At 46.3% G+C, this 122,342-nt stretch overlaps 3 protein-coding genes and 3 pseudogenes across 17 annotated transcripts; 4 read left to right on the top strand and 2 right to left on the bottom strand.

Annotated features, from left to right (window-relative positions):
* Positions 1-27,846: 27,846 nt before the first annotated feature.
* HVCN1 (hydrogen voltage gated channel 1) lies at positions 27,847-68,795 on the top strand. 12 transcript variants are annotated; one of them, XM_035257591.3, is made up of 8 exons: positions 27,847-27,941; positions 28,528-28,611; positions 33,870-33,909; positions 55,182-55,460; positions 60,749-60,853; positions 65,858-66,089; positions 67,350-67,462; positions 68,121-68,795. In XM_035257591.3, exons 3-8 carry the CDS (start codon positions 33,889-33,891, stop codon positions 68,184-68,186), a joined length of 816 nt encoding a protein of 271 aa, XP_035113482.1. In that variant the 5' UTR covers positions 27,847-27,941; positions 28,528-28,611; positions 33,870-33,888; the 3' UTR covers positions 68,187-68,795. The 12 variants fall into 12 exon arrangements, with proteins under 12 accessions (XP_035113482.1, XP_035113479.1, XP_035113477.1 ...); XM_035257590.2 differs by lacking the exon at positions 27,847-27,941 and adding an exon at positions 28,129-28,164; XM_078337271.1 differs by lacking the exon at positions 27,847-27,941 and adding an exon at positions 28,129-28,341.
* On the bottom strand, positions 64,923-65,523 carry LOC100401900 (10 kDa heat shock protein, mitochondrial pseudogene; annotated as a pseudogene). The gene has a single exon (XR_013522109.1). The product of XR_013522109.1 is annotated as a 10 kDa heat shock protein, mitochondrial pseudogene (transcript).
* On the bottom strand, positions 64,923-106,456 carry TCTN1 (tectonic family member 1). Of its 3 annotated transcripts, none has more exons than XM_078337269.1 (15): positions 106,119-106,456; positions 99,539-99,659; positions 92,609-92,739; positions 90,380-90,531; positions 85,787-85,874; positions 83,716-83,825; positions 81,515-81,535; positions 76,962-77,096; positions 76,323-76,448; positions 75,846-75,931; positions 75,075-75,215; positions 72,383-72,545; positions 70,200-70,325; positions 69,634-69,778; positions 64,923-66,626 (listed from the first exon to the last, which is right to left on the bottom strand). In XM_078337269.1, exons 1-14 carry the CDS (start codon positions 106,336-106,338, stop codon positions 69,635-69,637), a joined length of 1,764 nt encoding a protein of 587 aa, XP_078193395.1. In that variant the 5' UTR covers positions 106,339-106,456; the 3' UTR covers positions 64,923-66,626; position 69,634. The 3 variants fall into 3 exon arrangements, with proteins under 3 accessions (XP_078193395.1, XP_078193394.1, XP_002753049.2); XM_078337268.1 differs by having other exon boundaries at positions 64,923-66,111; XM_002753003.6 differs by lacking the exon at positions 64,923-66,626 and adding an exon at positions 68,474-68,565.
* Positions 106,457-110,396: 3,940 nt separating this feature from the next.
* LOC108593287 (large ribosomal subunit protein eL39 pseudogene) lies at positions 110,397-111,199 on the top strand (annotated as a pseudogene).
* Positions 111,200-112,403: 1,204 nt separating this feature from the next.
* On the top strand, positions 112,404-113,295 carry LOC100401150 (large ribosomal subunit protein eL8). Its single transcript, XM_035257582.3, has one exon. It carries the CDS (start codon positions 112,427-112,429, stop codon positions 113,225-113,227), a length of 801 nt encoding a protein of 266 aa, XP_035113473.3. The 5' UTR covers positions 112,404-112,426; the 3' UTR covers positions 113,228-113,295.
* A 4,462-nt stretch (positions 113,296-117,757) lies between these two features.
* LOC100407341 (spermidine synthase pseudogene) lies at positions 117,758-121,767 on the top strand (annotated as a pseudogene).
* The last annotated feature ends 575 nt before the right edge of the window (positions 121,768-122,342 follow it).

Genomic DNA, 122,342 nt, shown 5'->3' with positions numbered 1-122,342 from the left:
TTTTTTTTTGAGACAGTTTCACGATTGTTGCCCAGGCAGGAGGGCAATGGCATGATCTCAGCTCACTTTAACTTCCGCCTCCTGGTTTCAAGCGATTCTCCTGTCTCAGCCTCCCAAGTAGCTGGGATTACAGGAGCATGCCACCATGCCCGGCTAATTTTTGTATTTTTAGTAGAGATGGGGTTTCATCACATTGATCAGGCTGGTCTCAAACTCCTGACCTCAGATCAGTCACTGCACCTGGCCAAAAAACCTTTTTTTTTTTTTTCCTGTTACAAAGTGGTCTCCCTGAGGACGTTGGTAAAGGACCTTCTAGAGAGGAACTGTTTGAAGGACACAGAAGAGCACAGGGGCGCAGACTCCCCTCTGCTAACAAGCTTCCTTCCTGAGGCATCTGGCCCGTGCGCTGCTCCCATCAAAGAGGGAAGGGGGACCTCATGACCTTCCTGCTCCACATTGACAATATCCATACTTGCGCTGTTTCACTTTTACATAATCTCTCAGACTCCTTTGATTATAGGAAGAAAAAAGGGTATAATAATTGTGTCAGAGGCAAGTTTTGCACACCTTTATGTCCTGAACGTTAATGAATTCACACTTCTAGGATTTCAAAATGCTATGAAGTTACAAAATTGTGCTGCTCTTACTTGGATTACATCATTGGAGTGGTATCTGGCTCAAAATTTTCTTAAGGATCATAGGTCAAGTAGAAGACAAGATTAGTCTTTGGTTTTAGGCCATGAGATCTTTAGGAGAGACCCAATTTGAAATTAACATGTGACAGCAGAACTTGAGGTGTGTGCCTAGATAACCTGGTGGCCATACTCAGCCCACATCCTCGACCCTCCTACCTGATTTGAGTGAGTGACCTGAATGCTGAAGCCACCGTGTTCCTAGCTATGAAACCTCCATAGCAGTAGCAGCCTCACATTGTGAAACTTGAGTGATGTGGTGTCCTTAGAATGCTCAGCTCAGTGGTATTTGCTAAATGTTTGCTTTTTGTTGCCTCGTCGATCCCCGTTGTGTCGTGTCTTTGCAAATCTCGTTGGCTGAGTTTGAAGTGTCAGTGAGTACTTGCCTTTGGTTTGTAGCCCTCTTACGACCTAGTACTAAGCCATGGATAACTAAGTATGTCTGAGCATTTACTGTATAAGGGAACACCATCGTAGATGTTACCAGCATTTACAAAAGAAATAACTAGGGAACAGGAAGTTGTTATAATAGTGTGATATTCTAGTGATTTTTTTTTTTTTTTTTTGTAAACTTGGTCACAAGATGACAGCACCATAACAAAACCATACAGAAAGGCAGGTGATAGGCATCCTTAGTCGCTCAGTCATCCATGTAATACCCACCCATTGAAATTGCTGATCTGGTACACATCTAGCTGCAGTGGACAGCACAGATGCTCATGTATAAGCCTTGTTCTTAAAGTACCTTGATTGAAGGCCAGAGTTCTCAAGTAACATGCACATAAATGGGATATGCAACACAGGGCCTGGGAGCAAATTACTGAGTGCTGAGCCATGAAGAAGGCACGGGATTGAAACTGCTGGAAAGGAAGATCAGTTACCACATTTCTCAATGTGGGATCGTGATGAGAGTCTAAAAGGGACTTCAGTTTGCTGGGAGGTGAAGATACAAGCTACCAAGTTAAGGCATCATGATACCAAGAGACACAAACTATTGCAAGGAAGTGCTGCATGAAAAACCTTACGTTTATTTTGGCAGTTTGCAGAATGTGAATTGAGACACTCATGGAGACAAGGGCCTCAATCCAAGTACTGCCCAAAATTAGTAGTAAAGGGGACAAAGCTGAGGATCTGCATAAGAAAAAGAAGGAATGTCTTCCTCATGTTTGGGTCTGTAGAAGACATTAAAAAGAACTTCCAGAAAGTTGGTTCGGACAGGTTTGAAGTGCTGTGTCTCCATTTTCCTGTCTTGAGGAAAAGACACAAAACAACCTCATGTATCAGCTGGCTTGAATCTGCCAGGGTGGTTTTGATGAGTAAGAACTTTTTCAGTCCCGCAAGACAGATGTATACAGCAGCCTAGACTAGAAGAACATGGCACCCTTTGCCCCAGGCTTTGGTTTCCTTTTCACCCACAGAATAGGGATTATGTGAATTAGCCCACCAAAACGACCTACAGCTTTCCTTACTCATTAGAAGCATTCAGGAAACAGCCCTAGTACAAGACCAGTGAGCAGCCCTAAGATTTAAACCAATGTCAACATAAAGGAACTTACTAGGAAAACTTGGGCCAGGCACAGGCAGAAGTCACTTTTCATTCATCCTCACTGACGTGTGAGCTTCAGAAGAGTGGAAATGGGTTAAGCACGGTGGCTCACGCCTGTAAGCCCAGCATTTTGGGAGGCCAGGGTGGGTGGATCACAAGGTCAGGGGTTCAAGACCAGCCTGGCCAACTGGTGAAACCCCATCTCTACTAAAACATACAAAAGACAATTAGCTGGGCATGGTGGCGCCTGTAGTCCCACCTACCCGGGAGGCTGAGACAGGAGAATTGCTTGAACCTGGGAGGCGGAGGTTGCAGTAAGCCGAGATCGCGCCACTGCACTCCAGCCTGGCGCCTGGCAACAGAGCAAGACTCTGTCTCAAAAAAAAAAGAAAAAAAAATTAGCTGGGTGTGGTGGTGGGTGCCTGTAATCTCAGCTACTAGGGAGGCTGAGGCAGGAGAATCACTTGAACCTGGGAGGCGGAGGTTGCAGTGAACTGAGATGGTGCCATTGCACTCCAGCCTGGGTGACAGTGCGAGACTCCATCTCAAAAAAAAAAAAAAGAGTGGAAATGACAGACTATCAACACCTTCAGCCTAAGTCTCAAATAGAATGAGTATTTGCATGAGTGCATCCCTGAATTAGTGCGTGGTTCATAGTCATGTGATCACAGAGATGACTGCCATCCCATCTGATCAGCACAGCAGCTTCTGTAGCTCCAGTGAATTTGTCAGCTGTGTTACAAGTATTCCAATAATTTCAAACACAGGTAAGTATTTGAGTTGTGAGAATTATGTAGAAATTTTGTTAGTTATTTGAAAGATAAATATGTTAGAGGATTAAAGCACTTCAGTTAATTATGTAAACAATTTTGTAATCAAAAAGTTAAAACTAGGCCGGATGTGGTGGCTCATGCCTGTAATTTCAGCATGATTGGGAGGCCGAGGTGGGTGGATCACTTGAGGTGACAAGTTTGAGACCAGCCTGGCAAACATATAGAAACCCTATCTCTACTAAAAATACAAAAACTAGCCAGATGTGGTGGCACAAGCCTGTAATCCCAGCTACTCAGGAGGCTGAAGCAGGAGAATCACTTGAACCCAGGAGGTGGAGGTTGCAGTGAGCCAAGATTGTGCCACTGCACTCCAGACTGGGCAGCAGAGTGAGACTCTATCTCAAAAAAAAAAAAAAAAAGTTAAAACTAAGAAAGTTTAAAGTAATAAAATAGGGAATAGAATGTTGGCTATGTAAGTTCAAGAACTTTATACTCTTAAACAAAAGTTAGTAAGAATTTTAAAATATAAGGCATGCAAAATATTGGGAATGAATCAGTATGGCAAGTCTTTTACGTGCATCTGAAAATATTCAGGGAGCATCCTGAGGCACTGCCCAAAGCTTGAGATTGAGAGGTTGTATAAAGTCACAGGCCTCAACCAGATTTTTTAAAGTCTAGAAATTGAGGAAGACATAAGTCCTTACCTTGCTATTGGGATGGAACATTCAATTTGGTGGTAGGGCCAGCCAGAAAGCAACTTGCTCTTCCACCAACCTCAGATAAAAGTGAGCATTTATTTAGTATTGCAAACATGCAGATAGCACAGGAGCAATAAAGCAACTGGTAGTGCTAAGAAGGTGGTATACCAGCCCAGCATCAAACTTGGGAGAAGTCTGACAATTGTAATAATTAAATGGCATCAATTAAGATTCTTTTCAGTCTGGGCAACATAGTGACACCCTGTCTCTATTAAAAATATAATAATACAAAAAATTAGCTGGGCATGGTGAGCACACCTGTGGTCCCAGCTACTTGGGAGGCTAAGGTCGGAGGATCGCTTGAGCCTGGGATTGTAATGACCCGAGATCATGCCACTGCACGCCATCCTGGGTGACAGAGTGAGACCCTGTCTCAATAATTTGTTATAGAATTTCAAATCCTTGTGTTCTAAACAACCAGTTTCCTAATAGGGATATTTAGCTATGACCACCAAATACTGATTTTAATACTCATTCAGCCAAAATGCATATTTGGTGAAACTCTTGAAACAATTCTAAATTGCCAATTAAAAATGTGTATTCCTTTTTTCTTCTAGCCACCCAATTAGCACTGTATCAAATACCATGTCTCCCAGAAAGGACCAGCCTACACACCAGTTGTTCAGGGCTGGTGAACAAGAGAACAGTAAACTAGTCATTATATTCTTGGACAGACTGGCTGCTTGGCCTTTCCCTGGCAAGTTAGGTAGGTGTGGCAGAGGGAGCGGGTGGGATAAAGGGCCTTCTTGCTGAGTTTGGCTGAAGTGTTTACCATCTGATGGGGCTTTGCTCATTCACCAACTCCATGAGCCTCTCAAGGAGCCCAGTTCCATACCTGTTAAGTTACCATAATGAAATGACTTCCCAAGTTTTGTTTTTGTTTTTGTTTTGAGACAAGAGTCTCACTCTGTCACCCAGGCTGGAGTACAGTAGCACAATCTTGACTCACTGCAACCTTTGCCTCCCAGGCTCAAGCGATTCTCCCACCTCAGCCTCCCAAGTAGCTGGAATTACAGGTGCATGCCACACACACAGCTAATTTTTGTATTTTAATAGAGATGGGGTTTCACTATGTTGGCTACGCCGGTCTCAAACTTCTGACCTCAAGTGATTCACGCACCTCAGTCTCCCAAAGTGCTGGGATTACAGGGCTTCCCAAGTTTTGATTACTGACCTGCAAACACCCCATATCTTCTCTAGTGCTTGCCCTTCAGATTGAGAGGTGGAATTGGCCGATCATAAACTCACACATTCCGCCACTCAGGAGGCTGTCTAGCATAAAGTGAAGGACACACAGATCCAGCATGGATCAGAGGGTTAACTGGATTTTACCACCAGCTTGGCTTAGATTGGTTTCAGATCTGCCCATGTTCCTCTCACTGTTCTAGGGCCGTTGGGTATTACTTGGATGGTGGACTCCAGAGAGGAGAGCAAGCAGGCGATCCAAGATTTGTGGCAGTGCAAAGTACTCATTGCGTGCACAATTTGGTTACCATGAATGCCATGTTTTAATACATTTATTTTTAGAAGCCATAATCTTGCTGAGGTCAATATAATCTTGCCAGAATGAAAGTTTTTTTTGTTTTTTGTTTGTTTTTGAGTTGGAGTCTTGCTCTGTTGCCCAGGCTGGCGTGCAATGGCACAATCTCGGCTCACTGCAACCTCCACCACCCAAGTTCAAGTGATTCTCCTGCCTTAGCCTTCTGAGTAGCTGTGACTATTGGTGCCCACCACCATGCCCATCTAATTTTTGTATTTTTAGAAGAGACGGGATTTCACCATGTTGGCCAGGCTGGTCTTGAACTCCTGGACTTCAGGTGATGCACCTGTCTCAGCTTCCAAAAGTGTGAGCCACTGCACCTGGCACTAAAATAAGTTTTGAGAAAATGATCTGCATTCTTAACTCCGGAAAACGAGAACTCCTCGAAGGCAATGCTGTTCAAACTTTTTTGACAGGCAGAACCCTTCAAACAAAATATATCAGAGGCCTCATGGAAAGATGACTGAAATCAAAACAGCTCTGTTAAAAGCACGGGCTAGGGGCTACCTGTCCCCTAACAGCTTCCACCTCCAAGGATTGAAACCACGTTCTAAGAGAAATATTGGCTGCTACATACAAGCCCGTGTCTGTAGACTAGCATTGGTGAGATGTAATACAACCTACTAGGTGGAGCCTTCCCCGACTTTGTGATGCCTTGTCTAAAATTCAAATAGCTAAGAAGTTCAATCCAAGTGTTCTCCGAGTAAAAAGTCAGTACGTGGCCAGGCGCGTGGCTCATGCCTGTAATCCCAGCACTTTGGGAGGCTGAGGTCGTCGAAGTGCCTGAGTTCAGGAATTCAAAACCAGCCTGGGCAACACAGTGAAACTCCATCTCTACTAAAATGTAAAAAAATTAGCCAGGCATGGCTGTGTGTGCCTATAGTCCCAGCTACTCAGGAGGCTAAGCAGGAGAATTGCTTGCACCCAGGAGGCAGAGGTTGCGGTGAGCTGAGATCGTGCCACTGCACTCCAGCCTGGGCGACAGAGTGAGATTTCATCTCCCAAAAAAAAAAAGTCAACATGTAACCACCATTTTCTCAGTTATTTAGCTGGTTTCATTTCTTAGCACAACACAGATCAGAAAAGCATTTTGCAGATTCAAACAAAGCATCCTTTAGCATACCAGGGTTTTTCATCAAGGGGATTTTAGTGCCACTTTCGTTTCTTGTGTCTGTTCTTCTTCTTTTCTCTTTCTTTCTTTTTTTTTTTTTTTTTTTTTTTTTTTTTTGAGATGGAGTCTTACTCTGTCACCCAGGCTGGAGTGCAGTAACACTAACTCAGGTCACTATAACCTCGCCTCCCAGATTCAAGCGATTCTCCTGACTTAGCCTCCCAAGTAGCTGGGATTACAGTTGCTCCCCACCATGCATGGCTAATTTTTGTATTTTTAGTTGAGACAGGGTTTCACCATGTTGGCCAGGCTGGTCTCGAACTCCTGACCTCAAGCCATCCAGCCACCTTGGCCTCCCAAAGTGCTGGGATTATAGGTGTGAGCCACCGTGCCTGGCCTGTGTGTCTGTTTTTCAATGTGTGTGTGTGTGTGTGTATTTATAAGGCATACTGTCATTTTATGTGTTATTTTATATAATATATACAGTCCTCTGTCACTTAATGATGGGAATACGTTCTGAAAAGTGTGTCATTAGGCAATTTCATCATTGTGTAAAACATCATAGTGTCCCTATGCAAATCTAGATGGCGTAAGCTATATGGTCGAGCCTGTTGCTCCTAGGCTACAAACCTGCACTGGACCCTGTAGGCAATTATAACACAATGGTATTTCTGTATGTAAACATATACAAATATATAGAAAAGGTACAATAAAAATTTGGTATTATAGTCTTATAGGACCATCATCACATATGCAGTCCATCATTGACTGAAACCTCATTAGGCAACATTTCATGTGACTGTTTTTTTTTTTGAGATAGAGTCTTGCTCTGTTGGCCAAGCTGGAATGCAGTGGTGTGATCTGGGCTCACTGCAACCTCCACCTCCCGGGTTCAAGCAGTTCTCCTGCCTCAGCCTCCTGAGTAGCTGGGATTACAGGTGTGTGCTACCATGCCCAGTTAATTTTTGTATTTTTAGTAGAGACGGGATTTCACCATGTTGGTCAGACTGGCCTCAAACTCCTGACCTCGTGATTCACCGGCCTCGGCCTCCCAAAGTGCTGGAATTACAGGCACAAGCCACTATGTCCAGCCTGTGACTGTATTTTTAGTGTATGTTTTAAATGAAATGTCTTAATATAAAAAATACATAAAACACCCACATACCCATCACCTGGGTTAAGAAGTAGAATATTACCAATAGTTTAGGAGCCCAACTGTGTACCTCCCCAGTTACGTACTTGCTCCCTCCCTCCAAAGTTAATCATGATCTTGAATTTGAAAGTAACCACTTCCTTACTTTTCTTCATTGCGTGTGTATACCCCTAAGCAATATACTGTTAATTTTTGCCAGTTTATTTATTTTTATAGAAACAGCATCTTGCTATATTGCTCAGGCTAGTCTGGAACTCATCAAGAGAGCTTCCTGCCTTGGCCTCCCAGGTAACTGGGATTATAGGCGTGAACCACAGAGGCTAGCAATTTTTCAGCTTCATAAAAAGAGAAAGATATGTATTTCTGTGAATGGCTTCCTTCAGCATTTAAAATTTCTATTTATTTATTTGGAGACGGAGTCTCACTCTGTTACCCAGGCTAGAATGCAGTGGCAACCTCCACCTCCTGGGTTCAAGCAATTCTCCTGCCTCAGCCTCCTGAGCAGTTGGGATTACAAGCACATGCCACCACGCCTGGCTAATTTTTGTATTTTTAGTAGAGTCAGGGTTTCATCACGTTGGCCAGGCTGGTCTCGAACTCCTGGCCTCAAATGATCCATCTGCCCCAGCCTCCTAAAGTGCTGGGATTACAGGTGTGAGCCATTGTGCCGGCCTAAAAACTTTTATTTATTTATTTTTTAGAGCGACAGAGTCTTGCCTTGTTGCCCAGGCTGGTCTTGAATTCTTGAGCTCAAGTGATCTGCCCACCTTAGCCTCTCAGAGTGCTGGGATTACAGGCATGAGCCACCACACCCAGCATGCATTTTTTTTTTTTTTTAAGAAATTTATCTGTATTATCTGGCTAAATTCCCATTTTATGGCTTTTGCAGCTAAGAGATGGGGTCCACCCTCCTTTCTTGCTCATATTTTGCTCACTGTAGTCTCGAATTCCTGGGCTGCAGTGAGGTTGAGTGAGCAATCCACCTACCTCAGACTCCCAAGTAGCTGGGACTACAGGTGTGCACCACCATGCCCAGGTAATTTTTGTATTATTATTATTTTTTTTTTTTTCTTGAGACAGAGTTTCGCTCTTTCACCAAGCTATAGTTCAGTGGCACAATCTCGGCTCACTGCAACCTCCACCTCCCCAGGTTTAAACAATTCTCCTGCCTCAGCTTTCCGAGTAGCTGGGACTACAGGTGCATGCCACCATGCCCAGCTAATTTTTGTATTTTTAGTAGAGACCAGGTTTCACCATGTTGGCCAGAATGGTCTTGATCGCTTGACCTCATGATCTGCCTGCCTCAGCCTCCCAAAGTGCTGGTATTACAGGTGTGAGGCACCATGCCCAGCTATTATTTTTCTATTTCCATTTCTATGTATTTATTTATTAAGGCAGAGTCTTGCTCTGGAGTTCAGTAGCATGATCTAGGCTCAGTGCTACCTCCACCTCCCAGGTTCAAGTGATTCTCCTGCCTCAGCCTCCCAAGTAGCTGGGATTACAGGCACGTGCCACCACACCCAGCTAATTTTTGTATTTTTAGTAGAGACGGGGTTTTACCAGTTGGCTGGGCTAGTCTCGAACTCCAGACCTCAGGTGATCTGCCCACTTTGGCCTCCCAAAATGCTGGGATTACACCCTGAATCACCACACCTGACCTTAATTTGCATTATTAATTTTAGAAGTTATCTTTGCTCTTCCTCCTATTCTCTTTGGGAAATATAATGAGATGTGTGTTAGACCGCATTCTGTCTTTCATTTCACTTTAACACCTTGTTTTTTTTCCATCTCTTTCCCTGTGGTTTGCATTCTTGATAATGTCCTCAGCTCTATCTTCTAGTGTACTAATGTTTTCTTCAGCTGTGCTTAATCTAAGCTATTCACTGTATTTTTAAATTTTAATTACTACATTTTAATCTCAAGTTCTATTGAGTTTTTTGTCTTTCTCAATCTGCTTGATCATTCTTCACTATTATTTCTTGCTAATCTTTTTAAAACTTTTAAAATTTATGTTTTATTTCTCTAAATATAATAAACATGGTTATTTTATGTTCTGTCTGATTATTTCAATTCCAAAGTCTTTGCAGGTTTGTGTCTATGGTTTGTGGGTTTTTGTGGGGGTTCTGCCATTCTTCTGAATGTTTCTATCATCTCTTGTTCCTACTGCTTCTCATAGTTGTTTCTCTGTGTGTGTTGTAATTTTTTGACAGAGTTGCCCATTTTCCTCAGATCTTTATCCGTGGGATTCTCTGTGGCCTGAATTGAAGTTGAGCTCCTCCAGAGAAGATTAGAGTTTGCCTCTGCTGGTAGGCTGGGGCAGTACCAACCTAGACTCTAAATCCTCACTTGACATTTTTCAGATCATACAAGTCTCATGAAATTAGGCCACAAACCTGCAGGTCCTGGTTATGAATTCTCAGGATAAAGTTTTTTTGCCGAGAATAATGGAGGTCCCATTGGTAAAACTGTAATATTTTTGTTGTGCATGTGTTTGTTTTGATGAATAAACATTGGAGTCATATATATCTTCCAGCCATGAGAGAACTTTCTGAGTTGCTAATAGTTTCTAAACAATATAGACAGATGGGTGAGCTTCCATTTAAGCTTTCTATTCCTCTAAGAGCCAGTTGTTATAAAGAAGTAGGAAACTAACCCAAAACTATAATAAGTTTTTTTGCAAACGATGCAGCTCAACCTAGCTCTTACAGAAGCAGGGTACCCCTTTCTGTAGTGAGTTGGTGGATTCATGTAACTAGTTACACTGGCACCCTAGTCTACAGCAGCCCACGTGGGCAGCATATAGAAGCTGTTGCTTCTCTTGAGAGGCTATGCTGGGCAGTGGTTAAAGCCTGGGCTTTGCAGCCAGTGGTCCGTGTGGGAATCCTGACTTGCATTCTGGTTTTATGTGGCCTTGGGCAAATCCCTTAATCTCCCTGTGCCTCACTGCTTCCCTTAGTTAAAACAGGGATGGTAACATCTCTATCAACGGTTGCTGTGAGACGGAAGAAGTTAGTACATGGAAAGAACCCAGACACGTAATAGGTAGCAAATATTAGGTATTATTTTTATTGTTTGACTGTTCCCTGCCACCAAATCCAGGTAGCATTGATGAGAGGTGTAAAACACAGTAACAAAAAAACGGAACTAGAACTCCACCCCCTACCATCATGTAGTTGATAGACTGCTAAAAGCACTGTTAGGAAATTCTGTTCCACAGAGATCCACAAGATTTCCACAAGTAACACAGAGCCAACCGGGAAACTGAAGGAAAAGTAATTTCACACAGTCAACAAAATCAATTACTGGTTCTTTTTAAAATGGGGTCTCACTCTGTCTCCCAGGCTGGAGTGCAGTCCCAGCTCACAGCAGTCTTGTCAAGTGATCCTCCCACCCTCCCACGTTCTTTTCTTTTAGCATATTTTAACATTTTTAATTAATTTTTAAATAGATGTAATAGCATGCAAATAATTTTTTAAAGATCCAAATATTCCTATGCATGGAATGGGGGCAAAGGGTATATGGGAAATCTCTGTACCTTCCTCCTAATTTTGCCATGAACATAAAGCCACTCCAAAAAAAATTTTTTTTTTTTTTTGAGACAGTGTCTTGCTCTGTTGCACAGGTTGGAGTGCAATGGTGCAATCACGACTCACTGCAGCCTCAACCTCCCAGGCTCAAGCAATTCCCAAGCTCAGCCTCCTGAGCCTGAGGTGAGGGTCTCTCCATGTTGCCCAGCCTGGAAAATAGCCTTTTAAAACAAAAATGCAGACATTTTAAAATGTGAAAGTAAATTGTCCCTTTGCCCCAATTCCTCCCCAGACGAAACCGTCCCTGCCTGATTTTTGTGCCAGTATGTATAAGTACCTGTCTTCCTACCAAATGACATTGAACCACTGTTTTCATGACTTACTGTGTCTTGTAGACTTCCCATATTAGTATATCGTAGAGCTCTACTTCATTCTATTCTTTCAACTCAGCCCCTGATTCTAATTTTTCAAAAAGCTTATTGAAATAAAGTTCAACTTTGTTGAAAATAGAGAAGTGTGAAGCCAAAAGTACAATAGAAAAAAGTATGTGAGGGAAAAAAATCCTTATGATCAGACATGGGGACTTGTTTTACGCCAGCACAGCTGATAGCGTTTGCCTGGAAACGTTTGTTCTTTGTAACAAGCCTTGTTCCCAGCCTGCCTCCTGGAGGTGAACATGTGCAGGTGGAGGAGCGCCCACTGCCTCGGGGCCAAAAGAGGCAGTGAGCTCAGTGGGCCCCAGGCCAGCCCTAGGAACGTGCCGGAAGGAATGGCAGGGCCCCATCCTGAAACCCAGCCCAGGGGTTCCTGCGGGCCTGCTGTTCACCAGGTATGACTGTTCACTCGTGCCAGTGCTTTAGCTACGTACCCCTGAATTCGTTTACTAGGAAGGTGTGTTCTGGTTTTGTTGTTGTTATTTGTCAGGAGGCCTAAGTCGTCAGCACAGAAAAACATTGTGTTTTGACTTTATTCTTTTTAGAGACAGGGTCTCACTCTGTTGCCCAGGCTAGAGTGCAGTGGCACAATCATAGCTCACAGCAGCCTTGAAATCCTAGGCTTAAGTGATCCTCCCACCTTAGCCTCTCAAGTAAGCCTCTCACCACAGGCACCCACCATCACACCTGGCTAATTTTTATTATTATTATTGGTAGAAAAAGGGTCTTTCTATGTTGCTCCAGGCTGGTCTCAAACTCCTAGGCTCAAGCAGTCTGCCCGCATCAGCCTCCCAAAATGTTGTGACTATAGGCATGAGCTTCCAATGCCTGGCACACACTTCTACATTTTTATTTAAGTAAGTCTATGAACCTCCACTAAATAATAAATCTTGGGGAGCATTCTGTATGATGTGTACATATTGCTACCTTAGTCTTCTTTAAGAAGCACACGCTATTCTTTTGTATGGTTTTACCATCCTTTATGCAACCACCCCACTATGGATGGACTTTCAAGTTGTTTGCCCTTGTTTGCAGCTATAAATCATGCCAGAGTGGATATCCTGGCCCATACTTAGGTATACACATGTTCAGTTTAGGTGCTCTGTGTTGGTAAATTTCATGGAGTCAAATTGTTGATCAAACTGGGGAGGTCCCAAAAAATTTTTAATTAGAGAAACAATACATCTTTTTTTTTTTTTTTTTTGAGACAGAGTCTTGCTCTGTCACCCAGGCTGGGTTGCGGTGGTGTGATCTCTGCTCACTGCAACCTCCACCTCCCACGTTCAAGCAGTTCTCCTGCCTCAGCCTCCCAAGTAGCTGGAATTACAGGTGTTCACCACCATGCCCAGCTAATTGTTTTACATTTTTAGTAGAGACAGGGTTTCACCATGTTGGCCAGGCTGATTTCAAGCTCCTGACCTCAAGTGATCCACCCGTCTCGGCCTCCTAAAGTGCTGGGATTACAGGCGTGAACCACTGTGCCCAGCCAAGAAACTACATTTTTAAAAAGAGAAAAATAGGCCCGGTGCGGTGGCTTATGCCTGTAATCTCAGCACTTTAGGAGGCTAAAGTGGGCAGATCACATGAGGCCAGGAGTTCAAGATAAGCCTGGCCAACGTGGTGAAACCCTGTCTCTACTAAAAATATAAAAATTAGCCAGTCATGGTGGTGGCACACCTGTAGTCCCAGCCACTCAGGAGGCTGAGATACAAGAAGCACTTGAACCCGGGATGCAGAGTTTGCAATGAGCCAAGATCACACCACTGCACTCCAGCCTGGGCATCAGAGCAAGACTCTGTCTCAGAGAGAGAGAGAGAGAGAAATAAAGTGGGGGGGGGGGGGTCCTTTTTATTTTTTTTTCACTCTGAACAAAATTCAAATATATACACAAGTAGAAGAGAACTGAAGCCCCATGTACCTATCATTCAGCCTCAACGGGCATCAAGTTGGAGCCAAATTTGTGCCATCTCCACTGCACTCCCCCAGTATAGTTTTTTTTTTAAATTTTTTATTGCATTTTAGGTTTTGAGGTACATGTGCAGAACATGCAAGACAGTTGCATAGGTACACCCATGGCAGTGTGTTTTGCTTCCTTTCTCCCCTTCACCCACATTTGGCATTTCTCCCCGGGCTATCCCTCCCTAGCTCCCCACCCCCGCTGACCCTCCCCTTTTCCCCCCAGTAGACCCCAGTGTTTAGTACTCCCCTCCCTGTGTCCATGCAGTATAGTTATTTTGAAGCAAGTCTTAGATATCATTTTATGTGTAAATATTTCTGCTTGGATCTCCACAAGATGATTTAAAAAATTTTTCTTGTCTTTTTTTTTTCAAGTCAGGATCTCACTCTGTCTTCTAAGCTAGAGTGCAGTGATGGGATCACAGCTCACTGCAGCATCGACCCCAAGAGCTCAGACAATCCTCCCACCTCAGCCTCTCAAGTAGCTGGGACTACAGGCATGCACCACCATATCCAGCTAATTTAAAATTTTTTTTTTTTTGTAAAGACATGATCTAATTATGTTGCGCAGTCTGGTCTCAAACTCCTGGGCTCAAATGATCGTCTCACACCAGCCTCCCAAAGCTCTGGGACCCACTGCACCTAGCCTTGAATGTTTTAAAATAGTTTACTGGGCCAGGAGCGGTGGTTCACACCTGTAATCCCAGCACTTTGGGAGGCCGAGGCAGGTGGATCACGAGGTCAAGAGATCGAGACCATCCTGGTCAACATGGTGAAACCCCGTCTCTACTAAAAATACAAAATATTAGCTGGGCATGGTGGCGCGTGCCTGTAATCCCAGCTACTCAGGAGGCTGAGGCGGGAGAATTGCTTGAACCCAGGAGATGAAGGTTGCAGTGAGCCGAGATCGCGCCATTGCACTCCAGCCTGGGTAACAAGAGCGAAACTCAGTCTCAAAAAAAAAAAAAAAAATAGTTTACTGGGCCTGGCACAGTGGCTCACTCCTGTAATCCCAGCACTTTGGGAGGCCGAGGTAGGAAGACCACTTGAGGTCAGGAGTTTGAGACCAGCCTGGCCAACATGGTGAAACTCTGACTCTACTAAAAACACAAAAATTAGCTGGACACAGTGGCAGGCACCTGTAATCCCAGCTACTTGGGAGGCTGAGGCAGGAGAATTGCATGAACCCGGGACATGGCACTTGGAGTGAGCCGAAATCATGCCACTGCACTCCGGCCTGAGTGACAGAGCAAGACTCTGTTTCAAAAAAATCATAATAAAAATAAAATAAAGTAGTTTACTGTATTGTCTTACCCTCCTGTTTTCCAAAGAGAACGCTGCCTGCCTCACACCAACAGCTTTTCTTTTTTCTTTTCTTTTCTTTTTTTTTTTTTTGAGACAGAGTTTCACTCTTGTTGCCCAGGCTGGAATGCAATGGCATGATCTTGGCTCACTGCAATCTCAACCTCCCAGTTGAAGTGATTCTCCTGCCTCAGCCTCCCCAGTAGCTGGGATTACAGGTCACTGAAACGTGGTCTGACACATCACAGGCATACACATATGCCTGCAAAGACAATGATCTAGAAGACTACAGAAGAAACCAGACAGAGGAAGTCTTGGCATCCAAATGGCCCTGGTTTCTAGATCAGCCCAGGTCCTTCACACCTTATGGGCTAGGCCTGATCTATGTAGCCCTGAGTCAATCTTTGGTGAGCACACAGGTACTTACCAGCGGCTTGGGACCAAGTGGGACCATCTGTAACACAGGGTCATGAAGTTAGTTGCTTGAAAAAGAGCATTTCAGATGAGCCATTCTACTCTCAAATGTCCAGGCTGGAGTGCAATGGCACGTTCTTGGCTCACCGCAACCTCTGCCTCCCAGGTTCAAGGGATTCTCCTGCCTCAGCCTCTGGAGTAGCTAGGATTACAGGCATGTACCACCACACCCAGCTAATTTTGTATTTTCAGTAGAGATGGGGGTTTCTCCATGTTAGTCAGGCTTCAGGCTTGTCTCAGACTCCCAACCTCAGGTGATCCGCCCATCTCAGCCTCCCAAAGTGCTGAGATTACAAAGTGCTGGGATTACAGGCATGAGCCACCATGCCTGGCCCCCTGTTTTTTTTTTATTTTTGAGACAGAGTCTCCCTCTGTTACCCAGGCCAGAGTACAGTGGCTCCATCTTGGCTCACTGCAACCTCCACCTCCCAGGTTCAAGCTATTCTCCTGCCTCAGCCTCCCCAGTTGCAGAGACTACAGGCATGTGCCACCATACCCAGCTACTTTTTGTATTTTTAGTAGAGATGGGGTTTCACCATGTTGACCAGACTGGTCTTGAACTCTTGACCTCAGGTGGTCTGCCTACTTTGGCCTCCCAAATTGCTGGGATTACAGTCATGAGCCACCGCACCCAGCCCAGGGACCTGTTTCAACATCCAAGTTAAAGGCAGGCTCTGAACTGGATCGGATCCCAGGTCACCTAGTTCAGCTACTGGTTCTCAAATTGGGTGCCCTGAAGATCCCCTGAGGTGATAGACAAAATGCGGAGTCCTGGGTCTCACTGACCGAGATTCTGATTTGGAAGTTGAGGCCCAGGAATGTGTATTTTCACCAAGTTTATTATCAGAGTGATGCTGGATTGGCTTTTCGTGGCCTGCACTTGGAGAAACACTGCTCTAGGACCTAGTACTTTTATAAAACACACAGGTGTTCCCCAGCTCCCCCTAGATGGTGAAAAAAAACAGGCCTGAGCTCTCTATCTCCATTAGTCAGTGCTCTTCAGGTGAAAGTGACAGAAACGAACTGGCCATGGCGAGGAGGGAATCTGTTGGCTTGTACAACTAACATGTCCAGGGTAGCTCTGGGCACAGCTGAATGCAAGGCCTCAGTGAGACCAGATACAGCTTCTGTTTCTCCATTCTGTGGCCCTGCTGTCTGCCCTGTGTTGGCCTAACTCCCAGGCAGGCCTTCCCCATGTGATGCCCCACAGGGCTGGGCCCATCTATCATTGCAAATAGCAGTTCCAGCTGAGACTTCTCCACTAAGAGTTCCAGCTGGAGTTTCACCCTCAAGCCCCACTGGCCTGGTTGGGTCAGCCTCTCAAACCACCTGGACTGAAATTCGGGGACAGTCAGTGTTTCCAGAAGAAGGGAAAGAGATGCCAAGCAGGGAAAAACAGAAGACAGCAGCCACACTCTCTAAGGGAAAACTCCAATTAGAAATCTCTTCAAGTAGGGTAGGTGTGTGGCTCACGCCTGTAATCCCAGCATTTTGGGAGGCTAAGGTGGGAGGATCACTTGAGACTGGGAGGTCAAGGCTGCAGTGAGCCGTGATCACATCACTGCACTCCAGCCTGAGCAACAGAGTGAAACCCTGTCAAACAAAAAGAGAGAGGGAAATATTGAAATATTGCCAAGTACAATGGGTTGCTTCACAGGAAATGAGCTCCCCATTGCTAGAGATAGTCAAGCAATGGCCCAGAAATGTCACCCCAAGAAAAGCAGTTTTCTTCAAAAGATACTCTTCTAGAAGTTGGCTGTTACGATGTCCTTTCCCACTTTTTCGTAGCCCAGGAGACCCAGCTTAAACACCACTGCCCCAAAGGCCTCCTTCAGCTCCCCGTGATTTTGCTGTCTGCTGTGTGAGCTGGCGTTTGAGCCCTGCCCTGCCGCTTCGTGGCTGGGCAACAGAGGCAAACAGCTTCACTTCTCTGAGCCTTGCTTTTCTCATCTGTGCGTAACCAGTAGATCTCTTCACTTCTTCAACAATCACAGACTTTTTAGCGTAGCATGTGGTGCCCTAAATAAAGGCCACATTTCCTGTTTCCCTGGTTCATGGAACTAAGTGTGCGCATGGGATGGGGGCAGCAACGTTGTGTGGCCACTCTGGGCAATTCCTCAGAGAGGCGGCCAGCATGTAACTATGGTCCCATTCTTGCTCGCCCCCTCCCGGGTCCTTCTGCCTGAAATGCAGATGCCACGCTCTTAGACCGTGAGGAAGAAGGCCCTTAGGCCTGGCAGAGCAGGGGGCCCCTAATGCCCTGTGGAACAGAGGTACCTTATAGCCCTGGACTTCACACCGGCAGCCTTTGGCATGAGAAATAATGCCAGTTTGTTTCAGCCACTGATATTTTGGACTTTCTACTGCACAGAGCCTAATCCTAACTCATTGGGGGGCCTACCTCAAGGCCATTGTGAAGACTAAGAAATGTGTGTCATGTTCCTGGCGCAGTGCCTGGCATGAGGCCAAGAGAGGAGTGGGTGGTGGCACTGTTATTATCTCCCCTTTATCTTCTTTACCGGCCATTTCACTCTTTGGCCTCACATTACAGCTGGCTCTTCTCAGCTTGCCTCCTGCACTTCAAGTGTGTCCCTTACCAGCTAGGACCTCTGTCTCTCCCTCAGCTCCTGGCCTGGGCTCCTAGGCTGCTAACGACAGAAATCAGCTCAGGCTGACCAGAGCAAACGAGATGGCTGGAGGAAAGCAGTGGGGCCCCCATGGGATGAGGGAGGCCTGGAAACCCAGGCTTGGCTAGGGATCCAGGAGCTTCTCTGCTGCAGGAGCCCACCCCAATGGGAGTACATGTGACCATTGGCCCTGGTTCTGTCTCTCTCCCATCAGCTCCTGTCCCAGGCCCACCCCTCAGCAGGAAGAGGGAGATGCCTGGATAAACAGTTACCCCGGGACCCAGCGAGTGTGCCAAGAACATGAAATGGGCCCTGGGCAGCAGCTAAGACCCAGCAAAGGTCAAGTGTGACCAGGGGCTATGAGTGGTTTTCTTTTTTTCTTTTGTCTCTTTTTTTTTGAGACGAAGTCTCGCTCTGTTGCCCAGGCTGGAGTGCAGTGGTGCAGTCTCAGCTCACTGCAACCTCTGCCTCCTGGGATCAAGTGATTCTCTTGCCTCAGCCTCCTGAGTAGCTGGGATTACAGGTCCCTGCCACCATGCCTGGCTAATCTTTCTATTTTTAGTAGAGATGGGGTTTTGCCATGTTGGCCAGGTTGGTGTCAAACTCCTGGCCTCAGGTGATCTTCCTGCCTGGGCCTCCCAAAGTGCTGGGATGACAGACATGAGCCACCACGCCGGGCTGGCTGTGTGTTCTTAACAGTAAGCACCAGACACCCTGACCCAACAGCAAGGAAACAGGCCCGCTCCTCTCAAAAAGGGAAGGAGGGAAGCAGGGCTGCCTGGGGCCAGTGGACAGAGTGACTCAGCACCCTCGGCAGGACCCAGGTACTTTCCGTTCTTAGCTCCTCCTGGGGCAGGTGTAGGCCAGTCCTTGTCCAGAGGAGAGGCAAGTGGAGGAAACTCCTGGAAGTCCCCCCACACAGTGCTTGGGTCCCCCTGGCTAGAGCAGTTGACAATCACATGCCCTCTGTTGCAACAGATAACAAGGGCAAGGAGTGTGGGGGGCGGAGTGGAATCACTGAGTTCAATGTAGACTCCTGCGGTGGAGACAGACCAAGTCCTCCCAGGTCTGCTCTGCTCCGATGCTTCTGCGGCTGCGAGACCCTCTAGCTGGCCAGGAGGGCGGAACCACGGCATAGCGAGCACGTTCCACCAGCAACCAGCAGGTGGAACGAGGGGATGCTGCTAAACCACTGAGTGTGAGGTTCTGGTCACTAAGAACATATTTCCAGTGTCTTCTGCCCCCATCTTCCCAATGTTAAGTCTCACCCACTTCAACAGACAGGAAAGGCTGGGCACAGAGGCTCACACCTGTAATCCCAGCACTTTAGGAGGCCAAGGCAGGAGGATCACTTGAGGCTAGGGGTTCAGCACCAGCCTGGGCAACATAGTGAGACCCTGTCTCTACAAAAAAAAAAAAAAAAAAAAGAACAATAATAAAAAGCAGACAAGAAAGATTACCTAGAGGACTGGAGAACTAGACTCATGAACAGTAGCGGCACCCACTGTCTGTCTGCAGGAGGGAAGGAGCCCACTGAGAATCCTGTATTGGGAGCCAGATTCATGTTCTAGCTCTGCCTCTTACTAGCTGTGTGGTCTTGTGAATAATTCTCTGAGTCTCAGCCTTAGCTGTGAAATGGAAACAAGATGCTTAACGGCTGGGCGCAGTGACTCATGCCTATAATCCCAGCACTTTGGGAGGCCAAGGTGGGTAGATCACGAGGTCAGGAGTTTGAGACCAGTCTGGCCAACATAGTGAAACCCCATCTCTACTAAAAATACAAAAATTACCCAGGCATGATGGCACGTACCTGTAATCCCAGCTACTCAGGAGGCTGAGGCAGGAGAATCGTTTGAACCTGGGATGCAGAGGTTGCAGTGAGCTGAGATCATGCCACTGTACTCCAGCCCGGGCGCCAGAGCAAGATTCCGTCTCCAAAAAAAAAAAAAAAGAATGTTTAGCGTGGTGTCTGGCGTATAGTAAGAGCTGAATCAATGGGTGTTCTTGCATTCCAGGCGCTGTGCTACGTTTGTAGGGACTCCACTGTGGTCCCCACTGGCCCCTCCCACCGTCCTTCCATTTCTCTGCTCCCTTGAAGTGCTTTCATATCTCTTCTCCACTCCCTCCCTTCACTCTTCACCCTCTCAGTTTCTATCTGACATCACTTACTCCTTCCTCTTCCACAAGACACCCGCTCTTGGTTTCCAGGATCCCACATGCCCTTGGTTTTTCCTTTACCTCCTGGCTACTCTTTCTGTCTGCTTTACAGCCTCTTCCTCACCTGCGCAAGCCGTAGCTTGGTCCCGAGCCCCTTTGTCAACACTCTGGAAGGGGGTCCCAGCCCAGGCTGTGTTGTCAATACCAGCTGTGCAATGATGACGCCCAAACCTCTCTGCCATACTTCATACTCAGATCCTACTGCCCAGGCAACACCTGGGCAATTCAAACAAAACATTATCAAAAACAGGGACATCCTCCACCTGGACCCTCCCAGGCTTCTCTGCTCTTCCGAGGGCAACCTGGTGCTCTGCCCCTTCCTCTCCCCTCCACGTCCAGGCCACCCAGTTTCCACCTATCTGTTCTCTCTCCCACATGGATCCGGAATCCTGCCCCTTTTTCCTTCCCTATGCCCAACAGACTTGTCAAGCCATCCTTATCTCTCATCTACACTTACATTTTTGTCTTCCCTATAATCCAGTCCCCACCCAACAACCAGAGTTATCTTTTTTCATCAAACCAGATCAGTGGATGGAAGGATAAGCAACATGCAGCACGCCCATATAGTGGAATATTCTTTGGCCATGAAAGGAATGAAGGACCATGCTACAACATGGATGACCCTTGAAAACATTGTGCTAAATGAATGGCGCCAGACACAGAAGACCATATATGATGACATTCCATTTAGAGAAGGCAAATCCATAGAGGTAGAAAGTAGACTAGAGGGTTCTTAGGGTTGGAGGGAGACGGGAATGGGAGTAACTTCTTCTTGGATACAGGGTTTCTGTTTTTGCTTTTGTTTTTGTTTTTTTCTTAGAGACGGGGTCTCGCTCTGTTTCCCAGGCTGGTCTTGACCTCCTGGGCTCAAGCAATCCTCCTGCCTCAGCCTCCAAAGTGACTGGGATTCCAGGTGCATGCCACCATGCATGGCTTCAGTGTTTCCTTTTGAGAAGTGAAAAGGTTCTGGAAGTAGATAATAGTGCAGGTCGCACAACATTGTGGATGTACTAAACGCCACCAACTGTATACTTGATAACGGTTAAAATGGTAACATTTATGTTACGTATATTCACAATTTAAATAAAAATCAAAAGGTCCCGGCCAGGCTCGGTGACTCAACACCTGTAATCCTAGCACTTTGGGAGGCCAAGGTGGGTGGACCAGCTGAGGTCAGGAGTTTGAGATCAGCCTGGCCAACATGGTAAAACCCCGTCTCTACTAAGAATACAAAAATTAGCTGAGTGTGGTGGCGGGTGCCTGTAATCCCAGCTACTTGGGAGACTGAGGCAGGAGAATCACTTGAACCCAGGAGGCAGAGGTTACAGTGAGCCAAGATTTTGCCATTCCACTCCAATCTGGGCTACAAGAGCAAAACTCCATCTCAAAAATAAAATAAAAAATAAAACAGTCCCCCGCTCCCGCTTAGAACTCCCCGGGCTTCCTGTGCTCTGCGTGGACGCCAGCCCCTTCTGCAGGCCTCCAGCCTCCTCCCCAGCCTTACTTCTCATGACTCTCTTCCCCTCCTCTGTGTGTCCGCAATCCTGGCCTCTTTTTGGCCTCATCAGGCCAAGCTCTTCCCACCTCAGGCCCTTTGCACATGCTGTTTCCTCTTCTGAAAAGGTTTTCTCTCTCTCTACTAGCTGCTTCTAGTTCAACTCTCTGTGTCTGTTTAAAATATCACCTCAGTGTGCCCTTCCCTGCTGTCCTACCTCAGTGGGTCCTCATCTCAGTCTCTACCTCTGTTACCTCCACCACAACCCCCAGCTTATTCCTTTTCAGTACTTAATTTTTTTCAAGACAGTATCTCACTCTGTCACCCAGGCTGGAGTGCAGTGGTGTGATCACATCTCACTGCAGCCTCAACCTCCCAGACTCAGGCAATCCTCTGGCCTCAGCCTCCTGAGTAGCTGGGACTACGGGCATGCACCACCACACGTGACTAGGTTTTGTGTGTGTGTACATATATATTCATATATCCATATATACAAACACACAAATAAACATAAAGTGTATATGTAATTATACAATTATAATTATTAAAGTATTTATATTTTTTAGGGGGGGTAGAGACTGGGTCTCACTATGTTGCCCAGGCTGGTTTTGAACTCCTGGCCTCAAGCGATCTGCCCGGCCCACTTCATCCTCCCAAAGTGCTGGGAGTGCAGGCATGTGCCCTGCACCCAGCCCCTTTTCAATACTTATTATTTTGTAATTTGTCTTTTGGTATTTGTGTGCCTTCCTATACAGACTAAGTTTGATGAGGGCAGGGGGACCTGCCTGTCTTACTCAACTCTGTATTCTCTGCGTAGCACATAGTTGACACTCAGAAATTATTTGCTGAATTGATAGATCACCCAGCGGGCAAAGGAAAGATGGAGGCAGAATTTACACTCAGGTCTCTTTGATGCAGCTCCTGTATTCTTCCCACTCTTCCATGTGACTCTGAACTGTGAGGCAGAAGGCTGAGCTGAGTGTCAGAGAAGAGAGTCGGAGGTGACCGTGCCCTTTTCACGTAGCTACGTCATCAGGCATCAGTGCCCAGGTCTTGTGCAGATCCTGTCGTGTGGCTGTCACTGCTATAGATAAATCACATCTGCTGGAAAAGGCGCCTCTGGGCCTAGACAGCAGATGTCACGCTGAGAAATGCCAACAGAACCCCTACCCTGTCCCTGGCTGAGAACTTGTCTACTTTTCTCTCCTTCTGTCTGTTTTCTCACATTGTACCAGAGCTAGGACCAGGTTTTTGCCCTAAGAAGGGAAGTGGTCAACTGTAGCCCTTGAAAACTACCCTGGAGGAACCAAAACCAGCAGAGGCAGCTGTCTCTCTTCCCTCTGGGCAAAGCCAGAGCTGGCCACTGTCCTGGCCCAGCCCCAGCTGTCCTGGAGCCCAGGCATGGCCCAGTCCCTCAGGGCTGTACTCAGATCTTCCTCTAAATGCTTCTTGTGGCCAGGCACAGTGGCTCATGCCTAGATTCCCAGCACTTTGAGAGGCCGAGGCAGGAGGATCCCTTGAATCTAAGAGCTTGAGACTAGCCTAAGCAACATAGCGAGACCCTGTCTCCACAAAAAAAATACAAATTAGCCAGGTGTTGATGCATGCCTGTGCATCAGGAGGCTAAGATGAGAGGATAGCTTGAGTCCAGGCGGTCAAGGCTGCAGTGGGCAGTGATTGCACCACTACACTCCAGCCTGGGCAACAGAGCGAAACCCTATCCCTAAATAAGTAAGTACACGCTTCATGAACATCAACTCAAGCAAGCTGGGCTCCTTGCTTGGTACGAAATGCAGAGGACCAGGGGTGGGGCTGGAGTGTAAGAGAACTGCCTTGGCATTGCCCAAACCGGAACAAGTTCTTCCTCTAACGCAGTTCCTAATCTTTTTGTAATCTGGAGCCTTTGACAACTGGGGAAGCTTTTGGACCTCTTCTGAGAGTAATGATTTTCAATGTATAAAACAGAATGAATGCATTGTATTACAAATGGCGCCAGCTATCTTGCATTGCAGTTTTAATTATTTTTACTTGTAATAAATAGATGAAATTATTATAGTACACATTAAACTATAAGAACTAATAGCTGGTTCAGTAACTACTATAATTTTGAAGTAATGATACATGTAAGTTATATTTTGAGATATCTCCAATAACTGTATTGTGTTTTAAAAACATCTGTGATTTCAACTAATGACAAAGTTAGTGATTTTTTTTTTTTTGAGATGGAGTTTCGCTCTTGTTGTCCAGGCTGGAGTGCAGTGGCGCAATCTCAGCTCACTGCAACCTCTACCTCCCAGGTTCAAGCGATTCTCCTGCCTCAGCCTCCCAAGTACCTGGGATTACAGGCATGTGCCACCACACCCAGCTAATTTTGTATTTTTAGTAGAGACAGGATTTTATCACGTTGTCCAGGCTGGTCTCGAACTCCTGACCTCAGGGTTCCACCCACCTTGGCCTCCCAAAGTGCCAGGATTACAGGCATATGCCACCACGCCTGGCCAGTTAGTGATATTTTTAATGCAACTAGAGTTGCATTTTTTACCTATATTCATAATTGAAGGAAATATTAAATTTTAGTTAAAGACCAGGTACAGTGGCTCATGCCCATAATCCCAATTTAAAAAAAAATTTGGGAAGCTGAGGCAGGAGGATTGCTTGAGGCCAGGAGTTTGAGACCAGCCTGGGAGACAAAACAAAACCCTGTCTCTACAAAAAATAAAAGTAAAAAAATAAATAAATTAGCTGGGTACAGTGGCATGTGCCTGTAGTGTCAGCTGCTTGGGAGGCTGAGGCAGGAGTATCACTTGTACCTGGAATTTGAGGCTGCAGTGGGCTGTGCTCACGCTCCACTGCATTCCAGCCTAAGCAAGAAAGTAAGACCCTGTCTCTAAACAAACAAAGTACTAATACATTTCAGTTGAAGGTTAATGAAAATAAAGACTTAATTTTTTCCCCACCCAAGTTCATGGACCTCCTGGATTCTTTTTGTGGACCTCAGGTTACTCTTCTCTATGCTTTTTTTTTTTTAGAGACAGGGTCTCATTCTGTCACCCAGGCTGGAATGCTGTGGAGGCACTGCAGCCTCAAACTTCTGGGCTCAATGGATTGTCCCACCTCAGCCTCCTGAGTAGCTGGGACTACGGGTGCACACCACCATACCCAGCTAAGTTTTTAAAACTTTTTTTTGTAGAGTTGGGGTCTTGTCTGTCCCCAAGGCTGGTCTTGAACTCATGGGCTCAAGCAGTCCTCCCACCTCAGTCTCCAAAGTGCTCAGACTACAGGGGTGAGCCACCGTGCCTAGCCCTCTCCCCTAATATTGTTGGCCTCACTTCCCCAACTAAAATGGGAGCTCACAAAGAACAAAGCCCATTCCTTCGTCTTATACTTAGTACCTTGAAAGGGCCTACCACACAGTAGGTGGTCACCTGTTAATCTATTAGGTCTTTTGGATTTTCTAGGTAGACAGTCACACAGATTGCAAATGACAGTCTTTCTCTTTTCAATCTTTGTATTTCTGTTTTCTTGTCTTACTGCATTGACTGAAAGGTTTTCTCTCTCTCTACTAGCTGCTTCTAGTTCAACTCTCTGTGTCTGTTTAAAATATCACCTCAGAGTGCCCTTCCCTGCTGTCCTACCTCAGTGGGTCCTCATCTCAGTCTCTACCTCTGTTACCTCCACCACAACCCCCAGCTTATTCCTTTTCAGTACTTAATTTTATTCAAGACAGTGTCTCACTCTGTCACCCAGGCTGGAGTACAGTGGTGCAATATTGAATAGTAGCAATGATGGAGGGCGCCCCAATCTTTTTATGCTCACTACTCATGAATTTAAGCAATAGGAATGTAAAGTACCTACCATGGGTCAAACCCTGTGCCTGGGGATAACGATGTAACACATTTGAGATCTTTCCTCTCCACTGAAATACCTGAGCAGTCAGAGGGTTTCAGTGAACACAGCAATGCTGTGAACATCACCAAATTCTCTAGAGTTGCTGAGCTGCTCCTTTGAGATCCTGGTTCCCAAAAAGTATGGACATAGGTTCCTGCTGGTGGCCCCAGGTCCCAGGGCATCAGTAAGGTTGGGAGCTGCAGACTTTCCCAGGGCCACTGCATTGTGGAGCAGAGGCAAGTACACTGGAGAAGACAGAGCGATGCCTCTCTAGGGGAAGGAGTGCGGGGAGGCAGCCAGGCCAGGGTTTGAGCCTTGCAGGGCCTGTCGAGGCCACCACCTGTCTGCACTAAGCATCTAACTACAGGCAAGATCAGATGTTAAGACAGAGGACTGCAACTTCAAGATGTGCAGGTAGGGGACGGGATACTTGTTCCCTTTCCCCTTTCTCAACCATAGGGGAGTGAACACCAAGCAGGAGCTGTCAAGCGCAGTCCCCATATCCTCTCCACTATGTCTAGTTGGCCCTGGGGGAGGAGGAGAGTTTTTAATAAAATATAAGGAAGTTGATGTTTAAAATGGACCAAACTATGCCTTAGGAACTGGCATGGGACTGTTGTAATAATACATGACCGAGAAGTCAGGAGATCGGACCAAAGTGTCTTTAAGAAGGCCTGCAGCAGGCTGGGCATGGTGACTCACGCCGTAATCCCAGCACTGGAGGCCGAGGTGAGTGGATCATTTGAGGTCAGAAGTTCAAGACCAGCCTGACCAACATGGTGAACCCTCATCTCTACTAAAAATACAAAAGTTAGCCGGGTATGGTGGCAGGCACCTGTAATCCCAGCTACTTGGGAGGCTGAGGCAGGAGAATCACTTGAACCTGGGAGGCAGAGGTTGTAGAGAGTCAAGATCGTGCCATTGTACTCCAGCCTGGGCAACAAAGTGAGACTGTTGCCGGACGCAGTGGCTCACGCCTATAATCCCAGCACTTTCAGAGGTCAAGGCAGGCAGATCACTTGAGGTCAGGAGTTCGAAACCAGTCTGACTTTTTGGACAGAGACTGGTGAAACCCCGTCTCTACTAAAAATACAAAAATTAGCCAGTTATGGTGATGCTGGCTTGTAATCACAGCTACTCGGGAAGCTGAGGCAGGAGAATTGCTTGAACCTGGGAGGTAGGGCTGCAGTGAGCCGAGATCACACCACTGCACTCCAGTATGGCGACACAGTGAGATTCTGTCTCAAAAAAAAAAAAAAAAAGGAAAGAAATCCAGCTGCGTAGCAGGATTGGGGAAAGCCAAGTCAGTTGAAGCCATGGAAACAGTACCCCTATGGGAGGCAGAAGAATGCACCCTCCTACCAAGATATCCACATCCTAACCCCCTGAACCTGTATGTTGCCTTCAGTGGCAAAGGGAACTTTGCACACGTGAAGGATCCTGAGCTGGAGAGATTAGCCTGGATTATCCAGGTGAGTTCCACATAATCACAGGGTTCCTTAGAAGAGAAAGGGAGAAGGCGCTGTGACCACGGAGGCAGCGGGCAGATAGAGGTAGTCGAGGATCGCAGGCACCTTTCAAAGCCGGGAAAAGCAAGGAACACACTACCCTGGAGCCAGCCTCCAGAGGCACAGCCCCACCCACACCTTGATTCTGGCTCTGTAGGACCCATCTGAGACATCTGGCCTCCAGAGCTGTAAGGTAACACATTTGTGTGAAGCCACTGGGTTAGTGGTGATCTGTTACAGCGGCCTGAGTAAACTAACACAACCCCAAGGAAGTGAACCTCTCCCCACAGCCCCGACCCAACCAGAAGGGAGAGGTGTGTAGAAGACGGTTCTGCAGGATGTTTGGGACAAATGGTCTCTGGGGGAAGACAGAAGCTAACAGAACTGATTCCACTGGGTGAACGGGGTGCTGGGAGGGCCCACAGGGAAGGGCTTCAGAGCTGGGTCTGCGGGGCCGTACAAGTTGGCCAGGAGCAAGGCGGCCCAGGCCAGGCAGGGGCTGCAGGTGGGAAGGCTCCCTTTACCAATACCATCCCCTGAGCAGCCTCAGGCCCCGGACCAAGGGAAGTCCTGAGGGTTGGAGATGCTCACTCCTTAGAACATGCTGCCCACCCTCCACCTCTGCGTGGCAGAAACTGTCCAGGGGATGAACCCAAGGAATCAGGAGACCCAGAAGCACGGGTGGCCCGGAGACGGCGGGATGAAGCAGAAGCTCCCCTAGAGGGGTTGGGGGGTGTATTCTCCCGCTCCAGCCGGCGGAGGAAGGAAGTGGTTCCCTCCGCCCACCCTTCCCTTAGTCTGGCCCGGGGCAGGATCCTCGTGATCTGCGATTCGCTCCCACGGGCGGGACCTTTGTCGGTCTGCAGAGCAGCGGGAGGTCCAGGCCCAGCCTGCGGTGCGGAAGGCGGCCGTGGGGGACGAACCAGTGGACTGACCACAGGCAGGGACAAGGGGACTGAGACCCGGGCGAGGGCCGAGGCCTAGACACCCGCGGAGCGTTGGAGGGCTGCGGGCAGTGGGGGGACAACCGGGGGCAGCGGGGGCGGGGCCTTGTACGGGGCGGGGCTTGGGGCGGGGGCGGGGCCTGTCTTGGGGCCGGGCAGGGCAGGGCAGACTCCGAGGCTCCCAGTCGCTGCTGTGGCCGCGGGCAGGTGGCGCTACGGGTAAGTTCTCAGGCCCGGGGGGGGCGTACCCCTGTTGGCGTGCAGCCCCTTCTCCAAGACCTCGGTGCCCGATCCCTCCGAGAAGAGGGGACCCCCTTGGATCTCCGCAGTCCGGGTCTCGCCGCGGATCGCGGGCAGGACCCAAGTCCTCGGCTCTGGCGTGTCCCAGCGCGGGCGGTGCGGGCGGGCAGTGCTTCCCCTCCGCGGGGACTGGAGTCCGGGGAGGGGGAGGCGGGAGACGCCGGCCCCAGTGACACCCCCACAACCTTGAAAGTTCGTGTTGTGCGCCGCCCTGGGCCAGGTGCCTTCAGGTCTTCATCCACGCAGCAACCACAGGTGACCATCGTCGTCTTCCTCTTACAGGTGAAGAAACCAAGACGCAAAAAGACCAAGCCCCTTGCCTTGGGTCACACAGCCACAGGAGGGAGAGCCAGAACTCACAACCAGGTCTGTGTCCCCTAAGTCCTCGGATGCATCGTCCCTTCCCCACCGCCCTCCCGGGAGACTGTGGGAAAGAAGTAGGGACAGAGGCAGTGCTGGGTGTCCCGGGAGAAGGTTGCAGTGAGCGGGCCCAGCCATTCCTGAAGGAGGAGCCTCGGGGCAGCAAAGATTTCACTGGAAACACTTTAAAAACACCCACCTTTTGGAGACAGAGATACTGAGGAACAAGAGTGTTAAGGCCAGGGTGAGCCAAGACAGGGGAGAGCAGTTCCTTATTGGAATACCCCCCTAGGAACGTTCTCCCTACCACCTTTACCAGTGCTGTGTGTGGGGGCTTTTGCAGGCTCAGCTAGTGACTTGGCCTGTCTGTGCCTCAGTTTCTGCATCTGTCCTCTGGGGTTAAGCATGTGCCTACCTCACAGGACCGCTAAGATGACATGAGATACTTGGTGTACCCCTGGCACCAGGTTACTACCAAAATTTCATGGTTCCCGTGCCTCCACCCTCCCTCCCGCCCTCTAAGAGTACCTCTCTGTCCTGGGCACCTTTAACTTCAGGTTGTTCAGAGCTATCTGAGATCTGCAGGATTTCCGGGCAGCCCCACCAGCAACTGGGAGCTGCTTGAGTAAGACCCAGGTCAGGGGGTGGGCAACTTCTCTGGCTCTGACTCCCCAAAGGGAAAGACTGATAAGGTTAGGGTTTTGAAAATCTCTGGGCTGAGGCTGCTTGCACAAGGTCCAGAGCTGCTCCGTGGCCCCCTGTCCTCCCCGCCCCTGGTTTAGCAAGAAGGAGGAAGCTAGAGCGTTCTTGTCCCAGACTTGATCATTTCCTAGTCACTGGGCCCCCGGAGCTATCATTGACCACCCCCTCTCCTCTTCCCTTCCCCACAGTCTAGGCCAGCAGCAAGTTCTAACCCAAAGCATATCCTGAATCTGGCCACTCCTCTACCTCCTACTTCCACCCCGAGTCCAGGCCCCAGCATCTCTTGCCTCCTCATCATCCTTGACCCCTCACTCCCACCCAACTCTCCAGTATCACCTGCCAAGCCCTCTCTGTGATCAGGCCCTATGTGATTATTTTTAATTCTTCCCTCTGGCCACTGTCCTGTCCACTCCTGTCCCTAGCCACCTCCTAAGTTCTCTGCTCTCTCAGGGGCTGTGTATGCTGCATATGCTCTTCCTGTTCAAGGGAATGCTCTTCTCTGCAACCTGTGACATACTCCCTTATAATTCAGGAGACACCGTAAATGTTGTGTTGTCCCCAATCACCCCCTCTTCTCTTCCCTTCCCCACAGTCTAGGTTCTAACTTAAGGAGACCCCACCTGCTCCCTGGCCACTTACTCTGACTGGCTAGCTTGCTTCCCAGCACTTAGCTGGGGGTGTGGTCTATCTCCTATGTTTCCTTTCTTCCTTGTCTCCCCAGGTAACATGTCAGCCACCGGGATTCCTGACCTTGCCTTTGCCTCTTCCCCTTGGATTTCCCAGAACCTGAGAAATCAGTGCTTGGCAGCTAGAAAAGACTCAGATATTTTTGTATAGCTGCAGGCAGTGTGTCAGCCATCAGTCTATTTTTCTTCTCAATGCTTGACAGCATTTTTTCCTCCCATTTCTGTAGAGACCTCAGAATTATTCTTCCCAAGAGCCCACTGCCTTCCTCAGCTTTTCCCTAAAGTAGGGCTTGAGGACCACTTCCAGGTTTTAGCCATAATATTCAACTTAGCTATTAATGTGGTTGTCCATATTGTGCATGTTTTTGGCTATCAAATGACTTCTGGGAGATACAGTTTCCTAACTGAGGTATGCAAGTCAAGGGTGGATCATTTTGAAGGCACATACCTCTTGTGACCAGGTGGCTATTTAGAAAAATCATCCCCAGGAATGTGTGCACATTTCCCTGCAGCTCTGCAAGCATTGGGTTTCATCCTTTTTATGTATTGGCTAGTTTAATGGAGAAGGGTATGGTAGTTTTAAATTTTCTGTTGCTTGACTTGCTGAAGCTGAGTGTTTCTCTGCGTGTGTGCTGGTTCTAGTTCCTATCTTACAAAGGAAGGAAATCTCCAGGGCACCTTAATTCTTCTTTCACCTCCTCTTGTGCTGGTGGTTCCACTTGAGCCCCTCTCGTGAGAGCAGGTTGAAGGTCCCAGGGGGCCGGTATGGGACCATACCCTTTCAGTGCAAAGCTGAACTCTGCTGGGTGCAGAAGCTGCTTTGCCAGTCAACCAGTGAGAAACTCTGAGAGTCCCGTGCACCCTCACCTTGGAACTGTGGGGAGAGAAATAACTTTTTTAAAAGTTTTTGTAAAAGTTTATTTCAAAATAATTTTTTAGAATTAGACCAGGCATGGTGGCTCATGCCTATAATTCCAACACTTTGGGAGGTTGAGGCAGATGGATCACTTGAGGTCAGGAGTTTGAGACCAGCCTAGCTAACATACCCAAACCCCATCTCTACTAAAAATACAAAAGAAAAAAGTAGCTGAACGTGGTGGTGGGCACCTATAATCCTAGCTACTCAGGAGGCTGAGATGGGAGAATTGCTTGAACCTGGGAGACAGAGGTTGCAGTGAGCTGAGATCACACCACGGCATTCCAGCCTGGGCAAAAGAAGGAGACTCTGTCTCAGATTAAAAAAAAAAAAGGTATAGAGGTTACATAGAGGGATCTGGCACAATGGCTCACAACTATAATCCCAACACCGTGGGAGGCTGAGGCAGGAGGATCACATGAACTCAGGAGGTTGAGACCAGCCTGGAAAACATAGTGAGAAACCCCTTTCTGTAAAAATAGGCTTGGACAAGGTAGTGTGCCTCTAGTCTCAGCTACTCAGGAGGCTGCGGTGGGAGTATCCCTTGAGCCTAGAAGTTTGAGGCTGCAGTGAGCTCTAATTGCACCACTGTATTCTAGCCAGGGTGACAGAGAAAGACCCTCAACTCCAAAACAAACAGGGTGTGCAGGGTTATTCACTGAGGCATTGGGGTAGGAAGAGACTGGGAACAACCTTAAGTGTCCATCACTAGTGGGATTAAACTCGTTCCTACACGGGACTCCTGCACTTCATGCAGGATGCACTGGCATAGAACCACTTCTGAGATACTGTGTTAGTCTTCTGTGGCTGCTGTAACAAATGACCACAAGCTTGGTGGCTTAAGATAACACACATTTATGTTACAGTTCTGGAGGTCAAAAGTCCACAATCTGTCTCTGTAGGCTCAAGTCAAGGTGTAGGCAGGGCTGTATTGCTGCTGCAGGCTCTGGGGGAGAATCTGTTTGCTTTCCTTCCCAACTTCTAGAGGGACCCACATGCCTTGGACTGAAGCCCCATCCTCCATCTTTAAAGCATCGAATCTTCAGATCTTTCTGACTCTAGCCTCTGCTTCTGTCCTCACATCTCTTCTCCTGCCTCCACTTATCAAAGACTCCTCTGTTGACATTGGGTCCCCTGGGATAATCCAGTATCATTCCCTCCATCTTAAGAGTGGCAACTTCATCATATCTGCAAAATCCTTTTTGGTACGTAAAGTAATATACAAGTTCAGGGATTAGGGCATGTGCATCTTTGAGGGGGAGCATTATTTTGCCTACCACACCCTAAAGGGAAATAAGATTCAGAGCAGTACGTGGGTTCATATTTGTTTACAGAAAAAAATAGAAGGTCGGGGGAGAGTATATACAAGTGTGCTTGTGAGGGCTTAGAATACTCGAGAAGGTGATGTAGGAAATGTGTCAGAGCAGCCGCTTCTGGGAAGGAGAATGGGTAGAGGGGAGACTGACTTGTCATAGAATATCTTTTTGTATAATTTAAATTTTTTACTACATTCATAGATCATCTACATTAAAAATAATGTTTTAAAGTAACACCACCTCATTGTAAAAGTTCACGCCTCCCAGAGGCAGAGAAGGAAAACCCCACACCCGGATCACTCCCTTTTCTTCCAAAGATAACCACTGCGAAGACTGATTCTTACAGACCAAAAAAAAAAGCATCCATATTTCTTTTGAGGTAGATGGGGTCATCCTGTAGACTCTGCCGTCATGTGACTCCTCTGCTTGCTCTGTGGCCAGCGTCTTTCCACATCCACATGTGAACGTTGCACAGCACTAGCAGCGCCGCTGCTCAGAGGTGCAGTCACTGACGTAGCTGGTGGCGGATGTGCAGAAGGTTTTGCTGCTTGACAGGGCAACTCCAACACTGGAATGTCTGTCTCTTTTTATTTGGAGTGAAATTCATGTAACATAAAGTTAACCATTTTAAAGTGAATAATTCAGTGGCATTTAGCACGTCACAGTGTGCAACCATCTCCTCTATCAGAACATTTTCATTGCTTTTATTAAGTTTAATAATACATCATTTTACGTTTTAAAAAGTACCTCATTAGCTTCACAGATTTTCATCACCACGAAAGGAAACCCCCTAATCCATGAAGCAGTCACTCTCCATTCTTCCCTGCCCTCTGCCCCTGGAAGCCACCAATCTGCTTTCTGTCATAGAATTTTCCTGTTCTGGACATTTCGTATCAATGGAATCATACAATATGTGACATTTTATGTCTGGCTTTTTTTACTTAACATGGTGTATTTGAGGTTAATCTACATTGTAATATGTATCAGTACTTTATTTATTTATTTATTTTGAGATGGAGTCTTGTTCTGTTGCCTAGGCTGGAGAGCAGTGGTATGATCTTGGCTTACTGCAATCGCCATCTCCCTGGTTCAAGCCATTCTCCTGCCTCAGTTTCCCAAGTAGCTGGGATTACAGGTGCCCGCCACCATGCCCAGCTAATTTTTGTATTTTTAGTAGAGACGGGGTTTCACCATGTTGGCCAGGCTGGTCTCGAACTCCTGACCTCAGGTGATCCACCCACCTCAGCCTCCCAAAGTGCTGGGATTACAAGGGTGAGCCACCCCACACTGCTGCTTCATTTCTTTTTATGGCTGAATAACCTTCCATTGCGTGGATAGACCCACTTTGTTGATCCACTCATCCTTTGATGGACAAGTGACTCATTTGCACCCTTTGGCTATTGAGAATAATGCTGTGAAAGGCTATGAACTTCCGCTTACAAATACGCGCGGGTGTGAGTCCCTGCTTCAGCTCATTTGGCTGTATATTCAGGATGTATGCCCTCCTCCATACACTTTGAACTTGACGCTACTTTCAGACACAGTTTGACTTAAAACTAATTTGTAAGAAAGGTTTGCAGTGCACATACCAAGGTAGATGGCAGCAGGATGACAGATCTGGACAACTGTCTTCTTATTTTTCAGATCCAGAAGCAACAGGGACATGGCCACCTGGGACGAAAAGGTAAATGGATTTTGTGGTCTTGAAGCATTAGAGGATAATTCCAGCCTTGAGATGATAATTCTGTTTGGTGTTTCAGACAGGAGAGGGAGAACACACCTGTTCAGGTGTTTCCGCTACACTGAAATACTTAAAATCACAATGATGAAACTTGACAAAACCTCCAAATACCGTGATCATCCACCTCAGACCATTTGAATCCCAGCCCTTCATAACTGTGTGCATGTTAATAACCATGTGTCCTTAGGCACAAAATCACTGTGTGCCCTTCAATTCCCTGAGCCTCGGTTTCCTTATCTGGAAAATAGTGAAAAGATAATTTACCACCACTGCCTCTGAAGGATTGTCGGGAAGATTTGATAAGACAGTGGTCTCAGAATGCTAGGCAAGCTGAGCCCATACAGGGCTTTCCCTGAGTGCCCATTTTACAGGTAATGACACTTGGCCACAGAGAAGTAAAGTCACTTCTCAAGATCACACAGATAGAGAGTGGTAGAAATGGGATTTCAGGCCAGGCACAGCGGCTCACGCCTGTAATCCCAGCAGTTTGGGAGGCCAAGATGGGTAGATCACTTGAGGTCAGGAGTTCCAGAACATGGTGAAACCTCATCTCTACTAATAATACAAAAATTAGCCAGGCATGATAACACATACCTGTAATCGCAGCTACTCAGGAGGCTGAGGCAGGAGAACCACTTGAACCTGGGAGGCAGAGGTTGCAGTGAGCTGAGATTGTACCATTGTACTCCATCCTGGGTGATAAGAGCAAAACTTCATCTCCAAAAAAAAAAAAGAGAGATTGAGATTTCAACCTGGCCTGACTCCAGAGGAAATGCTTTCCTCCCATATCTTACAGCCATCTCCAGTAGAAAATAGACTGTGTCTTTAATATCTGGGATACAGGTTGGGTTTGGGGGCACTAGTTGTGAAGACTGGGGGCAAGGTAGAAAGTGTTGATTCCACATCAGCTGTTCACCTCGAGGTTCTGAGGGCCTGGACAAGCCAAGCTGGCAAGGGCAGAGCAGGAAGCTCAGGGTAGCAGCAGGGGTGAGTGGGGCAGAGTCTGAGAAGCAAATGTGAGCTTCAGAAGGACCACAGGATGATGGTGGTGATTGTGTATTTCATCAAATTGATGACCCTGGTGACTGTAAGAGGAGCCGCAGGAGCTGCAGGTACCCTCAATAAGAAAGTCAGCATGGAAGAAAGGTTAAGTGGGAACTGCTCATGCTTTTCCTTCATTGTCATTCCCTATTAAATTAGAAAAAAATGAAAAGAACATTCAGAAATGCTTCATGATGATTAGACTGTGGGGAAATCAGCTCACTCGTACGTAGCTGATGGGGGACTGGGTCAACCCATGCAACTCTTCTAGAAACGAAATTTGACAGTTTGTATCAAGAATATTGAAAATACTCATATTCAAGCCTGGTCATCTCACTTATGGAAAAAAAACCATAAAGTAAAAGTACAATTTATAGCACCGTGTTTCTCGGCACATGAGGCAACGCTGTCTGTAGATGTAACATGAGGAGAAGCGAAGTGGGCACGTGCTGCCATTCACTGTGATAACAACTAACACAAGGCTGAAACCGATCAATGGTCAGGCCCATCCAGATTTTAGAGACGTTAAAATGTGATAAAATGTGGTCTTAGAATTGGATTTAAAACCATAAAACCATGCAGAATGGGTAAAAACCATGCAAAATGCAATAATGAGACCATTGAACTCCTTGGTAAGTTTTCTGGCCTCTGAATAGGTGTGAATTTGATGCATATAGTGGTAAAAAAATAAGATACAAAATTGTTTGCTGTCTTTTTTCTTAGAGACAGGGTCTGGCTCTGTCTCCCAGGCTAGAGTGCAGTGGCGCAATTTTGGCTCACTGCAACCTCCACCTCTGGGTTCAAACTGTTCTTGGGCCTCAGCCACCCGAGAAACTGGGATTACAGGCATGCACCATCATCCCCAGCTAATTTTTTTGTAATTTTGATAGCGACAGGATTTCTCCATATTGACCAGGCTGGTCTCAAACTCCTGGCCTGAAATGATCCACCTGCCTCAGCTTCCCAAAGTGCTGAGATTACAGGCATGAGCCACTTCACCTGGCCTACTGTCTTTTATTATAATTATAAAAGATATAGACAGATGGGAGAGAAAGAGGTAGACAGGTAGATGATACATAAGTTTGGTGTGCTGAGATTGTTATGAATTTATTTCCCTTTCTTTTTTTCCTCTTTTCACAATAGTAATACTAAAAGAAATAGATCTGTTCATGGGGTAAATGGCAGCAGGTCAAGCTGGGGGTATGCATTTGAGTCTGGGGGTTGCAGGGATGAGTTGGTGGGATGAGGATCTTGTCAGAAGCCCATACCAGGGCATAGAGACAGCAAGGGAGGTAGGGATTGAAATGCAGAACGAGGGACCCACCTTGAGGAACTCCTGGGGCCTGGAGCCTGCTTGTCATCACACAGAGGCTAGCCTGGAAGGGCGTTGTCAGGAGGGCATTGTTGGGGAACTGGGGACAGGGCCAGGACCACTTGTGGCAAATAAGCCTCTTACTGGTTTAAAGAACATGTTCCTTTTCATGATCTGCCCTTATGGAATTAATTGTTTTGGAAAAAGTCATCTCAATGAGATTACTTCAGAGCTTTTTGAGCATAGCTCTCCTAGTTCCTGAGAGGAAAACAGCATGTTGGAAGAGAAACTGGTGGGATTTGTAGCCATGTGCAGACCTGGCTTGCAGTGCTGCGGAGCTAGGCTCACCTGACCTCCTCAGACCCCCTTGCTGCCCCTCCCACCTCCTCAGAGCCCCTTGCTGCCCCTCCCACCTCCTCAGAGCCCCTTGCTGCCCCTCCCACCTCTCAGAGCCCCTTGCTGCCCCTTGCTGCCCCCCCACCTCCTCAGAGCCCCTTGCTGCCCCTCCCACCTCTCAGAGCCCCTTGCTGCCCCTCCCACCTCCTCAGAGCCCCTTGCTGCCCCTCCCACCTCCTCAGAGCCCCTTGCTGCCCCTCCCACCTCTCAGAGCCCCTTGCTGCCCCTCCCACCTCCTCAGACCCCCTTGCTGCCCCTCCCACCTCCTCAGAGCCCCTTGCTGCCCCTCCCACCTCCTCAGAGCCCCTTGCTGCCCCTCCCACCTCTCAGAGCCCCTTGCTGCCCCTTGCTGCCCCCCCACCTCCTCAGAGCCCCTTGCTGCCCCTCCCACCTCCTCAGACCCCCTTGCTGCCCCTCCCACCTCCTCAGAGCCCCTTGCTGCCCCTCCCACCTCCTCAGAGCCCCTTGCTGCCCCTCCCACCTCCTCAGAGCCCCTTGCTGTCCCTCCCACCTTCTCAGAGCCCCTTGCTGCCCCTCCCACCTCCTCAGACCCCCTTGCTGCCCCTTCCACCTCCTCAGAGCCCCTTGCTGCTCCTCCCACCTCTCAGAGCCTCAGTTTTCTTCTTTTGTAAAATGGGAATGATCACATACCTCACAGAGTAGAGGTGAGGGTTAAACAAGATTGCGTGTGGAAAGCACTCAGCCGGGTGCCCAGCTCCAGCCTGCATTGAAGACATGGGAGCTGCTGGCTCTGTCATGAGGATGGACTGGCTTTTCAGCCATCAGCTGACCTTGTTCCTCAGTGCAGGTTACTGCACTCAGCAGCTCTGGGGAACTTAAGAGCCAGGTATGTGAACTCCCTGCAGCTCCTGGGCTCATTTCTCATAAGGCGTGCACAGGCCCCAGGTGCAGCTGGGGTTCCTCACCCACCTGTGCCACACACTGACCCCCCCCCCCCGGCACCCAGACAGGTTGAATTGGAAGCTCTAAGCCCAGGACGCAGGTTTCAGGGTGCCTTAAAGCTGCCAGGTGATTCCAGTGTGCAGCCTGGCCTGGGGACCCCTCCCTCTGCAGAAGGAGGAAAGAGGGATACCCTGAGCAATGTGTCCTGTGGTTTCCATGGTGAAAGCATCACTGGACATTTGCTCAGGGGACCTAGTCACACCGGTGGCAGCTCTTCATTTCTACTTGGATAACTTTTTTGTTCCTACACTTTTATAAAACAAATAGCACAGTCCCTGCTCCTGGATGACATGACCAATGTCACAGGTTTGGACCAGACTGCCCTCACAGTCATTCCCAGGGAAATAGAGCATGTCCCCCCAAAACTGTGTCTTTAAACTCAACCCATTGGTGGGTTCTGAAATCCATTGAGTGAGCTACAATCAACCTTTTAAAAAATGAGATCGGTCCGGACACAGTGGCTCACACCTGTAATCCCAGCACTTTGGGAGGCCAAGGTGGGTGGATCACTTGAGATCAGGAGTTTGAGACCAGCCTGAATAACATGGAGACACTCCATCTCCACTAAAAATATGAAAAATTAGCCAGGTATGATGGTGCACGCCTGTAGTCCCAGCTATTTCTGGGGCTGAGGTAGGATCTCTTGAGCCCAGGAGGTCGAGGCTACAGTGAGTCCTAATCATGCCACTCACTGTAGCCTCGACCGAGGCTGGCAGAGTGAGACCCTGTCTCAAAAAAAAAACCAGAATGAAATGGAAAATAAGAGCGCCCCACCTAGTAACTGTAGTGCTGGTTATGGAATGTCTGTACACAAGGCAGTGTGTGCTGAGAGGCAGGGTATGGAGCATGATTTCTTTCTGAGAAGCGCTGCTCCAAAATCCCTTCCCAGCATGGGGCTTTTCCAGTGTGAGCAGGGTACAGGGCTGGGCAGTGTTCAGGAGGGGGCCCACGGGAGGAGCGGGTGCTGGCCTGGGCAGCCTGAGTTGGAATCCTAGCTGTGCTGCTTGCTGGCTCTGTGACCTGGCGCAAGTCACTGGCCTCTCTGTTCTCGGTTTCCTCATCCATAAACAGAGACATTGCAGTCCCCACCTCACGGGCTTGTTGCAGTGTGTGATGAAGGTCTTTGCACAGAACTCAGAAAATATTGAACAGTAGGTGTTCTGGGGATAGTTGGAATGATTACAGTTCCACTCCTGTAAATATCCCATCTCGTTTCTATGCAGCCCCGCCATCATCTCACCAGGTTGACCGGCTTATCTACCAAGTCAGGAGGATTCCTAACCCTATAGAAAAAGGAGAGGAAGTTGGGGACCGTGGCTTTAGGGGGACCTGGGCCACCAGTTAAACTCCTCAGCCTGTAAGCTGCCCCTCCTGCCAGAGCTAAAGGTCTGTGATGGAGCTGTCAGCGGTGGTTTTCATCAACCTCAGACTTCCTCCCCGCCCTAGAGAAGGAAAAGCTTCTACGCTTATTTAAAGACTTCCCTGATTTTAAAAATAGGCCTTCCTCAGAACACGGATCCCCTGAGGCAGGAGGGGAGAAGTGCTGGGGCAGGTGAGCCTGCTGCCTGGAGTCCTCTTGCCTCCCCGAGAGAAGAGGTTTGCTCAGGGGTTTCTTTCCACCATCCAGGAGGAGGCACGTTCAGCAGGAGCCTGTGGTCTGCCAGGCATGGAGGTCATGCTGTGAATCGCTGGGCCCCAGGAGAGTGTGATGGAGAAGTCCTGGCCAGCCCCTGAGAGCTGGGATGAAGAAGATAGATGACAGGGTGAACGGGGGTTGCACATTCTAGGCAAAAGAAGTCATGGGTGCAAAGTCCCTGTGGTTGAAGAAGCCAGCCAAGTATGAAAGGCTCAAAGGGGAAAATGTGGCCGGAGTTGGGGGAGAGGTGAGAGGGGAGGTCAGATAGGCAGACAGAGGCCACAGTGCGCAGAACAGGAGTGGGCTTCTGGAAGGTGCTGGCTTTTTTTTTTTCTTTAGAGACAAGGTCTCGCTCTGCCACCCAGGCTGGAGTGCAGTCACATGATCACAGCTCATTGCAGCCCTGAAATTCTGGGCTCAAGCGATCCTCCTTCCTCAGCCTCCTGAGTAGCTGGGACTATAGGTGAGCACCACCATGCATGGTTAATTTTTGGATTTTTTGTAGAGATGGGATCTCACTCTGTGGCCCAGGCTGGTCTTGAACTCCTGAACTTAGTGAGCCTCCCTCCTCAGCCTCCCAAAGTGCTGGGATCATGGCACAAGACGAAAGGCACTTCCTATATAGAGGCATGAGCAACTCTACCCAGCCAAAAGTTTTAAATAAAGGAATGTTTCAGGGTCCCCGAGACCCCCTGCCCAGTGTCAGTGACTCACTAGGAGGACCCATGGGACTCACATGCAGATGCACTCCTGGCTCAGATTAATTGCCACAAAAGGATTGAAATTAAGATCAGTAAAGGGAAAATGCGCATGGGGTAAAGTTCAGAAGAAACCTGACGCAAGCTTCCAGAGCCCTCTCCTGGGTTGGGGGCGGGGGTCCTAGGGGGTCACACTTAATTCCTCCAGCAGGGAGTTGTGACAAGATGTGTTAAGTCTTCACAAGCAGAGCAACTCCTTAGAGACCCAATGCCCAGAGTTTTCACTGGGGCTGGGCACAGAGGCACCCTCTGCCTGGCACCTAGAAAAGTTCCAGACTCTCCAAAGGAAAGCAGGAGTTCAGCATGCTGTTTCCACAAGCAGTCTAGGCACAGTGAGCTGCTCTTAGCAGGGAATAGTGGGAATTTTGCAGAAGTCCACGTTCCCAGATGCCAGTGGAGGCCAGGCAGGGCTGTCTGAGGAGGGCAGCGTGGGGCCCACTGGACTGGCCCTTTTCTGTACAGGGGTTGACATGATCATGCTTGGAAGGATGCTCCCCTGCAACTGATAGAGAATGCGGCAGGGAAGGAGAGAGCAGAGAGGAGCTGTAACAGCTTCCAAGTGAGACGGGGGTTGGCCAGGGTGGTGGCAAAATGTAGGGGAAGTAGGTGGCAGATCAGGGATCATTTAGTTGCTGAAATGCACCAGGCTTCATGCTGGTTAGGGCTATAGGGGAGGGGAATTGAAGCTAGGACTGGGGACAACTGCCCTGGCCCTGCTTGGGTGGCATTAAGACCCGGGACTAGGAAGCAGCACACCCAGGTACAAGTCTTTGGACTGTCCACTGACAGGTGGTGGTTACCGTCTTGCAGGCCTCAGTTTACTCCTCTGCTAAGGGAGGAAAGACTGCATCTCAGAACTTTGATTCCCCTCTCTTTATTTATTTATTTAGAGATAGAGTCTTGCTGTGTTGTCCTGACTGGAGTGCAGTGGTGTGATCTTGGCTTACCGCAACCTCTGCCTCCCAGGTTCATGTGATGATTATGCCTCCGCCTCCCAAGTAGCTAGAATTATAGGCACGTACCACCACCACCACACCCAGCTAGCTTTCATATTTTTAGTAGAGCTGGGGTTTCACCATGTTGGCCAGGCTCTTCTTGAATTCCTGGGCTTAAGCAACCCACTTGCCTCGGCCTCCCAAAGTGCTGAGATTACAGGCATGAGCCACCGCACCCAGTCCCATCTCTTAAAATGTCGTTTTAGTTGCTTTTAAAAAAATCTTTTCTGCCATTTTTTTCTTCATATCAGCAGAGGAAAGAACAATCTGGAGGACTTGAGTTCCTGTGCTGGCTTTATCACTTACGGGTTTATGGGGTTTTTTTGGTTTGTTTGGGTTTTTTTTTTTTTTGCTTTTTTGAGATGCAGTCTCACTCTTGCCCAGGCTGGCGTACAGTGGCATGATGTCAGCTCACTGCAACCTCCGCCTCCTGAGTTCTAGCAATTTCCCTGCCTCACCCTCCCAAGTAGCTGGGACTACAGGCGTGCACTAGCACACCTGGCTAGTTTTTGTATTTTTAGTAGAGACGGGGTTTCGCCATGTTGGCCAGGCTGGTCTTGAACTCCTGATCTCAGGTGATCCACCAACCTTGGCCTCCCAAAGCACTGGGATAACAGGTATGAGCCATGGCACCTGGCCTTATATTTGTTTTTTAACAACTGTACATGAACATATGTATGGCATAATAAATTAAAATAGCAAACAGGTATATATTAGGTTGAATCATAGGGAATTGTCAACTTCTTCTGATTTTTATCTACAAAGATGGCATTTTTTAAGTCCCCTTTTATATCAGGAAAGTTTTCTTGAATTATATCTTTGTTCTGGTCTGTTAAACTCTTTCTTATTCAGAGATTCCAGTCATGAGTATGTTGGTTTCTCTTCCCACCTCCACTAAACTTTATTAACCACTTAACTCCCTGCAGGCTGGATCTCCCTCCAAAAATGTCAGTTTCTTAGAGTCAAACCTTGTATTAGTTTGTTTCACAATGCTGATAAAGATACACCCAAGACTGGGAAGAAAAAGAGGTTTAATTGGACTTACAGTTCCACATGGTGGGGGAGGCCTCAGAATCATGGTGCAAGGCAAAAGGCACTTCTTACATGGAGGCAACAAGAGAAAATTAGAAGCAAAAGCAGAAACCCCTGATAAACCCTTCAGATCTCATGAGACTTATTCGCTATCACAAGAATAGCACAGGAAAGATTGGCCCCCATGATTTAATTACCTCCCCCTGGGTCCCTCCCACAACATGTGGGAATCCTAGGAGATACAATTCAAGTTGAGATTTGGGTGGGGACACAGCCAAACCGTATACTTTTGACCCCTGACCCCTCCAAATCACATGTCCTCACATTTCAAAACCAATCATGCCTTCCCAACAGTCCCCCAAAGTCTTAGCTTATTTCAGCATTAACCCAAAACTCCACAGTCCAAAGTCATCTGAGACAAGGCAAGTAAGTCTCTTCCACCTATGAACCAGTAAAAATCCAAATCAAGCTAGTTGCTTCCTAGATACAATGGGATACAGGTATTGGGGCAAATACAGCTGTTCCAAAGGAGAGAAATTGGCCAAAACAAAAGGGTTACAGGGCCCATGAAAGTCTGAAATCCAGCAGGGCAGTCAAATTCTAAAGCTCCAAAATGATCATCTTGCATCCAGGTCAGGCTGATGCAAGAGATAGGTTCCCATAGTCTTGGTCACCTCTGCCCCTGTGGCTTTGCAGCTTATAACCCACCTCCTGGCTGCTTTCATGGGCTAGCATTGAGTATCTGAGGCTTTTCCAGGCACACAGTGCAAGCTGTCGGTAGATCTATCATTCTGGAGTTTGGAGGACTGTGGCCCTCTTCTCACAACTCTACTGTGCCCCAGTAGGGACTCTGTATGGGGGCTCCCACCCTACATTTCCTTTCTGCACTGCCCTAGCAGAGGTTCTGCATGAGGGTCCTGCCTCCGCAGCAAACTTTTGCCTGGGCATCCAGGTGCTTCTATACATTTTCTGAAATCTAAGCAGAAGTTCCCAAACCTCAATTGTTGACTTCCAACACCACATGGAAGCTGCCAAAGTTTGGGGCTTCCACCTCTGAAGCCACAGCCTGAGCTGTACGTTGGCCCCTTTCAGCCACAGCTGGAGCAGTTAGGACACAGGGCATTAAGTGCCTAGGCCCATGAAACTACTTTTTCCTCCTGTGCCTCTGGGCCTGTGATGGGAGGGGCCACCGTGAAGGTCTCTGGGATAGCCTGGAGAAATTTTCCCCAAGGTCTTGGGGATTAACATTAGGCTCTTTGATTCTTATGCAAATTTCTGTAGCCAGCTTGAATTTTTCCCCAGAAAATGGGTTTTTCTTTTCTATCACATCATTAGGCTGCAAATTTTCAAAAGTTTTATGCTTTGCTTCCCTTATGCAATTGAATGCCTTTAACACCAACCATTGGATGCTTTGCTGCTCAGAAATTTCTTCCACCAGATACCCTAAATCATCTTTCCCAAGTTCAAAGCTCCACAAATCTCTGTGGCAGGGGCAAAATGCTGCCAGCTCTTCGCTAAAACATACCAAAAGTCACCTTTTCTCCAATTTCCAACAAGTTCCTCATCTCCACCTGAGACCACCTCAACCTGGATCTTATTGTCCAGATCCTATCAGCATTTTGGCCAAAGCCATTCAGCAAGTCTCTAGGAAGTTCCACACTTTCCCACATTCTCCTGTCTTCTTCTGTTCAGCCTCTGCCTGACACCAAGTTCCAAAGTTGCTTCCACGTTTTCAGGTATCTTTTCAGCAATGTCCCACTCTACTGTTACCAATTTACCGTATCAGTTTTCACACTGCAGATAAAGACATACCTGAGACTGGGAAGAAAAAGATATTTCATTGGACTTACAGTTCCACATGGCTGGGGAGGCCTCAGAATTATGGTGTGAGGCCAAAGGTGCTTCTTTTTATTTTTTATTTTTTTGTGTGTGACGGAGTCTCACCCTGTAGCTTGGTTGGAGTGCAGTGGTGCAATCTCAATTCACTGCAGCCTCCACCTCCTGGGTTCAAGTGATTCTCCTCTCTCAGCTTTCCAAGTAGCTAGGACTACAGGTGCATGCCACCACACCCAGCCAGGTTTTATATTTTTTTGGTAGAGACAGGGTTTCACGCTCTTGGCCAGGATGGTCTCAATGTCTTGACCTCATGATCCACCCACCTCAGCCTCCCAAAGTGCTGAGATTACAGGCATGAACCACCACACCCAGCCAAAAGGTACTTCTTACATGGAGACAGCAAGAGAAAGTTAGAAGCAAAAGCAGAAACCTCTGATAAACCCATCAGATCTCATGAGACTTGTTCACTATCACAAGAATAGCATGGGAAAGATTGGTCCCTATGATTCAATTACCTCCCCTGGGTCCCTCCCACAACATGTGGGAATTCTGGGAGATACAATTCAAGTTGAGATTTGGGTGGGGACACAGCCAAACCGTATGAAACCTATTAGAAAAAAATGGAAAGTTTCACCCTCCAACCCAGTCCCTCTCTCCTCCTGGGAGTGGGATTGATTTTGTCCATTTTCCCATAACCGTAGATCAAGGAGCCCTTTCCCTGTGGGTGCGTGAGTTTACAGGCCTGCCGCATGGTGGTGTGGTGCTGTGGTGTGGGCCTTCTTCCGTGGTGTCCTGGGCAACAGACTGTGAGGTGGTTTCCAGTTTTGGGCTATTGAAGCAGGACTGGAGTGAGCCCCTGTGTGCACCTGGGAGTGTCTTGTCTTGTCGAGTCAAACGATAAGGACATTTTAAATGTTGATAGAAACTAAGGCAGCCATGGTGGCATGCACCTGCAGTCCTAGCTACTTGGGAGGCTGAGGCAGGAGGATTGCTTGAGCCCAGGAGTTTGAGGCTGCACTCCAGCCTGAACAACAAAATGAGACCCCATCTCAGAAAAAAAAATAAAATAAAAATTTGATATAAATTGGTTTAGGGCCAATCTTCTCTTTTATCCGCAAGCCTGGCGCATGAGAGAGACTCAAATATTTTTTCAAAAGGTGAAAGGAACTGCCCTGTTACCCTCCTAGGAAGGGCACACCCATTACATGCCCATCAGCTGGCATATAGGAGTGCCCACTTCCCTCTGCCTCTGTCACCCTGCTACAGTATGTGGCATGGTGTGACTTCAGGCAAGTGGTCTCTCCTCCCCAGGCCTCAGTTTCCCCTTCTGCAGAATGGAGAGACTGCGCCTACCCAGCCTGCCTACTTCTCAAAAGCATTAAAAGCATCAAGTGAGAGCAGGTGGTGTGACCAGTGAGCTCTGAGCATGAGGAGCCACTGTTGCTGGGGTTGGCTGCAGAATCGGGCTTTCTCCAAGTGATTTTGGATCACTCGAGGTCAGGAGTTCGAGACCAGCTTGGCCAACAAGGCAACACCCCGTCTCTACTAAAAATACAAAAATTGGCTGGGTGGCTCAAGGAGAATTCAGCTTTCTCCTTGAGGCCAGGACAAACGTGGCCGAGAAAGAGAAAGAGAAAGACAGCATCCTGGCTTGCTCCAGCACACACCCTCTGTCCTGGTTTCCTGTGGCTGCTGTAACAAATTACTACAAACTGGGGGTTGAGGGCGGGGGTGTCAACACAGGAACTGATTCTCACCGGTTCAGGAAACCAGAAGGCCAAAATCAAGGTGTTGGCAGGATTGGCCCTGGAGGCTTTGGGATGGGGAGATCTGTTCCAGGCCTCTGTCCCAGCCTCCGGTGTTGCTGGTAGTCTTTGGCTTGTGGACATATCACTCTGACCTCTGTGACTTTCACGTGACCTTACCCACCGCATGTTCTTTTCTCTTTTTTTTTTTTTTCTTTTTCAAGACCAAGTCTCAATTTGTCTCCCAGGCTGGAGTGCAATGGCACGATCGTGGCTCACTGCAACCTCCTCCTCCCAGGTTCAGGGGGTTCTCCTGCCTCAGCCTCCCAAGTGGCTGGGATTACAGGCACTTGCCACCATTCTGGCCTAATTTCTGGGTTTGGTTTTGTTTTGTTTCAGGTCTCACTCTGTCACCCAGGCTGGAGTGCACTGGCATGATCTCGGCTCACTGCAGCCTCTCTGGTTCAAGCAGTTCTTCTGCCTCAGCCTCCTGAGTAGCTGGGATTACAGGCACTTACCACCATGCCTGGCTAACTTTTGTATTTTTAGTAGAGACAGGGTTTCGCCATGTTTAGCAAGGCTGGTCTCAAACCTCAGGTGATCTGCCCGCCTCAGCCTCCAAAAGTGCTGGGATTACAGATATGAGCGACCATGCCCAGCCAATTTTTGTATTTTTAGTAGAGACAGGATTGTGCCATGTTGGCCAAGCCGGTCTCAAGCCCCTGACCTCACGTGATCCACACGCCTTGGCCTCCCAAAGTGCTGGGATTACAGGCGTGAGCCACCACTCCCAGCCCCTTTTCTCTCTTTGTAAGGACATCTTCATCTTAAAATCTTTAGTTACATCTGCAAAGACCTGCATTCCAAATAAGGTCACATTCTAAGGGGACAGGAATTAGAGGGGGGTGCACAATTCCACCCACTCTGCCCTCTTAGCAGGTGGCTCTCCAGTCGCCGGCTGCCTGGCTTTCTGTGAACTGCGTATTCCAGAGCATAGTCTCCAGGTCATGGAGCTCAGCGGCAGATCCTGCTTTTCCAGTTCCCCACAGTGTGTGACCGTGGACAAGTCCCCCTCACCCGGATGGCCTCAACCTGAGAGGGTTGTTAGGAGTTGAAATGAAATAACGTGTGGAAGGAAGCTAGCAGCACGCTAAGATGACAGGAGCCACGACAGAATAAGCAACTGTAGTAATACATGTTGCTGCCACTGTGTCTTGGAGTTTGGGGATGAGGTTGGTAATGAATATGCAGATCAAGTCCCCAAAAATAGCTCTGGGAGGGAACAGGGAAATGGAAACTGAAGGGACATCAGGCCATGGGAATTGGGAGTCGGCTGACTTTCTTAAAAAGTACCTTTTTCTGCTATTGTTGGATAACCACGAACTAGGGACTTTCCCCCTCCCACAGATGGCAGCTTCTGAGCCTGTAAAAATAGGCATCCACAAAAATGCTTTTCTCTCCTTCACTTCTAGGTCTGTCTTTTTCACTTTCCCCTTCTCTCCCAGGTGGTAGTTTTTCTGGTGTAATACCTGTAAGAGAGAGGTCAGCAATGTTTAACTTGCAGGAACAGTGCCTGAGATTTTGTAAATTTATTTATTAAGCATTTCTTTGTTTTTCTTTCTCTCTCTCTCTTTTTTTTTTTTTTTTTAATGGAATCTTGCTCTATCACTCAGGCTGGCTGGAGTGCAGTGGTGTGATCTCCTCTCACTGCAGCCTCAGCCTCCCGGGTAGCTGGGATTACAGGCACACATCACCACGCCCAGCTAATTTTTGTATTTTTAGTAGAGATGGGGTTTCACCACATTGGCCAGGCTGGTCTCAAACTCCTGACATCAGGTGATTGTTAAAAACGCGTGGTTTGAATGAAGAGACCCCCTCCAAACAGGCTTTGTATAAGCAACATGGCTATTTATTCACCTGGGTGCAGGTGGGCTAAGGCCGAAAAGGGTGTTAACGAAGGACAGTTTTATAGGTTTAGGGTGGGTAGTGTGGAAAGTTACAGAGTAAGATCAGTTACAGTGCTGAGGGCAGGGGCAAGGAGTATACATTACCATAAGTTTAGTTACAGTGGGGGGTGGGATAAGAGTAGTTAAGATGGCAGGGTGGGGTGAGGAGTATTCACATTATCATAATAACCGTTAAAATGGCAGGGTGGAGTAGGCGGAAGCTCCGCAGATCACACATAATGGCGAACAGAGGCAGGGGTGGAGGGTGATCAGCTGAGGCAGGCAGGACTTTAGACTTTTGGGTCCAGTCTTGGACATGGAGGCCTGACAGTGATTCACCTGCCTCAGCCTCCCAAAGTGCTGGGATTACAGGCATGAGCCACCACACCCAGCCTATTATCCATTTCTTGAGTCTCTCCCTGTGACTGAGGAAGAATCTCTGCCCTCCCAGTGTTCACAGCCAAGTGTGGTGGGGATGGTGTCTCAGTGGTTGTTAAGATGGTGTGATGTACATCCCAACCGGGGCGGGGGACAATTAAGGAAGGCCTCCCAAGGAAGGTAAAATCTAGGTGTACGACCCAGAAGATAGATGGGAAGGCGACAGGCCACGCGAAGACCTGGAAGCAAGAGAGTGTGGTCCGTGCTAGAATTGCAAGTTCCACGTGGCTGGAGGGTGGCAGAGGCAGGAATGAGGCTGGCGGGGAGACCAGGGCCTAGAGAAGCCAAGAGAGCCGGGACTTGATCCCGAAGGCAGTTGTGGGTGTGGGGGTTGCTGCACAGCAGGAAGGAGTCAGGTTGACATTGGAGGAGGAGGAGGACCCTGGCCGCAGAGTGGAGGGAGGGTCAGGGCAGGTCCTGATGACGGGGAGGGGACGATGGAGGGCCAGCCAGATTCAGGAAGTGAAATTGATGGGGTGTGAGGGAGAGGGAGGAGCCAAGGACTACTTTCTGTTCTTAGCCTGGGCAGCCAGGTGGATGTGACAGCGTGCCCTAGGGGATGTGGAAGGAGGAGTGGATTTGGGGAAAAAGGTAAGAAATGAGTTCAATTTGGGTCACAGCAAACTAAGCAGGATCTTGAACATCAGACTGGAGTCTTTAATTTGAACGTGAACAGCACTAAGAACACAGGTATGCTAAGACCCCCAAAGAGAGAGAGTCACCGGCCCTAGGACAGGGTCAGGACTCCCAGCATGGGGCAGAGACATGGTACAGGAGGCCGAGGAGGGCCACCTGAGATAGGAGGAGAAGCAGGGGGCGAAATTGCCAAGCAGAGCAGAACAGCATCAAAGAGTGTGGGACAGTCAAGCAGGCTGGAGCCACGGTCACAGGCTTTGATATGGAAAGGTGACCTCAGAGGAGCATCAGGGTCCAGTGGGAACCACAGGGATTCTTGCATGGGAGATGGAGCTGTGGGGGTGCCCCACATCAGCAACTTCACCTATAGACTTTTGGTGCTATAAGTGACAGAAACACATCTCATTGTCCCTTAAGCCACAAAGTGGCTGTATCAGTTCGTGTAACTTAGTCTGAGGGTTACTCAGGCAGTGGGCAGAGAAATGAAATGTCTAAGGATGGCGATAAGGCTGGAGGAGAGGAGTTTTGGGGTTTGTTTCCTTTTTTGAGACAGAATCTCACTTTGTAACCCAGGCTGGAGTGCAGTGACGTGATCTCAGCTCACTGCAACCTCTGGGTCAAGCAATTCTCATGCCTCAGCCTCCCGATTAGCTGGGATTACAGGCGCCTGCCAAGATGCGTGGCTATTTTTTGTGTTTTTAGTAGAGGTGGGGTTTCGCCATGTTGGCCAGGCTGGTCTCTAACGCCTGACCTCAAGAGATCCACCCATCTCCGCCTCCCAAAGTGCTGGGATTGCATGTGAAGGCCACTGCACTCAGGCAAGTCATTGTTGTTAAGGGATAATCATAGCTGGCACTTCCAGAGCTGTGGGCTACTCCAAGCCAGGCACAAGGGAAGGTGCTCTGTGCACCACACTGACTCAGTCTTTCCACAAATGCCAGGAGCCCGGGGTGCATGGCGAAGCTGCTGAGGCCCACCACATTCTCATGATCAACTCTATCTTTGCCCTTTTCTGGAACTTTTCGGCTTCTGGCATGACAGACTCTTGACTGAAAACCAGAAATGCTTTCTGCTCTGCTGAGCGCCCTAGATATTTTCATCCCAAATTACTAAAAGTTACTTCTTCACTAGTTGCAAGGTTTCAGAAAGAAAAATGTCCTCTTCTGTAAGATATAAATGCTGTTTTTGCAAAGTACCTTGAGGTTCCCACCCCACTGAGAAATAGGACAGGCTGCTCTTGTCTGCCAGGTGAGTTTCCAGAGGAAAGTATGGGGTCGGGCACGGCGGCTCACGCCTGTAATCCAGCACTTTGGGAGGCCAAGGCAGGTCGATCACTTGAGTCCAGGAGTTTGAGACTAGCCTGGGCAACATAGCAAAACTCTGCCTCTACAAAAGAATACAAAAAATTAGCTGAATGTGATGGTGTGTGCCTGTAGTTCCAGCTACTCAGGAGGCTTTTGTGAGAGATAGGTTAATCCCGAGAGGTCAAGGCTACAGTGACCTCCAGCCTGGGTGACAGGGCAAGACCCTGTCTCAAAAAAGGGAATTATGGTCAGTGGCTACCTGGAGAGCTTCAGAATACCCTTGGCCCTGGCCAGCCCTGGGAGTCCAGAGATGTTTGGTCTGGCTGAGACAAGCCCAGAGCCCAGCACAGGAGATGGGGTACCAGCGCTCTCAGCCAAGAGGTACATGATGGGCTTCTGCTGAAGTTGAGGTGTCACACGAGACTCTGGGGACACAGAGTCTTACCCTTCATGCAGGGTAAATGCTAGTGAGGAGGAAGACGAAATACATAAATGGCTGCACAGGCAGTTTCTAGTTAGATACTAGGATAAGGGCTCTCGAAGGAAAAGTGTGAGGAGGGGTTATACATGGGAGGGGAAATGATTTAGATTTTAGGGGTCAGGGAGGGCCTCTTTGAGGAAGTGACATTTTAGCTGAAGTTTCAAGCATAAGTAAGAGTGAGCCAAGCTTGGAGTGAGAAGAAGAGCATTCCGGGTTGAGGGAACAGCCCACGTGATGGCTCGGTGTGGAGTATCAGAGGGAGGGAAGGGTGGCTGGAGTGTGATGAGGAAGCTGTGGGAAGGAGAGATGCCAGTCCCCGGAGGGCCATGCACTACAGGTACACATATGTTAGACTACTGGCTGTGGTTCCTGGGTCTCTATTTATTTTTCCTTTCAGCTTTTTTTTCCTCTCTGTGTTTCCAGTTGATGTTTTCTATTGCCCTGTCTTTAAAAGTTCACTGATCTTTTCTTTGGTAGTATGTTATCAGCTGTTAAGCCCATCCAGTGATTTTTTCGTTTCTTATATGTACTTTTCAGTTCTAGAATATCCATCTGGATCTTTTTTGTAGCTACCATTTCTCTATTGAGATTCTTATTTGTTCCCTCATCAAGTTCATGTTTTCCTTGAAATCCTTGAATATATTTTTAATATCTGTTTTCAAGTCTTTGTTGGCCAGTTCCATTATCACTGACCATTTTGAGTCTTCTATTAGCTGATTTTTCTATTTGTTGTGGGCCACATTTTTCAGCTTTATCCCTGTCTGTCTAGTAATTTTTACTGTACGCTAGACAGTATGCATCTACGATGTTGACTTTGTGGTGTTGTCTTTCTAACAGAGCATTAAGTTTTGTTCCAACAGGCAGTTAATTTACTTAGGGATCACCTTGTTCTTTTTAAGGCTTTAAAAATTTATTTTATTTTATTTTAAAACAAAGCCTTGCTCTTGTCCCCCAGGCTGGAGTGCAATGGCATGATCTCGGCTCACTGCAACCTCTGCCTACCAGGTTCAAGTGATTCTCCTGCTTCAGCCTCCCAAGTAGCTGGGATTAGAGGTGCCTGCCACCATGCCTGGCTAATTTTTGTATTTTTAGTAAAGACGGAGTTTTGCCATGTTGGCCAGGTTGGTCAAGGCTTCTTTTTAAGCTTTGTTGGGATGAGTGTAATGTGGCCCTTCCTGTAAGGCTAGATTAGGTCTGCTTATAAGGCATGATTTTTCTGGGATCTCTGCTGAATGCTTAGGTGTCTAGTGAGGTCTCTACTCTGGCTGTTGGGAGCTCACATATCTCCCAACCCTGTCCTTCGTAATCTCTGGTAGTTGTTCAGCTCACAGTACCTCAAGGGTTTTTTTTCCTGAAAGTTGTATTTTTCCCTGCCTCATGAAATCTTGTTTCACACACATAACGTTTAGGACTGAACCAAAGTCCATATTTTTGGATCTCCTCCTCTGCATAGCTTTTCTATTTCTGGTACATTGCCATGCAGATTCCTGAAGGGAGGGAGCCTCAATAGCTCTGAACCATAGTCTTTGCCTTCGCAGTCCAGAAAGTACCTTTAGTCACAAAGCTAGGGTGATGGTGGGGTTTGCCTCATTCATTTCTCTAAGGGATCACAGTAAATTTCACATATTTTATCCAGTTTTATAATTCGTTATTTCAAGAGGGATAATCTGCTACTAGTTACTCTATAGTGTAGTAAGGCTAGAAACAGAAATCTCATTCTTGTGTATGTTTACACTGCTGTTTTATACATTCCAAAACAATATATAATAATATTTTCCATATATTTAACATTTTTTCTTAAGTCCTATGGCATTGGTCATATTCTTCCATATCTTTCCTTTTCAGTCAACATTATTTAGGAGCTACCCACATTGCTAGATTCATTGTTGCTTAACAAACATTTCAGTATTTTTGAGTGTCTATTAAGTGCAAGGCACTGTTCTAGGTGCTGGGTGTACAGTTGTACTTAATACTTAAATGTAAGCCAGGCACAGTGTCATGTACCTGTAATCCCAGCTACTCAGAAAGCTGAGGCAGGAGTGTTGCTTTAGCCCCGGAGTGCAAGACCAGTCTGGGCAACATAGCAAGACCACATCGCTAAAAAAAAATTTTTGTTTTAATTACCAGGCATGGTATAGTGTACCATAGTACAAACTACCTGGGAGATGGAGGCAGGAGGATTGCTTGAGTCCAGGAATTCAAGACTGCAGTGAGCTGTGATCACACTCCTGCATCTAGCCTGGGTGACAGAGTGAAATCCTGTCTCTTAAAAAAAAGAAAGAAAATGTAAGGTCTTCCTCTAAGGTATCCACTGGCCAAAAGAAACTAGCAAGAAACAACCACTGGTAAGAGGTAGGAGGAAAACCAGGAGATTGTGGCATCCTAGAAGCCAATGAAGGAAGTGTTTGAAGTAAGGAGTGATTGGTCCACTGTGTTCCGTGCTGCCAAGTAGGTACTCACAGACATCACCAGTGACCTACTGAGATGCAGTTAATTCATTTCCCATCACATGAACAGAGGATATTCATTTCTCTTTCCCACATTTAGGTGAATTATTTTTTTCTTTTTTGAGACAGAGTCTCACTCTGTTGCCCAGGCTGAAGAACATAGCTCACTGCAGCCTGAACCTCCCAAGCTCAAGCAATCCTCCCGTCTCAGCCTCCCAAGTAGCTGGGACTACACGTGTGTGCTACCATGCCTGGCTAAATTTTTTTGTTTTTGTAGAGACAGGGTCTTGCCATGTTGCCCAGGCTGGTCTCAGCTCCTGGACTCAAGTCCTCCCACCTCAGCCTCCCAAAGTGTGGGGATTACAGGTGTGAGCCACACTTGGCCAACTAGGTGAATATTTGCTTGAACATCCTTGAACATGTCACCTGTTTGAGCACATGTGCCCAAGTTCTCTATGGATTTAGGGATGGAATCACTAGATCATTCAGAAAGATACACACAACTTCAGCTTGACAAGACCATGCCAAATTGCTTCCCAAAATGATGGTGCTGGTACCTATATCTATCTTCAATATTCGAGAGACCCCACTGCTTCCTGCTTTCACCAATATTTGATGTTGTAAACTTTAAGACTCTTGCCAACCTGAGGAGTGAAAAGTTGTGTGGTTGTTACTTGACCCTGTGTTTTTCTGAGTATTAGTGGGGATGAGCATCTTGGCTATCTGGGTTTTCCCTTACACAATCTGCCTGTTGATAGCCACTGCCCGTTTTCCATGGAGTTTTTCTTACTCTTTTTGATTTACAAGATTTCTTTGTATATTCTGGTTATTGAGTCTTTGTCTATCAAATACATCGCAAATACCCCAGTTTCTGGTGTGTCTTCTAACTTTGTAGGGGTGTGTGTGTGTGCGTGTGTGTGTGTGTCATAGTAAAGCTTTTAGTTTTGATACAGTCAAATCTATTTTGTGTTTGTTTTTGTATTGTTCATTTTTGGTGGGCGAGGGGTCTCTGTTGCCCAGGCTGGAGTGCAATGGCAAGATCTCGGCTCATTGTAACCTCCACCTCCCAGCTTCAAGCGATTCTGGGGCCTCAGCCTCCTGAGTAGTTGGGACTACAGGCATGTGCCATCATGCCCAGCTAATTTTTATATTTTTTGTAGAGATGAGGTCTCACCATGTTGGCCAGGCTGGATATTTGCTTTTCCTGACCTCAAGCAATCCATCTGCCTTGGCCCGTGGGATGAGTGCTGGGATTACAGGTGTGAGCCACCATGCCCAGCCTATTTTGTGGTATTTTTTGTTATTTAAGCAATCTTTCCCTACCCTAAGCTCATGAAGTTACTTGCCTATATTGTTTTAAGACTTTTTAAGTTGTTCCTTTTTTAATACACTTTACATATTAATGTTAGCGCATCTGAAATGTATTCTGCGTGTGGGGCAAGATGGGGATTGGATTTTTTTTTCCTATTGAGAAAGCTAGGTGTCTCAGCCTCTCCAGCCTTTCTTTCCCATGGGTCTGGACTGCCACCCCCTCTCCTCAAGGCTCCCTCAAGGACATTGGGCTGTCCTTTCCTGTTCCAGGAGTCATGCAGCCTGCTTTTGCACTCATACCTATGCATATTAATTATTTAAATGTATGTAAAATTTGATGCCTGGTAGGGCAAGTTGGGCAAAGTGGATAGAGGGCACAGGGATATTTGCTTTTGCTGTAAACTACTGTCCACGGAAATAGCGCTAGCTGAACTTGGAAAATGTCCATCTGCCACGTGCCTGTCCGGTCTGATGTGTGGCGTGATGGCTTGGGGTCTCGACTTCTCTGTGAAACTCAGTGTACTTTTACTTTTGGCTTCTCCTCCCCACACCCTGCCCACAATCCCCTCCGTTTTCTGGGTTGTGGTGTCTCTGAACCCTGGGGCGGCCCTTTCAATATTCAAGCATGGCCCATGGGGGTGTTTTGGGACAGGCTGCAGTACTGATTCCGTTGGTTACTGCCAAGCAGACCACAGCGACAGGCCTGCTGGGGGCTAGAGTTTCCTGTTACCTCATAGACACTGAGACCCTGGATTCCAAAAATAACAGCACGAGAAACCACCGTGACCTCATGTTCTCTGCTCACAGGGGGCTCTGAGCACCCGGGACCGTCTTCACCTGCAGTAGCCTGGCCCGGCCTGGGCCATGTGGGCTCTGAGTGGTCCGGAGGGCCCCAGGCCACCTGGCTGAAGTTCTTGCTCTCTGTTCCTGCCCTCTAGGCAGTCACCCGCAGGGCCAAGGTGGCTCCCGCAGAGAGGATGAGCAAGTTCTTAAGGCACTTCACAGTCGTGGGGGACGACTACCAGGCCTGGAACATCAACTATAAGAAATGGGAGAATGAAGAGGACGAGGAGGAGGAAGAGCAGCCGCCACCCACACCAGCCTCAGGCGAGGAAGGCAGAGCTGCAGCCCCTGACACTGCCCCCGGCCCTGCAGCCAGGACCCCCCTTGACTTCAGGGGCACGTTGAGGAAACTGTTCAGCTCCCACAGGTTTCAGGTAGGTGGGGCCGGGGTCCGGGAGGCCCAGGGCTGGTTGGAGAGCTCTCGGAATGTGAGGCGGGCGGCAGGGCTGAGCCCATCTCGGCCCCTGCCTCATTCATATTACGAGTGTTTTCCCAGTACCTACCACGTGCCAGGCACCCTGTACTGTGCTGGGCATGCGGTAGGCAGATTCTGAGTTGTCAGGGAGCAAAGAGCCATGATCCAAAAGTAAAAGGTCCACCAATGGATGAGTATGAAAGCAAATGTGTTCTGTCCGTGCCGTGGAATATGACGCCAACATTAAAGGCAAAGCAGCGACCCCTGCCACAGTGTGGATGGACCCTGAAAACATGGTGCCGAGGGAAAGAAGCCAGACGCGAAAGGCCAGAGTGTCGGATTCCATTGATACGAAATGTCTAGAACAGGCAAATCCACAGAGACAGGAAGCAGATTGGCGGCTGCCACAGGTGGGAGTGTTTCCATTCAAGGTGATGAAAATGTTCTGAAATTCTAGTGGTGATGATTGCACAGCCTTGTGAATGGACTGAATGCCACTGAACTTTTACACCAGCTTTAAAAATGGTAAATTTACGTTATGCAAATTTTACCACACACAAAAAAAGTAAATAAAGGGTAAATAACGGAGACGGAAAAAACACTGGGTTTCATTCTGCAAAACTCAGTGCCAGAGGCTCCCCTGCCTCACAGAGAGTCATCACACTGGGGGCCTCAGTCTCTCTTGTGGAGTGATGCCCAAAATACCTGCCTGTCCTGGCCTTAACCCACTGCTGGCCTCCAGATGTGATGACAGGGAGAAAGCCGAGCAGGGGCGGTCCTCACAGATGAGCAAAGGTAACTGAACTCCTGCCTCAGCCTCCTGAGTAGCTGGGATTACAGGCACCCGCCACCATGGCTAATTTTTGTATTTTTGGTAGAAACAGAGTTTCACCATATTTAGCAGGCTGATCTTAAACTCCTGACCTCAAGTGATCTGCTTGTCTCAGCCTCCCAAAGTGCTGGGATTGCAGGTGTGAGCCACCATGCCTGGCCATGGCCTGCCATTTAATAGGGCTTTTTTTTTTTTTTAAGAAATCTTGCTATGTTCCCCAGGCTGGTCTCTAATTCCTGGTCTCAAGCAATCCTCCCATCTTGGCGTCCCAAAGTGCTGTGATTACAGGCGTGAGCCACCATTCCCAGCCTAGACGGACATTTCTGATTTTGAAGGACAAATGCAGGCAGAGAATGGTCAGCCGTCTCTGGACCCCATCCCCATCCCCAAGGTGGCAGAGCCTGTGTCTGAGTGCCTGGAAGCACATTTAAGTCGTGGGAGGGCACAGGCCCAGGGACGACAGGAAAGCTCACAGTTCTCAAGGGCTGCAGATAGCCCCAAGCCCCGATCAAAATAGACCTGTCCCTCCTTAAAGCCTGTCCCCCTTCGGGAAGCAGAGAGATGCAGCCCTTGTCTCTTCCATCACTGACTATTCCAGGGTAAAAGAGAGAAAAACTATTTTGGTCTTTTTTTCCCCACTCTTGTGTGGCTGAAAGCAGAGAAGCAAGCCAGCTGACATGCCAGAGCGCCTGGAGGCCCAGCTCCTCTGTGGCTGTGACGGGAAAGGAAACGTGGTATTAAGTTGTTGGGGTTGAAATCCCAAACCCTCAATTTCAGGAGCAGAAGGAAGGAACCAGCTTCCTTGCAGCTGCAAGGGGAGCCCTGGGCCGCCCCCTCAAGATGTCCCCATCCTGCCTGGGCTTAGGGTTGGGGGCCGGCCCCTGAGCCAGGACCCCCAGAAAAACTCCTGGTGGGGAGAAAGACAAATGCCTGTTATAAAGTAAGTGGAGGGGTTTATCCACCCACCCAATAGTTACTTATTGAGCACCGGCCATGTACAGTGACAAATGTGGCAGACACATTTTTGCCCTTACAGAGAATTTGGCAGGCTGCAGAGAGGCAGGACTGACAGGAGCAATCACTGAGACACGCTGATTGCAATTGAAGAGAAGCCTTCCACAGGGAGGAGGGAGGCTCTGAGAGGTCCTGGGGGTGGGGGGACCCGATCAGGGACTGGAGTTGGAGAAGGTGACACCTGCATGCCGAGCAGGAGTGAGACCCGTGGATGGGTCGTGGGGGGACCTTCCAGGTAGAGGGGCTTTGGTTGCCAAGGGCCTGCAGCATTGGAGGAATTGGCTCGGGTGTGGGGGTCGCCAGCAGGCACCTAGCAAGAGAAGAGGCCTGGGAAGGTCATCCATGGGCCATGGGCTGCCTTCGAAGGCCCTAAGTGCATGATTTGGGGGATCAGATTTGTAGGGTGACTTGGTGGCAGCAGCAAGGCCACACCAGAGTAGGCGGGAAGGCTCAGGGTTGTGGTCTCTGCAAGTAGGATTGGCAGGAAGGTCCTGGGATCCCTTACTTGGGTGGTTTGAGATGGCCAAGGTGCTTAATATATCAAAAGTTAACTGCAGTCCCATCTTACGTGGGATGGAACAACCCAGGGAGAGAATATGGGGTGATTTGGAGCCCAAGGAAGCCATGAATGGGCAGGACAGAGTCGAGCCAAGGGAAGACGGTCCTGGGGGTCAGGGAGCTTCGCTTTTATTCCCATGCACTGCAGGCCCACCCTGTGCTAAGCGCTCTTCACATTTCACTCATGTCATGCTCCCGTTGTCGCTCTGGGGTAGACTGTATTTTCCCCGAGGACGCTGAAGCTTCCAGCATTGAGAGATGTGCCCAAGGTCCAGGCAGATGGGGGAGCTGGGAGCTGAGCCCAGGACTGGCCACCCCACGGCATGCACCCTGCCGTCTTTGCCAGGATGAGGATTTGGAATGAAGCAGCTTCTCTGAATTCTAAGCATTTTTCTTTGTGACCTGGTTCCCCTCAGAAGCAGCACTCCCTATGAACTGGCAGATTCAGGGCCCCAAGGACGAGTTTTCGTAGAGGCCAGGGTTGGTATATGGGCATCGTAGTTCTGTGACCTTGGGTTGGTCTCTCATTTTTCTTTTGTGTTGTTTCTTTTTTTAAATTGAGGTGAGATTCACATAACAATCAATTTAAGTGAATGACTCCGTGGCATTTATTTAATACGTTCATAATATTGTACAAGTCACCACTGTCTAGTTCCAGAGCAGTTTCTTTTCTTTTTTTTTTTTAAGACAGAGTTTTGCTCTTGTTGCCCAAGCTGGAGTGCAACGGCGTGATCTTGGCTCACTGCAACCTCCACCTCCTGGGTTCAAGAGATTCCCCTGCCTCAGCTTCCCAAGTAGCTGGGATTACAGGCATGCGCCACCACACCTGGCTAATTTATTTGTATTTTTGGTAGAAGTGGGGTTTCACCATGTTAGCCAGGCTAGTCTCGAACTCCTGGTCTCAGGTGTTTCGCCTGCCTCAGCTTCCCAAAGTGCCGGGATTACAGGTGTGAGACACCACACCCGGCCCCACAGCATTTTCAAATGTAAACATGGTACCCATTAGCAGTCATGCAGTCATGCAGCCATTCCCCATTTCCCCTCCCCCAGCCCTAGGCAACCGTGACCTGCATTCTGTCTCTGGATTTGCCATTTCTGGACATTGCACACAGATGGGATCATATAATGTGTGATCTTTTCTGTCTGCCTTCTTTCACTAAGTATGACGATTTCATAGTAGCATGGGTCAGAACCTCATCTTTTTCATGGCTGAATATCAGGTCTGTCCCTTGTAGCTCTGTGGCTTGGTTTTACATCACATGAGCTCTCAGATCCCTTTAGTTCCAAAATAAATCCAAGGGAAAACAACAAAACCCCCACTAGAGGCTTGCACCTTTATTAAGCTTGCTGAATTTGGATATGTGTGAAAACTTCATTACAAAGCAATGTGCCATGCAATTTTCACAATAAACCACGTCATCAAATACTTTAATTACTGAAATAATTACCTACAGGATGAAAGGATTAATAATAGTCTGTTCTTGCAGAGACCTGAACTTTTTAAATTTTAACCTGAAACTGCAGAAACTACCAAAATAATGGCATATTAATTTTCAGAGACCAGAATCTATTGATCTGAGAGCGTGAGAGGCTAAACCCAGGGAGAGGACGGTGAGGATATGGAATTTCCAAGGGAAGAGAGGGGTCACTCAAGGTCCTTTGGGGCTCCTCCCACTGCTGAATTTCTGCTGCCACCGTGATATCCCCAATGCTGTCACCTCCACCCTGCTATCAGTGCCTTTGCCAACATCATCACCAGCTGTCGATGTGACTGCCATCACCGCCAGCTGCTTCCCATAGCCACCATCAGTTCTCTGTCAGCTCATCACAAAGCCCAAGAGGCTGTCTTTCCCATAGCAGTTCTCAATTCTCCAGGACACCCAGGACTCCTCTCCCCTACACCCTCTTCACCCGATATGAGCACACGTGAGCTGGGGCAGGCACCTCGCATCTCTGGGCAGAAGCTGATTTGTGAGCACAGCAGCTGTCCCTATAGCCGAATGGCCTGCAGTAGGCAGTCCCCAAGGTCCCTTCTAGGACTTGGACTGCTGAGGTGGGGCCATTTTATTTATTGAGCATCTGTTCTGCAAGCACCCCAGCAACAGCGGTCCCCAGGAATAGAAAAATACAAACTTGGCTGGGCACTGTGGCTCAAGCCTATAATCCCAGTACTTTGGGAGGCCAAGGTGGGTGGATCACCTGAGGTCAGGAATTCAAGACCAGACTGGCCAACATGCTCAACATGTTTAGTGAAACACTCTCTGCTAAAAATACAAAACTTATTTTGGTGGTGGTGAATGCCTATAATCCCCACTACTGGGGAGGCTGAGGCATGAGAACTGCTTGAACCCAGGATGCAGAAGTTGCAGTAAGCTGAGATCATGCCACTGTACTCCAGCCTGGGTGACAGAGCAAGACTCTGTCTCAACAAAAAAAAAAAAGTAAGAAAAACACAAATTTAAAAAATGATTATATGTTGCATCTAGACATGGGCAGTTTGGTTTGAGAGGTGGTATTTCAGAAATAGTGACAAAGGGTCAGAAAATGAGCCAAAGATGTTCTGGGAAGGCAGGGAAGAGGGGCACCGCCTGGAGGCAGAGCAGGCTGGAGGGTGGCAGGAAGGAGGCTGGCGGCTTCTCCTGAAGAGGAGCTGGCCCTGCGCAGCCTCCATCCTGGCAGGGGGTGAATGGGGGGGTGCTCTGGAGAGCTATGGCCATGGTCTCCCATCCTTTATGGCTTTGCCCAGCAGTTTCACCCACATGCTTCCAAGCCAGCTCTTAATGATGGGAAGAGGGAGGGCCTCCATGTGGGTCACAGTCTCTGGTGCCTTCCCTCATCTGCAGGTCATCATCATCTGCTTGGTGGTTCTGGATGCCCTCCTGGTGCTTGCTGAGCTCATCCTGGACCTGAAGATCATCCAGCCTGACAAGAATAACTATGCCGCCATGGTAGGGGTTGGCAACTCTTCTGGGGTCTTACTGGTATGTTTTGCTTATGTTTACCTGCACAGAAGGGGTGCAGAATGGAGCAGCTGACACACCGCTTGGAGTAGCAAGGTCTGTGGTGGTTTCATAGGTGTTTTCATCTTCCTTTCCAGATTATGAATAAGCATTTACTACAAGCAGGAAATCTTGTTTCACATGATGGCTGGAATCCTGGGCAATGCTAGGCTAGTGAGCTGGAGCGTGTGGGGTGGATCCCCTCTGCCATCTCTGGGGCAGGAGGGGCATTTCTCCTGTCTTCTGTTGATGATCTGCATGGTACCCATGCTGGGTCATCAGAGGATGTGCTGTTTATTCACTGATTCAGTTACTGAGCCCATCCCAGACGTTCACCCAAGGGGTGGTGAACACACCCTGCCTCGGTGCCAAGGGAGGAGATCAGGAGAATTAAAAGCATCTCTGGGGCCGGGCACTGTGGCTCACACCTGTAATCCCAGCTCTTAAGGAGGCAGAGATGGGAGGACAGCTTGAGCTCAGGAGTTCGAGACTGCCTGGGGCAATATAGTGAGACCCCTGTTCTCAAAAAAAAAAAAAAGGCATCTCCGGCCGGGCATATTGGCTCATGCCTGTAATCCCTGCACTTTGGGAGGCCAAGTCGGGTGTATCACCTGAGGTCAGGGTTTGAGTCCAGCCTAGCCAATGTGATGAAACGCCATCTTTACTAAAAACAAATATTAGCTGGGTGTAATGGTGCATGCCTGTGATCCCAGCTACTCAGGTGGCTGAGGCAGAATTGCTTGAACCCAGGAGGCAGAGTTGCAGGGAGCCTCGCAAGATAGCACCACTGCACTCCAGCCTAGGCAACAAGAGCAAAACTGTCTCAAAAAAAAAAAAAAAAAAAAAGCATCCTCCCCACCACCGTGCCCATTTTTTGAAAAACAAAATGGAATTGATATGTAAATGCAAGTCTTTGCAAGTGGTGAAAAAGGCAGAAGGAAATATTAAATCCTCCTCCTTCCTGGCACCTTTCCCAGAGGCAGCCCTGTGACATCTATGCTGGTATAGGAGAATCTTCTCTGTCCATCTATTTTCTCTTAAATAATTTTTTTCATGTTTCTCAGAGACTTGGGGTCTTAGACCCAGGTCTCAAGCAGTCCACTTGCCTTTGCCTCCCAAAGTTGTGGGATTACAGGCGCCTGACACTGCACTTGGCTCTCTTCCTCTATTTTTAATAGAATCTGCTGACATACCTGCTATACTCATTGTCTTTTTTTCAACTTTTTATTATGAAAACTGGCAAAGACACATTTTGCTGTGTTTGCCTTGTTACTACACATCCCCGCGGAAACACACATCTCCATCTGATCATTTGATGTCAGGACCCTTCACTCTAACTACTTCAGCATGCCCACTAAGGTCCTTCTCCCACAGAGCCATGTGAGCATCGTCAGACCTAAAATAAGATCAATAATCCCACCTAACAACCACTTTTATTCACTCATCCCAAATGTTTTGTTTTGTGTTTTTGTTTTGAGACAGAGTCTCACTCCTCTGTCACCCAGGCTGGCGTGCAGAGGCACAATCTCATCTCATTGCAATGTCCACCTCCCACGTTCAAGCAATTCTCCTGCCTCAGGCTCCAGAGTAGCTGGGATTACAGGCACCCACCACTACACCCAACTAATTTTTGTATTTTTATAGAGACAGGGTTTCACCGTGTTGGCCAGGCTGGTATCAAACTCCTGACCTCAAGTGACCAGCCCAAGAATGTCTTGTATGGCACTTTTTTTCAAACTAGGATAGAGAATTCTAATATTCTATTTGGTTATGTCTCCTTGGAATTTTTTTTCTTTCCTTGAGACAGTCTTGCTCTGTCACCCAGGCTGGAGTGCAGTAGCACAAACAGCTCACTGCAGACTTGACCTCATGGGTTCAAGTCATCCTCCTGCCTCAGCCTCCCGAGTAGCTAGAACCACAGGCAGGCGCCACTACACCTAATTTTTAAATTTTTTGTAGAGACAGGGTTTCCCTGTGTTGCCCAGTCTGGTCTTGGACTCCCAGGCTCAAGTGATCCTCTTGTCTTGGCCCACCAAAGTATTGGGATTACAGGCATGAGCCTCCTCACTCGGCCTCCCTGGGCTTTCTTAACCTAGAAAAATCCTTGCCAGGCGCAGTGGCTCATGCCTGTGATCCCAGCACTTTGGGAGGTCGAGGTGGGTGGATCACAAGGTCAGGAGTTCAAGACCACCCTGACTAAGATGGTGAAACCACATCTTTACTAAAAATACAAAAATTAGCTGGGCGTGGTGGCCCACACCTATAGTTCCAGCTACTCAGAAGGCTGAGGCAGGAGAATCATTTCAACCCAGGAGGCAGAGATTGCAGTGAGATGATATCGCACCACTACATTCCAGCCTGGGTGACAGAGCAAGACTCCGTCTCAAAAAGAAAAAAGTCCTCCTCTTGTTTTCTTTTTCCTTCTTGGAAGATCCCAGCCAGTAGGATGTCCCATGTTCTGGATTTGTCTGATGATTTTGAGGTCCCCTGCCTTGTTTATTTCCTGCACACCACCATTAGGTCCAGGGCTTGATTAGCAGGCAGTCTTCATTGGTGGGTGATGTTCAGATGTGGCATTTTCAGGAGACACACCACGCCAGAGGTCCGACTCAGTCGGGTCACTTGATTTAGGTAGTGAATGCTGGCCTGCTCCACTGGCCGGGACACTTTTCCCATTGCACTGATAAAGCATCTGCCCGGTACTGCTTTGGTAGCATGCAAATTTCCTCTTCCCCAGTTGGCATCTGTTGGTGATCCTTGCCTGAGTTAGTGACTACACTGGGGGATGCAAAATGGTGATTTTCTAATTCTATCTTTCCTTCTACATTTAGTAGTCGGTAATCTTCTATAAAAAAGCACTTCCCTGTTTTCCCACGTGTGTGTGTGTGTGCATGGGTGTGTGTGCCACACTGTGAATTTTTTATTCACTGTGTTACAATCAATCGTAGTCATTCTTTTCAATGTTCAGATTGTCCCAAATGTTGTCACTGTGAGCCTCTCCAAGCTGACTGCTGGGTCTTGTTGACATGACTCTGTGTCTTTGAAGACATCCTTGCCCACATTGTACTGTCCCTGTCCCAGATCTGGAAATGGTTACCTTAGTGTGAGGACTGGTGTTTTTTGTTTTTTTTTTAATTGTACTTTAGGTTCTGCGGTACATGTACAGATAATGCAGGACTGTTGCATAGGTACATACATGGGAATGTGGTTTGCTGCCTCCATCCCCCTGTCACCTATATCTGGCATTTCTCCCCATGTTACCCCTCCCCAACCTCCCCATCCCCTGCTGTCCCCACTGCAGCCAACACCAACAGACCCCAGTGTATGTTGCTCCCCTCCCTGTGAGGAAGATTAGTGTGTATGTGTGTGTGTGTATGTATGTATGTATGTATGTTTGTTTATTTGAGACAGAGTCTGACTTGTTACCCAAGCTGGAGTGCAGTGGTGTGATCTTGGCTCACTGTAACCTCTACTCTGAGTTCAAGCAATTCTCCTGCCTCAGCCTCCCAAGTAGCTGGGACTACAGGCATGCACCACCACACCCAGCTTTTTCTTATTTTTTTTTTTCTTTTAGTAGAGACACATTTTCACCATGTTGGCCAAGGTAGTCTCAAACTCCTGACTTCAAGTGATCTGCCCACCTCAGCCTCCCAAAGTGCTAGGATTACAGGCATGAGCCACTGTGCCCAGCCAGGACTAGTATTTATACATCAAGATCTCAGAATGCTTTTCACTTTTCATCTACCTTGGTAATCACTCCTAATTGGAACATATGGATCTGCCTCCATTCATTCATTCAGTTATTTTAGAGATGGGGTCTTGCTATATAGCCCAGGCTGGCCTCAAACTGGGTTCTGGGCAGGAGGTCCCACCTAACCTCCTGAGTAACTGGGATTCTAGGCTTGAGCCACCACACCCAGCTTCATCTTTTTTTTTTTTTTTTTTTTTTTTTTCATTTATATATTTTTATTTGGAAATGTTTATATCAGTACAAGGAAACAATTTTGGAGACACTAAATGTCATCAGTTATCATTAGTTTATTATAAAAGAGATATGGAAATTATTTACATGATGAAAGATTTCAGAACTTCAGTGGAATGGGCAGCTTCACATTGATGCCATTTCAACAGTGACTTATTTCAGTCTACATACTTTCCAAGAATGTCACCATCTCTAAATAGGAAATAATCCTTGTCATCTAGAACTACTTTGGTGCCTCCATATTCTGGGAGAAGAAATTTATCTCCAACCTTCACGCTAACTGGTTGAATCTCTCCACCCTTTCCTTTAGAACCCGATCCAACAGCGACTACTGTTGCTTGCAATACCTTTCCTTGAGATTTTTCTGGAAGCATAATGCCTCCTTTGGTTACAGTTTCAGCAGCACTCCTTTCAACCAATACTCGGTCAAAGAGTGGGAGAAACTTTCTAAACGCCTGTCCTGCCATGACTCCCTCAGTCTCAGACTTGTACTCTGCTCTGGCGCACCGCGGCAAGGAGAGACCCCCCAGCTTCATCTTTTCAACAATTGTGTCCCTCGGGCCCCAGATGGAGGTGCCACCATTTATTTCAAGAGTGCCTTTTATTGGACATTTCTGTTATCTTACAAACAATGAAGAAAATGTTTGTTCTGCAAACAAGGCTGCAATAAATATCCTTAGTCCCTGTGGATATGGGAACTCAGCTATAGGATAAGTTCTTAGTCATACAATTGTTGGTCCAAAGGGTCTGGAGGATGTTTTAATTCCAACATTGCCTAATTGCCCTTCAGAGAGCAGGGGCCTCATCTGCGTTGTTCACAGCTGTTTCCAGCACAGAGAACAGCGTCAGGTGGCATCTGGATTTGTCCAACAGATGAATTCTCTTGCTGGTGACCAGGCAGGTGCATGCGAGGGCAGCTTGACCTCCCAAAGCCCTGATCTCCCCTCACTGTGGTTCCTTGTCCCCTTCAGGTGTTCCACTACATGAGCATCGCCATCTTGGTCTTTTTTATGATGGAGATTATCTTTAAATTATATGTCTTCCGCCTGGAGTTCTTTCACCACAAGTTTGAGATCCTGGATGCCGTAGTGGTGGTGGTCTCATTTGTCCTCGACATTGTCCTCCTGTTCCGGGAGCACGAGTTTGAGGCTCTTGGCCTGCTGATTCTGCTCCGGCTGTGGCGGGTGGCCCGGATCATCAACGGTATGTCTCCTGCACTCCCAGGCTGTGGATGGAGAACGAGGCTCAGGCATGCATCCAAGGCCTGGATGCACAGTCACTCTGGGCACCTGAGTTCACTGTGGCTCTCGTTATGGAGGCCTCCTCTCTGCCCCCTCCTCTCCTCCGTCTCCTACTTTCTTCCTCTTCAGCCCTTTAGGAGCTGGTATGAGCAGGTTTACATCAAGCAATTAAAGCAAATAAAAAACAGGTTGGATGCAGTGGTTCATGCCCGTAATCCCTGCACTTTGGGAGGCAGAGGCATGAGGATCGCTTGAACCCAGGAATTCGAGACCAGCCTGGGCAATATGGTGAAACCCTGTCTCTACAAAACAAAATACAAACAGTTGGGTGCACACATGTAGTCCCAGCCACTACTGAGGATTGGTAGTGGCTGGGAGGCTGAGGTGGAAGGATCGCTTGAGCCCAGGATTTGGAGGCTGCAGTAAGCCAAGAATGTGCCACCACGCTCCAGTCTGAGTGACAGAGTGAGACCGCATCTCAAAAAAAACACTTTGGACTCTGTCAAAGGAAAGAAAAAAAGCCTTTGAGTTCCTACGGAAGATGCTTGTTATGGGGAAAGGGCATTTCCCAGCCTGTGCTTTCGTGGCACCTGAGCACACTGCTGCTTGCTATGCACCCATATGATTGTGAACAGGTTCTAGGTTAAGGAGCCTAATGCTCATCTTGTCAGCGATTATTTTTCTTTTTTTTTTTTTTGAGACTGAGTTTCACTGTTGTTACCCAGTCTGGAGTGCAATGGCACGATCTCAGCTCACTGCAACCTCCACCTTCTGGGTTCAAGCAATTCTCCTGCCTCAGCCTCCTTAGTAGCTGGGACTACAGGCACACGCCACCATGCCCAGCTAATTTTTGTATTTTTAGTAGAGACGGGGTTTCACCTTGTTGACCAGGATGGTCTCAATCTCTTGACCTCGTGATCCACCCGCCTCGGCCTCCCAAAGTGCTGGGATTATAGGCGTGAGCCACCGCACCTGGCCAATCAGCGATTATTTGTAAGGATTTCTCGGCCACGCCAGCTAGAGAGAGAACTGTGTTACTGGGTACTAAAAGTAGTTCAGATGTAAAACCCTGTCCTCCAGTTCTGATGCCCTGAAGTAATGACTGTCTCGCGTGTCTGTCACCACTCTTCTCAACTCGTTATACAAGTGTAGAAATATAGATTTTTTTTCCTGAGTGGTCAAGTTAGAAACCAGTATCACTGAGACCCCCATTTTATTTCAGGGATTATCATCTCAGTTAAGACACGTTCAGAACGGCAACTCTTACGGTTAAAACAGATGAATGTACAGTTGGCTGCCAAGATTCAACACCTTGAGTTCAGCTGCTCTGAGAAGGTAAGAAGACATATTGGGGGCTGGGCGTGGTGCCTCATGCCTGTAATCCCAGCATTTTGGGAGGCCAAGGTGGGTGGATCACCTGAGGTCGGGAGTTCGAGACCAGTCTGACAAACATGAAGACACCCCATCTCTACTAAAAATACAAAATTAGCCAGGCATGGTGGCACATGGGTATAATCCCAGCTACTCGGGAGGCTGAGGCAGGAGAATTGCTTGAATCCGGGAGGCAGAGGTTGAATCCAAGATCACGCCACTGCACTCCAGCCTAGGCAATAGGAGCAAAACTGTCTCAAAAAAAAAAAAGGCACATCTGGGAAGCTGGCCTCTGCTGCAGCAGCTGTCTGCAGTACAGCGCTGCTCATGTGCCTGGAGTGCCCTTCCCTGGGCTGAGCCTGCCTATCCTTTCAGAGCTAGCCCAGTCATCACATCCTCCCTGAAGCTGTGCCCAACCCTATACCCCAAGGCTCTGCCAGGTCTCCCACCTGTCTTCTCACTGCTGCTCAGTGGAGCCTATCTGATTGTAGCAGTCTCCTCAGCAGATTGAATGCCAGTGTAGCTTTCATGCATCTCTGTGGCCCTATGCCTGGGGCTCACTGAATGATTGTCACATCCCTGGCGACACTCAAATGCCAGTGTTTGTTTGCTTTTGCAATAGGAACAAGAAATTGAAAGACTTAACAGGCTATTGCGACAGCATGGACTTCTCAGTGAAGTGAACTAGACCCAGACCAGCTCCTGCCAAAGAGAAGACATTGCCTCATGGGCCTGTGCTGTCACAAGAGGAACAGCTGCCCCTCCTGGGCCACTTGGTGAGAGGTTCTGTTTGATGCCTCTGCCTCCCTCTTGCCAGCATGGATTCTGGGTGGACACAGCCTTGTGGAAGGAAGGTCCAGTATCACTAAGAGCTGCCCATTCATTCCCACCCAGCACTGTATCAAATGTATCACATTTTCTCATGTTGAACACTTTAGCCTTGCTTGAAAATGAGCAACAAAGCTGGACAATCGCTAGTTGTATATAAACTTTAATCTCATTGAATGTACAGTTTTCAAATTTCACATGTATATTAAGGAACCAATGTATCCTTTCATATGAGCATTCTGAAAGAAAGAAAAAGAAGCTACTTTAGCTGTCATCCCACTCTAGAAAAGTCTTATTTTCAAACTGTTCTAAATAGCTTCCCTTGTCTCAGTTTCCCCAAGAGGGGTACCCAGGCCCCTCCTCTGTGTGCCCCAGCTGCATCAGCCAGCCTCTAGCTGGCTCCACCGCATTCTGCCACCTCAATTACTGTACAATTTCTGTATAAAATAAACTCTCTCTTTCCCCTGGACCCTCCTACTGTATTCTTTCCTCTGTGGCACCCATACCATGGCAATTAGACCCAAGACTCCACTGTAATTAACATGGCAATTGTGGGACAGTCCATAAGGCTGTGTACTCCATTTACACGATTTTATATAATATTTTGCTATTTCTATACTAATTTCAACCAAACCTAAAAAGGAAAAAACCTTAACTAAAAACTACTTTTAAAACAACTCAAAGTAGGGGATGAGTGAACTGGCCAAGTCCCCTGTGCCTCACTGCTTCAGGGTCTGTTCATTCTCTTTACCATCTCCCCAAAGACTTTTTGGGTTCCATCTATGACCTGTGTGTTGAACATATTCCCCATTCAAAAGTCAAACAGAATAACATTTCCAAAAGGAAAAAAAGGCGGGAAGGGAGGGGAGAAGGGTAGTGTTCTGGTTTGGAGGCAACTTCAAAGGTCATGAGTATAATAAGGCCGGGCGCAGTGGCTCACACCTGTAATCCCAGCACTTTCGGAGGCCGAAGCAGGGGGAGTGTCTAAGCCCAGGAGTTTGAGACCAGCCTGGCCAACACAGCGAGACCCTGTCTCTACAAAATATATTAAAATTAGCCAGGTGTTTTGGTGTACACCTGTAGTCCTAGGTATTAGGAGGCTGAGGTGGGAGGATCGTTTGAGCCCAGGAGGTCAAGGCTGCAGTGAGCCACAATCACACCACTGTGCTCCAGCCTGGGTGACAAAGCGAGACCTATCTCAAAAAGTATAAAATGCAGTGTCCCCTAGAGACTTCTGGCACCCATGTACACACTTCAAAGGTGATGACCTCAGAGGAGGGGCGTAGTTTCCTCAAGTAATGACTTACATCAAACAAACGGGAAGAAGAAGTTGAAGGGCAGCCTGGCATTGATGGCTGGCGGAGCTCTGAAGCCTGCCTCTGCAGGTGCAGACACGTCCACAAAAGTAACCGCAGTGGAAATAAGAATCGTCCTTTCATTTCCTGAGCTGGCCTGTAATAAACAGATGCAAGGCCCACCCTCCAGTGTGCTCCCAGAATGACAACAATTTTCACTTTTCATTCTCTTCCTCACTCAACCACCATCAGTTCATGAATCTGATAGGTTCTGGAGCGCTGACCGGCCATTAACTTGGATGAGAGAAACAATTTTACCAGGGTGTCTGATTAACACATGAAGACCAATCATAATTTTTATGAGAATTTTAAAAATCCAATCTAAACCAGGATGGTAATGTAAATAGAACCGTCATCAGTGTTTCTTACTAGGTAAAAGAATGACTGCTGAAGTATTTCATGAACCCCTATGGTTTAAATTGTCATCTTTTTCACAAAGTAATACCTGTCACCTACCACACTTGAGTTGTGTCTAGACTTCTGTCTTAACCTATGCCTTTAAACTAGGTTAGGCCTACCTCAGGAAAGGAGGATGAAATTAGATTTGCAGTTACATTGACTATTTTGGCCTGTGGATTCAGCAGGGATCCGTATTTAGTCCACTTCACTTCTATAACCAAAGCCCCTGGGAGCTGGCAGGAATCCTGCAAAACGAAATGCTGTTAATCCATTAGAATCTTACACAACAAGTCAGACTTAATCTGCAGTGCAGAGTTTTAATTATAAAAGGTTTCACATATTACAAAATGTTCTGAACAAGAAAATGAATAGACTCTAGAAGTTCAGATAAAAACGGCTTAGAGAAAGTACGTATTTTAAAGTAACTCAATGCCCCAAAAATATTTTTAACAGCTGAAGCGTAATATTTCCATCCTCTCCTATTTCCAAAACGGCCGGTATCACCTGAAACTGCGGTAGTGCCAATACCCAACTGTGAACCCTTTAGGGCCATAACTGCTCTACCTTCCTCTACGTCTTTACACCTGCCTCAGAGAGACTCTGGGAGAGAAACAGGTGGGAGGGATAGAGTGGGGGAAGTAATTACTAGCAAATAAAACCTGACTGCATGTCATGTTAAAATGCTCTGAGGAGAAATGTAAGTGCCTTCTCATTTAGCTAATTTCATCAACTGGCAATTAAGATGTGACATTTGGGTATCCAGGCAGCATCCGTATGTTGTCAAAGACATCAACTCTTCATCTGCACAAGGGCACTGCTGGTGACATGAAGGAGCTGCCTGTTTTGTTGGCTGCTTCGGGAGCCAGCTCTGAGGCCTCTGCCCCAAGGGAACAAGGGGCAGGGGGCCTTCCAGGGCTTTTTCCTGCCTTTGCTATCTCTCCAGTTGGCAAATGTGGGAACTATTGAGGCTGCAGGCTGGGTACGTGGGGACTCCATGGTACAGTTCTACTTTTGTGTATATCTGACATTTTTTCATTAAAAAAAGTTTTAAAATACATCTCTTCAGGACACGAAAACCTCACAGGCCTGCTAAATTTGGTGGCCGCCAAAAAAGCACTGATGGAATTCCTTAGCTTGGAACTGCCTTTAAAAACTGTGCAGGCTGAATAATCCTCTCAAATACCCTGTTCTTATAAGATGCAGCATGCAGCTAATGGAAACAGCTTAGCAGGTGCTCGTGCTCTGCCTCTACCTGGGGTGCTGGCAGGGCTGGTACAAAAGCCGCTGCTGCAGGCCCTCTGAGCACCCAGGATCAGCACAGACCCTGACGGTACCATGTGTGCACTGCTGCCTCTCCTGCCAACCCGTGTCCTGCCTTCTGAGGGGGAGTAGTAACTGGATGTCATCACTCAGCCAAGAAGCCAGAAGCCATGTGCCTGGTTCTGGCGGGAGAGCTGAGCCAAGATTTCGCAGTGGAATGGTAGGGACTGAGTAATCCCAGGTCTCTGCTGGCCTCAGTGGGAAGGCAGATCAGAGCAATGAGCAGTCCTTATCCCCATTATGCCCATGCTAGAAATATCTGGAGCAGATAATGAGAGGCCTGAAGAAACCATGACAAGAACAAGCTGGGCAATTACAGGCTAAGATGGAGGGCACGCCTCCCGGCCAAGGAGCACTTAGCACACACTGACTGCTAAGACAAAAGAAAAAGTTGGGCAGAAGCATCACATGTGACCAGGAACCTATCTGTAGGATTGTCAGTTTCCATTCAACTCTGCGAGGAACTGTGGCAGTGAAAACTCTCAGGTGCGGGCTGCCTGTATACACCAGGGGACAATGGGTGGGACAGCCATGTGTGCAGAAGTCTCAGTCTTTGATACAGGATTCACATTCATCTATAGTGTCATGAGATGCCTGGAGAGGGCTCGGGGGACACCAACAATCATAATGATGGTAGCAACAGGATAAGGATCACAGTGGTTCCCATTTATGGGCCACTAGGAACCATGCCCAGGGCCATATAAATGTTACCTCACTTAACCCCCTCAATGCCCCATGAGGCCATTCACCCTCTATGACTAGCATTCCCACTTCACAGATGAAAACAGAGGATCAAAGCCATAAAACTCCTGGCCAGAGACAATATTGCTAACAAGAGGCAAAAATCAGTATCCAAGATTCAGCCCACACTCCCACTCAGGGCAATCCCACCTCCTTAATAGCTGGCTTCCCTGGCTGCCTTCATCACCCCACCTAGAAGAGAGAGACTGCTAGCATAGAACCTACGCCTTCTCCCCTTTACCTTCCTGTTGAATGACTGGGTGATGAAGTGGATGGGCACCCAGTCCAGCACATCCTGGGTCTGAGAATTTCCAAAAGAGGCCACGTAATCTGGGAAACCCTGCCCCCACAGCAGGCTCTCCACCTTCTGTGCTACAAGCCGACATGGGAGAGCTCCGGTCAGTCTTGACAAAGGAAAAAGAAGTCAACAGAATGAGGCTGTTGTTCATCCACCGGCAGTTTCTTTCTTTTTTTTTTTTTTTGAGACAGGGTCTCACTCTCATGCCCAAGCTGGAATGCAGTGGCACCATCATAACTCACTGCAGCCTCAAACTCCTGGACTCATATGATCCGCTCAAAGTGCTGGGACTACAGGCAGAGCCCCCACACCTAGCCCACCAGCAGTTTTTTGGTTTATTTATTTATTTATTTATTTTGATATGGAGTCTTGCTCTGTTGCCCAGGCTGGAGTGCAGTGACATGATCTCAGCTTACTGCAACCTCCACCCGCCAGATTCAAGTGATTCTCTTTCCTCAGCCTCCTGAGTAGCTGGGACTACAGGCACCCACCACCACACCCAGCTAATTTTTTTGTATTTTTAGTAGAGACGGGGGTTTCACCATGTTGGCCAGGCTGGTCTCGAACTCCTGACCTCAGGTAATCCGCCTGCCTCAGCCTCCTGAAGTTCTGGAATTACAGGCCTGAGCCACCACTCTCGGCCCCACCAGCAGTTTTTAAAGGCTTTGATGACATGCATGCATTTCCAGTTTCATTATCTTCTCACTCTCCAAATGGGATTATCTGACAGAAGCTAAAGAGTCTCTAACTTTGCAAAATCTTGACCTGTGAGATGATGAGTCTAAAACAATGTTTCCCAAACTGTGTTCCACTGAAGTTTTGTACAAGAAGAGTTTCATGGCCAAAGTTGGGGAAGCACTGAACCTCCATGTCCCCATGTCTCTCCTGAGGCACATTTGCCTATTAAAGGCTCTGATGAGTACTACAGAAGGAACCATTATGTTAACTTTAATTTGGTGTTTCCCAAACATATTGGACCATAGACCTACTCCTACTGACATCTTGTGGAAATGTATTCCATGGAACCCCCTCCCTTTGAGAAATGCTGGTCTAAATTGATCAGAACTAATAATGTAAATGGTGGCTGGATGTGGTGGCTCACACCTGTAATCCAACACTTTGGGAAGCTGAGGCAAGAGAAGCACTTGGGCCCAGGAGTTCAAGACCAGTCAGGAGACATAAGGAGACCTCATCTCTACTAAAATTTAAAAAATTAGCCAGGTGTGGTGGTACCCATATGTGGTTCCAGCTATTCAGGAGGCTGAGACAGGAGGATTGCTTGAGCCTGTAGGCGAAGAATGCAGTGAGCCTGATCACACCGCTGCATTCTAGCCTGGGCAACAGAGGGAGACCCTGTCTCAAAAAAAAAAAAAAGTAAATGGTAAATACTGGTCTCACCAGATATTCCTGGGAAGATGCAGGAAGTGTGTGGGTCATGGGGTAGGGGATAAAGGGGAAAGAGCCAAACCTTTGTCTTCTTTGATGGAAAATTCAATAAAAAATTCTTAAGACCAAAAAATCAAGAAGTAGCATTATATGTAGGTTATTTCAAGATTTGGGGGTAGATTTTGAAAAAAATAGCTACAAGAGTTGAAAATGGTTGCCTCCAAAGGAGGGCAAATGAGGGTAAGAACTGTGTTCATAACAAGCCATGCAGTGCTATTTGATATTTTACATTATGTACCTATTTAATAATAAGATAAATGAAAAACAGGTTATATTCAGGCTTCCTCTCACTGGTTTTGATGCGCTGTGTATATTAAAATTCAGAAACATAAAAGACTTTCCGGGGAAATATTTTTGCTACAAACTCAAATGCTGAACAATCTTAAAAATGAAACACATAGGCCAGGCACAGTGGCTCACACCTGGAATCCCAGCACTTTGGGAGGCCAAAGCAGGTGGATAACCTGAGGTCAGGAGTTCGAGACCAGCCTGGCCAACATGGTGAAACCCCGTCTCTACTAAAAATACAAAAATTAGCCAGCCATGGTGGTGGGCACCTGTAATCCCGGCTGGCGATTACCAGGAGGCAGAGGTTGCAGTGAGCCAAAATTGTGCCACTGCACTCCAGTCTGGGTGACAGAACAAGACCCCATCTCTAAAAAAAAAAAAAAAAAGGCCAGGCAAGGTGGCTTACACCTGTAATCCCAGCACTTTGAGAGGCAGAGGCGGGCAGATCACCTGAGGTTAGGAGTTTGAGACCAGTTTCAACATGGTGAAACCCCATCTCAACTAAAAAGACAAAAATTAGCCAGGCATGATGGCAGGTGCCTGTAACCTCAGCTACTTGGGAGGCTGAGGTGAGAGAATCACTTGAACCCGGGAGGCGGAGGTTGCAGTGAGCAGAGATCACACCATTGAACTCCAGCCTGGGCAACAAAGCGAGACTCCATCTCAAAAAAAAAAAAAAAAGAAACATACAAAGCCTTGAAATTTCTGCTTTGCCATATTTGATAATGAAAATGACTGTGATAGTTTTGCTACTATTCATGAATGATGATATACTACATGTGCAGCTTGCAGATGAGCTCATCAGTTGATGCAGAGATTTGATTAAAATGGGGAAAAGTAAGAATGCCCTGTTTTCTGATCAACACAAACATGTTCAAATAGAAGCCAGCGACTCTCTTACCTTAGTTTACAGCCAGATTGCATAGCGTAACCAAATAATACTGGGGTCCGGACCCCCTCCAGTGCTAAGCAGTCTTGCTCAGTTGTGCTATGAAGAATAGTAAGCTGTCCATATCTATTTGTGATCTGAATAATTCCAGACATTCACAGACAGTTAAGGGACAACTACCTAGTGCTAGAGCAGCCTGGTTCTCAGGTAAGAAGACGTTGTCGTTTGTGTGACATGAGACATGAAGGAGACCTACATACCCTTTTTCTGGGCCTCTGGGATTTTGACAGCTATTTCCCAGGAGTGAGCAAAAAAAATAGCTCTATTTTCCTTACTAAGTAGATTCTCAGAAGAAAAATTCTCAGAAACTGGCCCTTCGAAATTCTAAATTTTCAAAATCACTAAATTTGTTTAGGAGTGTCTGTTTAAATGTGAAATTAAAAACGTTTAAATGTCAACTTTTCTCTCTTAAGATTTTCGTTGTAAAACACTGACATATTTTGTAGCTTAATGGCAGGCTGGGAAAAGAAAACGAGATTTACAATAAAAACACCACTGACATTTTCCTAGGACATGCTATCTCACCCCCAACTGCCAGTCTCTCCCTAGCCCACCTGCTGTGTAGCCAGACTGGCCGCCCACCTTCCTGCCTGCAGGAAGCTCGCCGGGGCTGCTCTCTCCATCCCACAAGCAGCCCAGGGGAGCCTCAGTGAGAAAGAGCAGTGCAGCCCACACACATGGAGACAGGAATAAATTCACCCTCTACAGAACCAAAAAGGATATCCCTTATGAGGCTGGAATCCAGCAGCTAACGGGAGCCCCATGACATAACCAGGGTTTCCACTGAGAGGGACCGGCTTGGTATTTTCCTGAAAGGCAATGCAGAAATGCCTCCAAATAATTCTCATTTCAATAAGGAAATAGCAGGGAGACAAATGGTTTTTTTTATAATAAAATCTGGAATTACCCACCAATAAAAGTATTTCTCCCTCCCTACTCAGAACTATAAATACATCTGCCAGGTGTAGGAGTATATCATACTGTAAAAGAACAAGCTAACGTGGAAGGGAATCTATTCCCAAAAGGGAAAAAGATACAAGGAGGATGCTTGGTTTCACTGCAAACACCACAGGCTACACAAAGCCCTCTGTGCACTACAAAGGCTTGGGTGTAATACTCAGAAATTCATTTTTATCCACTAAGAAGTCATTTTTTTTTAACTTGACAATTAAATATTTATGCCAGCTTGATCAACCTTACCTGAAGAAAATGAATTTCAAACTTTTGCTGCAGTGGAACCATTACACTGCTAACTGTCCCCAGAAGTAAAGAGAGATCGGCTTTGATGACTTCACCTGCATCTGTGTATGTGAGGCTGTATTTTACCTAAAAACAAAACAATCCTCCAAATATACCTGTTCCATGACATTTCAGTAACTTTATGAATAACTCAAATAAAACACCCATAGGCAGCAAATCTTTCCCCATTTCTCCATGTGTTGAAGCTTTGCTCTGCTGTCCAGTTGGATTATGAGAAGTGGTTCCCTCAGCACCACCCTTAGCAGACAGGGTCATCTGAGCCACACTGTGCCCAATTACAGAAGTTCCATGTAAGCTGGTCTAAGCAGAATGTAATAAGTCCATCTCTGCAGAGGAAACATGTTAAAACAAAAACAGCAACGACAACAACATTTTGATGTATTCCTGCAAGTCACTAGGTTTGTGGAGACAAGAGGCATCTTTTGATGAGAGAACAAAAAGGCAAGCAGGCAGCCAAGCCAGGAAAAGCCAAATCACAGGCCAGGACAGAGCGCCCTCGGAGGGCATCCAGTTACCCCAGTGGAACATGAGGCTTGAGTCCGTCACAGACAAGCTCTCAAAGCCAAATTCGGCACCTACCTCAAGCACAACATTCATGCAAAGGCTAAAGTGTCCAGCGTTGACGAGAGCCGGCTGCAGCACATCAGTGTCTTCCCGACGGGTGAGCGTTTTATTTAGAGACTGAATGACAACGGACTGAACAGTGATAGGTACCTGCAGAGTGAAGACCTGGAGTACTGAAGATGCTTTATCCAGGGAGAAAGAGCTAAAATCACAACCAACTGGAAACAACCCTTCCCTGATATACGGCCAAGTGGAGGGAAGCATGCTACACGATAGTGTGTATACCATGATCCCACATTTGCGAAAGTAGGTATTTGTAGGTAAAAACATACATACATTCACAAAGAAAATACTTGAGAAGATATAACCAAAACTTTAAAAGCAGTTGCCTCTGAAAACATAAAGTTTACACAAAAACTTGTACACAAATGTTCACAGCTGCACTATCATAATAGCTAAAACCGAAAACGACTTAAATGTCCATCAACTGATGAATGGATAAGTACAAAGCCTAGCCTTACAAAGGAATATGTCTCATCCACAAAAACAGTACTAATACACGCCACGGTATAGATGAGTCTTGACAACATGCTAAGTCACAGAAGCCAGACACGAAAGGCCACACATCTAATGCCACTTATATGGAATGTCCAAATAGGCAAACCCATAGCGATGAAAAGTAGATTAGTGGTTGCCAGGGGCTGGGGACAGAGCTGGGGAAGAATGAGGAGTGACTGCTAACACAGGGCTCCTTTTTGGGGTGACGGAAATGTTCTGCAATTAGTGGCGATGGTTGTACAACCTGTGACTATACTAAAAACCACAGAATTGCATACACACACACACACAACTCCATCACACTGTCAAGTGCATATATATATCCTCACCTCCAAACACAACTCCTACATACTCCATACCCACACATGCACATTCACACACAGTCCCAGGACACATATCCTTAAGCCTCCACATACCCCCGAATATTCATTTGACCCAATTTATACCCAACTTCTACACATACATACATGTGCGGGCGCGCGCGCGCACACACACACACACACACACACACACACACACACACACACACACAGTGGTTTCTCTGGGTGGTGGGATTATAAGCAAGAGAAAACAGAGACAGACAAATCTTTTCAGCAGCACCAGGAATCCCTGCTTATCCCAGTGCTATTAAAGGATATTTTGCATTCATGGCCACCGCCAGCAGAGTAACAAAGCATCAAGCCATCCTCTAAAGGTAGCTGGAAGCCGGGCGCAGTGGCTCAAGCCTGTAATCCCAGCACTTTGGGAGGCCGAGGCGGGTGGATCATGAGGTCAAGAGCTCGAGACCAGCTTGGTCAACATGGTGAGACCCCGTCTCTACTAAAAATACAAAAAAATAGCTGGGCATGGTGGCACGTGCCTGTAATCCTAGCTACTTGGGAGGCTGAGGCAGGAGAATTGCCTGAACCCAGGAGGCGGAGGTTGCAGTGAGCCGAGATCACGCCATTGCACTCCAACCTGGGTAACAAGAGCAAAACTCCGTCTCAAAAAAATAAATAAATAAAGGTAGCTGGGCCTCCTTGTACTATAGGATGAATCTGTCATTTGCTCTAAACTTCAATTCTTGGAAACCACTGTTGAGGAAGGAACCTCATGTATCTATTAACAGTTGTTTATACCACTTTGAACTTGTACTCAATCATGCACCATGCTGTTTATAATTCAAAATGACCAAGTATTTAGGCAGTCATTTTAGAGATAAATAAACAGTCCTTATGTGTCTGCTCCCATGACCAAGAAGACCTGAGAGTCAAACCCTCTCATAGAAGAACATAACATGGCCGGACACAGTGGCTCATTGTCTGTAATCCCAGCACTTTGGGAAGCAGAGGCAGGTGGATCATGAGGTCAAGAGATCAAGACCATCCTGGCCAACATGGTGAAACCCCATCTCTACTAAAAATACAAAAATTAGCTGGGCGTGGTGACACATCTGTAATCCCAGCTACTCAGGAGGCTGAGGCAGGAGAATTGCTTGAACCAGGGAGTTGGAGGTTGCAGTGAGCTGAGATCGCACCACTGCACTTCAGCCTGGTGATAAAGCAAGACTCCATCTCAAAAAAAAAAAAGAATGTGACATGACTCAGTAACAAAGACGTAAGCTGTCATGTGATGAGAGTGGCAGAAGGGCCTTGCCAGTCACCATGAAGTCCTCTGCATAACACACCACACCAAGAGGTTTCAGCATGGAGAAGGTCCTAGGCTGCGATTCAATTAGCTCTTGTTTAACACAAGGGCAACCCCGGGTTCCTTACTCTGAGCATAGTGGTTCTTGATTCAGCAATGACACTAGGTTCCAGGGTAGAGCATACCCTACCATACCAAGCTCTGCCAGAGCTACTTCTATGGTATGTGGGTGGAATTGGCAAAAATCGAAGGATTCCATGTCAAAGAGGTCTGGAAAGTCCTGGTGTCAATGGCAAGAGCTGCCCTCATCTCAACAGCTCACTCAATAGTCACGAGAAGGAAACGGTAGGGCCATGCTGATTTCCTTGATTCCTCTTCCATCACATCCCATCCCTAAACCACACACGAGTAAAGAACTCCAGAATACTCAACGAAACTACAGGGCTACCCTGGAATCTTTCGCTGATGGCTCCACAGAGACTGACAATGATTCCAGGCAATCATAACAGTCTTCACTTAGTGGCAAGATTAGACCCAATTTCTATACTCCTGATCCTCTAACCTTAAAATCTGCTTTTTAAGAAAATTTCAAACAAATCCCTACGATTAGTTTATATGCTTGTCCTTTAGAGCACAATCTTTGGTGTCACACAGACGTAAGTTGGAAGTCCAAGTTCCAATCTGCCATATCCTGTGTGGCCACAGGATGCAAAGAAGGAAGGTGTGTGAAGCCTGTCACGTGGGCTCACAGAGTAGAGCTGACCCAGCATGGTGGAAAAGTATAAGGTCCCTGGGGCCAGACCGCCTGGATCCCCGTCCCAGCTCTGCCACTTCCCAGCTGTGCAGCCGTGGGCAAGCTCATTCATCTCCCTGTGACTCATCTGCCAGAGAGTGACAGTAACTGAACCTACCTCCTAAGACTGCCAAAAGGATTTGAAGACATCAGACACATACAGCACTTAGAACAGTGCCTCCTGGACATTCATCACTAAATGCATAACTCACTGAGTGCCCAGTACATACTGGACGCTGCCTTAGAAATAAGGATATATCATGAATAAGGCTGATGGGCTGCTGCCCCCACAGATGGTTCCAGTTTTGAATGGTAGAATCCAAGCACTCTCTAGGGGTTGGAGGGAGGTGAGAGCTAGCCCATTGCATAACTTTCAGACTGCATTCCCGGGAGCCCTAGCGTTCTTCACTAGGAACAAAGAGGAGAGAGGAGGAGGCTGGGCAGGTGGAAGGCTTCAGGCCCCTTCCCTGCTCTAACCAGCACAGCTTCAGATTCAGTCTGTTATACTCTAGGGAGGTTTCTGCTTCAGACTGCATTTGAGAAAGGGTTTCTATAACTAAAACAAGTTTGAAAACACCTTCACAGAAGAGGGGATCCAGCCCCACACACCATCATGTGAGATCCAAAGTCACATGGAACCCTAGGGCTCCCAGGGATGCAGTCTGAAAGTTATGCAATAGGCTAGCTCTCACCTCCCTCCAACCCCTTTCAAACATTTCCCTCACACCCATTTGTGTCCAGAGCATCAATGAAGTCAATCACAACTGATGCGTCCCCATCCTGAGTGCGTCCCTTACACAGACTCCGCACCTGCACCTCGTGTGCTTCTCCCACTCGACCTTGCATCACGCCTCTGTGCAAATGCTTACCATCCACTTGACAAAGGGAGACCGTGGTGTCAGTCAGACAAGAAAATAATGGCAAAGCTGAGTTTTGAACCTAGGCTGGCCAGTTCCACAGGCTGGGGGACTATGACAAAGCCACAAACTCAGGCCTCCTTGGGGACTGTGTTCACAGGCAGGCCTAGGGCGCAGAGCCTAGATTAAGGGGTGAGGGATCCACATTCCTTCTGACATAGCCACGAAGAGACCTTGGCCTCCTGACCACAACCAGACAGATCCCTCAGCTGGGGTGATAAGGCCTTGAAAATAACCCACCCTCAAATCAAGCCCTGAAGGTACACTGCAGGGCATGCCTCCCACACAGTGTGGACACCCACTGGGCAAAGTGCTTACAGCTTCTTCCCTGGACAGGCAGCAACCTGGGAGCTGGCCAGCTTTCTCAACAAGAGACCAAAAAGAGAGCAAGAGACGGCCTGAATGTTCAGAAGTCAATCGCACCCACTGCTGGTCATGACAATGGTGTCACTGAACCACGGAAGAGCACAAAACCATAACAATGGAGGCAGCTGGAGAGCCCCGAAGTGTGACTCCCACCAAGGAGTTTCCCTATTGCACTTCTGCCTGCTTTTCGCAAATGTACTTGTTATTGGCAACAAGGTCCCTTTCTAATTGTAACTGTATTCATTTAAAAGGGCTCAGAAATAAGAATATCATAAACTATCTTACTTTCCATTATAAAATACTCTTACCTTTGTTCTTGACTCAGGTACCTAGATAAAAAGAAATCACAAAAAATTGTGTTAAGTTCAACAAAAAGAAGCATTTTCATTGCTTTTTCAGATCTTGGGTTAAAGAGTATATTCACCTTATTAAAGGTTTCACAAAGAAGAAAACAGAATTTCCTTGATCAAGACTTCCTATTTGCGTATGTTTGAATCCATGTCCTAATCAAAGAGATCACACTGTGTTTTCCTTCTATCTTCATTTCCTCCAGGTGGAAGCTCACCACACTAGCCTCAGGAAGCCTCCATGCTCCAGGGTCATTATTCTGTATTTCCACATGGCCTCACTGCCATAAGCACTGTAGGAAGCACAGTTCTTGCACTCCTGGTCACCCTCACTGTACCTGTCCATACTGAAAGGCCATCATTGCTTGACCAGGCGATTTCCACAGCCTCCTAACTGGTCTTCCTGCCTCTGGCCCAAGCCTCCTTGATGACAAACTCTTGCCTCCCCAGTAGAGCCAGAGCTGTCTTTCTGAAGGGCCCACTAGGAGATGTAGGGAGGGAAACAAATAGACATGTTTGGAGAAAACTGTGCTGAAAAAAGAACTGTACCTGGATGCCCAAGGGACTACTTTAAGACAACTGTGAGGTCAAGCTAACCTGAAGAATTCACAAGCCTAGATGGCTGACTTACATGATAGAGGGAGAGGGAAAAGGAGGGAAGAGGAGAAGGTTACAGGCCGGGCGCAGTGGCTCACACTTGTAATCCCAGCACTTTGGGAGGCCAAAACGGGCAGATCACGAGGCAGGAGATCAAGACCATCCTGGCTACATGGCGAAACCTCATCTCTACTAAAAACACAAAAAATTAGCCAGGTGTGGTGGCACATGCCTGGAGTCCCAGATACTTAGAAGGCTGAGGCGGGAGAATCGCTTGAACCCAGGAGGTGGAGGTTGCGGTGAGCCGAGATCATGCCATTGCACTCTAGCCTGGGCAACAAGAGTGAAATGCCGTCTCAAAAAGAAAAAAAAAAAAAAAAAAAAAAAAAACACAAAAACTGAAGTCCAGATAAATAATGGTGCCATGAACCACTCTACTCCTATACCTCTCATAAAAAGGAAATTGGAAAGGGGACCACTATAACAATAATCATGTTTCTGGTGGGGGGATTGTTTTGTTTGGTCGAGAGACCAGGTCTCACTCTGTCACCCAGCCTGGAATACAATCATAGCTCACTGCAATCTCGGTCTCCTGGGCTCAAGCAATCCTCCTGTCTTAGCCTCCTGAGTAGCTGGGACTACCAGTGTGCCCAACCATGCCCCACTGTTTTTTTATTTTTTGTAGAAACAGGGTCTCACTATGTTACCCAGGCTGGATCTTGAACTCCTAGCCTCAAGGGTTCCTCCTGCCTTGGCCTATCATATGGCTTTTAATCATTGAAAAAAGTCTTCTTCCCTTGCCACCCTCCATCTCATCTGTTGCATTGGCCAGTGGCCTCACTGCAACCAGAGAAAAGGGGCCCTTTCACCACCATGCCTTCTTCTCCTGTTTGCTGTTCTTTCCTGACTGCCTGGGTCATCTGCCAACCAGAAAGTGGATTTCCTCTTATTTTCTGGCTTGCTTCTGAGAGAGATCCCTTTTGGGGGCTAATAAGATTATTTCTGTCACAGATATGAATATGTTTTCTGAAGATCTCTGTCACAGACATGAAGATGATTTCTAAAGTTTTTAGTTATTAGTAAAGATTTGTTTTTTTATATATTTTTATATTGCATTTTAGGTTTTGGGGTACACGTGAAGAACATGCAAGATTGTTGCATAGATACACACATGGCAGTGTGATTTGCTGCCTTCCTCCCCTTCACCTATATCTGGCATTTCTCCCCATGCTATCTCTCCCCAACTCCCCACCCCGCGCTGTCCCTCCCCTATTTCCCCCCAACAGACCCCAGAGATCTGTTTTTATTCAGGAGACAGATATTATTGGTTACCATCAAAATGAATGAAAGAAAAAAATCAACAAAAGCAAAATATGAGCTAACTATATAAAAATAAAAATTATTTAAAGGATTATTTCAACAATCACTGATACAAAAGTACTGGAGAAATTTAAACTTGAATGTCAATCATGTACTGAAATTATTCTGTACTTGTCATATTTTAAAAGGGCACAAAGAACAGAAACATACCTAATGAATCAGTTCCACTTCAAAATAATTCTTACCCTCCGAATTTCTGGGCTGCTGTAAAAAGCCATGCTGAGGGCTTCAGTTTCTTCACACTGTTCTAAATTTATTTTTCTGGTGCACTTAACAGCCTGGTTCACCAGAAATGCTGGAAATCGTTAACATTCCCAAGGAAAAAGAAATACAAAAGAGAAGAAATTTTTCAATTGTCCAATGGCAACAAAAAAATTGTAATCTAAGTAAAACTGTAAAATAAGTTACAACACAGAAATACAATTTTGTTGTTGTAACTTGTTTGTTATGTTTTGTTTTTAGTAGAGACAGCGTTTCCCCATGTTTCCCAGGCTGGTCTCGAACTCCTAACCTCAAGTGATCCACTCGCTCTGGCCTCCCAGAGTGCTGGAATTACAGGTGTGAACCACTGTGCCTGGTCTACAATGTTTTAAACAGGGTTTTAAATTATATTTCAAATAGGCAATACATTTATGAGATTCAAAATTCAAAAAGCACAAAAGGATAATGAGTAAAGTCCCCCTCCAATCCCTGTCCTGCCCTCCAGCTACCACCAGTTCCCTTCTCCAGAGGCAAATGGCATGAAGCTTCTTGTGTATCTTTCTGGAAATATTCTATACAAATAAAAGCAAATATACACATAAAAAAATCATATATTTGAATTATTGTTTATTCCCCCTTTTGGAAACAAATGTACAATATATACAATATTCTGCCCCTCATTTTGTTCACTGAACAATCTTGGAGATTGGCCTGTTGCTACGTGAAGCAGCTCCTCCTTTCTTGGGGATAATTAATATATTATAGATGTGGCATAATTATTGTACCAGTTCCCTATTAATGAACATTTAAGTTGTCTCCATCTTTGCTATCACCAACAATACAGCAATCTAGTATTTCTAATGTGGGCCAGAATTTCTGTAAGATCAACTCCTACAAATAGAACAGCTGGGTTGAAAAGCACATTCATTCGTAATTTGGGTACAAATTGCTAAGCTGCCCTTCACCAAGGCTGTGCCAATTTATAGTCTTACCAGTTATGTATGTGAGGGCCTATTTCCCCACAGCTTCAGTTTTTTTGAGCTTTGCCAATCTGACAGGGGAAAACAGTATCTCAGTTTGGTTTGGTTTTCTGGTTTTGCAGGGGGTGGGGGTTGTCTTTGGTTTGTTTTGTTTTTTGTTTGTTTTTTTTCATTTTTGAGACAGGGTCTTGTTCTGTCACCCAGGATGGAGTGCAGTGGTGCAACTGCAACCTTCACCTCCCTGGCTCAAGCAATCCTCCTACCTCGACCTCCCAAAGTGCTGGGATTATAGGCATTAGCTGCTTCATCCAGACTTTGGTTTGGGTTTAATGTACACTGTTCTTGGTGTGTGCAAGACTGTCTTCTCAGCACAATACATTTTCCTACTTAGCTTCTTCATAGTGAGGCCCCTTGGGTATAGGAGAGCCAAGCCTGCTGCCTTCCACTGCCTAGGGGTCCATTCTGCAAACTGCTGGCGGCTCCTGAACAGAGAGGAGCACAGGGGAGCACAGGCCGCAGGCCAACTGCATGGGGTCCATCCCGACTCCCCCACCACCTGAGTGAACCTAAACAAGAATCTGCACATCTCTGTTTCCTGATATAAAAAACGGAGACACTAACCTGGCCTCAAGGGATTATAGTAAGGATTTCAGGGAAAACAAATGCAAGCACTTAACACAATACCCAGCAGTCAATAAGTGCTTAATAATTGTTAGCTGCTGATACACCTTAGAACTTTCCAACAACGGGAAGTGTTAAACAACTGAGAAGGCTGTTTTCTGGTAGTGAGTTCCCCATCACTACAAGTGCTCAAGCAGTGACTGCATGTGGTAGAAAAGACTGGCCCTGGGTGGGAAATTGAACTACATGACCTTTGAGGCCTCTTTTAACCCAAAGATTCTGTTTCTAGCTATGAGGCCTGTTTAATTATGACTACTATAAATGTAAAGTATTAGGTTGGTGCAAAAATAATTTTGGTTTCGGTCATTACTTTTAATGACCAAAACCACAACTACTTTTGCACCAACCTAATAACAGCAAATGCTTAAGGAGAGAAAAATGGCCACTTTCTTACCTGCAGGGTTATTATCAGTGCACAGAGATGACGTCAGGGACGAAGGAAATCTCAGAAACGAATCTGAAGTCTGCAGAGGAACTCCATACTGCAAACACAACCAACAGTCATTATGGCATAATCAGGCATTCATTCAACACTATTGGGCATCTACAGTGTGCCAAGCAGCACTGTAGGCATCAGGGACACAGTGATGAGCAAAAAACAGATGTGGTCCTTGCCCACAAGAAGTTCACATCTAGCTGTGTTCACCATTTTTAAAAGGATGTGTGTTTCCGGGTGTGCATGTTACTGTATGTGTAGGCTTCTTACTCATGGAATTCCTCTGGAAGAGTGCATGAGACACTGACATAAGGGTTTGCCTCTGCAGACAGGCACCAAGTGACTGGACACACGGGTGAGAGAATTATTTTTCACTAGCATTAATTATTTAAATAACACAGTATACATTCAAATCATAAAAATTATTTATTTTTTTATTTTTTTTCACCTTAAAAAGATATTTATTTATTTATTTATTTATTTTCACAAGGAATCAGGTGTTCAGAGGAATGTATTGAGTAGAGGTGAGGAACTAGGATGTTGAAAAGTAAAAAAAGGAGAGAAGGAGAGGAAGAAAGAGGAAGAAAAAGAGGGAGCGAGAACAGGAATATTGCTTCATTCTAAAAATGGGTATTAATAATGGCCGATCAATATTTTGTGTATTTAAAATGGAGAACTCTATAAATATTTATTGAGTTTACTTGTTCCGGATCTGAGTTGAAGTCCTGGATATCCTTATTAATTTTCTGTCTTATTGAGTCTAAATCTTGTTATGCGTCTTATGTATCTGGGTATTATAATCTCTTATTGTTGCATTGATCCTTTTACCACTGTATCTTTGTTACTTTGAAATCTATTTTATCAAATGTGAGAATTGCAACTCCTGCTTTTTGTTTATTTATTTATTTTTGCTCTCCATTTGGTTGGTAAATTTTTCTCCAACCCTTTGTTTTGAGTCTTTGTGTATCTTTGGATATACCATTAGGTTTTGGCTGTATCTTTTGATTGGGGGGATTTAGTCGATTTAAATTCAGGGTTACTGCCATTTGATGTTAACTGGCTATTTTATCCATTCGTTGATGTAAATTCTTCTTTATGTTGATGCTCTTTACTTGTTGGTATATTTTTAGAAAGGCTCATACTGGTTGTTCCTTTCTATGTGTAATGCTTCTTTCAGAAGTTCTTGTAAAGCAGGCCTGGTGGTAATAAAATCTCTGAGTACTTGCCTGTTCATAAAAGATTTTATTTTTCCTTCAATTGTGAAGCTTAGTTTGGCAGAATATGAGATTCTAGGCTGAAAGTTCTGTTCTTTAGGTATGTTGAATATTGGACCCCACTCTCTTCTGGCTTGTAGGGTTTCTGCTGAGAGATCTGCTGTAAGTCTAATAGGCTTCCCTTTATGGGTAACCTGGCCTTTCTCTCTGGCTGCCCTTAGTATTTTCTCCTTCATTTCTATCCTGGTGAATCTAACGATTATGTGCCTTGGGGTTGCTCTTCTTGAGGAATATCTTTGTGGTGTTCTCTGTATTACCTGGGGTTGAATAGTGTCCTGCTTTGCTAGATTGGGAAAATTTTCCTGGATTATATCCTGAAAAGTATTTTCCAGCTTGGATTCATTCTCTCCATCACATTCAGGTACACCAATCAAACGTAGATTGGGTCTTTTCACATAGTCCCATATTTCTTGGAGACTTTGCTCATTCCTTTTCATCCTTTTTTCTCTATTCTTGGTTTGTCGTTTTATTTCATTAAGTTGGTCTTTGACCTCTGATATCCTTTCTTCTGCTTGATCCATTCTGCTATTTAAACTTGTGCATATTTCACTAAGTTCTCGTGTTGTATTTTTCAACTCTGTTAGTTCATTTATATTCCTCTCTATATTGTCTATTCTTTTCAGCATTTCATCAAACCTTTTTTCAAAGTTCTTAGTTTCTTTACATTGGGTTAAACAAGTTCTTTTAATTCCCAGAAGTTTCTTATCATCCACCTTCTGAAGCCTACTTCAGATAATGGAACACAGTCCTTTTCCATCAGGGCTTGTTCCGTTGCTGATGAGGAACTGCAATCCCCTGTAGAGGGAGAGGGGTTCTGATTTTGGGTATGCTCGGCCTTCTTAGGCTGGTTTTTTCCCTTTATTATAAATTAATCCATCTGTCGTCTTTACAATTACCGCCTTTCTAATTAGGTTTCTGAGTCGACGTCCAATTTATTGATTCCCAGTGCTGGGATTCAAGCAACCCACTGCGCCGGCCAAAATAACAGCGATAAGACTGACGGTGCTCTTCTGCCCGGGAATCTCTGGTCTGGCTTCCTTCTTGAGTCCGCAACAAGTGGCTCTGCCTTCCCGGAGCTCCAAACACCGGTCAGTAAGGGAACCAGTCCCGTTTACTCTGCATGAAGAGCTGCCGCACCAAGGCGCCAGCAAAACCACTGCGCCGGCCACAAGAGTCGCAGTGGCGACCCGTGGGACTACTCCACTAGAAATCTGCTGGTCCGTGAGCGATGAAAATTCGTCTGAAAGTGTGGCATCCTCTCGTTCTCTGAGCTTTCACTGGGAGCTACAATCCTGAGCTGTTAGTGATCAGCCATCTTGGATCTCTCAAAAATTATTTTTTATAAATGAATTTTACGAAAGAATCCCTTCTTTCCCAAAACCAAACTCCACAAAATTATCTCCCAATCTTCAAAACTAAAATTGATATCTATTAGGATTATAGTCAATTTTCTCAAATTTGAAAGTTTATCCAAATGCTTTAGTGCCAGCAGGAGTATGGGAAACAAGTCCTTCCACTCACTGGAACTGAGAGTGTAAAGCACTGCAATTTTTCTGGAGGGCAATCTGGTATCAACACTTAAGTTTTCCATTCATTTTTACCCAACTAACTCATTCATAGGAATATATCCTAAGGATTTAATCAGAGAAGTGTACAAAAATATTTGTATATATGAGAATGTTCATTGTGGATTATAATAGCAAAAACTGGAAACATGTCTGTTAAGACTGGAACAGCTCAGATACATACACAGAAAAAGAATATTCTGTTTGTTTGTGGTTGTTTTTTGAAATGGAGTCTCACTCTGTTGCCCAGGCTGGAATGCAGTGGCACAATCTCAGCTCACTGCAACCTCTGCTTCCTGGGTTCAGGCAATCCTCATGCACAGCCTCCCGAGAAGTTGGGACTCTAGGCATGTGTCACCACACCCAGCTAATTTTTGTATTTTTAGTAGACACGGGGTTACACTATATTGTGGAGGCTGGTGTGGAACTCGTGATCTCAAGTGATCTGCCCACCTCAGCCTCCCAAAGTGCTGGGATTACAGGCGTCAACCACCACACCCAGCCAAGAATATTTTGTAACTGCAGCTCCAGTGAGGTGGCTCACACCCGTAATCCCAGCACTTTGGAAAGCGGAGGGCAGCAGATCACCTGAGGTGAGGAGTTTGAGACCAGCCTGGCCAATATGGTGAAACCCCACCTCTACAAAAATACAAAAATTAGCTGGGCATGATGGTGAGTGCCTGCAATGCCAGCTACTTGGGAGGCTGAGATGGGAGAATCGCTTGAACCTGAAGGGTACAGGTTGCAGTGAGCCGAGATCACGCCACTGCACTCCAGCCTGGGTGACAGAGCAAGATTCTGTCTCAAAAAAAAAAAAAAAAAAAAAAATGCAGCTCTATCACTAGTTCTGACAAGCTACTTTCCTGTGCTTAAGTTTTTCTCATCAGCTAAATGGAGACAAGAGTGCATCCCTCCCAGGGGGGTGCATGAAGTAGTGCCTGAAAAGCTCTTCACAGTGCCTGGCACATGGAAAATGCTCAATGGTAACTTTTACATTGTCATGGGAAGATGCACATGATTTATCACTGAAAAAGGAATTTTCTAGAACAATGTGGATAGCTATAAATCCCACTTCTACACAACACCATATATACATTATAATAGACATATTTAAAAATCAAGAAGAATACATACCAATCTTTTCAAAGTGATTTACAGTATGAATTTTAATGGATACAGGGATCTTTCAACTTTTACTTATATGCTTCTATACTTTGAACTTTTAGAATTCGTACATGTTGCTTTTATATTTTGCTTTGAAAAAAAGATGCCTCCAAAAAAGTTAAGGTTCATTCAAAGTTAACATGTGTCACATTTAAAGGTGTACTACTGAATAGACATAAAATAGCAACATCTTCCAAAATCTGTAAAACTAAATACAATTTTGAGAAGATGACCAGGCATCCAACTAATCTACTCCAAGATCTCAGCATTTGGCTATATCTTTTAAGGTTGAGGTGAACAAAGAACTCTGAAGAGACAAAAATACAAGTTTATCACAGAATAAACAACTTTAAATCCTATTCAGAATTCAAATATTCAGATTTAATTTTCTTGATCTTTGATTTGCAGGCATGATCATTAAGTTTTTTAATCTATAATATCAACTCTACGTCTCAGAGAAGCCAGTTTTGCTAGTAATCTTGGAAATTAACTTACAAGGACAAGATATTTGCGATGGGATGAAAAGAATCAATCAAGTTCAGGCTCACCTCATATTTAGCAGTAGAAGGAACATCCAGTTTGGTTGTGAAAGAAATATCTGATTCAGCATTCAATGTAAAACCATCAGCTGTTCTCATCAATGTATCAAAACTGTTTTCATCAGGCACTTCTGGATTAATAAAGGATAATGCAGGTTTATCTGTTTTTTTTAAAAAAAAAAAACCAACTATTTTAAATCAGTGTAAAATATATGTATAATATGTATGACCTATATATAGGTTTTGGAAATGGTTTTTGGTAGCACTAGGCTGATGTAAAAACAAAACAAAAAACAGTATCTTGGCATGGGTGCGGTGGCTCATGCCTATAATCTCAGCACTTTGGGAGGCTGAGGCAGGCAGATCACCTGAGGTCAGGAGTTCAAGACCAGGCCAGCCAACATGGTGAAACCCCATCTCTACTAAAAATACAAAAATTAGCTGGGCATGATGGTATGCACCTGTAATTTCAGCTACTCGGGCAGCTGAGGCAGGAAAATCACTGGAACCTAGGAGGCAGAGGTGGCAGTGAGCTGGGAGGGTATCACTGCACTCCAGCCTGGGCGACAGAGCAAGACTCTGTCTCAAAAAAAAAAAAAAAAAAAGTGTCCTTTTCCATATTCACTTCTCCCAGGATCTTGTAAGCTTATTAAATAAACAGGACCTCCAGACTCTGCCTGCTTCTTCTAATAATGGAAAAGTAAGTTTCTAGCACCTACAAGTAAACAGTACATCAGAAGCCATTAATAATCTGTCTATTTCTCTAGCCTCTGGACTGATGAGTCTGCTGTATCAACCTGTAAGGAGAAGCTCTCTCCAGATGGCTATGGGAATGAAAGAATCCAATTTCTACTCTCACACAGCCACCGTGAAAGCCCAGAAGCAAAATGTGCTGTGTACACAAGAGAGAGGCTGGCATGTTCACTGGGCTGGTATCATGGTAGAGAACCTGACAGTCCCTGGCCAGTTATCACTTCAGATTACAAATCATGCAGACCACAGAGCCTGTTTTCAATCACAAGAGAACAAAACCAAAATCTATAAAGATATTCTGAAAATATGACAGAGTTTAATTGACAAAAGCATAAACATGTCTCTGATCTTTGATATCGTGATAACATTTTACACGTACATGTACTTTGGATCAAGACATATACTTGAGCTAAATGCTCAGATAAAAATAAAGATCCTGTTTTCATGCAAATATTCTTAGTAAAAATAAAAGAAAAAAAGGAAATAGAAACCACAGATAATGTTCAAAGCTGAACCTGATTTTCAACCATTAAACCAGGAGGAAATAAAGTTAGAAAAAAACACATGTATATATAGAAACCTGGATTCCTATATATGTCTGCATATTATAAACACCTTTGAGGTAAGTATAAGGTTTCAAAAGACAACTACATGAGCATAGTTACTTTTAAGGAAAACGTGCATGCCCACAGGTCTATAAAGTTACTTCCTGTAACCTGTGACACGGTCTCTAAAGATATACACTATACATATAACAAAACATAGAATAATTGTTTTAAATCTGAGGGCTGGGCAAGGCCTCAGATTTTATCATCTCAGCACTTTGGGAGGCCAAGGCAGGAGGATCACTTAAGGTAAGGAGTTTGAGACCAGCCAGGCCAACATGGTGAAACCCTATCTCTACTAAAAATACAAAAAATAGCTAAGTGTGTTGGTGGCGTGCACTTGTAATCCCAGCTACTCAGGAGGCTGAGGCAGGAGAACCACTTGAACCCAGGAAGCAGAGGTTGCAGTGAGCCAAGATCCATGCCACTGCACTCTAGCCTGGGCAACAGAGTGAGACTCTGTCTCAAAAAAAAAAAAAGAAAGAAAGAAAAGAAAAAAGACTAAAACAGGGCCTGGCACGGTGGCTCACGCCTGTAATTTCAGCACTTTGGGAGGCTGAGGTGGGTGGATCACCTGACGTCAGGAGTTTGAGACCAGCCTGGCCAACACAGTAAAACCCCATCTCTACTAAACACAAAAATAAGCCGGGCGTGGTGGCACACACCTGTAATCCCAGCTACTCGGGCAGCTGAGACAGGAGAATTGTAGAACCCAAGAGGTAGAGGTTGCAGTGAGCCGAGACTGTGCCACTGCACTCCAGCCTGGGTGATGGAGCAAGACTCCATCTCAAAAAATAATAATAATACAATAAATCTGAGACGTTTTTCCATTACTTTGAGAAAAACTGTCCAGAGTTTCACGTCAATGTCAAATACTTACAGTTTGTAGTATGAATGCAGAAAATAGACGGATTAATCTGGTCAACAAGTTTAAATACCCTTTGAGGTGGGTTTGCTGTAAAATTCAATGAATAGATGGCTGCTTTTTGACTACAAAACTGGTTGTCACCCCTGAAAATTAAAAAAAATAATACAAAGTTACAAGACATAAGCATACAATCTTAGCAAGATTATTTAAAAATTGTCAGATGCTTATACTGTATTATGTTAACAGTTATGTGGAGGATATTTATGAAAGCATGATATTACATTAGAATTGAATCCTTTTTTTTTTTTTTTGAGATGGAGTCTCACTCTGTCACCCAGGCTAGAGTGCAGTAATATGATCTTGGCTTACTACAAACTCTGAATCCCAGGTTCAACTAATTCTCCTGCCTCAGCCTCCCAAGTATCTGGGACTACAGGTGTGCACTGCCACACCCAGCTAATTTTTGTATTTTCAGTACAGACAGGATTTCACCATGTTGGCCAGGCTGGTCTTAAACTCCTCATCTCAGGTGAGCCACTCGCCTCAGCTTCCCAAAGTGCTGGGATTAGAGGCATAAGCCACAACACCCAGCTGATCCATTTTTATTTAGTTATTCTGTGTTAAAATATTTTGCATTTGGGCCAGGCACAGTAGCATGTACCTGTAGTACCAACTACTCAGGAGGCTAAGATGGGAGGATCACTTGAGGCCAGGAGTTCAAGGCCAGTCTGGCAACACAGTGAGACCCTTATCTCTTTTTGAGAGAGAGAAAAAGTTTGGTATTTAGAACTTTTCTTTCTAATGGAAAAAAAAAAAATTAAGCAAATAGAATAACCTTTAAGGAAATCTTGTCAAGAATGTAGATCAGGATATAATTTTGATATCAATGAACCTTATAAACTCTGATAGCATCAATTAGAAAAAATTTTGCAGACCTTCAGATTCTTTATAAGTACCCAGAATAGATCCATATTCCTTGTCTATAGAATAAAGCTGTCTTCAAATGATTTTGAGAGTAAGAGAATGTGGAGTCATCTGGAAGGTTTAATGCTTAGAAGTTATGGTACAAGGCCAGGCACAGTTATTCATACCTGTAATCCCAGCACTTTGGGAAGCCAAGGCAGGTGGATCACCTGAAGTCAGGGATTCAAGATCAGCCTGGCCAACATGGTAAAACCTTGTCTCTACTAACAATATAAAAATCAGCCAGGCATGGTGGCGCACACCTGTAGGTCCAGCTACTCAGGAGACCGAAGCAGGAAAGTTACTTGAACCTGGGAGGTGGAGGTTGGAGTGAGCTGAGACTGTGCCACTGCACTCCAGCCTGAGCAACGAAGTGAGACTCCATCTCGAACAACAACAAAAAAGTTAAAAGTTAACAAAAAAAAAAAAGTTGTAAGTTAAGTCTAACCAATCCCAGATTTGACAAACCCCAATCAATTTGCTATAGATATGGATATGGTATAGGCCAAGTATCATGTCGCATGCCTGTAATCCCGGCACTTTGGGAGGCTGAGGAGGATCACTTGAGGCCAGGAGTTCAAGACCACCCTGGGCAACACAGAAAGACCCCCTTCTTTACAAAAAGTAAAGAAAAAATTAGCCCAGCATGCTGGCAGATGCCCATAGTTATAGCTACTTGAGAGGCTGAGGTAGGAGGACAGCTTGAGCCCAGGAGTAAGGTTATAGTGAGCTATGATCCTGCCACTGCACTCCAGCCTGGATGGCAGACCAACACTCTGTCTCAAAAAAATATAGAGGCTAGGTACGATGGCTCACACCTAAAATGCCAGTACTTTGGGAGAAGGCAGGAGGATAACTTGAGTTCAAGACCAGCCTGAGCAACAAAGCAAGACCTTGTCTCTACAAAAAAAAAAAAATAGATCAATTAGATTAATAGACAGACAGACAGATAAATGGTATATAGAGTCATAACAAAAATAGGACCATATTCTACATACTGTTTTAAGGCTTTTCTCAATATATAATATCTAATATGCACTTGCACTATTATACTAAGTAGCTTCATTGTATACCAGCTTATTAATATCTCCCAATTTGTTTAACCAATTCTCTACTGTTGGTTTAGGTTTCTAATTTTCTCCAATTATATGTAATGCTGTAACGATATCCTTATACATAGATCTTTTTTTTTTTTTTTTTTGAGACAGAGTCTTGCTGTGTTGCCAGGCTGGAGTGCAGTGGCTCGATCTCGGCTCACTGCAAGCTCCGCCTCCCAGATGTTCAAGTAATGCCCCTGCCTCAGCCTCCCAAGTAGCTGGGACGTGCCTGGCTAATTTTTTGTATTTTAGTCGAGACAGGATTTTACCATATTGGCCAGGATGGTCTCAATCTCTTGACCTCATGATCCACCTGCCTCAGCCTCCCAAAGTGCTGGGATTATAGGCGTGAGCCACTGTGCCTGGCCTACATACATATTTATGAGTGTCTCCAATTATTTCTTTAGGATATGTTCCCTGAAGTGGAACTGCTAAACCAAAAGGGAGGTAACATTATTTCAGGCTTCTGAGACACACTGCCAGATTACCCTCTAGAAGGGTGAAAAACACATCCTCACCAACACTGTAGTAAGAATGCCTATTTCCCTATACTCTTGCCAAGACTGGATATTACCATGCAGTGTTTACTGGGCCTTAAAAGATAAGTAGAAATCAGACAGACAGTAGGAATGGGAAGCAAATCCAAGTGCAAGAACAGCAATGGTGGAGGCTGGGTAACAACTCATGGTCTTTGGGAAACTCTGAGTACCAAGGTTGGGCTGGAGTCGATTCAAGACAGACAGTAGCAGGAGATACATTCTGAAAGAAGGTGGGAATGAATCTGAATCCAGGCTAGGGAGTCTATAGGTAATGACAACTTCTGAAGGTCTTTCAGTGAGTGCCTGACAGGATGAGATATGAGTTCATATAGCCAGGGTAGGGATGGACGACCATGAGGGCTAGAGTGATGGAAGGCTCCAGAGAATGGGACTCCTTAACTCCCCTCTAATCAGCCAGCTCCCCAATCCTGTGCAGTACTTCAGTATCTTCATCTGATCTAGATACTTCTCCCTAGCTCCACTGTCACAGCTTTTGGGGAGGGGCGGGGAGGATAACCATTAATCCTTGTCTCCAGTAGCTTTTTACTTGGTTCTTTGCCACAAGGCTTGCCTTTGTGATCCACCGAACATGCTGCTGCAGAATTATGTAAGATGGGAATCTGATCCTCTTACAACCCAGTCCCTGGGGACTTTAGGGAAGAGTCCAAATCCCTCAGCATACACACACAAGGCCCCTGGGGACCTGACCCCTGATCTCTTCACTACACTCCTCTCACCCCACCCCTCTCTGGCCACACTGAGTTACCTGCAGTTAAATAAGCAAGCCATTCCACATCCTACCTCTGCTCATGTAGCTCCCTTGGCCTAGAATACCCTTCCCCTCAGTCCATGCTGACCATCTTCCATGTGTCCTTCAGGACTCAGCTCAGCTCCCATTTTCTGAGGAGTATTCCTTAGTGAGGCTGAGTTAGATGCCATTCCTCTGCCTTCTCATCATGCTTGATGCAGAAACTGCCATCCACTCCTCTGTCTCCCTTACTTGACGGTAAGCCTTTTGAAGGCAGGAGAGTACCTAACTCATCTTTATGTCCCTGGTGCTAGCATTCAGGAGGTGCTCAAGAAAGGTTGGGGAGAAGGGAAAGACTGCTGAGACAGGAAAAGAAAAGAAGAGGTAGGGGTCAGGGGAGCCTGCTATCTGTCTAAAAGACTAATGCTAGAGGAAGTCAAAAAGGGACACTAGAAAATCAGAGGTGGAGGGGAGAAATTCAATCATCCATTCAACTCATTCTTTCTTTTCTCTTTTTATTTATTTTTTTTTTTTAGACAGAGTCTTGCTCTGTTGCTCATGCTGGAGTGCAGTGGTACCACCTCAGCTTACTGCAACCTCCACCTCCTGGGTTCAAGTGATTCTCCTGCCTCACCCTCCCAAGTAGCTGGGATTACAGGCACCCATCACTACGGCCAGCTAATTTTTGTATTTTTAGTAGAGATGGGGTTTCACCATCTTGGCCAGGCTGGTCTTGAACTCCTGTCCTTGTGATCCACCCACCTCAGCCTCCCAAGGTGCTGGGATTACAGGCATGAGCCATTGTGCCCAGCTTATTTATTTATTTATTTATTTGACAGCATTTCACTCTTGTCACCCAGGCTGAAGTGCAATGGCTCGATCTCAGCTCACTGGAACCTCCACCTCCCACGTTCAAGCGATTCTCCCACCTCAGCCTCCCAAATAGCTGGGATTACAGGCATGTACCACAACACCTGTCTAATTTTGTATTTTTAGTAGAGACGGGATTTTTCTATGTTGGTCAGGCTGATCTTGAACTCCCAACCTCAGAAGATCCGCCTGCCTCGGCCTCTGGGATTACAGGCATGGGCCACAGCACCCAGCCTCCACTCATTCTTAATGAGGGCCCACTATGTGGCAGGAGCTCTACTAGGAACTAGTGGTAAAGAAGTAAAGAGTTCTTCTGACATTCATGAGGCTTTCATCTAATGGAGAAAAGAGGCACTAATCCAATAAATTTACAAATTATTAGATGACAGAATTATTGGTTTAACAAATGTAAACATTTTATGAATTGGAACTTACATAACAAGAATACTCAGTTAATTGGGATTATGATTCTTGGTATGATTATTTCTATATTTAGCAGAAAGTCACAGGCAAAATTTAAAAAAAAAAAACGTGGCCAGGCATGGTGGCTCATGCCTGTCTGTAATCCCAGTGCTTTGGGAGGCCAAAGAAGGGTTGTTTGAGGTCAGGAGTTCAAGAAAATCAGCCTGAGCTACATAGCAAGACCACATCCATACCACAAAAAAGGGAAAAGAAAAAGAAAAATCAGCCAGGCATAGTGAGTTGGAAGTCTAAGGCAGGAGGAGCACTTGAGCCAAGGAGTTTGAGGCTGCACTGAGCTATGATCACTCCACTGAGCTCCAGCAGTGGACCAGCACGAGACCCTGTCTCTAAAAAAACTAAATAATTAAAAATAAATTAAGTTACTGTATCGGCTAACTAAAAAAAAAAAAGGACATTCTAAAAAAATGGCCCCAAGTTGGAGCAGAAATCTCACTTTCAGGCTCCTATATTTACTAAAGGAGGAAAACAATGATTTTCAACAAACACCGAAACATGCTACAGGCCAGGTAGCCAGAAAATTAATCTGACTACAATGCCCTGTTTGCTGAGCATTTTTACAATACTAGAAATAGATTCAATTTCCCGTTGGTCAATAAAATAGTTTCTCACAGGAAAAACCCATCGTACTTCTAAAAAGGGTTCACCTATGAAGTATCAATTGCTAAAATTTGCTGTAAGGCTAAATTTAATTAACTATCACTGAATACTAAGTTGGTCCCACACTGAATTAATAAGCCTCTTCTAAGTGCTGCTAGTTTTTCAAAAAGCCTTGAAAGCCAGGAGCGTTAGTTCATGCCTATAATCCCAGCACTTTGGGAGGCTGAGGCAGACAGATCACCTAAGGTCAGGAGTTTGAGACCAGCCTAACCAATATGGTAAAACCCGATTCTACTAAAAATATGAAAAAATTAGCCAGGCATGGTGGTATGTACCTGTAGTCCTAGCTACTCAGGAGGCTGAGACAGAATTGCTTGAACCTGGGAGGCAGAGGTTGCAATGAACCACAATCGCACCACTGCATTCCAGCCTGGGGACACAGAAAGACACTCTCTCGGAAAAAAAAAAAAGTCTTCTGGGTGCAGTGGCTCACACCTGTATGTAATCCCAGCATTCTGGGAGGCCGAGGTGGGCGGATCACCTGAGGTCAGGAGTTTGAGACCAGTCTGACCAACATGAAGAAACCCCGTCTCTACTAAAAATACAAAAAAATTAGCCAGGCATGGTGGTGCATGCCTATAGTCCCAGCTACTCAGGAGGCTGAGGCAGGAGAATCGCTTGAAGCCAGGAAGAGAAGGTTGCAGTGATCCAAGATCATCCCATTGCACCCCAGCCTGGGCAACAAGAGCAAAACTCCATGTCAAAAAAAAGGAAAAAAACAAGCCTTGAAATCTCAATCATGAGAAGAGATCATTCAAAACAGATTATTTCTTTACCTTATAATCAGCTGGGAATGTCATTTTCCATTGTTCTACACAATGCAAACTGTGAGAATTCCTGGTAGATTTACATATCAGAAAAGTAAAAACAAAGCTTTCTATCTAATTTTTTGTTACAAATACTATGTCCACAATAAAAACTGTAAAATTAAGCTGCACTTTTACCCTAGGCTATACTAATTCATTGATACAAAAAATGTTACCACTGTCTGTTTACAATTCAAACTGAAATGTAATTCAATCTCCAAACAGAGGTTTCATTACTTTTTTTTTTTTTTTTTTTTTGAGACAGAGTCTCACTCTGTCGCCCAGGCTGGAATGGCTGGAATGCAGTGGTGACATCTTGGCTCTCTGCAACTTCTACCTCCTGGGTTTAAGCAATTCCCTTGCCTCAGCCTCCTGAATAACTGGGCGCACGTCACCATGCCCAACTAATTTTTGTATTTTTAGTAGAGAAAGGGTTTCACCATGTTGGTCAGGCTGGCCTCAAACTCCTGATGTCGTGATCTGTCCACCTTGACCTCCCAAAGTACTGGGATTACAGGTGTGAGCCACCATACCCGGCCTTCATTACATTTTTTAATGTACATTCTCTCTTCTCTTTTGCCTGCACAGTCACCTGGCTGAATACAGATAAGGGACAGCTACTTTTTTTTACATATTAGTTTAGACAGCATGGCTTTGGAATGATGCAAAATACAGGAAATCAGGTTTCAGTTTTTCAGCCTGGGAAAGTCTTCCCTTTCCCCAAATCGAATTATCCTGGTCAAATTCATCAAAATTGTATGTGTTATATGTAAACTTACGTGACAACTGGAACTGAACAAGCAGAAAACACACTGAAATCCACAGAGCTGCAGTCGGGATCACAGCAGCAGTTGACATCACACTGTGCTGGGGACAAGTCACAGACACACAGAGCAGCAACTGCAGAAAAAAGAGTTAGGATCCAGAGCATCAGCAGGCAGTGACTGCCCCCTGCCACCCCAGTGTACCATAAGTCAATTTCATACAAAAGGTCATTTTTCCTGTTGCCCTTTGGGGGAAATTTGTGAAGTAGAGATGAGTCAGTTTGAGCACCCTACAATCAGAGGCTTCCCCAAAGTGGCTAGTGATCTGACTCGCCTGGAAAGTTCTGTTAGTGTTTTACCTACAGAGATGCTGATTTGGTAAGCTAAATATGAAACACAGGCATTTGCAATTTTCAGAAACTTTCCAAGTGATGCTGATAATTAGACAAGTTTAAGAACCAGCATGCCTAAACCATTTGCCTGACCAGAAGAACCACCAGTTTAAAACTGCAAAGTCCTTAAATCCCTCCTCTGGAGATTACAATTCAGAGGAAGAGCCCACTTAAACCTTCTGGAAAGAGGTTTTTCAACCTTGCCCCTCTCTTCATCTATAACCTGCTGCTCTGAAGCTGAACTGATATTCATAGACCCTTCGCCAAGAATCAAATTGGCTCAGGTGCTTAGAATGTCTTTGGTGATTTAGACAATAAAGGCAGGGTAGGAATCTCCCCACTTCGCAACTTTTAAGTATTTTATTAATATATATATATATATTTTAGACGGAGCCTCGCTCTGTCACCCAGGCTAGAGTGCAGTGGTGCAATCTCAGCTCACTGCAACCTCCGCCTCCCAGGTTCAAGCATTTTTCCTACCGCAGCCTCCCAGGTAGCTGGGATTACAGGCGTGTGCCACCGTGCCCAGCTAATTTTTTGTATTTTAGTAGAGACAAGTTTTCACCATGTTAGCCAGGATGGTCTCAATCTCCTGACCTCAAGATTTGTCCACCTCGGCTTCCCAAAGTGCTGGGATTACAGGCATAAGCCACTGTACCTGGCCTTTTTTATTTATTTATTTATTTATTTTTGAGACAGAGTTTCAGCTCTTGTCGCCCAGGCTGGAGTGTAATGGCCTGATACTGGCTCACTGCAACCTCTGCCTCCTGGATTCAAGTGATTCTCCTACCTCAGCCTCCTGAGTAGCTAGGATTACAGGCATGCACCACCACGCACAGCTAATTTTTTTTGTAGAGACAGGGTTCACCATGTTGGCCAGGCTGGTCTTGAACTCCTGACCTCAAGTGATCTGCCAGCCTTATCCTCCCAAAGTGCTAGAATTACAAGCATGAGCCACTGATCTTGGCCAACTTTTAATTATTAATAAAGATTTTTCTTTGCTGCTTTCTAACAAAGATGATTATACGGATTTTTTAATTTTTTTTCTGTCAAGTAAGGAAAAGAAAACCCTTTTAAAGAAATAGCAGAGAATAAATTTATGATTTGATTATTGCTGAAAGGGAAGAAATAACATCAACCTTCAATTTTACCTGTAATGCTTTCTTTTTCAAAAGAAGATTTCAAGGCCAGGCACTGTGATTCACACCTGTAATCCCAGCACTTTGGAAGGCAGGTGGATGACTTGGGGTCAGGACTTCGAGACCACCCTAGTCAACACGGTGAAACCCTGTCTCTATTAAAAATACAAAAATGGGCCGGGCGCGGTGGCTCAAGCCTGTAATCCCAGCACTTTGGGAGGCCGAGTCAGGTGGATCACGAGGTCAAGAGATCGAGACCGTCCAGGTCAACAGGGTGAAACTCCGTCTCTACTAAAAATACAAAAAATTATCTGGGCATAGTGGCGCATGCCTGTAATCCCAGCTACTCAGGAAGCTGAGGCAGGAGAATTGCCTGAACTCAGGAGGCGGAGGTTGCAGTGAGCCGAGATCACACCATTGCACTCCAGCCTGGGTAACAAAAGCGTAACTCCATCTCAAAAAAAAAAAAAAAAAAATACAAAAATTAGCTAGGCATGGTGATGGGTGCCTGTAATCCAAGCTACTCAGGGAGGCTGAGGCAGGAGAAATTGCTTGAACCCAGAAGGCAGAAGTTGCAGTAAACCAAGATCCCACTACTGCATTCCAGCCTGGAAGACAGAGCGAGACGTCATAATACCCCAAAAAAAAAAAAAAAGAAAAAAAGAAAAAAAAAAATTTCAAGCCAAAAAACAATAATGAAAAAGGAATCTGAAGCAAATGCTGCTAGTGTCCACCCAACATTCTTATTTGTACATATGAATTATTTCACAATAAAAAGGAGCTTTAGAAAAATGTACCCTATAGTTCACGCCTGTAATCCTAGCACTTTGGAAGGCTGAGAAGCATGGATCACCTGAGGTCAGGAGTTCAAGACCAGCCTGGCCAACATGGCGAAACCCCATCTCTACTAAAAATACAAAAAAAAAAAAAAATTAGCTGAGGAAGGAGAACTGATTGAACCCAGGAGGTGGAGGTTGCCAGATTCTCTTGGCAGAATCTCAATCTCCAAGAGCTGAGATTCTGCCACTGCACTCCAGCCTGGGCAACAGAGTAAGGCTCTGCCTCCCTCAAAAAAAAAAAAAAAAAACTACCCCACAAAAGGTATAATATACTCTGGAAAAAAGTGTGTGAGGTAAAGGGGAAGGCTTTGTTAATATGCAATAATTTTTTAGTCTAAGACACAAACGTTTTCCCCCTAAAGTTTACAGTACTTCTCTCTAGTAGAGAACTCTCCTATGTGCTTAGTAAAATGATACAAGTTATGCATGCTAATATAAAAAAAAGTGGGGGGCTGGGTGCGGTGGCTCACGCCTGTAATCCCAGCACTTTGGGAGGCCGAGGCGGGTGGATCACGAGGTCAAGAGATCGAGACCATCCTGGTCAACATGGTGAAACCCCGTCTCTACTAAAAATACAAAAGTCAGCTGGGCACGGTGGCGCATGCCTGTAATCCCAGCTACTCAGGAGGCTGAGGCAGGAGAATTGCCTGAACCCAGGAGGCGGAGGTTGTGGTGAGCCGAGATCGTGCCATTGCACTCCAGCCTGGGTAAGGAGCGAAACTCTGTCTCAAAAAAAAAAAAAAAAAAGTGGGGCTGGGCACCTTGGTTCACGCCTATAATCCCAGCACTTTAGGAGGCCAAGGCGGGCAGATCACGAGGTAAGGAGACAGAGACAATCCTGGCTAACACAGTACAACCCGTATCTACTAAAAATACAAAAATCTAGCTGGGCGTGGTGGTACACGCCTGTAGTCCCAGCTATTTGGGAGGCTGATGCAGGAGAATCGCTTGAACCCAGAGAGGTGGAGTTTGTTTGCAGTGAGCCGAGATCTCACCACTACACTCCAGCCCGGTTGACAAAGTGAGACTTGGTCTCAAAAAATAAATAAATAAAATGTGCTTTAGGTTCCCTCTATGTTGAAAATTACTATCTTGCTTTGTTTTCAAAACTTAAAGCCCTTGTAGGTAGCTGTAAGATGATGAAGGACAAAGCAATAGTGTTTAATAACACCACTTGGGAAAAAGGAGGTCCCTACCCCGTATGTGAGTGGACTTAATCATCCAACAAGTAGCTGTTGAGCCCTTGTCAGGTCTAAGCAGCACTCAGCTGCTCTTGTCTCCTAGTGCGTCTGCACAGGTGCCTTGTAGAGCAAGGTACTAATGAAAGAGCCCAGACTCAAGTTAAGGATTATCACTCTTCTCCATCAACACTGCCTTCAAGCCATCTGCAATTTTCCACCCAGTTCTCCACTTAGTCAGCCTCCTGCTCCAATATCTACAAGTTGTGTCCTAAAATTAGGCAAATAATTTACCCACCTGAAAAATGGAGATAACAGTACCCTCATCATGGGGTCGTTGTAAGATTCAATGAAATACATCACAGGTGAAATGCTTAGCACAGTGCCTGACACAGAGTAAACAGTTAACAAATGAGTTATTATTACTGTCACAAGTCTAAAGAGGAGTCTTTTTAGAAAGTGAAGACAGGCAGAGTGCAGTGGCTCATGCCTGTAATCCCAGCATTCTGGGAGGCTGAGGCAGGCAATCACTTGAGACCAGGAGTTTGAGACCAGCCTGGACAACAAGGCAAAACCCCATCTCTACAAAAAATTAGCCAGGCCTGGTGGCGTGCACCTGTAGTTTCAGCTACCTGGCAGTCTGAGGTGGGAAGATCACTTGAGCCTAGGAGGTCAAGGCTGCAGTGAGCTGTAATCATGTCACTACACTCCAGCCTGAGTAACGAAGACCCTGTATCCAAAAAAATTAAAAGTGTAAGGACAACTACAAATTCATCCCCTATACAGGAAAAACAGCCTTGAACGCATGCTAAAATAATGATATGTCAAGCATAGCTTTATTTTGGAGAGAAAATGCATTAACAGATGGAGTACTTACATGAACAAAAGACAATCCAGTCCAAAACCTTAGAGAATTTCAGGCATGGAATACTTGGCTTTATTCTGTCCCAGTTTATCACTAATTTAACTTCCCAACTAATTCATCAAATCAACAATTTAAACATAAAACACAGCTAAGCGAGGTGGCTCATGCCTGTAATCCCAGCACTTTGGAAGGCTGAGGCGGGTGGATCATGAGGTCAGGAGATTGAGACCAGTCTGGCCAACATGATGAAACCCCATCTCTACTAAAATACAAAAAAAGTTAGCCAGTCATGATGGCATACACCTGTAATCCCAGCTACTCGGGAGGCTGAGGCAGGGGAATTGCCTGACCAGGGAAGTAGAGATTGCAGTGAGCCAAGATCATGTCATTGTACTCAGGTCTGGGTGACAGAACGAGACTCCGCCTCAAAAAAAAAAAAAGAGAGCGACAGGAGAATACTTCTGGAGAAATCAGGGTTCAGTAACTGAAGTCCTAGAGTTCAGGGTGTCAGCCAACGATAACTTTTTAACTAATACTGAGTCTAAATCAATTTGAGGAAAGATTTTTTTTTTTGAGACAAAGTCTTGCTCTGTCTCCAGGCTGGAGTGCAGTGGCATGATCTCGGCTCCCTGCAAACTCCACCTCCCAGGTTCAAGAGATTCTCCTGCCTCATACTCCTGAGTAGCTGGGACTACAGATGCATGCCACCATGCCTAATTTTTGTATGGCCAGGATGGTCATGATCAAACCTCGTGATTGCTCACCTCAACCTCCCAAAGTGTTGGGATTACAGGTGTGAGCCACCGCCACCAGTGGAAAAGGTCTTAAGAAGGGATAGGCCAGGCATAGTGGCTCACACCTGTAATCCCAGCATTTAGGAAAGCCAAGGTGGGAGGATCAGTTAAGCCCAGGAGTCTGAGATCAGCCTGAACAACATAGCGAGCCCTCATCTCTACTAAAATTCAAAAAATTAGCAAGCTGAGGGCGTTCACCTGTGGTTCCAGCTACTCTGGTGGATGAGGCAGAAAGATCCCTTGAACCCAGTAGATTGAGACTAAGGAAATATGATCATGCCACTGCACTCCAGCCTGGGTAACAAAGCAAGACCTTGTCTCAAAAAAAAAAAAAGATTTTAAAAAAGATTAAAAGTATTGTATATCTACTGGAGTTACTCTCAATTCACACTAACAGAAAATTTTTTTAAAAAAATTTGAGATCATGAACCACTTGGAGAATCGGCTATGAACTCTCATCTCAGGAAAAGGCATATTCACAAAGTTTTGCGCTCAATCTTATGGGGTCACATTCTCTGAAGTTATCCATGTCTTTTTTTTTTCTGACAGTCTTGTTCTGTCACTCCATCTCTGAGTGCAGTGGTAATGACTGCAACCGCCACCTCCTGGGTTCAAGAGATTCTCCCGACTCAGCCTCCTGAGTAGCTGGAATTACAGGCATGCACCACCATGCCCAGCTAATTTTTCCATTTTTGCCATGGTGACCAGACTGATCTCAAACTCCTGACCTCAAGCAATCCACCTGCCTTGGCCTCCCAAAGTGCTGCGATCACAGGCGTGAGCAACCTAAATGTGTAATTCTAGTATTAGACAATCATTTTCTGAAAAAAATGTTAATTATTCCTAAATAAGAATCCTAAGAGGTGAACATAACCCCTCCCTCCATACCTTCCCACCTCCAATGCAACACAAGAGGAATCCTGGGTTTTTAGAATTCAGGTCAACAGACAAGAGTCTTAACTTAGTCACATTTAGTATGTTAGACCTTTGGCATCTCTAAATAAATGAAAGTTCAATGCAGCCCAGGCACTAATTTCCACCGTTGTCTAGAAACGATTTAATTTCGTCTCAGGCTGCAAGAATTCATTATCACTTTTTGCATTACTCTTGTCTGGGACCACTTCAAGCATTTTCAAAGATTTGATGCCGTCCCACTTACTCTCTGAGACCCGGTTTTCTCATTTACATGACAGTGATAGTAACCTCTACCTCTCAGGGTTATTGTTTAGAGAACTGACGTTTATGGAACTCTCAGCAGCCTCTGCACACATTAAGTGCTCAATAAGCGTTAGCTATCATTATCATTATATTATTATTACGTCCTCACCCGGGCTCCCCTGTTCAGGTTGGATCACTGTGGACCCCAGGAGCTGGCACAAGGTACCCACCGTCCGTGACCGGGGTAGGCCTGGGGCCCGAGGTAGGCCCTGGAGCCCTGGGGGTCCCCACGGGCCTGGTCGACTGGGAATGTCCGAAAGTGACCAGGGCTGCCTCCGTGGAGTTGAGGTCCTCTGTCGCCACCGCCGGGGTGGCCTCGGTCTGGGAGCTCACGGAAGCCCAGAAGCCCAGGAGCACCACCAGAAGCAGCGGGACACCTCGCGGCCTCATCTCCCAGCGGGTTCCAGCTAGGCCAGCTCCAGGCACCCCGCGTTGCCGGGCAACCGCGACAGCCAGGCGCGGGCATCACGGGAAGGAGCTCTCAAAGCCGCGAGAAGCAGCCGGAAACGAGCGGGGGAGGAACCTGGGCGAGGCAGGGGGCGGAGCCCGGGGGCGGAGCCCGGATGAGGCCGGAGGGCGGAGCCTGGGTGAGGCAGCCTGGGCAGGCACCGGGGGCGAGCGTGAGTCTGGCGAGTGTGAGGCTGGCGGAAACGAGGGGCGTGTAAACCCCATGTGTAGTTTCCAATGGGTCTACGGCGCTTCCTTAAAAAATGCGGATTTTGGCCGGGCGCGATGACTCACGCCTGTAATCCCAGCACTTTGGGAGGCTAAGGCGTGCAGATCACGAGGTCAAGAGATCGAGATCATCCTGGCCAACATGATGAAACACGGTCTCTACTAAAAATACAAAAAAATTAGCTGGGCATGGTGGTGCATGTCTGTAATCTCAGCTATTCAGGAGGCTGAAACAGGAGAATCGCTTGAACTCGGGAGACTGAGGTTGCAGTGTGCCGAGATCATACCACTGCACTCCAGACCAGCCTGACCAATATAGAGAAACCCGGCTCTACTAAAAATACAAAAATACAGAGCGAGACTCCGTCTCAAAAAAAAAAAAAAAAATGCGGATTTTTTGTAGTCCCAGCTACTGGGTAAACTAAGGCAGAAGAATTGCTTGAACCCGGGATGTGGAGGCTACAGTGAGCCAAGAGGGTGCCACTGCACTCCAGCGTAGGCAACAGACTGAGACTGTCTCAACCAAAAAAAAAAAAGAGAGGATTTCCAGGTACCACCTCATGAGATTTGGAATCAGTAAGTCTAAGGCAGGACCCAGTACCCCAGTTTGGGGGATTTTTTTGAGACAGGGTCTCTCTCTGTCGCCCAGGCTGGAGTGCAGTGGTGCAATCTCGGCTCGCTCCAGCCTCGACCTCTGGGGCTCAAACAATCCTCCCACCTCAGCCTCCTGAGTAGCATGTGCCACCACACCCAGCTAATTTTTCTATTTTTTTATGGAGATGAGGTCTCCCTCCATCGCCCAGGGCTGGTCTCAAACTCCTATGCTCAAGTGATCCACCTGCTTCCGCTTCCTGAGTCCTGAGTAGCTGGGATTATAGGCATGAGCCACCACTTTCAACCAGGAATAAATGTATATATATTTTCACCCTTGTTGCCCAGGATGGAGTGCAATGGTGCAATCTTAGCTCTCCACAACCTCTGCCTCCCTGGTTCAAGCGATTCTCCTGCCTCAGCCTCCCAAGTAGCTGAGATTACAGGCATGTGCCCCATGCCCAACTAATTTTGTATTTTTAGTAGAGACAGGGTTTTTTCCATGTTGGTCAGGCTGGTCTCAAAATTCCCAACCTCAGGTGATCTGCCTGCCTCAGCCTCCCAAAGTGCTGGGATTACAGGCATGAGCCATGGTGCCCAGCTGAGGAATAAATATTTTTAACAAACGTCCTGACACAAGTAGATGAACTGGACGGAAATTTGGGAAGCACTGTCCGGCCACTAATGTGGGTGTTTTGAAGGAGCATAGGGATCTGTCAGATCATTGTCCCTGAATTCTCTCTATCCCTGACTCTGTCAAGACTGGCTTCACCTTTTTTGTGTTAGCTGCATCTCACAAGGTCATTAGATAACTTCTGTTTGCTGTATTGTGATAAAGGGGACAAATGAACACTGTATTTTTTTTATTTTTGTAGAGGGGGGGTCTCACCATTTTGATCAGGCTAGTCAGTTTCTGGCAGGTGTGCGTGGTGGTGCACACCTGTAATCCCAGCTACTTGGGAGGCTGGGGTAGGAGAACTGCTTGAACCTGGGTTGCAGTGAGCCAAGATCATGCTACTGCACTCCAGCCGGGGCAACAGAGTGAGATTCCGTCTCAAAAAAAAAAAAAAATTGTTAGACCTGGTGTGGTGGCTCATGCCTACAATCCCAGCTCTTTGGGAGGCCACAGCGAGAGGGTCACTTGAGGCCAGGAGTTGAGACCAGCCAGAGCAACACGGTGAAACCACATCTCTACAAAAGATACAAAAATTAGCCAGGTGCCTGTAGTCCCAGCTACTCAGGAGGCTGAGGTGAAAGGACCACCTGAGCCCAGAGCAGTTGAGGCTGCACTAAGCCATGATCGTGCCACTGCACTCAAAAACAAAAAAACCTTAAACATAGCACAGTATTTATTCAAGAAATGTATTTATCAATTCAGAAGAATGCCAAACAGTATATATCTATCTATCTATAGATAGATATCTATAGATAGATGGATAGATATATGTATATATATAGAATGCCAAATAGTATATATCTAGTTTATTAAATGTATTTAGCAAAACTGAATAATCAAAGTGATATCTTTAGCACCTTCCTGTGGCATTCCAGAGACAGTGTATAAAAATATAATTGAATCACTCAAATGTGTAAGACAGATATTTCCCTTTTTTCTGCAAAGGATTGCTTTAGCATCTGACTGAAACTCTGGACTGCTTTTAATAACTGATGAAATGCTTCCCCTTTTTAAAAACAAAAATAAGCTGGACACAGTAGCTCATGCCTGCAATCCCAGCTCTTTGGGAGGCCAAGGCGGGCAGATCACGAAGTCAAGAGATCAAGACCATCCTGGCCAATATTTTTGTACTAAAAATACAAAAATTGGGCAGGCCTGGTGTTCCGCGCCCATAGTCCCAGCTACTTGGGAGGCTGAGGCAGGAGAATCACCTGAACCGTGGAGGCGGAGGTTGCAGTGAGCCAAGATCTCGCCACTGCACTCCAGCCTGGCAACAGAACAAGACTGTCTCAAAAAAAAAAAAAGAAAGAAAAACAGCCAAAAGTATATTTTCCAAACCTCCATCTCATAACTTCTAAAGGCCAGGAATGTTTGTTTTCCCTTTTAAGCCTTCTCTTTACTTCCAGGCCTCTACTTTCTTTCCTATTCCTTAATCCTGTGAATCATTTTGTACTATTTTCTGTTTTGAAATTTTAGGTTGCTGGATTAAATTTTGACAAATCATCCTTCAGCTTTATAATTTTTTTTTTTTTTTTTTGAGACAGTCTCGCTCTGTCACCCAGGAGGCTGGAGTGCAGTGGCACAATCTCAGCCCACTGCAACCTCCGCCTCCCTGGTTCAAGCAATTCTCCTACCTCAGCCTCCCGAGTAGTGGGGATTACAGGCATTCATCACCAGGCCTGGCTAACTTTTGTATTTTTAGTAGAGATGGGGTTTCATCATATTGGCCAGGCTGTTCTTGAACTCCTGACCTCAAGTGATCCACCCACTTCAGCCTCCCAAAGTGCTGGGATTACAGATGTGAACCACCACTACTATCCAGTCTTATAATTTTTGTCTTTATGGTTATGGGACCTCTGAGGTCCTCTTCAAGTCTGATATCCCATGATTTCATGATATGGTTTACCTCTTTTGTCCAGTCTCAAACAAACACATGATAGATGACTCCAAAGTAATTTTATGACATTTGACTCTGAGTGAGGATTGCACCTACCCAGAGACATTTTGCAAAGCTTAGGAGCATTAGAACTTTTCATTTCACAGATGACTAATTTCTGCTAGCCTGTTTTCATCTTTCAACCCAGAGCACCCTTTCTCCCTTCTGTTTGCCCCTGGCCTTAGCAGGTTCCCTCATTAGGATGGAAGGACACAAAATGGCTAAGATCGAGTTCCATATTGTGCCCCAAACCTTAACATTTGGTTTGTGCATAAATGTGTGTGATTTTAAATATCCATCTGTTTCTCCAGGATTATTGGCATTCACAGTTCTTTATAGTGTGTGCTGACGTTGGGAAGATCAAGACAATTCAGCTTGTAAGAATTCTGTGCCGAGAAGCTGCCACATATTAGGAGCCTGAAAAAACACAAAATCAAAGATAGAAGGAGGATGTAAGTAGGGAAGAAAACTAAGGCTGACTTTACAAGGTAGTGTCAGCCACTCTGTCTTGCTCTTTGGTGTGGTTTGAGATGACTTGGTTACTATTCTTGTTGCTGTTATGCTGAAGTCATGGCTTCTAATGTGTTTAAAATTCAGTATCTGGCCAGGTATGATGACTCACGCCTGTAATCCGAGCACTTTGGGAGGTTGAGGTGGGAGGATGGCTGAGGTCAGGAGTTGGAGACCAGCATGGGAACATAGTGAGACCTCATTTCTAGAAAAAATAAATGATAAGGCCAGGTGCGGTGGCTCATGCATGTAATCCCAGCACTTTAAGAAGTCGAGGCAGGTGGATCACCTGAGGGCAGGAGGTTGAGGCAGGCGGATCACCTGAGGTTGGGAGTTTGAGACCAGCCTGTCCAACATGGAGAAACCCTGTCTCTACTAAAAATACAAAATTAGCTGGGCATGGTGTTGCATGCCTGTAATCTCAGCTATTCAGGAGGCTGAGGCAGGAGAATCGCTTGAACCCGGGAGGTGGAGGTTGCTGTGAGCCCAGATCGTGCCATTGCACTCCAGCCTGGGCAACAAGAGTGAGACTTCATCTCAAAAAAATAAATAAATAAAAATAAAAGCCCTCTCTTCCTTTCTCCGCCATCCTGGTGAGTGCTTTACTCCATTTCTCGCCATATCTTCTCACAAGACTTTCAGGATTAAGTGATTCCTGGCCAAGAAACAAAAGCAAAATCATCCCATTCCCCAGTGGATTCGGATGAAAGCTGGTGATAAAATCAGGTACAACTCCAAAAGGAGACATTGGAGAAGAGCTAAGCTGGGTCTATAAGAAATTACACATGAGATGGCACACATATTTATACTGTCTGAAGGTCACAATCATTTTACCAAATCAAGCTGAAAAATGTCACTGCTATCTGGAGAAGTGTGAACAGAGTTTTCTCTCTGGATCTGTTAAGAAGGCATTAGTTGGTACAACCCACAGTGCTTCCATTATTCATGTTAAAAAAAAAAAAAAAGAAGAAGGCTTTGGTTGGCTGGGTTCAGTAATAAATATGTGAGACCTTTCCAAAAAAAAAAGATAAAAGATAAAGTAACTGGGCACGGTGGCACATGCCTGTAGTCGCAGTTACTCTGGAGGCTAACTAAGGTAGGAGGATCATTTGAGGCCAGGAGGTCAAGGCTGCAGTGAGCTATGATCACACCACTGCACTCTGGCCTGGGCAACATAGTGAGAGAGAGAAAAAGAAGGATCAATTTTTTTCTAGTGATTAGTATGTCTATTTTTATTCATCTCACCCAAACATTTCACAAATGAGGAGGCAGAGTCATCAAGCTTCCTAAAGGGGTTACTTTAGAGCTACAAAGGGGTCAAGAATGTGTGAAGATGGAGGATTGGCTGTACGATTTGGACTGAAGTAACCAGTCGGGTAATTGATTTCCAGATCAACACTCAGAAGAAAATAATCCAACTGCTCTCATTCTCCCCCTCCCCACATACCTCATAAACTACTAAGTACTATTCTTGTTCTTTAAGTGTTTTCTGAAACGTTAAGGGACAAAAGGCTATTTGAGCAGACTTCACATTCTTGAAAGGTCTCACATTTGCATTTGACCTTTTCTAAAACAAAGTAATACATACAGTCACAGACATTCACTGACAGGAATGAAATAAAAATTCCTTGTTTACCATACCTTTTTTTTTTTTTTAAGAGTTTTTTTCTTTTCTTTCCTTCTCTTTTCTTTTCTTTTTTTTGAGATGAAATCTCACTCGTTTGTCCAGGCTGGAGTGCAGTGGCCCAATCTCAGCTCACTGCAACCTCCACCTTCTGGGTTCAAGGGATTCTCTTGCCTCAGCCTCCCCAGTAGCTGGGATTACAGGTGTCCGCCACCTCACCTGGCTAATTTTTGTATTTTTAGTAGAGAGGGGGTTTCACCACATTGGCCAGGCTCATCTCAAACTCCTGATCGCCAGTGATCCACCTGCTTCAGCTTCCCAAAGTGCTGGGATTACAGGCATGAATCACCACGCCCAGTTTACTATACAGTTTTAACTTTGCATCCTATTATTGAACCAGGCTGTATTTCGAATAATCTCGGCTTTCTAAAAAATTATTTTTGGCTCTTTCTTTCTGCTGCTCAAGATGCCGAAAGGAAAGAAGGCCAAGGGGAAGAAGGTGGCTCCGGCCCCTGCTGTCGTGAAGAAGCAGGAGGCTAAGAAAGTGGTAAATCCCCTGTTTGAAAAACGGCCTAAAAATTTTGGTATTGGACAGGACATCCAGCCCAAAAGAGACCTCACCCGCTTTGTCAAATGGCCCCGCTATATCAGGTTGCAGCGGCAGAGAGCCATCCTCTACAAGCGGCTGAAAGTGCCTCCTGCAATTAACCAGTTCACCCAGGCCCTGGACCGCCAAACAGCTACTCAACTGCTTAAGCTGGCCCACAAGTATAGACCAGAGACAAAGCAAGAGAAGAAGCAGAGGCTGTTGGCCCGGGCCGAGAAGAAAGCGGCTGGCAAAGGGGACGTCCCCACTAAGAGACCACCTGTCCTTCGAGCAGGAGTCAACACAATCACCACCTTGGTGGAGAACAAGAAAGCTCAGCTGGTGGTGATTGCACACGACGTGGATCCCATTGAGCTGGTTGTCTTCTTGCCTGCCCTGTGTCGAAAAATGGGAGTCCCTTACTGCATTATCAAGGGGAAGGCAAGACTGGGACGTCTAGTCCACAGGAAGACCTGCACTACCGTCGCCTTCACACAGGTTAACGCGGAAGACAAAGGTGCCTTGGCTAAGCTGGTGGAAGCCATCCGCACCAATTACAATGACAGATACGATGAGATCCGCCGTCACTGGGGAGGCAATGTCCTGGGTCCCAAGTCTGTGGCTCGCATTGCAAAGCTAGAGAAGGCAAAAGCTAAAGAGCTTGCCACGAAACTGGGTTAAATTTACACTGTAAATAAAAATAAAACAATGAAAATTTTCCTTCAAAAAAAAAAAAAAATTATTTTTGTTTTTATTCTTTTCAGATTGAAATTTTCCAAACAGGATGAAAGGCACAGAAAAGGTGGCCACTGTGTACTCCTCCAAGATTATTCAGAAATTGACATTTTGCCATACTTGCTCCACATTTCTTTTTTCTTAGGTTTATAGAGGGATAATTTGTATGCAGTATACTTTTTTGTGTAATAATTTTAATGTAAGGTTTTTCTTACCATCAGGGTACAGGTTTTTTTGATGTGCAAGTCTATGAATATTTTTCCTTTTTTTTTAACTTTTGGGTTAAAAGAGTCTCACTCTGTTGCCCAGGCTGGAATAAAGTGGTGTGATCATAGCTCACTGCAGCCTTGAACTCCTGAGCTTAAGGGATCCTACCACTTAAGTCTCTAGAGTAGCTAGGACTACAGGTGTGTGCCTATAGTCCTAGCTCAATTTTATAAGATTTTTTTTTTTAACTTTCGCTCTTGTTGCCCAGACTGGAGTGCAATGGCATGATTGTGGCTCACTGCAACTTCCGCTTCCCAGATTCAAGTGATTCTCCTGCCTCAGCCTCCCAAGTAGCTAGAATTACAGGCATGCACCACCATGCCCAGCTAATTTTTTTTTTTTTTTTTTTTTTTGGTATTTTTAGTAGAGATGGGGTTTCACCATGTTGGTCAGGTTAGTCTTGAACTCCTGACCTCAAGTGATCCACCTGCCTAGGCCTCCCAAAGTGCTGGGATTACAGGCATGAGCCACTGTGCCCAGCCTAATTTTATGAGTTTTAACAAACACATACAGTTATGTTAACCACAACCACAATCAAGATGTAGAGCATGTAGGTGAGGGGGCTCATGCTTGTAATCCCAGCACTTTTAGAGACAGAGGTGGGAAATTCACTTGAGGCCAGGAGTTCATAAGCCAGCTTGGGCCACTGGCAAGACCCCGTCTCTATAAAAGTAAAAAAATTGGTTGTTTTCCATAATGGCTGTATCATTTTACTTTCCCAACAACAGTGTGTAAGTGTCCCAACTTCTCCGAATCCTTGGCAACACTTATTATTTTCTGTTCTTTTCATAATTATCATCCTAATGGGTATAAGTTGATGTCTCATGGTGTTGGTTTCCCTAATGCTTAGTGATGTTGTGAATCTCTTTGTGTGTTTGTTGGCCATTGGTATATCTTCTTTGTAGAAATGTCTATCAACTCAGTTGCCCATTTTTTCTTTTTTAGATGGTTTCACTCTTGTGGCTCAGGCTGGAGTGCAATGGCGTGATCTTGACTCACCACAACCTCCAGTTCCTGGGTTCAAGCAATTATTCTGCCTCAGCCTCCCGACTAGCTGGGATTACAAGCATGTACGACCATGCTCAGCTGATTTTGTATTTTTAGTAAAGACAGGATTTCTCCATATTGGTCAGGCTGGTCTCAAACTCCTGACCTCAAGTGATCAGCCCACCTCGGCCTCCCGAAGTGCTGAGATTACAGTCGTGAGCCACTGTGCCCAGCCCAGTTGCCCATTTTTAAATTGGGTTGTTTATTGTCATTGATTGTTCAGTTGTAGGAATTCCATATATATTCTGGAAATTATCCTTTTATCAGATATATGATTTACAGATATTTTCTCCTATTCCATTGGGTTGCCTTTCACTCTGTTGATTTTTTCCTTTGATTTGTACAAGTTTTTACTCTGATATGGTTCCATTTGTCTATTTTTTCTTTTGTCATCTGTGCTTTTGGTTTCTTAGCCAAGAAATCATTGCCAAATCTAATGTCCTGAAGCTTTTCACTTATGTTTTCTTCCAGGAGTTTAATAGTCTGAGGTCTTACATTTAGGTCTGTAATCCATTTTGGATTCATTTCTGTATCTGGTATAAAGTAAGGATCTGGCTTCATTTTTCTGCATGTGGATTTCCAGCTTTCCCAGCACCATTTGTTGAAGGGACTCTTCTTTCTCCATTTTGTAGTCTTGGCATGCTTGTTGAATTATGGCCTTTAGCCATAAATGCAAAGATTTCTTTCAGTTCGTTTTTATTTTTTGTAGAGATAGGGTTTCACTATGTTGCCCAGGCTGGTCTCAAACTCCTGCCTCAAATGATCCTCCTGCCTCAGCCTCCCAAAGTGCTGGCATTACAACACTGTGCCTGGCCCAGTCCATTCTTTTTGTTGGTGACAAATGTTCCAAAAATGGCTCTTCTGCAATTTATCCATCCATTCATCAGTTGAAGGAATTTGGATTTTTCTAGGTTTTTGGTGATTAAAAATAATTCATTTCTCTTATATACTTACCTAGGAGTGAGATTTCTGGGTTGTATGGTCAATATGTGTTTAAATGTATAAGATACTGTCCAACTTTTTCCAAAGTGACTGCCTATTTTTGTTCCCACTAACAATGTACGAGACTCCCAGTTTCCCATGCTCACAGGCACTTGGGATGGTCAGCTATGTTTTGTTTCTGTTTTTAGTGATTCTGATAGGTGTGTATGGTGGTTTCCACTTGCAGTTTCATTTACTGGCTTTTAAGAAATCCAATCACCCGATAACACACATCTACATTGCATTTTAATCTTGGGGCGCTGTAAGTATTTGTCAAATGTGAAATGAACAAATAGTTTATTCTTCTGTATATAAGGAGCTTCAAAAAATGAAAGTGAGCTGGCTTCCTGATCCCACTGAGGACCTGCTCTCCCCTCCCCCCACTACTGTTTCTGTGTTGTAAACATGTGTTCATTCTTTCCAGATAGTTCCTCTTTCACTTACCTTTTACTGGCTACAGTCTAATAGTAAATTCTTCTTCTTTTCCTTCCTTTTTTTTTTTTGAGATAGAGTTTCACTCTTGTTGTCCAGGCTGGAGTGCAGTGGCATGATCTTGGCTCACTGCAACCTCCACCTCCCCGGTTCAAGTGATTCTCCTGCCTCATCTCCCTGAGTAGCTGGGATCACAGGCACATACCACCTCGCCCAGCTAATTTTGTATTTTTAGTAGAGACAGGGTTTCACCATGTTGGTCAGGCTGGTCTCAAACTCCTGACCTCAGGTGATGCACCTGCCTTGGCCTCTCAAAGTGCTGGGATTGCAGGTGTGAGCCACCATGCCCAGCTTTTTTTTTTTTTCTTTTTCTGAGATGTAGTCTTGCTCTGTCACCCAGGCTGGAGTGCAGTGGCATCATCTCAGATGACTGCAACCTCCACCTCCTGGGTTCAAGCGATTCACCTGCCTCAGCCTCCTAACTAGCTGGGACTATAGGCACATGCCACAACACCCAGCTAATTTCTGCATTTTTAGTAGAGACGGGTTTTCACAATGTTGGCCAGGCTGGTCTCGATCTCCTGACCTCAAGTGATCCACCCCCCCTTGGCTTCCCAAAGTGCTGGGATTACAGGCATGAGCCACTGTGCCCGGTCAGAAATACGTATTCTTTCAAGATAAAATCCATCATACTGATGTTTCCAATTAAAATTAATACTACAGAGGTTTCACTTAACCATGTTCATCTTATGTATGTATCTCTTGTCACACCATAAAGCTTGGTTCTCAACAACCCCAACATAATTTGTTATTTGCTTTATCCTAAAATATACATTTAGCATGGTCCTAAATAACAATACCAATAAAAGAATAACAATACCTGCCCAGGCATAGTGGCTCACACCTGTAATCCCAACAGTTTGAGAGGCTGAGGTGGGTATATCACTTGAGGTCAGGAGTTCAAGACCAGCCTGGCCAACATGGCAAAACCCCATCTCTACTAAAAATACCAAAATTAGCTGGGTGTGGTAGTGTGTGTCTGTAATCCTAGCTACTCAGATGGCTAAGGCAGGAAAATCACATGAAGCGGGGAGGCAGAGGTTGCAGCAAGCTGAGATCACACCAGTGCACTCCAGCCTAGGCGACAGAGCAAGACTCCATCTCAAAAAAAAAAGAGAGAGAATAACAATACCAACAACAATATTAATAATACAGAATAATGATACTAATACTACTACCCAACCACAGGATTATTTGAAATACATTAAGAGTGATTTTAGCTACACACTTCCTTTTTTTTACTCTGTTGCCCAGGCTGGAGTGCAGTGGCACAATCTTGGCTTCCTGCAACCTCCACCTCCTGGGTTCAAGTGATTCTCCTGCCTCAGCCTCCAGAGTATCTGGGATTACAGGCGCCTGCCACCACCCTGAGCTAATTTTTGTATTTGTAGTAGAGATGGGGTTTCATCATCTTGGCCAGGCTGGTCTCGAACTCCTTACCCTGTGATCCACCCACCTCAGCCTCCAAAGTGCTGGAACTACAGGCATGAGCCATCACATCCAGTTAATTTTGTATTTTTAGTAGAGGTGGGGTTTCGTCATGTTAGCCAGGCTTGTCTCAAACTCCTGACCTCAGATGATCCACCCGCCTCAGCCTCCCAAGGTGCTGGGATTACAGGTGTGAGCCACCATGCCCAGCCTGCACACTTTGATTTAATCCCTCTGTTTTTAGGATATCTCCTCGCCTCCATGTTTTTATCTGACTGCTATCCCCGAACCCAGACCTTCTCGGTTCAAGTTCTCCAGGGAATAAACATCTCATCTTCTGCAGAAATTGGGGTAAGGTAATGACGAGGAGGAGAATCAGGAGTCTAATAGTTCCCCCAGATGGTATTTATATTCAATTAATAATTGGTTTTCGATCCTACCTCTCAGCACAAGGGCCTTCAACCAATTCCTGAGACTTTCTGGGGTTTATCAACTCTAACTGCCTTGATACTTATTAGCATCTCCTGCAAAAACTAGGGTTTCTCCTCCTAAGTAAACCCCCATCTATATTCTATCTTCTAAAAAGGATTTGAGGCCAGGCGCAGTGGTTCACACCTGTAATTGAAGCACTTTGGGAGGCTGAGGCAGGTTGATCACCTGAGGTCAGAAGTTTCAGACCAGCCTGGCCAACATGGTGAAACCCCATCCCTACTAAAAATACAAATATTAGTCAGGTGTGGTGGCATGCACCTGTAATCCTAGCTACCCAGGAGGCCGAGGCAGGAGAATCACTGGAACTCAGGAGGTGAAGGTTGCAGTGAGTCGAGATCATGTCATTGCACTCTGGCCTGGGCCACAGAGCAAGACTCCATCTCAATAAATAAATAAATAGGATTTGAGATATCTCATGGGCAGTCTTCTCTCACATTCTTTGTGGGTTTATACATCTTTGATTCCTTTACTAATATTTTAGGAGTATTTCAGGAGATAGCAGGGATAACTGCATGGGCTCAATCTGCCATGTTTCTATTGTTTTATGTAAACATTTTCCTATCAGTCATGGAGAGGTAATACAGTGAAATGATTAGAAGCTCACATCTATAATGGGGAAGTCTAGATCTACAATGGGGAAGCCTGTGTGGGGGCAGGGGATATATCTCTGTGCTTTCTGCTCAATTTTGCTGAACCTAAAACTGCTCTTAAAAATAAGGCCAGGCGTGATGACTCATGCCTGTAATCCCAGCAGTTTGTTTTGTTGTTGTTGTTTTGAGACGGAGTTTCACTCTTGTTACCCAGGCTGGAGTGCAATGGTGTGATCTCGGCTCACCACAACCTTCGCCTCCTGGGTTCAAGCAATTCTCCTGCCTCAGCCTCCTGAGTAACTGGGATTACAGGCGCGCGCCACCATGCCCAGCTAATTTTTTGTATTTTTTTTTTTTTTTAGTAGAGATGGGGTTTCACCATGTTGATCAGGATGGTCTCGATCTATTGACCTCGTGATCCACCCACCTCAGCCTCCCAAAGTGCTGGGATTACAGGCATGAGCCACCACGCCCGGCTGTTTTTTTGTTTTTTGTTTTTTTTTGAGACAGGTCTCACTCTGTTGCCAGGCACCAGGCTGGAGTGCAGTGGCATGATCTCAGCTCACTGCAACCTCTGCCTCCTGGGTTCAAGCAATTCTCCTGCCTCAGCCTCCTGAGTAGCTGGGACTACAGGCACATGCCACCACACCCGGCTAAATTTTTGTATTTTTAGTAGAGACGGGATTTCACTATGTTGGCCAGGATGGTCTCAATCCCTTGACCTTGTGATTCACCTGCCTCAGCCTCCCAAAGTGCTAGGATTACAGGCATGAGCCACCACACCTGGTGAATCCCAGCAGTTTTAGAGGCCGAGGCTGGCGGATCACGAGATCAGGAATTCAAGACCATCCTGACCAACACGGTGAAACCTCATCTCTGCTAAAAATACAAAAATTAGCCAGGTGTGGCAGCATGTTACTGTAATCCCAGTTACTCTGGAGGCTGAAGCAGGAAAATCACTTGAACCTGGCAGGTGGAGGTTACAGTGAGCTGAGATCACACCACTGCACTCCAGCCTAGGCAACACAGCAAGACTCCCTCTCATAATAAATAAATAAATAAAAATTTTAAAAATAAAAAATAAGGGGCCGGGCACGGGGGCTCATGTCTGTAATCCCAGCACTTTGGGAGGCCAAGGTGGGTGGATCACGAGGTCAAGAGATCGAGACCATCCTGGTCGACATGGTGAAACCCCATCTCTACTAAAAATACAAAAAATTAGCTAGGCATGGTGGCGCGTGCCTGTAATCCCAGCTACTCAGGAGGCTGAGGCAGGAGAATTGCCTGAACCCAGGAGGCGGAGGTTGCAGTGAGCCGAGATCGCGCCACTGCACTCCAGCCTGGGTAACAAGAGCGAAACTCCGTCTCAAAAAAATAAAATAAAATAAATAAGGTCTAGGCTGGGCGCGGTGCCTTATGCGTGTAATTCTAGAACTTTGGGAGGTCAAGATGGGCAGATCACTTGAGATCAGGAGTTTGAAACCAGCCTGGCCAACATGATGAAGCCCCATTTCTACTAAAAATACAAAAAAAAAATTAACTGGGCATGGTGACATGCACTTGTAATCCCAGCTACTTGGGAGGCTGAGTCAGGAGAATTGCTTGAACCCAGGACGGAAGTTGCGGTGAGCTGAGATCGTGCCACTGCACTCCAGCAAGATTCCATCTCAAAAAAAAAAAAAGGTCTACTGGGCCAGGCGCAGTGGCTCAATGTCTATAATACAGAACTTTGGGAGACTGAGGCAAGCAGATCACTTGAGGTCAGGAGTTCCAGACCAGCCTTGCCAACATGGTGAACCCCTGTTTCTAATTTAAAAAAAAACAAAAACAAAAACTAGCCGGGCCTGGTGGCAGGTGACTGTAGTCCCAGCTACTTGGGAGGCTGAAGCATGAGAATCCCTTGAACCCAGGAAGCAGAGGTTGCAGAGAGCTGAGATGCCTCTGCACTCTACTCCGTCTTAAAAAAAAAAAAAAAAAAAAAAAAAAAAAAAAAGCCGGGGCCACGCCCTGCAGCGTCCGCCTGTCAAGGAGTCTGGCCCCGAAGGCCCAGCCGCCTCGGGCCCCACCACCATTCGCGAGAGCTGGTTCCGAGAGAGCTGCAGCCTGTGGCCCGGCCAGGCCCTGCCGCTGCAGGTGGAGCATCTGCTCCACCACCGGCGCTCGCGCTACCAGGACATCTGCGTCTTCCACAGTAAGACCTATGGCAACGTGCCGGTGTTGGGCGGCGTCATCCAATGCACAGAGAGGGATGAGTTCTCCTACCAGGAGATGATCGCCAACCTGCCTCTCTGCAGCCACCGCGAAAGGTGCTGCATCGGGAGCGGACAGCGGAGACCGAGGTGTCCTACGCGAGGTGGTGAAGCACCCCTCCGTGGAGTCCGTGGTCCAGTGTGAGATCGACGAGGATGTCATCCAAGTCTCCAAGAAGTTCCTGCCAGGGATGGCTGTTGGCTATTCTAGCTCGAAGCTACATGTGGGTGATGGTTTTGAGTTCATGAAACAGAATCAGGATGCCTTTGATGTGATCATCACTGACTCCTCAGACCTCATGGGCCCCGCTGAAAGTCTCTCCAAAGAGTCCTGTTACCAGCTCATGCAGACAGCCCTCAAGGAAGATGGCATCCTCTGCTGCCAGGGTGAGTGCCAGTGGCTGCACCTGGACCTCATCAAGGAGATGCGGCAGTTCTGCCAGTCACTGTTCCGCGTGGTGGCCTACGCCTACTGCACCATCCCCACCTATCCCAGCGGCCAGATCGGCTTCATGCTGTGCAGCAAGAACCCGAGCACCAACTTCCAGGAGCCGGTGCAGCCGCTGACGCAGCACCAGGTGGCGCAGATGCAGCTGAAGTACTACAACTCCGACGTGCACCGCGCCGCCTTCCTGCTGCCGGAGTTTGCCCGCAAGGCCCTGAATGATGTGAGCTGAGCCCAGGTGCCACCACTGATGCCACCCAGGACCTCGGACTGGGGAGCCTGCAGTGTGCCTGGGCCCCTCCAGCCCTGGGCCAGCCCTCCTGCACCAACCAAATGTTACAAGCCCCAGAATGCTGCCCAGCGTGCCCTGCTGGGCGGACTGTCTGTGTGTCTGTCTCTCTGCGTTCCACCTTCAAGCCTATACCAGCTGTGTGCAGCGCCATCTCTGTCTGTTGCCCCTCACTTACCGAACACCGTGTATTTATGACCAAAAAAAAGCACACTTTGTGTAGCCGCAGTGTTTTGGTTCAAATCCTTATTTCTGCTGCTTGCTAGCAGTATAACTTTGGGCATGTTTTCTGTGTTCAGATTCTTCATCTATAAAACAGGGAAATAGTGGTATCTAGGTACCAGTTTTGTGCATACAGCATGGTATATGCAGTACACACCATGGCATAGGTAAATAAGCCCTCAAAAAGCTTTACAATGCAGCCTGGACAATGTAGCAAGACCCTTTCTCCACAAAAAAAAAACAAAACAAAAAGAAATTGGCTGGCCACACACCAGTTCTAGCTACTCAGGGGGCTAAGGTGGGAGGATTGCCTGAGCCCTGGAGTTGGAAGCTGCAGTGAGCTATGATCATGCCACTGCACTTCGGCCTGGGTGACAGAGCAAGATCCTTTCTCCATTTAAAAAAGAAATGACGGGACACAGTGGCTCACGCCTGTAATCCCAGCACTTTGGGAGGCTGAGGTGGGCAGATCCTGAGGTCAGGAGATCGAGACCATCCTGGCTAACACAGTGAAATCCGGTCTCTACTAAAAATACAAAAAAAATAGCTGGGCATGGTG

This window comes from Callithrix jacchus, chromosome 9, assembly GCF_049354715.1.
Source record: "Callithrix jacchus isolate 240 chromosome 9, calJac240_pri, whole genome shotgun sequence".
NCBI lineage: Eukaryota > Metazoa > Chordata > Mammalia > Primates > Cebidae > Callithrix > Callithrix jacchus.
The sequence above is the reverse complement of the archived record's forward strand: the minus strand, read 5'-3'. Positions and strand labels throughout refer to the sequence as shown.

Excerpts from the sequence above, each read along its gene's own strand:
- HVCN1 (XM_035257588.3), top strand. The coding sequence starts at position 33,889 with ATGGCCACCTGGGACGAAAAG. Across the intron at positions 33,910-55,181 it reads TGGCCACCTGGGACGAAAAG|GCAGTCACCCGCAGGGCCAA; the intron begins GTAAATGGATTT and ends CCTGCCCTCTAG. Across the intron at positions 55,461-60,748 it reads TCAGCTCCCACAGGTTTCAG|GTCATCATCATCTGCTTGGT; the intron begins GTAGGTGGGGCC and ends CCTCATCTGCAG.
- TCTN1 (XM_078337269.1), bottom strand. The coding sequence starts at position 106,338 with ATGAGGCCGCGAGGTGTCCCGCTGCTTCTGGTGGTGCTCCTGGGCTTC. Across the intron at positions 90,532-92,608 it reads CTGCATTCATACTACAAACT|ATAAACCTGCATTATCCTTT; the intron begins GTAAGTATTTGA and ends TAAAAAAAACAG. Across the intron at positions 81,536-83,715 it reads GCAGCCCAGAAATTCGGAGG|GTACCTGAGTCAAGAACAAA; the intron begins GTAAGAATTATT and ends CTTTTTATCTAG.
- LOC100401150 (XM_035257582.3), top strand. The coding sequence starts at position 112,427 with ATGCCGAAAGGAAAGAAGGCCAAGGGGAAGAAGGTGGCTCCGGCCCCT.